At 34.1% G+C, this 144,179-nt stretch overlaps 11 protein-coding genes across 12 annotated transcripts; 5 read left to right on the plus strand and 6 right to left on the minus strand.

The window, feature by feature from the left end:
* Window positions 1–12,533: 12,533 nt before the first annotated feature.
* On the minus strand, window positions 12,534–15,209 carry LOC110682357 (putative oxidoreductase TDA3). Its single transcript, XM_021858689.1, has 2 exons — window positions 14,007–15,209; window positions 12,534–13,193 (listed from the first exon to the last, which is right to left on the minus strand). The coding sequence occupies exons 1-2, from the start codon at window positions 14,908–14,910 to the stop codon at window positions 12,817–12,819; spliced, it is 1,281 nt and encodes a 426-aa protein (XP_021714381.1). The 5' UTR covers window positions 14,911–15,209; the 3' UTR covers window positions 12,534–12,816.
* Window positions 15,210–40,061: 24,852 nt separating this feature from the next.
* On the plus strand, window positions 40,062–41,867 carry LOC110682359 (transcription factor MYB44-like). Its single transcript, XM_021858691.1, has one exon. The coding sequence runs from the start codon at window positions 40,408–40,410 to the stop codon at window positions 41,350–41,352; it is 945 nt and encodes a 314-aa protein (XP_021714383.1). The 5' UTR covers window positions 40,062–40,407; the 3' UTR covers window positions 41,353–41,867.
* Window positions 41,868–44,130: 2,263 nt separating this feature from the next.
* LOC110682358 (probable cadmium/zinc-transporting ATPase HMA1, chloroplastic) lies at window positions 44,131–70,093 on the minus strand. Its single transcript, XM_021858690.1, has 13 exons — window positions 69,365–70,093; window positions 68,741–68,891; window positions 68,407–68,591; window positions 67,196–67,342; window positions 65,965–66,160; window positions 65,623–65,735; window positions 48,059–48,300; window positions 47,416–47,521; window positions 47,093–47,257; window positions 45,933–46,149; window positions 44,937–45,124; window positions 44,766–44,852; window positions 44,131–44,673 (listed from the first exon to the last, which is right to left on the minus strand). The coding sequence occupies exons 1-13, from the start codon at window positions 69,845–69,847 to the stop codon at window positions 44,491–44,493; spliced, it is 2,463 nt and encodes an 820-aa protein (XP_021714382.1). The 5' UTR covers window positions 69,848–70,093; the 3' UTR covers window positions 44,131–44,490.
* Window positions 70,094–70,784: 691 nt separating this feature from the next.
* On the minus strand, window positions 70,785–81,008 carry LOC110682360 (protein MRG1-like). 2 transcript variants are annotated; one of them, XM_021858692.1, is made up of 11 exons: window positions 80,752–81,008; window positions 79,203–79,256; window positions 78,979–78,992; window positions 78,411–78,556; window positions 77,676–77,711; window positions 75,947–75,978; window positions 74,775–74,876; window positions 73,304–73,383; window positions 72,495–72,664; window positions 71,293–71,377; window positions 70,785–71,215 (listed from the first exon to the last, which is right to left on the minus strand). In XM_021858692.1, exons 1-11 carry the CDS (start codon window positions 80,905–80,907, stop codon window positions 71,125–71,127), a joined length of 966 nt encoding a protein of 321 aa, XP_021714384.1. In that variant the 5' UTR covers window positions 80,908–81,008; the 3' UTR covers window positions 70,785–71,124. The 2 variants fall into 2 exon arrangements, with proteins under 2 accessions (XP_021714384.1, XP_021714385.1); XM_021858693.1 differs by having other exon boundaries at window positions 78,979–79,039; window positions 80,752–80,887.
* A 1,091-nt stretch (window positions 81,009–82,099) lies between these two features.
* On the plus strand, window positions 82,100–84,084 carry LOC110682591 (UDP-glycosyltransferase 84B2-like). Its single transcript, XM_021858946.1, has 2 exons — window positions 82,100–82,895; window positions 83,492–84,084. The coding sequence occupies exons 1-2, from the start codon at window positions 82,100–82,102 to the stop codon at window positions 84,082–84,084; spliced, it is 1,389 nt and encodes a 462-aa protein (XP_021714638.1).
* Window positions 84,085–87,678: 3,594 nt separating this feature from the next.
* LOC110682362 (cytochrome P450 81F1-like) lies at window positions 87,679–90,211 on the plus strand. Its single transcript, XM_021858694.1, has 2 exons — window positions 87,679–88,671; window positions 89,455–90,211. The coding sequence occupies exons 1-2, from the start codon at window positions 87,772–87,774 to the stop codon at window positions 90,058–90,060; spliced, it is 1,506 nt and encodes a 501-aa protein (XP_021714386.1). The 5' UTR covers window positions 87,679–87,771; the 3' UTR covers window positions 90,061–90,211.
* Window positions 90,200–93,077, minus strand: LOC110682363. Its single transcript, XM_021858695.1, has 4 exons — window positions 92,032–93,077; window positions 91,826–91,923; window positions 90,485–90,635; window positions 90,200–90,380 (listed from the first exon to the last, which is right to left on the minus strand). The coding sequence occupies exons 1-4, from the start codon at window positions 92,578–92,580 to the stop codon at window positions 90,276–90,278; spliced, it is 903 nt and encodes a 300-aa protein (XP_021714387.1). The 5' UTR covers window positions 92,581–93,077; the 3' UTR covers window positions 90,200–90,275.
* Window positions 93,078–118,313: 25,236 nt separating this feature from the next.
* Window positions 118,314–121,515, plus strand: LOC110682364. Its single transcript, XM_021858696.1, has 4 exons — window positions 118,314–119,721; window positions 119,825–119,968; window positions 120,084–120,959; window positions 121,049–121,515. The coding sequence occupies exons 1-4, from the start codon at window positions 118,912–118,914 to the stop codon at window positions 121,331–121,333; spliced, it is 2,115 nt and encodes a 704-aa protein (XP_021714388.1). The 5' UTR covers window positions 118,314–118,911; the 3' UTR covers window positions 121,334–121,515.
* A 132-nt stretch (window positions 121,516–121,647) lies between these two features.
* On the minus strand, window positions 121,648–122,805 carry LOC110682365. Its single transcript, XM_021858698.1, has 2 exons — window positions 122,465–122,805; window positions 121,648–122,201 (listed from the first exon to the last, which is right to left on the minus strand). Exon 2 carries the CDS (start codon window positions 122,196–122,198, stop codon window positions 121,719–121,721), a length of 480 nt encoding a protein of 159 aa, XP_021714390.1. The 5' UTR covers window positions 122,199–122,201; window positions 122,465–122,805; the 3' UTR covers window positions 121,648–121,718.
* Window positions 122,806–127,099: 4,294 nt separating this feature from the next.
* LOC110682366 (WD40 repeat-containing protein HOS15-like) lies at window positions 127,100–138,007 on the plus strand. The gene is made up of 14 exons (XM_021858699.1): window positions 127,100–127,235; window positions 129,868–130,013; window positions 130,108–130,870; window positions 132,497–132,591; window positions 132,700–132,746; window positions 133,185–133,329; window positions 133,636–133,699; window positions 134,163–134,321; window positions 134,421–134,542; window positions 135,070–135,144; window positions 135,848–135,901; window positions 136,003–136,076; window positions 136,750–136,824; window positions 137,538–138,007. The coding sequence occupies exons 1-14, from the start codon at window positions 127,175–127,177 to the stop codon at window positions 137,755–137,757; spliced, it is 2,100 nt and encodes a 699-aa protein (XP_021714391.1). The 5' UTR covers window positions 127,100–127,174; the 3' UTR covers window positions 137,758–138,007.
* A 210-nt stretch (window positions 138,008–138,217) lies between these two features.
* On the minus strand, window positions 138,218–140,629 carry LOC110682367 (pentatricopeptide repeat-containing protein ELI1, chloroplastic-like). Its single transcript, XM_021858700.1, has one exon. The coding sequence runs from the start codon at window positions 140,223–140,225 to the stop codon at window positions 138,324–138,326; it is 1,902 nt and encodes a 633-aa protein (XP_021714392.1). The 5' UTR covers window positions 140,226–140,629; the 3' UTR covers window positions 138,218–138,323.
* Window positions 140,630–144,179: the final 3,550 nt, after the last annotated feature.

Raw genomic sequence — 144,179 nt, forward strand, 5'->3', positions numbered from 1 at the left:
GTGTCCCGAAGACTCGTGGAACTCGCACCACTGATTTTTATTTTTTCGCTGATACCACTCTGAGAGTGGTCTCGGCTTTCGGTAACTCTGCTCCTCCTTCGTCACGCTGTAAATTTTGGCGCGTGGAAGAGAGAGCGGAGTGTAGGACTCGTATCTGCCTGTGTATGAGGCAGATTTTTCCTTCTTTGGGTCGCTGGCCAAAGATTGCTCCGAGGCCTTTGACTTTCCCTTTGCCTTATGGCCTTGGCCTTCAGACAAGGGTATTTGTCTTTGTTTCCCTCCCCCAAATTGAGGTTGGGTTTTCGCTTTGTTCCATTCTTCGGCTCGGATGAACTTATCCGAGACATTCAGAGCTTCCTCCAAGGTCTGCGGGGTATGCATGACCATGAAGTCTAGGAACTTTCCGGGCTGAAGTCCATTATGCATTGCAAAAACGGCTAGCCCCTGGTCCAGCTGAGAGACGCTGGATGACTCGTTACTGAAACGGGTCAGATAGTCTCGGAGGCTTTCGGTTTTCCCCTGTTGTAGACTCATGAGCTCTGCAGTAGTCTTCTCTCGGCGGTTTGCCGTGGAAAACTTGCTCCTGAACTTGGAGGACAGATCATCCCACCCTGTTATGGAGCCTTGCCTTACTCCCTTGGAGATCCACGCTTGCGCGACCCCCTTGAGAGTGGTTGGGAAATATTTGCACCAAGTCGCTTCGGATCTGGGGCAAAGATGCATATGAGTCTCATACGAGGCCACATGATCCTTCGGATCCGAGGTCCCGTCATATGTGATGTGCGACGGTATTTTAACCGTGGGCACGCGCTCTTCCAGTATCCATTGCTCGAATGGTGAACTGGCGGGTAGCATAACGACCTTGCCCTTGTTCCTGGCCGAAGGGACCGCGCTCCGCCCTCTTAGAGAGGTAGGAGTGGTTTTCGTCCCTGGCTGGGAAGTCTGGGCCTCGGCTGCAGGGAACGAGAGACGACTGCGCACGCGCGGTTCCTTGCCGCCAAGTCGGTCGAGGACGCTTCGGCGAACAGTCTCAGGTTCTCGGTGAGTAAACTCTGGCCGAGAAGCTGAGCTGCTGCTCTTATGCGCTTCTGGTCTTGAGGATGAGGATCCTTTTAAAAATTGAGGGTTCTTTTTCCTCTCTTTTTCATTTTTCCAGGAATCCTCTTCCCACTCTTCCAGTTCCCGGAAGGAAGGAAGCTTCCCACCATCATGGTCTAACTTCCTCCGCTGATGTCGGGTATGCGGAGGAGTTCGATCACGAGGTGGTGGCATATTTTGTGCCCTCATCGCCTCCATGAGCACTGCCAGCGCTCTTGCCACCTCTTCCAAGCTGGGCCCCGTCAAAGGGGTCCTCGGCCGAGTATGGGAATGAGGGCGCACAGCCGATGGTTGGCTTTGGGGCACTGAGTGTGTCCTATGATCGGACTCACCCCTGCTAGACCGAGAGTGACTCGGCCTATAATGAGAGTCATGAATTACGGGAGAAAGGGAATCCTCCTTGTATGATCCTCCCCCCGAGCTGGCACCCTTGGGAGAGTTCCGGTCCGGCGAGGGTGATGGTGTAGGGGTTTTAGGCTTTTCGCCCGCTCCTTGACGGAGGCTTTTGCTCTTGCGGTTCTTAGCCATTGCTACTAAGATAATTGCAAGATGATCTTGGTTAGAAATTTGGCTTAAAGATTTTTGAAAGTTTTCCCCACAGACGGCGCCAAATTGTTTCGGGTGAAAACAATGGGACCTTGCCGGAGGTCCGCTGAAACGGAGAAGACTGGATTCGGTCCAAGTTATGTTGGGCCGAAGGTTTCCTGCACAGTAAACACACGTAAACTAGCCTCGGGGGTGTTGCCGAGGAAGGCCCCTCCGATGCTAAAGTCAGTACAATGTGTAGAAAGAGAACAATATGCCAGAGAATTTGTTGCTTGAGGCTTTATTTGAGTATATGAGAATATATGAATCTATGAAAATATATGAATCTGTCAATGTATATCTGAATGTATGAATATTGATGGCTTTTATACCTCTTCATACATGGAGAGGTTGGGCCTTAGCCCAATTGGCTTGCTTTGAGGGCTGACCTTTGACTTTAGCACAATTGGAGAGTTGAACCTTGACCTTGGGCTTTTAATTGGATCATTTAATGCCTAGGCCCAATTGGACTAAATTGGACCCAAACAGCCTTGATGCTTGATAAAGGTAATATTTTATACAAAGTATCTTTTTCTACTTTGATATTTGGGTGTTTTTGTATCATATCAAGTGTGGTCTGATTTTTTTTAGCTCCGAGTAGTTGCCTCTTATAGTAATCATAGTCATTATTCATCATCAAGTTCCTACATTGCTACTAATATATTCTTATATTAATTTACATTCAGCTTGTTTCTATCATGTTTGCAGTTAGGGGATCAAGTCAGTGTGCTGATGTTTTGGGGATGGAGGACACCAAAGGCTGGTTGCATTTCTTGGATGGAAAAAGGGGATGCTTGAAGATGCAAAGATGAAAAGATGTCCTAGAATTATTAAATAATTGCTTTTTGGAAAACTTGGTTAATACTTTTGTATATATAATGACAAAATTAGAATATATAATGACAAAATTAGAATTTATATTAACTAAATGTCCTAGAATTATTAAATACTTTCGTTTTTTTTTTTCAATTAAATACTTTTGTTAATACTCCTAGAATTATTTTTTTTAAAAACTAAAAATTGAACAAAGAGGGCGACTTTGGTTTTGCCCTTTAAAATTTGATCAAACAGGGCGAAATTTGAGCAAGGAGGGCAATATCAATTGACTTGTTTGAGTTGTTTTCAGAGGGCAAAGAAACATTTCGTCTTGCTTGATTCAATCAAAGAGGGCGAAATTTTTGTCCTATTTGATCTTGATCAAAGAGGGCGAAATTTTTGCCCTATTTAATTTTGATCAAAGAGGGCGAAATTTTTGCCCTATTTGATTTTGATCAAAGAGGGCGAAAAATTTTACCTTCTTTGATATTTAACAAAGAGGGCGAAAAATTTGTATGCCCTTTGAAGCTAATAGGACGAAGCTAATAGGGCGACTTGGGGGCGATTTTAAAATCGCCCTCTTTGCTTAATAGGGCGAAATTTGAACCTAAGAGGGTGATTTAAATTGCCCTCTTTGATATAATATCTTGTAGTGAATGTGGGAAACAAATTTTAATTAAAATTGGTTTTTATTTATTCAATTCGAAGAACAGCTTGCTTTGAAAACTTTGATGGGAAAACTAGTTGTGTAATTGAACGAAACTCCAAAAATTGCATCGATATATGAAGTCGTCCCCGTGAAATAAGTAAACGCATCTCCGCAAATCCATTTCTTCGTGTTTGTTACCCATTAATTAAACAACTATTTAGCTTATTCTCCAGTCTTTTGTGTACGAGTACTAATTTTGTGCTGTTTTTACTTAGCTTCCTGTCTAAGCCCTATAGTATGCTGAATTTACACGATCGAGTTTTGTGTAATATCATGTACGCCCTCTATCTAAAATTAATTATAAGGGTTACGACTTATGATACATATTTTTCTTTTGATGGGAATTATACTCGCTCCACTGTATTTTATTTGTTGATTGAAATACTCTTTATAATTATTACTACATATATGTTATTTACATTATATTACTTCAGATCCTTCTAATCATAAAATTGGTATATTGAGACTTAATAATAATTTGTACACATTATTCGCCAAAAAGGTCAATTTTTAAAATACTTAAGTTTTTTTTTCCCCTCCATTTTTAAAATACTTAAAACACTTTGTTATTCAGAATTCTATAACAAACATCATATATGTAAATAATGTCATGTACAACCATTCACCACTAACATAAAATGTATAAGTAAAAGTCAAATTCACCGCAATAATTTTACATAACCTGATCAATTTATATTGATTATATTATAGGAATAATGCTGTAGAAGTGTATTGTAGCGTAATAAGTTTGGGTCTGTTTCGATTTACTGAAAACAACTGAACTGAACTGAACTGATTGGGGCTGAACTGAACTGAACTGAATATAGCTGAAATGAATTGTTTATGAGAAAGGAAATTAGCAATTGAACTAAACTGAACTGATTGGAGCTGAACTGAACTGAAATGGAGCTGAACAGAACAGACACTTAGTATACCTTGTAATCTTGTATGAATAATGCAATAGTCAAAGTATTGTAAGTTAAACTACCTTAAGCATATTGCAAAAATAAAAGTGCTATTAAGTGTATAGTTAGTGCGAAGCTCAATAACTCTTAATAAACACTAAACTTTGTTATCCTGATTGGTCATTCGACAATGAATTAGCTATCATTCAATAACTATTATCAAATACTTTTACATAAATAACTAGTCAAATCAATAATAAATCATCTAGCTGACAGCTAATTAAACACCGATTATCAAACATAATCTATGTCTTTCACATATCATATTACACAGAAATCAATTTATAAGCAGTAAATATTTGTTGTAGAAAAAAGTTGCATGCATGGGGGCTATAATATCACGAGTACGTGCAAATGTGTCACATTAACATGTGAATCGAAAGAAATCAAACAAAATGTCTGGCTTTTAAAACGATGTCGCACATGATACATGAATGGCGCAAGCTCTAATGCCACCACATGAAAGAGTGAACATAGAATATCTTATGCAGATGTATGTTTATTCTCGTGGTCACCTAAAGTATAAACATTTAAACATATGGTTTGATGCCATGAAGCAGCAATCGAGATCTAGTAGAAAGCTATACAATCTCCAAAAATAGCATATTATACATAAAGGGGTCGTACATATAATTGAACGAACCAAGTAAAGTAAAGTTTTAAACATGAACAATCATGGCAAATTAAACAACAATAAAAGAGTTGAACTCGAACACCACAATAGCCGACTTGGTTTTATTTATAAAAACAAAATATCATTAACAATCTCATACTTTAAGGTTTTACAAGATTGAATTAGATCTTGTGAACATGCAAAAGTGGTTTAAGTTAGTCCGATTTTAAATTATAGCTATACCAGAATCAAATAGACCCGAATAAAGTTTGATTTGGTTGGAATTTAGCAAAGTAACATAAAAGACTCATGAATCATGATTAATGCAAGCCCTCAACAAGATACTCCCTCCGGTCGCTATTATTTGCAACTTTTGCCATTTTTGGCCGCCCAGCATTATCTGCAACTTTTAATTTTTCTTCCGTTTTTAGTAAATTTTTATGTGTAAAATGACCATTTTACCCTTACTTATTTATTTATAAAATCAGATTATATCTCTAATCTTATTTAATTATCTAACCTAATTAACACTAATACTACGTATTTTCAAACAAAAAAATAAAATTCTGATTTCCTAACCTAATCTACCTACCCACCCAACATCATCACATCAAATCACTTTCTTCTCTAACCCAAGAACACTCTAGACTCTGGAATACGGTGTTCTTCATATTTCTGGGTTTTCTCATCTTCACTGTCTAGGGTTTTCTCTTCGTTTCTTCAATCTTTGAGTTCCACTCAGTTGCTGTCCTAATTGCTACGCTTTTCTGGGTTTTCGTTTCTTCAACATACACCTCCATAAATGAGTCCCTGCGTTTTCTAAAAATAAAAGAGCAGGTTTCCATTTTTGGTGGTTTATGCATGTTGAAGCTAAGCAGTGGACAGATCACAACAGCATAGTAACTTGAAACCAAGTCTAATGTATTACAAATAATTCCTGAAGAAGGCCCAACTTTAAGTAATAAGATATGTCCTTTCTCAATTATTTTTCACATGCCTCTCATTAAACCCACTAACCGATTGCTTCTAACTTCAACTCATCTAACTTCTTTTGAAACATGAAGAAGTTGAACCATTACGTGTATAGTAATTTGTTTGACGAAAAGACAAGGGAAATAATACTACAGTACAATGTATCAGTTCAATTTCGTTTACTTTGACAGAGGAAATACTATTTTTTTAACGGTTTTACTTTGAAATCGTTTCGTACTTAAAAATTAAAAATGAAATTTTAAAAATTAAAAAAAAATTACTTATCATTTTTTTTTACCTTTTAAATTAATGATCGTTTCTGACTTGAACCCGTAAATTACTGACTTGAACCGAACCCAACCGGATTGTAACCCGTAAATTACTGACTTGAATCGAACCTGACTCGAACCCGAGAATTACCCTAACCCATGAAAACCCGAATTAAACCTGACCTATTGTTCACCCGACCCGAATTTAACCCGACCTGTTATTAGCCCGACCCAAACCCGATAAGAAGTATGACCCGACTAAAGTATGACTCAACCCAAATTAAACCCGACCCACATAGGTTATGGAATTAATCCGAATTGACCCGGCCCGAGTTGACCCACCCCAATCTTATCGACCCAAACCCGACCTGTTTACCGAATCAACAATTCTACCCGAAACCTCCAAAATTTCTCAAAGAACGTGGATATTAGTCTTCAATTTTGGAATTTTTTTGACTTTTTTTCACCCGGAAATAAAAATTGCTGAAATGTTTACCATGGTCCCTAATACCCTCCGGGAGTCCAATTGGTTGGGTGGAACCATCCAATTTGCCTTTATACAATCAATTTACCGGTTTACAACTTACACCGATTTCATTAACTCAAGCCTACCAGGAATTGAACATTTATGACAATAGATAATGATCATATATGGTTTCAAATAGAATTATATGACCCCGAAATGTATCCCCTAAAATCTCAATGCTTTTCGACACCGGGCCTTGAAACATTCGAAATTTCTCAAAAAGTGTGGATAATAGCCTTCAATTTTGAAATTTTTTTGACTTTTTTCACCCAGATATAAAAATTGCCGAAATGTTTACCATGGTCCCTAACATCCTCCGGGAGTCCAATTGGGTGGGTGGAACCATCAAATTTGCCTTTAAACGGCCAATTTACCGGTTTACAACTTGAGCCGATTTCATTAATTCAAGTCTACCACGAATTGAACATTTATGACAATAGATAATGATCATATATGGTTTCAAACGGAATTATATGACCTCGAAATGTATCCCCTAAAATCTCAATACTTTTCGACACCGGGCCTTGAAACATTTGAAATTTCTCAAAAAGTGTGGATAATAATAGCCTTCAATTTTTGGAATTTTTTGACTTTTTTCACCCAGATATAAAAATTGCCGAAATGTTTACCGTGGTCCCTAATACCCTCTGAGAGTCCAATTGGGTGGGTGGAACCATCAAATTTGCCTTTAAACGGCCAATTTACCGGTTTACAACTTGAGCCAATTACATTAATTCAAGTCTACCACAAACATTTATGACAACATATAATGATCATATATGGTTCCAAACAACATTATATGACCCCGAGATATATCGCCTATAATCTAAAGGCTTTTCAACACTAGGCCCCAAAACATCCAAAATTAACCACAAAACATGGATATTAGCCTTCAATTTTGGAATTTTTTTACTTTTTTTCACCCGAAAAAAAATATTTCCGAAATGTTTATCAAAGTCTATAATACCGTTCAGGAGTACAATTGAGTGGGTGGAACCATCCTATTTGCCTTTAAACGGCCAATTTACCGGTTTACATCTTGGACCGATTTAATTAACTCAAGCCTACTACGTACGAACATTTATGACAACATATAATAATGATCATTTATGGTTCCAAACGGCATTATATGACCCCGAGATGTATCCCATAAAATCTCAAAACTTTTCGACACCGGGTCTCGAAATATCACAAATTTCTCAAAAAGCGTGGATTTTAATTTTGGAATTTTTTGACTTTTTTTCGCCCGTAAAAAATAATAATTGCCGAAATATTTACCATGGTCTCTAATACCCTCCAGGAGTCCAATTGGGTGGGTTGAACCATCCAATTTGCATATAAACGACCAATTTACCGGTTTATAACTTGCACCGATTTCATTAACTCAAGCTTACCACAAACATTTATGACAACATATAATGATCATATATGGTTCCAAACGTCATTATATGACTCGAGATTTATTTCCTAAAATCTCAAGGCTTTTCGATACCGTGACCCGAAACCTCCAAAATTTCTCAAAAAGCGTGGATCAATTTTTGAATTTTTTGACTTTTTTTCTCCCGTAAATAAAAATTGCCGAATTTTTTACCATGGTTCCTAATACCCTCCAGAAGTCCAATTAAGTGGGTTGAACTATCCAATTTGTCTTTAAATGACCAATTTACCAGTTTACAACTTGCACCGATTTCATTAAATCAAGCCTACCACAAACATTTATGACAACATAGAATGATTATAAACGTTTCCAAACGGCATTATATTACCCCGAGATGTATCAAATTTAAAGGATTTTCGACACCGGGCCTCGAAACCTGCAAAATTTCTCAAAAACGGTATTCAATTTTGGAATTTTTTTGACTTTTTTCGCCGGAAAATAAAAATTCCTGAAATGTTTACCATGGTCCCTAATACCCTCCGGAAGTCAATTGGTTGGGTGGAACCATCCAATTTGCCTTTAAACAACCAATTTACCAGTTTACAACTTGCACCAATTTCATTAACTCAAGCCTACCACGAAAATCTATGACAACATATAATGATCATATATGGTTACAAACGACATTATATGACCCCCATACGTATTTCCCAAAATCTCAAGGCTTTTCGACACTGGGCCCCGAAACCTCAAAAATTTCTCAAAAAGCGTGGACATTAACTTTTAATTTTGGAAATTTTTGACTTTTTTCGCCCGAAAATAAAAAATGTCGAAATGTTTACCATATTCCTTAATACCCTTCAGTAGTCCAATTTTGTGGATGGAACCATGCAATTTGCCTTTAAACTACCATTTATCGGTTTATAACTTGCACTAATTTCATTAATTCAAGCCTACCACGAACATTTTTGACAACAAATAATGATCATATATGGTTCCAAACGACATTATATGACTCTAAGATGTATACCCTAAAATCTCAAGGCTTTTCAATACCCGCCCCGAAACCTCCAAAATTTCATAAAAAGCGTGGATATTAGCCTTTATTTTTGGAAATTTTTAGACTTTTTTCGCACGGAAATAATAATTGCCGAAATGTTTACCATGGTTCCTAATACCCTTCGGGAATCCAATTGGGTGGGTGCAACCATACAATTTGCCTTTAAAACGACATATTTACCAGTTTATAACTTGCACTGATTTCATTAAATCAAGCCTACCTCGAACATTTATGACAACATATAATGATCATTTATGGTTCCAAACATCATTATATGACCCTGAGATTTATTCCCTAAAATCTAAAGGCTTTTTGACACCATGCCCCGAAACCTCCAAATTAAAATTTCTCAAAAAACGTGGATATAAGCCTTTAATTTTGGAATATTTTGACTTTTTTCGCCTAGAAATAAAAATCGTCTAAAAATTTTACAATGCTCCCTAATCTCCTTTGGGAGTCCAACTGGGTGGTTTGAATTATCCAATTTGCCTCTAAACAGCCAATTTACCGATTTACAACTTGCATCAATTTCATTAAATCAAGCCTACGACGAACAGTTATGACAATATATAATGATCATAAATGGCTCCAAACGGCATTATATGACCCCGAGATATATCCCCTAAAATTTCAAGACTTTTCGACACCGGGCCCTGAATCCTCCGAAATTTCTCAAAAAGCATGGATATTAGCATTCAATTTTGTAATTTTTGACTTTTTTCGCCCGTAAATAAAAATTTCCGAAATTTTTACCATGGTCCCTAATATCTTTAGGAAGTCCATTTGGATAGGTGGAACCCTCCAATTTGTCTTCAAACGACCAATTTACCGATTTACAACTTGCACGGATTTCATTACTCAAGCATACTACGAACATTTATGTCTATAATGATCATATATGGTTCCAAACGGAATTATATGACCCCGAGATGTATCCCCTTAAATATCAAGACTTTTCTACCCTGGTCCTCGAAACCTTCAAAAATTTTCAAAAAACGTGGATATTAGCCTTCAATTTTGGAATTTTTTTACTTTTTTTCGCCGAAAATATAAATTGCCGAAATGTTTACCATGGTTCCTAATACATTCCGAGAGTCCAATTGGGTGAGTGCAACCATCCAATTTGCCTTTAAACGGTCTATTTACCGGTTTATAACTTGCACCGATTTCATTAAATCAAGCCTACCACGAACATTTATGACAACATATAATGATCGTATTTGGTTCCAAACGTCATTCTTGACCCCGAGATGTATTCCCTAAAATCTCAAGGCTTTTCGACACCGGGCCCCGAAACCTCCAAAATTTCTCAAAAATCGTGGATATTAGCAAGCCTTCAATTTTGGAATTTTTTGACTTTTTTTTGCCCGGAAATTAAAATAGCCACAATGTTTCCCACGATACTTAATATCATACGGGGGTCCAATTGGGTGTGTGGAACCGACCAATTTGTTTTTAAGCGACCAATTTACTAGTTTACAATTTGTATCGATTTACTGTTTACAACAGCCAATTTAATTAACTTGCACCGAACCTGACTTGAACCGAAATTGACCATAACCCGTTTAACCCGTCAACACCCGATTTTAACCCGAATTGTTACTAACCTGACCTAAATTCAGCCTGCCCCGTTCCTAACCCAACCCGAATTTAACCCAACCTGTTACAAACCCGGCCCGAAATCAACCCGACTTGTTATTGACCTGACCCAAATTCAACCCGACTTGTTATTGACCCGAACCGAATTTTACCAGACCTATTACTTACTCAACTCAAAAATTTAACCCGATCTGTTACTAATCGAACTCGAAATTAACACGACTTGTTATTGACCCGATCTAAATTCAACCCAAATAGTTTCTGACCCAATTTCAAATCACCTTAAATGCAATATATTGATCAAAGCATTTTGTCTAGGGAGACTAAGTCGGTCCAGCCAGCAAAAGAAAGGAGCATTATCCTCAAATTTAAGAGTTAAATATAGTATATATTTGTTGTATGGTCAAAAGAGATAATTATCTCCCTAAATTATAGACTATAGTTCCCTAGCATATTGTCATATATATTATAGTCAAGGGAAATAATAATTAGCTTAATAAAAATGATAGTTATCTATTTATAGTTAGTTGAACTCGAATATGTCATGACTTAGAAATGACCCGACCTGATTGTAACCTGCAAATTATTGACTTGAACATAACCCGACTTGAATCCGAGAATGACCCGACTTGAAAATAACCCAATCTGATTATAACCCGCAAATTATTGACTTGAACCGAACCCGACTTGAACCCGAGAATGACCCGACTTGATTATAATCCGCAAATTCTTGACTTGAACCGAACCCGACTCAACCCCGAGAATGACCCGACCTGATTCTTTCCCGCAAATTATTGACTTGAACCAAACCCGACTTGAACACCAGAATTACCCTAACCCGTTTTAACCCGTGAAAACTCAACCTATTGTTCACCCGACTCGAATGTAACCCGACTGGTTAGTAACCCGACCTAAACCCGATAAGAAGTATGACCCGACGTGACCCACTCAAGCATGACCCAACCCAAACCCGCATAGGTTATGGAATTAATCCGAATTGACCCGACCTGAGTTAACCCGACTCACTCTTATCCGACCTAAACCCGACCCGTTTACCCGAATTGGCAGCTCTAGGTTAGATAAAAAAACAAATAAGAGTACAGAAATAATACAATTAAATTCTCGTACAATTCTTTGATGTACTATATATATTGTAGTAAATATTAATATAAAGGAGACCTAAGTTGCCTACAATCCTCAAGGACTTCAACAATAAACTTGATAAATACGAAGTATACAATATCAACAACCACCAACCGACTTCTAATAAGTGTAACATGTAGATAAAACAAAACGAGAAAATAACAGAATTTTCCGATAGCGTTTTGCAGCTCGTCTGTGAAACATTTATACCTGCCTTGGGAGCACCAAGCCATAATTTGTATTAATAAATGGATAATGCAATAAATGAGTAGGTTGGTTACAAATGCAACAAGGGACCATTTTTTGTCTTACAAATTTTAAAACTTGTAGTACGGAGTACAACTTACATAAAGAAGCACAATGATAAATTACTACACGAGCTAATAAAAAGACTTTTCTCGTTTCTAATTGGATTTTGGTCGTATTAGTTTATACATGAAGTTTTGACTTTGAAACTTCAAAGTTATCGAGCATTTAATAGCCCAAAATGGTACGAGTAGATTTTTGACTTTGGAACTCTCCTTTTTTTATTTCTTATTTCAAAGCCCGAGAGAGTTGACCTTGGGCTTCCAGCCAGACCAGATCACCAGACAATAGACACCATCTCCAACTCAATTGGTCCAAAGTCTCTAAACTTCTAATTCTGTGTGTAGAAAAAAAATTTAAGGTCTCTTTTAAATTTTTGTAGGAACCTCGTGTTATAGAGAGCCACAAAGGATTGTCACGTTTTAAATATTACTCCACAATTGTAACACACAAGTACTTTGTACTCCGTAGTTCGTATTGTACTATCCATAGTGTCCATAGAACATGTACTTATTCCACAAAAAAAAGATAATCATAGTTTGGTTCAGAAATTAAGGCCTTCATTAATTTCTTCATCTAAATTTACTGCTCACTATAAAATACTGTCCTGAAGACCTGAATTCAGTTATAGTCTTACAGAATGTTACATACTGTTGAAGCCATTTGTATATTCAGGACCAGGATATACAATATACATCATGCAAATACCAAACAACTGCTAAGTGCTAATATGATTGTTGTAATATTGCAGTATCTCACTGCTAATGTACAGCTTCATTACCTTTTACTTTTAAGAACGAACCTTGCTGGACTAAACGGACTAAGATCAGCAATACTAGTTTTACCGGCAATAACAAGTTCAGCCAATGCAGCTCCTGTTGCTGGCCCATTAAGGATGCCCCAGCAGCTATGCCCAGTTGCTACGAAGCATCCTTTCATGCCCGGAAGCTCACCAATTACTGGAACACCGTCATCAGTGGATGGCAAGAAACATGCTTGCTCTGCTGTAACCTGTGCTTCCCCTTCCTTTAAATGTGTGGAAACATTCCCGGCCACTTGTTTGAGGATTTTTATTGATTCTGGATTGGGTGTAACCTGCTCCGGATCATCTGGCACCTCCTCTGTTGATGACATCCCACAAATGTACACCTCACCTGTGAAAGAATATTATTTATGATAAGCCATCACATGATTAGCCAAGCTTCAGCAGTGAATTACATGCCTTAAAACAATTTGAATCTTCAACAATGAAATTACTCAATCTTGCCTAAATCGATTGTTGATCATCCCCCTGAATCGATACTTAATTGCTCACTTGATGCGTAATCTTATAATATCAGAAATAGCAAACACCTTAACAATGCTACTAAAGGCACTGATGCACTAGCATATACTCTGTATGTTCAAAGAGACTAGATTGAACATATGGTGGCGATGTAACTAAGAGAATGAAAGTTCCTTATATTAATGTATTGAACATTGATCCCAAATCAAATGTGACATTCACTACTACATATATTGATATATGTAGTGAGTATACCAACCATTCACTGATAGTTCAATACTCACTACTTTTAGTTAAAACATACAACTCCACTATATTATGCAGTATTCAATGTGCCATAATTCTACTATCTTAAACCGGCAAGGGGAACAAAACGACCAAAACTCGGCCGTTGAGATACACAATAGCTACGATGTCTTCAATCGAGACCGAAACCTAACTCATCAATAGAAACAAAATTAAGAAAATTTACCATAGCATCCCACACTTCAAGAATAATTCACCAAAATATGGCATTATGCCACTATGCTAATACAAGTAAAATCACAAACACACCTAAAAATAATGACATTGTAAAATTGTAACTTATGACTTAATAATCAATAATTCAATAATCAAATATTGACTTTATAATGCAATAATCAAATTAAGAATGCAATAATAAAGATAGAATTAGCTATACCAGTGGGCCGAGGATAGACTTCAGGGTCCATGGGCCTACCACCATGGGCTGGATAATAAGTGAGAAACAACGCATGAGGCGAGATAAGATCAGGCTCTTTGGGCTCTAGAACAATACTATGGGCCTTAAGCCCATAAACTCTAAACAACGAAGACACTAAAGCCAACTTAGAAGACCAAGGCCCAAGAGCCAACACAACCGAGTCAGCATAAAGAACTCGTCCATCATTCAAAACAACCGAGTCAACTCGCCCTTCATCCTTTTCATCAAAACCAACTTCATCCACCCTCCCAATCACCACCTCTGCTCCATACTTCTCCACCGCATTCGTCATCAAACACCTCGTGAACAACTGGGGGTGCACTTGGGCCGTCGTTTGGGCCGTCCCAATGGGCTTCGATTTCTGGGCTGGCCCATCTACCCATGACGGTAAATTCTTAACATTACTACTGGGTTTACTATGAGACTCATCAATTGCCACGCTTAGGGTGTCCAGTGGACGGTAACCGTAGGATGAAGGCCCATCAAGCTCATCGGACAATGAACGGTGGAGATTGAAGCTGGTACGTGCGAGGGAAGAGAGGGGCCCACCGTCGCACCAATCTAAGGCCAGGAATCCACCGGCTTTTCCGGAGGCGGCGCATGCGACGGAGGACTGTTCAACGACGGTGACGGAGGCGCCGTTTTTGGCGAGAAAGTATGCCGTGCAAACTCCGATGACTCCGCCGCCGCACACCACTACTTTGAGCCGCCGGTCATCGCCGGTTCCCGGTGGTTTGGACATGTTCGGAGTGGATAAGGAGCAACGTATTGAGGTGGCGATTAAGGGTTTGGAGTAAGGAGAGAGGAAATGACGAAGTTTTGTTTTTGTTAATGGGGATGAAGAAATTAATTTTGTTTCCATTTTTTTTTGTTTTCCCTTTTTTTCACCATTTTGGATTTCTGGAAGAAGCGTTGCTCTGGAAGAATGGTGATTTGACACGTGGAATAAGTTGGATTTTGTTGATACGGGTTTAAAGCCTGGACTGTTATTTGGGCTGAATCTGTAAATTTAAATGAAGGGTCTTTTGGGCTAATATATTTGGGCCTTATGGCTGATTAATTTGTATATTCAGCTCTATTGGGCAATGTATATCAATTCAATTTATATTTGTAAAAAAAAAACAACATTGGTAAGGTAAGATAAATTGTTGTATCAAGCTAAGCACTCCACACGGAACGATTATAAGGTTGAATATCAGCTTAAAAGTTTTGGTTTAACTAGGCATTCGTTCGTACCAATCTTTCTCATTTGTCGTCCCTAAAGATCTTTTTAAAACAATTTTAACATTTATTATCAAAATTTTAATTTATAAGTAAGATATTCATTTACATTCAAATCATTTTTCACCACATATTAAGTGAAAATCCATTTAATTCATATAAAGTATGTATTACAAGTTTCTTTTTTTCAAGTCTACCATGTCAAGGTAATAAACATTTAAATTTGGTCAACTTTGAGAAACCAAGGGAGTTTAGGCATTGAATTCTTTCTATCTATTATTAAAGATGAACAATCTAAATTTTGAAACAGTGCTTTGAGTGTTGGTGTAACATAGTGATGTAGATCATTGACCCCCCAGATAAAAGGGGTTGGGACTAGCGCACTAAAGCGACAACCTCCTCAAAGGATTAGAGGGATTAGGTGAAATGATTAAGATTCTCAGTTGTCATTAGCTAAGCTAGCTCTCAATTAAGATCTAAAAAGAGATAATAATGACAAGAAAACACTAAATAACCAAATACTAATTGGTAATTAGTTCAAGTCGTTAGTGCTAGCCAATTCAACAACAATGAGGCAATCACATCAATCATGCATGGGCAGAAACTAATAAAACATGCTTTATTTAACCATCATCATATTATATAATTATAAATTTATTCAATTAATGGACCCTAAAACTTGTTGTTGGATATAAAGTTTTTTTTTTCTTTTTATTATTCTTTCTCATAAAAGACAAATGTAGTGTCTTCATTTTCAATCAAGTTGTAGCTCCTTTTTGAGTTCAGCACCAAAGCTTTTTCATCATTATTTTATACACAATGCTAACTTGGCATCTTCTTTTGCTTAACGTGCCCGAAATGGAACTACTTCCCTCTTTCCTAAAGATTGCATAAAGATCTTATGCATAACAATTAGTTTTAAGTCTTGTCTTGCTAACTAACGTCTATTACGAGTATTAAGTTTAACTAACATTGACACTTGACATGCTATGTAATTCATACTCCTTATAATTAATGTGAAGAAAAATAAATACATAAATATTACTTTATGGAGTATCAATTATAAGGATCATGTTTGTGTAATGAAGAGACAAACAACATACTACACAAAAATAGATCTAAGACTGCTACAATTATCGTAACATGTAAGCTTGCAACACATTCAAGGATTCAAGAGAATAATAAGTAATTCAATCATATAAACGTAATTTAATAAAACGGAGTACACATTTGTAGAAAGTGAAATTGTTTCACTATTATTGTACCCTCTCAGTGGAATTTATTTGGTGATAAATGCATTTATCTATGTACCAACATGAAGTATTAGGTTAGGATATTAACAAGCATTTTTTTTTTTTACATCTTCAGTGACGACAATTGAGTATTTGTTCCATAAGTCGTGGGAATAAAACATAATGTTGTTTGTTTTTGTTGAGAAATTAATCCATAGATTACAATTTCTATTTTTCTTTGACCAATAATAGACATTTAAATGCTAAATGACACAATGTGGGGCCAGCCCAATTACATTTCTATCTACAGTTTTAAACTTGGTCCTTCGTTGGGGCCCAACTTAATCATTCCAAAAAATTAATAAAAAAACAAATGTGGGGTCCATAGCCGCAAAGGTTAATCCCAGTTATGACCATTAACTAACTGGCAGCAGGTTAATAAGAAACCAACCAATTGATAGAGATGGACTAGTTTGAACTTTTGAGGATGAAACTAGTATATGGACCGAATAATATATCAGACTAGATGAAACTAGTGCGATGCACGTTTGTTTATTATATTAGTTTTAGAATATTAGATAAAATTGTTATTTAAGTGATTAAAATTGTTATTATATTAGTTTTAGAATATTAGATAAAATTCTTAATATCAAAAGATAATATTTTGTATTTAATTAATTTAAATTTTAAAATTTCATTTGTTAATTTTGCTTACGAGGCATTTGAATTATTTAATTGTAAAAGAAATTAATAATCTCTTATTTAATTGGCTACTACTTAAATTCATAATCCCACATGGCGCGTTAAAAAAATTAAATCCTACGTGGTTCTCTTAAAAACTCGGGGAAAAACTTCCCTTTATATATATATATATATATATATATATATATATATATATATATATATATATATATATATATATATTAGATTCATGATCCTACATGGCGCGTTAAGAAAATTAAATCTTACGTGGCTCTCTAAAAACTCGGGGAAAAACTCCCATATATACATATATATATATCAGATTGTTACATAAATTATTATATTATAGTGTATAGGCATATTATAATACGCGATATTTATAATTGCTTGATAATCAACTTCAAATTATATTGTGTATATCTTGATAAGTATGTTAAAAATCGTTATTTTTTTAGGAGTACATGCGTTTTGGATGAGTGTTTCTTTCTATTATATGAGGGGATTCATGTGGCTTGAATTGTTTATTTATGTAGTTATTATGAACTTGCAATGGTTGTTATTTGTCCTTGTAAATGAGAAAATGAAATGATTCCACTGTGTGGGCTCTAATTTTGCCATGTATCCAACAAATTATTGGCTTTACACAACAAAATTTTATGGTTAGATTCAGGAAAATGACGGTATCAACCTTTTTCTAAATCAACTAACGGGTCAAATTTTGCAATTCTAGCTAAGTGTAGACTTTGTTCTCCTCGTTTTTGGAGTATTTTAAGGGGTTGTTTGGTTACACAAAGAAAATGGAGGAAGTCAAAAATCATGGAAATTTGAAAATGGGTGAGTTGTTTGGTTGACACTAAAAAGTGAAAATGAGGGAATTGCAAATTCATGGGAATTGTGACTTTCCACAAAACATGGGAAGTTGATTACCCAACCCCCCCTAGGTAAGTCAAAATTCCCATGATTTGCAACTTCCTTCATGTCAACCAAACAATTTTAAGCAATTCCCATGAATTTGATGTAGGAAATTAATTCCCATGAAATACAAATTCCTATGGGAAGTAAATTCCGATAGCAACCAAACGACACCTAAATGAACAAAAAAGAAAAGAATAAAAAAAAAAGGTTAATCAAACAAACAAGCTATTTAATAAAATTTGATTGAGTTCAACTAAAATAAGTAAAACTAAAGCAAGTTCAAAATATGTAAATTGAGTTCTGTTTTAGTACAAGTTAAAGCAGAAGTTCAGAAATCTAAGAAGATGACAAGGTGCTGAAATTTAATGCAACTCAAATAATTTGAGTAAACACCACTTTTCCTAATTATCAAAATATAAAGTATGGATAGATTAGTTTCCAATAATTGGTAAGACTAGTACAGTCTAGATCAACAACATAAAACAACTACCTTGATGATTAAGGGTTTAGTGTGTAATCAAGATCAAACTAGAACAATTTAAACAAAATTATAATGATGTTGAAGTACCGCAATAATAACTAATAATCTTGAAAACAAATAAAGGGTATTAATTAAGATGACGAAGATCGATATAGACCTAGTACATACATGCTTATATAATTTGTTGCCAACACATAGCCACAAAAATCACATCCAAAATTAAAATTAGATATTTAATATAAAGATTTAATTTAAGTTAGAAAACAAAAAAATAGCTTTCAATAATCAAATAATAACAAGCCAGCAGTTGAAATTGTATTTATGCGTGAAGATACAAGCTTATGAAGAAGAAGGGAGAATGATAGGTTACCTGACCACAGACCACAAAGATTATGAATATAAAAAATAAATAAATAAAAAGGTCCACTACTTTTTTTTAGTTTGACAAAAAAATGCCAACCCAAAAATATAAATGTTGGGATGGGAAGGCTTGGGTAAATTATACGGCCCACCAATTTTAGAGGCTACAGTTTCAGTTTGATAATCTTTGTTGAATCAAATCTTTTAACAGCAAATCGAATTTTAACATGTGTTTGTATAAATGCCCTATGTTTATGTTTTGCTCATTTCTTAGTTAGATTCAAATGTTTTTGGTCCAGCCATGTTAATGCATGGGACCAAAGATGAATCTTACGGATGCTTTTTCTTGTACATGTAATTGTGTATGTGTAGTAGCCTAGACTATAGCTAGTAGGATTTGGATTGGGATTAAGGTATCGAATATTAAGCTTGGGAAATGCTTTGCGCTACCTCACCCTGAGAGGCTAGGAACGACTCTAACTAAGGTGTGTCCACCATTTAGTGAAGGGATGGCATAAAATACGTACAAATTCAAATATATTCACATTGAGTTTAAACGTTTAGGCTATGTTCAAATAATTATGTCAAAAGAGAGTTTGACCAATTTGTAGACTTCCATTGTAACACTCGTAGGCCATACAATGTATAAGACGATATTTAAACTTGTATATACAATCACGTACTCTGCATAGTATCATTCATTCAAGTGTAAAAAGAAGAGGAAATTTGTACATAGAGTAATCGACGAAGCATGTACGAAATGTCCACTTGAAAATGGAATAAAATAAAGTCGACCCTACAAAAAATATTATGGAGGAGTTGAAAGGCGAAAAAGGGTGAAGTAAAGAAAAAGTGAAAATAAAAAGAAGGGGAAAACTGCAAAAGCTAACACAAGCTGGTGATTATGTTACTGAGATTCCATCAGATCGATCAACTACTGTGTCCTTTCTCCTTATTTGCTAGGCACATATTTCATGGTCACAACTTACAACTTGTAAAAGTATTGGGAGAGACGAGAGAGTAATAAAGTTTAAAGTTTTCAGCCGTTAATTAGGTTGAATGTATAAATTATTCTTGAATTTTCTTTAATTATTCCATCACATTTTTAATTATTAAGTGCTTCATGTCATGATTTCCATTTCATATTACCTGCTAATAATGGATAATGGACAAGTTTTATTTTCTCATGTCGGGTATAGTCGTATATCTATACCATTATATCATTGATCTACCCGCTACATGGCACAAATAGACATGCCATTGGCATAAATTGAGGGGGGGAAATCAAGTAAAAACCTATTACGAGTAGTACACTCTATACTTGTTGGTGTTTTGATGTTCATACCCATTAGACTTAAAATGGTACAAGTACACTACTCATGGTACCAAATATAAATAGATCATAATCATTATGTTCAAGATTTTATAAGAAACCTTATCTTCTATAATAAATTCCACACCCTCCAACCATGCATGCTGATTGCTAAATATACATGAATATACACCGTGGTACCGCACAGTTTAATTTATTTCCTAACACGCACCATATTATTACAATAATATCCGATTGTTCGGTGTCCACGGGGTTGATGTAAAAATGTACAAGTACGTATAGTACAATAATGTACTAGCAAATAAGTAGGTACAGTAGCAATTAGTGCATATAAATATCTGAAATCGATCAAGTGGTATGTAAATATTCCCATGTGGTACAATTATCATAATTACTTATATCTTTCATCAAGTATTCAACTTTGTAAAATTATGGGATATAGCTAAGCTAGCTAGAGTCGTAGGACAATGTAACAACTTTAAAATGTTTTTAACAAGGACCACTCTCACACAGTCATAACCTTCATGCCTATGTAAGGACCCCTTCCCATTCTAGTCTTATTGACTATGTGTATAATTCTATTTATATACATCTTCGGCTCTTTTTTCAATTTCATCATTTACCTTTAAAATTATATCTCAACTCTAACATATTCTCCTATACCTTATTGCATTAAATCTTACCCTCCTGTTGTTATTTATTTATTCTTTTTTAAATACATCAATTTTATCGATACATTAGTCAAGACGTTAATTTAACCATTAAGATATCTACTCTGTTAAAATCTGTTATACTCTGTTAAAATTTACTCTTCTTATCCAGAAGCACAAAATAATAGAGCCTAAAAGTACTTGGGATAGGGATCGAATTTCAATCTTTAATTATCGTCTAATATAATCTCAAATACTGGACCAAAAAAATCGTTATGGTTAAAATTTGATCATATGCTCCCTACCATTTACTTAAATAAAAAAATCTGAAGAACTGTATAAAACAGAAAAGTCGTTGCACGTCATAGTGGTGATATCAACTACGGAGTAAAGTATTAAAAGAGTCTGATTGTGCGTGAAAGCTGTACACCTTCAATTTTCTTAATGCATGCAAGGATATACGAGTAGTTCAATTTGGTGGGTGAGAAAATAAGTTATGCTTTGTCAAATGAGGCATATAGCTGGATTTGTTTCTTGTTTCCTCTCTATTTCAATTCCCTAGGCTCCATTGCATTATTTCAGTAAATTTGTTGTGATCAATTTTTTTAAGGAATTGAAGTTGCTGTGATCGATTGATAATTGTAAATGTGTGAATATTTGAGATAATCATCACCATTGTTTATTTAAAAGAAAAAATAATAAACTCAAATTTAATACGGAGTAAGTTTTTTTTTTATATCCTGATTCAAAATGTTAGATCGAATGAGCTTCATAATTATATACTCCGTACTTCATAAATTATGGAGTATTAATTTGGATTAGTACGTAGTCATGTAGTTGTTCACTCAGTGTGCTCTAGCTTGATTTTGATTAGTAGTTAGTTGTATACTTAGAACATGGTATCAAGTTGATACATATGTTTATGTTCAAGTTAACAAGTTAATTAGATTTTTTTATTGCCTTGGGTTTGTTTTGCCTTGTACAGTTGTATGTACTCTTTCTTTACCTCTAAGATTGCATCAGCTCCCCATATATATATATATATATATATATTGTTAGATAATTAGATTGGTTACTAACTTATTTTAACCAAAAGAAGAGCAAGGGATCATAATTATATGTACTTGTGTACTTCGTAGTATGTAGGGTATATGTAATGTATAAGTGGTCCTTGGAAGTGTTATTTTTATTTTATTTTATTCAAAAAAAAAAAAAAAAAAAAAAACCGAAAGCCATCAACATTCACTAGGTGCATGCCGTATTACAACAATGACATAACTTGCACAATTACCACACATCTCTGAATCATTTTGTCGATTTGTAAATTCACCTGTCTAGTTAGTAATTTCATTCATTAATCTATCTATTGTTCCAGCCAAATTCGCAAGCTCACAACCTACCACAAAGGCCTCATAACATAATTCGGACCCAGAGAACCTATGACTGCTTCTGGCTCCGTAAAACCCTTTTCCTTAGTCCTACCCCCCCCCCCCCCCCAAAAAAAAAAAAAAAAAAAAAGGTCTCATAGCATGTAAGGTCTAATTAAGATCATATATACTCCCAAGTCCTATTTTACAAATTTACTTGTGGTTACAACTTACAAACGGATGTTCAATAGTGCGGAGTATAAATTTAGGGTTCTACGGCCTCTACCTATGTACTTCAACAGCTTTGTAATCTCAAATACAAGTAATACCTAAGATGATTTTTAGCAAGATAAATGATAGCATGACATATAGAGTATATACACCATAAAATATAACCACACCCTAAAATAAAAATAAAAAATATCACGCATGCAAATTCAAAATTAATCAGGGCCACATATAGAAATAATCCAACACAAGTACACAACCTAAGCAAACATACTTTCTTCCTCATCAGTCATCCCTTATTAACTAATTATCCTTAATATTCTTCTCTTAGACTCTTACGATAAGTTTGTTGGGTAATTACGATATGATGTTTGACATTATTTTTGTACAACATGCTACCATATTAATTATAAACTGACCAAAAATACAATTAAACTATACAGTACCTTAGTAGTTTATCGAGTCATACTTCGTCTATAAAGATGATTCCAAAAATAAATTTTAAATAAAAACAATTGATCATAAAATCATGATTGTTCTTTGTACCAAACAAAAAAAAATACAAAGTATATATAATAAAATAAATTGATGTTTCGATTTCCAAATGATTTATATCTCATCAAAACAAAACAAAATTCAAATTTATAAATTCTATTATAATTATAATTTTAATTAGGTAATTCCAATAATATTAAGGATTCATAATAAGGTAATAATAGACTAATAGATTATATTTTGTCTTGCTTATCATTTGGTTCTTGTATCTAAACCATAAGCTTATTAAAAATATCCCATGTCAAATTACTGAAAGCTACAATTCGTCAATATTTTTATGTAAAAGGTTTTGCCAATTGGCATTGACCTCGGCAATTCATCTTTACATACTTTATTTTCTATCTGTTGCTTTATTCATCAGTTAGTTCCAACAGAATATCTTCCTTTCTATAGTGCTTTTTCTTTTTCTTTTATTTACAGCTGATTTTAATGCTTTTGAATATGTACATACCAACATATGTAATGCATGCATGTTTTTGAGGATTAATTGTAGCACACCAAGAGTTTGGTGATGAGTGTTAAAGGTCGCTAATCCGTCTTCTTAAGCAGATAATGTATAAGCAATCTTTAAAATGTTGTTCCATACTCTAAAATCCTTAAAGGTTGTTTAAATCATGTTAAAAACTATCCAAAATTTCAACGATAAGTCTTTAATTAGTAAATAATTGATAATTTTCATCGCTAACCTACCTACATGTAAAAATTAAGATAGCTTCACATAAGACTTGTTGTATAGGTTGATATGTTTATAACCTTACTTATGAAGCTAAGGCTTTACCCTCTAAAGGAGGTTTCACTAAAGCTAAACCATCTAACTATCTAAAATTTTGATCCAAGCTAAGGATTGAAATCTAAAGTACAATGCAATTATTATTAATATACTTTGTATCCTTTAGAAGGAACTATGTGCCCCATTTATATATTTTTTTTTTGTACTTTTTCTTACACTAATTTTAACACTCTTCAAATTAAATTAAAAAATGCCATTTAAGAGACAAAACCCTTTATTATTTTGGAAAGGTATTCTCACTAGAGAAGTTGAGAATATATTTTTGGTAGTGCTAAAATCATTAACCCATTTTCTCTTTGTTACCTTTTTTTTAATTTCTTGGTTCACTAAAAAAAAATAAAAAATAGAGAAGGTTGATGTCAAAACATCAAGTTGCTAACGAAAGGCAATGTCTTGAAGTTCGGTAACAGTCAGTTGGTAAATGAAAATTATATTTATAAAAAAAAAATTGAAAATATGGCTTTAATTAATAGATCAAACTCTATTTTAATTAGTAGCACCAAGTACTTGGTACGTGGTACCGAACTTATGGATAATCACAACTCCCCTTTATTTCTGGCTAATACAGTTAAGCATATCTTATAAATTATTTCATCAAAATCTAAATCTGGGTCATACTTCACCTAACTTTGTCAAACTTTTATTTTTATAATATCTCCCATCATTGTTTGTTTATGGATTAGAGCTCTGTTCAATGGATATAATCATACTATTCTTATGATAATTTGCTTCTAAGATTCTCAATTTCTATTCATTTTAAGGTAAAGAAAAGGACCCCATCATATTATTGAATACTAAAAAATAATAAAGGAATCTATATACACAACTAATTACTCTCGTCCCTAGCTAATCGAGTAGCTTTGATCCCACAACCTCCTCTCCAAATTTCCATACCCTTGTGCCATTTACAAGAATTACAACCATTGAGATAGAAAGATGCATGTAACTTTCCTTGGGCTAGCTAGCAAGTGATATAACTATCCTCGCCTTCTTAAGCACATACTAGGCCTAATTAAGGTATCAATTCAAATCTATAACCACAAAGATCTATAATAATAATACCTTTATTTAAGTTAGATATTGATCCTTATCAAAACCTATACTTCTCGTAATTTTGTTGTCTTGTATTGATAATAATTGTTGGGGTACGAGTTGATTGTAATGTTCTTTTACATTTTTATTTTTAACACTCAAGTAAGGTTGATTTTATTCTATTACATATAATTTCGTAGATAGTGAGACTCTCATGGACAAATTCTAGGAGTTTGGTAAGATTACATACTTGATAAACCTAGGATCAATGTAAGATGATGTATTCACAAGATAGGAGCCAAGTAGGCCATTGATGATAAAGGCAGAATATAATACTATAATTTAAATATTTGCAGAACTCATTAAGGCATAAAAAATTATTGTATCAGTAACTTGCTCACAGTAGATTAGTAGTGCACAAGTGCATGACTAGCTAGTTAAGTAAGGATATAGTGCATTGAAGGTCTCCATCATACTCCATAATTTACTATACAGTATTATTAGTTCAAATTACGTTATTAATTAATTGATGATCATACTTTTCAAACAACGGAAAGAATTCCAAGTATATTTAATTTGCCCGATTAGACTAATAAAATGGTGGTTAAGGAGAGGAAAAAAAAAAAAAAGAAAAAAAAGAAGAATCTTTAATTGCTTTGTAGGGGTGAGGGGGGACGAGTAAGTTGGAGGTTGAAGTCATGGGGACAGGAATAATCGGTAAAGGGAACAATTTGTATGAATTGTAACAAGTAAAGATAGACATTGTGAGTTTTTTGTCAACTTAACATAAAACTACGTGGTTATTATAAATTGGACACGTAATTGATTGTCTCAAACAAATTATCTTTTAAGCTATATAAATAGTTTGTTTATACAGATTGCCTGGGAATAAATAATGTTAAATTATCTAGATATTTTGCACATAAATTTTCTTTAGTGCTCATATTATTGACTGGAATCTATGGTTATATCGATCCGGATAAAGGCACTTCGTCTTTTTTGGGTAACACGTAAATCTTAGGTATTATATTTAATTCAAAAATTTAATACATGTATGTTTAATCATAATAGGTACGAAGTATGTATCATAAAAATAATAAGGATGTTACTTCCCTCCATTAAAAAATACAGTAGTATTTTATTTTATTTTTTTCCTTTTTATTGTTTGTCGATTGTTAGACAAAAGAAATTGTCAATTTTTCTTACTTGGGTTCAAATATTTGAGTAAATTATATATTTATTGTATAACATTAATAAAGGCAATTAACAATTAATATTAATGAGGGTAAACATGTAAAAATATATTTTAAAGGGTATAATTGACAGTATTCTAATCTCATAGTTTTTACTCAGTAAATAGTTTTGAATAAAGGTAGAGATAATATAAATTGGAAAGTTTTTTGTGTGATGAAGGGAGTAGATAGTTTTGAATAAAGATAATCTTTTCATATCTTATGAATGCTCACTAGTATGTGACAAACGATACCGAAGGAAGGACGGCAATGAAGTGGGGTAGGGTAGTTTCTAAAGCTATGTTTGAGTGTTTGACCATATTACTACACTAGTTAATTGATTACAGAATAAAAATTGATTAGTTAATTGAATAGTTAATTGAATTTCAAAATTAGTCTTTCGTAGATCTGGTAAAATAAAAATATATATATTATACAATAAATAATAATTTACTCAAAAAAATCCATTAGAAAAAATTCAAACCTTTATATTAACGATTTGATATTAATAATTTGTATAATAAAATTATTAAATTTACGTAGTACTTCATATTTGATATAGCTCACCATAGTTACCAAATATCAATTAGGTGCAATAAAAATACATTAAAACAAATCTTTCAATATTTCATATAGTCACACAAATATTATTAACTTATAAATTTTTGTAGTCAAAATTATTAAACTTTAACCTTAAAAATGAAAATAAACATGGAATCACAGGACGGATAAAATAATGCCTATATAACTTTCTATGTACTCCCTCCGTCCCCGAAAGAACGGCTCAGTTGGCCTAATTTTAGTCCCAAAAAGAATGACCCATTAGCATTAAAATACCCATCAATTTACAACAATATTTGTGTAAAATTAATTTTCTCATATAAAATTTTGTTTTTCCATATACTTTTATTACTATCTCTCTCTACTTTTTTATAAACCTCATGTAAATTTATCTTTCCAATATACTTTTACTTCTTTTTATTTAACTTTATTAATACCCACGAAATCAATCCAAATGGATTGTTCTTTCGGGAATGGAGGGGGTAGGAGGAGTAATAAACATAATATAGAGAAAATATGGGTTATGATTCCAAGAAACAAGTTAAAGTTTGGATTAACCATATACGGATGGGAGTACGTACAAAGTACGAGTACCGTAAGTATTTTGGCAATACTAAAAAGAAGAGAGAGAATGTGTGATTGAGCCGCTTTATCTTTTTCTTTTAATCAACCGTCACTAGAAGAGGAGGAGACTAGGAGAGTGAGAGGAAGGAAGGTGAACTAAACGACAAAATTTGCCAGCTAAAACGCACACACACAGAAAGACAGAGTACAATAATAGTTATTCCTCACTTTCATAAATTCATTCATTTGAAAAGATTGCTTATTAAAGAAATCGCTTTTAATAATATTATTAACTGTTATAACAAACAAAAACAAACAACTCTTCTGACTCTCTCTCTCTCTCTCTCTTTATCTTCTTTCTGAGAGTCTCGAAACAGAGAAAATAAAATAAGGAATTGGCAGGATTCCCGCAATCGTAATAGTATGGTAGGCGTACAATGCTTTCATTCTCGTCGTACTTTCCGCCTTATACCGACTTTCTCCGTTTCTATACTAATCCCCTCGTGCATCTGTGCGACCGTCCTTACCCCTTTTCTATTTTTTTAAGTGTTCCACCGGTAAATAATTGACTAAAAATCTATATATGAAGTATAAAAATACGAGTAGAATATATCGATATTGTAAAATTACAATTGAGACAAATAAAACAAGAATTTTTCATATAAATATGTTTAATATACTAAGGGCTTGTTCTAATAAATTGAAATTAACTAAACATAAATAAAGTGAGCTGAACTAAAAATAAACGTATGAAAATAGACCCTTAATTATATTGTTTCGAGATTGGGTTGGTGTAGATGGTATTGTCCTACTATAACGCTACGAGCTCCATTCTATTCTTGTAATTCATACTAAGATTTGCTTGCCGCTTGGTTAGGGTTTTTTTTGAAATAAAAAAAATAGTTATGGGATATTATATTCTTTTAAATTAGTAATGGAATATTTAAAGGGGAATTATACAAATTTAAACTGAAGAATCATTGACTATGATTTGATATTACTATCTACTCCGTATCAATCAACTCAGGCGATATTCTCCTCAACTAATTTAAATTAGCAGAATTATCTTTTTTTTTTTTTTACCGATGAAATATGTTGAATTTAGCTATTAAATTTAATATAACAAAAAATTAGGCATATAGAACAAAAAAATTAATTTATTCAGATAAAAATGAGCTAAAATTAAACAAAAATTTATAAAAAAAAATGGGTAATGTTATATGTAGCCCTAAGGGCTATATATATAAGCATTAAATATACTCTTTGAAATTATATAAAATTAGGAATTCATGACAAAAACACGCGTAAATCAGTATTATTAGTGTTTATATTTTGATGATTTCTTAACTTTTTACGATTTTCAAGTGTAAATTTATTGCTAATATGTAGCATTAAGGGCTATATATAATATTTTCCAAAAAAAAAAAATTTACATTCAACAAAAAAATCATCATTTATCAACTACAAGATTTATTACTCTTTATTTTTTCTTTTTCTAAAATACATACAAGCATGTAAAAAAAGGCCAATTAAGTTATTTAATTTGATTAATGTATGATATATGTGGCCGTTATGACTATCACAAATTTTTATATGTGGCTGAACACACGATCTGACTAACCATCATTATTTACTTTATCAGTGTCATAGGAGTCTCTTTGTCAGTATTATAAGGGTTACTCAGTCAATATTACAGGAATTACTAGATCAATATTATAGGGATTACTTTATTTTATTACAATAAGTCACATGACGTGGTCGGCCATACACACAATGAGTTATATATATGTATTAAATATAATTTCTAAAATGAAATTAAGTAGGATATTTATGACAAATTAATATTAATTTGTTCTTAATATTTCTTTTATAACTTCTTAAAATAGGGGCTATGTTTAGAATTTTTCTTAATTTTAATTCTTCTAAAAATAAAGAGGATATTATGGGAGAAAAAAGGGGCCCACTAAAGAAACAAACGACCCAGCTGGACGCCTCTGTCTGAGGTTGAAGTTATTGAAAAAAAAGAAAGGGGTGGTGGGACCAACAAGACATAAAACACACGCGTGGCAGTTGGATGAGGATCAACGAGAACCATGTGTTTGATTCCTGTGTCCTAACTTCCTTCCTTTCCCTTTCCTAACCTCAACGGACTACATAACGTTAGTTACTCTTTTCTTTTCCCTTTTTTTTTTCTTATAAAAAAGTTTATTAAATCCCTAAATAAAAAAAAAATAAAAAAAAGGAATGAATTTAGATCGTCACACCGTCCAATGTTCCGTCCACAAAGGACTGACGCGGGTGTACGTACATGTCCGGACTTAAGAATTGAGATCCACGTGACATAAACAAGCTAAGTGTAGCGCATGAACTACAAATTTTTTAATTGGATGATTCGTATCTAACTAACTAACTTACAAGTTCTATTATTGGAACCTAGTTTGCTTGCTTCATCCTTCATGATTCCAATTTCTGTACCGTTAACGAATTCTGGTGATGTTAACTTTAATTGGGTGTGGAACGGATAAGGATTACATTCTTTTTATGTTAACTGTGTGAACAGTGATTGATTATCCAAACGTAATATGTAATGGGTACAAACTGCTTACTTTCATTGGTTAAGTTGGATTACAAAGAGTAAATATGTAAAAATTTAGGAATATATTGGTTGAAAAACTATTTTTCACAATACATTGTGTGCAAGCTTAGTTTCAAGGTTTGGTATTTGCAACTTTGCAAGAATAAAATCGTTAACATTATTGGCAGTTTTAACTTTTTTAAAACTTTTAATAGTATTAGAGGTTCCAAAATGGTATTAGCAGTTCTATGCGTGGAATCTCTAATGGTATTAGGATTCTTTATGTAAAACCTCTAATATCATTAGCGATTCTATATAATTTGGTTATATCATTGATAACTTAAAATCGCTAATGATATTAGAAGTTTTATTAAAAAAAGAGCTGCTAAAACTTGATCTAAAAAAATAAAAATAAAAAATTGAGAGAACTTAGAAAAGCAATAAAAAAAAAATTGTCACTTCGATCACCCCCTCCCCACTCCATTCAAGTCTCAATCCTTCCAATCACCATCAACCGAACACAATGGCCCACAATTCCATCCCCTTTATCTTCCCTATTCACCATCTAGATCACCCTTGCCCACCCCCCTCCCCTCTTCGTAACAAATTGATGTACAATGTTAACGAACCTCTAGTTAATTATACATCATCCATTTATAAACTAGTATAGATTATATTTTTAAGCTATATATTCTCTTATAACTCAAGCAAATGATATGATACAACTAGTTTATACTTCCTCCATCTCATAATATAGTTTCCGTTTATGTTTTTTTACGGTATTTATTAAATAAGAGGACAAAATGGATGAAATACGTTAATAAAAGTGAAAAGTACAATTATAGACAAATAATAGAGAGATAAAGTGAAGAAAAGTATTAGGGCCTGTTCTAGTAGACTGAAATCAGCTGAACTGAACTAAAATGAGTATTTTATAATAGAAGAAAATTAGAAGCTGAACTGAACTGGAGTGAAAATAAACGTATGAGAACATGCCTTAAGTCATGCAAAATTTAAAGGTAAAATAAGAAAAAAAAAAAAAAAAAGGAAATACTCCGTATATTATGAGACGGAGCAAGTACATAAATTCACTAAACTGGTCAACATAAATGTTTTTAATTACGTCAATTAACAATACACTTCCTATTTTATTATGTCAATTAACGAACATGAATATAAATTTTAAACACTTGTACCAATCAACCTGAGATAAATTAATTAAAGATAAATTGTACCCCATTGCATACGAGTATACAAAGCACCCTAGATAGATTGGAAATTTGATAGGGTTACGTCAATATCACAGCATGTACTTTGGTTCCATAATTGGCAAAACCAAACAAGCTACAATTATAAGGGCAGCAGAAAAATCTCATTTTACGCATTTTCTTCTGAAAAAGGATCATGACAGCTAATCAATCAATCAAAATAATTATCATACTTTTACTACTCTTATCTGATACTTTGAACCTGACTTAATGAACCTAAAAATTAGGAGTACTACTAATTCGTGGGACACTGCCCTAATATGGTTAAAAGATATAGGGGTAGGTAGTCGTATCTAATTGACTAATTAACCTTCTTGTTTAAGATTTTAGTGCCCTTAACAGGAGACAGTTAAATCTTTAACCAAATTGATCGAATCACATTATTCTTAAGGTACGATAGTTCCCCATTTCAGTACGCTTCAAGCTTATTAATGAGATAATTCTTTTCCTTAAGAGGGAGATTTTATGCGTGCATGTGCTTAATAATCACCATGTGGAGATTAGAGTAACACGTCACCTAGATTAACATCCATTATGGAGTGGTAGTTAATTATTGGTCTATATATCACCTTTTTTTTTTTTTGGTGAAAGGTCTATATATCACTTTAAAACGGTTTACATCATACTGACGTAAGCTGATAAGTAACTTTCTCCGTTTCAATCTACTTGTTTGTTTCTTTTACTTTTCATATTCCATACTTATTAATTTAATTTGTTCATTTACATATCTGACAATAGTCTATTATACTCGGTATTATTATTATTATTGTAATTTTGAAGTATTATTTTTTTCTTATCCCACATTTCCACTACTACGTAAAAGCTAGTATCATCTAAACACCTAGTTACTCACAGAAAATAAACCAAACAAAATAACTTTATTATCATTTATCAACCATCAAAATAACTATTTTATCGTTTTAATAAAACAAACATCCACTTAAATAAAGTTGAAATGAATGAGTCAAACTAAAATTGTTTAAACTTCTATTTTATCACATGTAAAAAAAAAACTTAAGATATTTTTTCTTTTACCATACTTCACAACGAATACTCGTATGCCTATCTCTTGTGAAGACTGAAGACACGTTGTGAAGTATTAACCTATCGACTTTAATAGGACCACGAGGGAGTGAAGAGTTAAGTGACAAATAACCTCATCAAAACAACTTTTAACCCTAAACAACAAATAAAAACACCAAAGAAAGGGGATTAATTAATCTAATTAATCCTAGTTAGGGAAGGCATGCATGCACCGACGGGGAGGGGAAGTAAAAAAAGATAGGAAAGGCAGGCAAATGACGCAAGACTACTATAATAATGATTTATGAAAAAGGGAACGAGTAAAATATAATGTTGAATTTATAATTAAATAAACTAAAACTTTCTAACAAATGACAAAGCTTACTACCGAACAAATTTATTATTTTTTTTTTTTAAAAATAGTAAGGGAGAAAGACCCGGACCGTACTTTAACCCTCTCGATTTTTTGGTCCGATATTTGCAGGTTAGACACTTTGAAAGTGTAAGGGATCCCCGCCCTCAAATCCCCACTCAAAGTATCTCTAATGGAAATTAAACCTCCAGCCTCAAGGTGTGAGTGTGACAATCTTACAAGTAGACCAAGCTTAGCTTAAACCACTATCAGCAGTGAGGAAAAAAAAAACCTCTCAATCTCTCTCTACCCACTTTCTCACTCCTCCCATACAATTTCTCTCATCAAATGTTTTTTTCACTACATCAATGAGGAGAAAAAAAACCTCTCATCACTTTTTCCTCCACTATTTACTATACCCCACCATAATACACATCATCTTTTTATTTTATTTTGAAATAATGTTTATACTACATATTTAATTTTCCAATACAATTAAAATATGTGAAAATAATTTATTTTTTAATTACGTTTAAAAATAATTTAATAAAAATGTATAATTTAATAACAATTTATAAGTTTTATATTTACTTTTCAATTACGTTTAAAAATAATATAATAAAAATTTATAATTTTTATATTTATTTTTCAATTACGTTTCAATTATAACTTAATAAGATTGTTATTTACTTGTCAATTACGTTTTAATTATAATTAATAATATTTTTTTTATTTTTCAATTACGTTTTATTTATAATTTAACATTTGAATTAGTAGCACATTTTTGTAATGAACACATTAAATAGTCACATGGGAACTTCAATAACGGTAATACAAACACATGGGATGTTAAATAACGATACAATTACGAACTAGATAAAAGTGGTTCTACTAAAATAAAATACAAACACGAGTATTAAAACATAAATAACGATACGGTTACAAATAACAAACTAAAAAATTATTTATTCAACCGCATTATGACGAAAGTTCTGCCATATGTGCTCCACTAAATCTTGTTTCAGAGATGAATGAATTTCTCTATCACGAAGGGAAATCCTTCTCTCCAAATACGTGTTGAAATCAATGTTGGGTGGTAATAATAATAATTATAATAACAACAACAACAATAATAATACTACTACTTTTTTTGACAATATAATAATACGATTTTTTTCAAGGATTAATAAATTTAACAGAAATAATAATAAAGAAATTAATAATAATAATAATAATAATAATAATAATAATAATTATAAGAATACCAATAAAACTACTACTTTTTTTAAATTAACACTACTACTACTACTACTAGTAATAATAATAATTATTATAATAATAATAATAATAATAATAATAATAATAATAATAATAATACTAAATAATAACTAAGGGTTTTTTTTTTTACGAATAATAATAATAATAAAAATGATGAAAATAACTCAAAGAAATTGGGAAAAGAAGGAAATTTGTAGTATTTATGGGTTTTTTGAAAGTATATCAAAATATATCAAAATGCATGTCTATTTATAGAGAAAAAAAGAATCTATCCGTTGGTGAATTTTGTTTTTTTTTTATAATTACAACGGTTATATTTACCTTACAAAAATATAACCGTTGTAATAAAAGCAAAAAAATCTGATTGGTTGGAAGGACAAAGCCTGACGCGTGTCGCATCCCCATTGGCTGGGTCTGACGCGCGTCAGGCCAGCTGCCCCCTTATTTTTTTTTCCCTTTTTGCCCCTCAAAACGGCGTCGTTTCGCCCTTCTTTAAGGCAAAACGACGTCGTTTTGCAAGCCAGAAAGGAAAAAAAAAAGGGAAAGCAGTGTGTACATGTGGGGCCCACCGGTTACTGTTCACGAGTATTTCCCCTCAACTCTTGTGCGTTTTCCATAGCTCTCAACGGTGAGGGTTTTTTTCCCTCACTAACGTAATGCTCGGGTATTTTTTTTACACCTTTATTTTTACTCGTGAGGGCTTTTTTCCTCACTGCCGGGAGTGCTCTTAGTACTCCCGAACAATTAAAATGGTAATTTTAGTACTTGTATTTATAATAATAATACTCCGTATAATAACGTATCTGTGTGGGAATTAGGTAGTAGGTACACCGTACAGTGAAAGACACTAACAGAAATCCCAGATCCTGTATCTCTCATTTAATGACTCTCTCACTTCCCATCCAAACACATCTTTGGCTTTGTTCTTCTTCTATCTTACTTTATTCTTTTCCCCCCCCATCATCTTTATTTTATTTTACTCACCGCAACAATTTATACAAAATTGTTATAACAATTGTGGACAATAGATGATATAGTCCAAATTCACCACACCAACGTTTTTAACATTTCACACGGTCTAAATCTCTAATTTTATATAATTGAATTGAAACCTTTTGAATATACGATATAAGTAATTCAAACTATATATATCAGACTCTAAAAAAAAAAAAGGAAAAAAAGCCGAAATAGGTAGAGATTTTAAATGGAACAAATAAAACGAAATAAAAAGGCTAAACGATATCTAAACACTTAAAATTATGTGCCATAGATAAGTATTATAGCTCCAAAATGTGTAAAATCCACTTCACAAGCAAATTCATTTTGCATACTACACATAAAGAACGAATATACTCCGTATCTAGAAGTGTTATTGAGTTGAGCCAAGATTGAGCCTCACTTGGCTCAAAAGTCAAAACCATGAGCTTGCTTAGGGGCTGATCATCAAATGCAAAAACGAGGCTTAGATTTTCTTTGTTTTTCTCAAATTATTTAAATCGGTGATCAAATTTCAGTAAAGAAGGCTTAATGTGACAATGACTCCCAAAACCTAGTTTTATCAATAGATAATTTAGGTACAAATTAATTTGTAAGTTTTATTAAAAACCCAATTAAGCTTTCGAATTAAATCATTGAGTTTTGCTTTAGCCAAATATCGAGTAGATGACAAGTAGCCTCGAATTAAGTACTCCTAAATATAAACGGGTTCGAAAGTTGTAGAAAAACTAAGGAGTGAACTCAATAGAGCAAATCAATCCTTATTTCTTCTAAATAAAATGTGGGAAAATTAACATGACATGAGTCGTTAATTAAATTGGACCTAGTTAGCTTTTCAAAAAATATAATTAGGGGGAGGAGAAAAGACTATAAAAAAATACTTGGAAAAAAAAAGTGGATGGCAGAAGAAGGAAGGTCACAAGAAGGTGCAATTCCGTACAAAGAGAGCCGGTAATTAAGAGACCGTTTTGGGGAGTTGTGTAGGCTTTTATGGTGACTGGCAGGTGGAGGTGGCCCGCTTGGCCGTTGCTTTTGACAGCCTGGCTCTGTCAGGAACCCTCACTGCTCATTCGTCTTTTTTTCCGGCAGATCGCTCTTTGTCCTTTTTCTCCACTTCACCTTTTTCTTTTTTTATTACCCACTACTATTACAGTATTACGGTTTTTTTTCTACTTGCTTCGTTCCCAAAGGGTCACGTTTGTTATTTTAGTCATTTTCTTTCAAAAATAATGGTTAGTACTCTCTTTGTCCCCAAAACAATAAAAAGAAATAAAAATATATTGGAAAAATAAATTTTATGGAGTTCGTAAAAAAGTAGAGAGATAAGGTATTAAAAATACATGAAAAAACAAAATTTCATATGGGGAAGCTAAGTTTGCACAGATATTGTTGTAAATTGGTGAGTATTTTAATGCGAATGGGTCGATAATTTTGGGACTAAAATTAGGTCAAAATGGTCTACATACCTACTTTACACTCAATAGTCTTGATTATCCACGTTATTAAAATATTTGTAACTAACAAAATTATTTACCTACACAGTAAATATTCCTTTTATCAAAGTTAATTTAATACGAGTACATTAAATTTCATTATTTTATTTCCTTCTTATTTACCGTGTAAAACTATCAAATAACCGTATTGAGGGATATCACAAGTGGTTAGAGCTTTCTTTTCAATTCAGGAGATCATAGATCAATTCTGACAATACTCTAATAGGTTGTAAGTTTCACTAGTTATTAAACTCTTTATCCTATGTGTTATACTCCGGATTTAAAGATTTAAAGAGTCAAAATGTGAGTTTTTAAGTTTCAAAAAATTTGATTGGAGTTAATAAGAGTTACTTAAGTTTAATTTAAAGGAAATCGTAATAAGGACATCTAAAATAAATTTACTCCGTAGATAACTATAAATAATTTCAGATAAGTGCAAATAAACGAATAATAAACAAATTGATACGAATTAGTTAAAATTTAAAATTGATAGGAATTCCATTCGATCATGGAGTATCATTTTTTCCGATTTTCGATTTGAAAGGTTCAATTGTTTTTCCCATTTGGAATATTCTCACATATGGTTAATTGGTTATAATTTATTCTTGAACTTTATTTGATTTACTTGGTGAATGTGCCAAAATATACTTCATTGTCCATATAATTTTTCACTAATTGAATTTTCTCGTGTATGTTTTCAATTATTAATCATCATTCTCTTTTTTCAAACATCACATTCATTAGTTTGTCCTTTTTTCATATATTTTTTTCCCCTTCAAATCTTTTAGCTACTGTACTACTGTATTTAAATTGAAATTAAAATTTTGTTACTTTGATTATACTACGCATATTGATTTTATTACTGACTAAGATTTACTTTCTGAATTTACTTTCTGCTTCCAAGGGAAAAGAATAAATAAAATTGCAGGGAGTAATAAGGAGAAAAAAAGCTACTCCGTATGTTTAATTGTTAACTTGTTGCTGTATTGAGGATCCAATAAATGGAAAAAGAATAAATAATAAGGATAAGAAAGCAGAGAAAAATAAAATAATCATAGAGTTGGGATCCAGGTTGTCCCTAAATAAGTCAAAGTTGACTGCAGTTGAGGCCTTACGTCCAACGGAGTCCTACCCAACTAAAAGGCCCAAGGTCTTGACAGACAGACGTTTTCTTTTTTCTTTTTAAAAAAAAAACATTTTATTAAAGGAAAGGATTGACTAGCTTTGTTATACAGTCAAAGTGTCAAACTTATCCTTTTGAGTTATAAGATTGAGGTTATCATGCCTTAGGTCATCATCTCCCGAATGATATTATTTTTGGGTTTTTCTAAGCTACATTCTTGTAATTATTGACTTTTAAAGGTTTATTCATATCTTTTCAAAATTATAAGATGTAATTTGTAATTTTAGATTTTTATTCAATCATTCCCATTAACTAAATCCAACATGGGAAATTCCTAACTCCTTAACACGGGTAAGTTTAATAAACTTAGGAAATTTTTTAAATTAACACCTAAAAATGTAACCATTTTCGAACTAACCACCCGTTTAATGTTTTATTTTAAATTACCACCCCTTAAATTAAATAAATGCTCATATTACCACCCATTTTAAAAATCCGGTGGATTTTCTGTATGTGGGCTCCACCTAACGCTTATTTGACACTTTTAATTTTTTTTCCCCGAGTTTTCTCTTTAAAAATGCTCTCCTAACTTCAATTCACATTCCCTTCACCAAATTTTACCAAGGTAGAATTTAGTGAAGGAAATGTGAATTGAAGTTAGAGCTTTTTTAAAGAGAATAGTCGTGGAAAAAGTCAGTCAAAAAGGTCAAAGTAAGCGTTAAGTGAAACCCACAGACGGAAAATCCACCAAATTTTTGAAATGGGTGGCAATCTAAGCATTTATTTAATTTAAGGGGTGGTAATTTAAAATAAAAAAATTAAACGGGTGGTTAGTTCGAAAATGGTTACATTTTTGGGTGGTAATTTAAAAATTAACCATAAACTTATTAAGTGGTAAATATGAAAATTAAAAAAAGTTTTGTACTCATATAATAAAATAATACTCCTTGAGCTGTTAAGTGAGCAAGGTAGATGTCACTATGCAATTACAAATATAGCCCTTGATAAATTGTATAAAAGTATAAAGGGTAGGAGTTGGCAACCCTCAACCCAACATGACTACTTGTGTTAGCTGTTAATTACCCGGCTTTGAAGAGCAATTTTCACGTCTAAATTAGTGTTAAAATTATGTAAGGAGATTAACATTAAGCATTTTTCCACATTTTTTTCTTCTAAAAACAACCATTAATATGTCAAGCTCTAGATGTATTCTTTTTCCCCTCATCCACTTGTAATTACTTTCCATTTTTTTACAATTACTAACATCGAGCTAACATTAGAAGGTATTGTTGATTAAACACCTTAAGGTGAAGGATACAACTTATAATTTTTGAAAAACACGATCACACTCTATAAACTCAACAACCTCAAGGGCATATCTTAGGGCTTGTTTATTTTAACTTAATTTCAATTTAGTTCATTCCAGCTCCTAATTTCCTTTTCTCATAAAATATTTATTTCAGCTTTATTCAATTCAGCTCAACTTAACTCAGTTCAGTTCAACTCTGTAAATATGAACAAACCCTAACCCCCTTCCCCTCCCTCCACCCCCCCCTTTTTTTTTTCTTCCACCCTATCAACACTTGCTAAATGGAATTTATAATACTCCTTAGCTATTTTTGGTTACTTTATTCATGTACCTTTTTTAAAAAAAAAATTATATATATTTTATAAAAACAAAGCAAAATATTGTTTTGTTATTAAGAGGCGTTAGAAGTTTTAACGTTGGGAAAAGATTTAGTTTCAAGTTTTTCTTGCCAATTGTTAATGACATTCTCACCTAGATGATTGTTGTAACAATATCTAGTTGGTGTCCGCCTCATCATATTTTAGATACTTTTTATAAAATATAAAGAAACTATATTTACAAGAGAAATTATTTATCAACAAATGTATAAACCTTTGTAATCTGACTTTCATAAAACATAAAGAAACTATATTTGCAACGGAAATTACTTATGAATGAATGTATAAACCATTTCAAATTTCAATATGTAAATATTAGGAGATGGACACCAACTTGACGTCGTTATAGAAAGCAATTGTCCATGAAATTCTCACTTTTATGAAAATGAGGAATAACTCAAGTGATTAGAACATCCATTCCGGTTTCAGAAGATTATCGGAATTGATTCTCACCCCATCATTATGACTCTCTAAACACCAAAAAAACTTCTTACTTGTTTTTGTCGAATAAAAACTACAAAGATTATATGATTACACTCTAACTTTCTCTCATTTATTCATTTTTTTTCATTATTAATGTTGATATATAAAGTGAAGAAGTTTGTGGAAGTACATAATTCAAACGTTAGACATTCAACAACTCCATTAATTTTCATTTAAAAAAAGGAAAAATTAGTTGAATAATGAAGAAAATAGGCGTAGGGGTTAGGGAGGTATGGTAATAACGAGGAGCGTAGTTCAATTGGTTTAAAATGTAGGCATAACAATCAAAATTAAAAAATTGAAAGGCTCCAAGTTACGTGGCGTATAGGAACAATGATGATGCTGCAGAGTGAAGTGGCTCTCTTTTAAAACACAACAACACTCAAAAATTTCAAAGTTACCAAAAAAAAAAAGAAAAAGCGTGGGTGTTATACAAATCAGCGCAAAATAAATTGACGCGTGTCTAAATTTACAGCTGTTTTCCAAAGTCCCTCCGTCAAGTCCCTACCCTCCAACCAACTAACCGCTTACTTGCTAGAAAGCGGTGATTAGCCTTCCCCCACTCTCCACTTTCTCTCTCCTCTTTACCGGCTTAACCTGTCACCCTTCCTTCTTCCCCTCTCCTTTCAGTTATCACTATAAATCTACTCTCCTTCCCCTCTTCTCTCCGTTCCATTCTCTCTCCTCTCCTCTAAATCTTTCTTTCTCCTCCCTCCCTGTATATATTTGTAACCAACTGTATAACCTTTTATTACCCCCACCTCAAACTAAATTAAATTATCAACAACAAAATAAACAAAAACAAAACGAATTCATTCAAAGTTGAAACAAACAAAAAAGGAGAGTAATTCAGAGATAGATGAATACCTGTAGTAGTAGCGAGAATAGCAATAAAATGAACAGGAAAGAAGTGGACCGGATAAAAGGGCCTTGGAGCCCGGAAGAAGACGATGCCTTAACAAGGCTGGTCCAAAAGCACGGCCCAAGGAACTGGACTTTGATTAGTAAATCAATTCCGGGTCGGTCCGGAAAGTCGTGCAGATTAAGGTGGTGTAATCAGCTATCTCCGCAAGTGGAGCACCGGGCTTTTACACCGGAGGAAGATGATACTATTATCCGAGCCCACGCTAGGTTCGGTAACAAGTGGGCCACCATTGCTAGGCTTCTCAGTGGTAGAACTGATAACGCTATCAAAAACCACTGGAATTCTACTTTGAAGAGGAAGTGCTCTGCTATGGTTTCCTCGGCGCCGGATGATTTTCCCGGCGATTTTCCGCCGCCGTTGAAGCGAGCTATGAGTGAAGGTGCTTATGTTATTCTCAGAAACGTTTCTGGTTTAAGCTTGTACAATAATAATAATAATAATAATCCAGGAAGTCCTGGATCATCCGATGCCAGTGATTCTGGTTCGCATGTTTTCCGACCGGTTCCGATTCCTGGTCCGGTGAACATTCCACCGCCTCCGGTGCTTTCTCCGGCGACCGATCTGAGTCTGTCGCTTCCTGGATCGGATTCTTGTGAGGTTTCTAACTCAGATCATGAACCGATGAACGGAGGTTCTCCGATCCAGGTTTTTCCGACGAGTTCACCGGTGATGTTTCCGCCGCCACCTCCGGCTTTCAGTCAAGAGTTTTTGGCTGTGATGCAGGAGATGATTAAGAAGGAAGTGAGGACATATATGGAAGGTGTAGAGATGAGCAACAATGGAATCGGAGGATTCAATCATGGCGGATTTTGTTCGCAAGCGGCTGATGGAGTGATGAGAGCTGCGATGAGTAGAATTGGAATCGGAAAAATTGAGTAGTAAAAAAAATTCAATTCGTTGATGAAGAATTTGAAGAAGAAGATGAAGAATTTTAGAGAGAGAAAATACTGCTGATGAATTCTATCTGTTTCTCCTCGGGAAAAAAATGTTGTAGAGAAATAATTTTGAGATTAGTGTACAGAAGAATGTGGTTGAAGATTAGCGAAGAGGAGATGAAGAAGATGAAGATGATAAAGTTTTGGTTCAAAGTTTAAAACCAAAGCAGGCCAAAAAAAAAAAAAAATGAAAATGAAAAAAAGAGTTTTACATTTTCTTGTTGATTTGTTCTAAATTTCATTGTCTAGGTTTAATTTAATTAAATTATTAAAAATAATTAAATGTGAAAAAAATGGACCGATAAAATGTTTTTTTACGTAGAAGTTTAGTCGAGGTAATCAGAAAGAGATTAGAAAAAAAATTACAAACGGTAATCACTGAGTTGGATTAATTTTTTTTATTTTTTTAACAACAATATGAGTTGTAAACGTATTTGTTTATAAAGTTCGGTTCAACAACTGTCTAAAATTTCACATTTTTTTTTAATTACGTAACAAAAATATCTGAAATAGAATCTTCAATCAATATAAATAATTCATAATTATGATAAATAAATAGTACTAGTACGGAGTAATAACTGAAATTATTATGTGCATGCAAAATTCGTTGCATTGGTTTTCAACTGCCCTACTACAACTTGTTAGAATGATTGATCTTTATCTTCGCAAAGGACAAATGTTATGTGACCAATTTTCAACGTTGGAAATGTTTAATTTTGTTAGGGAAACTACTTTTAAGATAAGCACCATTTTGAAATTTTGAGATCTTTTAAAAGTACTAACAATATAATAACACTATTATGTACTCGGTACTTCGTATTAAAAACTACGGAGTAATTGACTTTAAAATTTTAAAATTAATAGTCGTATATTGTCTATTACTTTTATTAATTGGCACTATATCAGAGATTTTAATCATAAATCATTATTTGCTTTAGATATGACGACATGTTATGATAATAACACTATAAATGACTATTTATAAAGAAGGGAGGGAATATTAAATATAATCTGTCGTATTAATCAACATTACAGACTTACAGTTGGATTACACTTATAATATGGGAGATGATCTAATCTGAAAGCAATATCTCCGAAAGAAGAAATTAGAGCATAACCACTTTGCATTATACTACAAGCGGGAAGCACTTTGTGGCTATTGAAAAATTGAAAGAAAAGAAAATTAAAAAAATATCGAAGTGTATGACAACCAAAAAACAGCAATATTTGATAGTGATGTGGCTTTGAAAATTTGAATACTTTAAAAAGATGACTTAAGATCAAGACAAAATACATTGCGTTGCAGGAGAGATGAGAGTTTAATAGAATTTACGACTTCATGAGATTATGATCCCATATTCCTATGTTTAGATACATTCAACAAAGAAAGAGAGATAAGATCGTTTTTAAAGATCATTATTTAAATGCGAGTAAGGTTACTTAGTTAAACGTTAACTCGTAAAGCTGTATGTATTATTTAGTATACTCGAAAGCATTATTTTTATATATAATATATTACTCTAAATCAATATGATACTCTCTCTGTCATTATACTCCTTATTTTGTAATAATCAACGCCTCAACAATAAATTAAAATTATGAATGCACATCACAATTTATAACGATTACGGAGTACAATGTTTAATTTATGTAACGACAGGAACAATTTAATTACAATTTGGGGGTTGTGGGGAGAGATCAAGAATGGTATTATCTTGGACCAATAATCCACCACCCCTACATCTCACAAACATTGGTAATGACTTCATCATATAAAAATAAAATTGGTAATCAAATAGACAAATTAATTGTGATATTATCAACATATCGATAACCACCAATTTAGCGTACTGATAATAACCAATGACGTGCAGTTAAAGTAGCATCACTTCTTCCATTCCTTGAAAAATTTTATATCGAAACAAATCTAACAAAATAAGCAATAATATAGAGATTTGTAGCCTATAGAGATTTGGATGAAGCGGATAAAATAGTTAATACTCGCATTAGAAAGAGTCAAAGAGTTGTACTTGTTAGATGTACAGAAGTTATAACACAAGATAATATCGTTACAGGATAACCACACAAAAGATATGCTAGTAAGCTCATACATAGAATTAAGGGCGCACCAGATGCAAGGTCTACCAAACAAACAACACAAAATTGAAGAAAAGTTAGACTTTGGAAAGAAAGGCCGCATTAAATGCACAAGCACAACTAACATCCTCCCCATAGTATGACATATAAATATTTTTCAATTTAAACAACATACACATTTTGATGTTGACATTAAGACGAACACGACTAGGTAAACGGCCAAAACCCCATTAAGACTAACCACACCAACACAAACCTATCACTGTCTTTTGATGTTAACCTTTCAACTCCCAATAAAAACAACATGACGTATTTAGCAGTTGAATAATGAATATCAATGGAATATGCGCGTTCTATTTTCAGACCTACTGTCATCAACTGCTTGATACCAGAATCATTCATCATAATTACGGAGTATTACATATATCTTTGTTTATCTACCGTGGTGACACTCAAACAGTAAATATTCATCTGTGGTAAAACTGAAAACAGTACTACGTAAACAAATTATGGAACAAATGTACAACATATGAAAACTACATGTCTACGACCTTGCCAGATGGGCGTTGATGCAACTTATATTACAGAAAAAAAAAACATTCAGAAACTAGAAGCATACAGAAAATGAGTAAAAGAATGAACATAATAGTTGTATAAATGTTCTTGTGTAGTTACATTCCAAAGCCAACTATTTTGAGGCTGGAATTACCTACTATGCAGTAGATAATAGTCATTGACAAGACAAGTTGGCCATTTAATGGCTTCCTGGGTTAGAATAAAACAATAGCAGGTTGCTGGAAAAGGACGACCTCTCTTGGAGTCTATTAGACTTTACAGAAGGCAACAGCAGGACTAGAAGAGATGCGTGGTCTAATTCTAGTTTATATTTTCAATCAATATTGATTTACAAAATTACTATGATGATCAGCATTCACACTATATGACGAGCTTCAAAATGGCTAAAAAAAAAGAACAAAAAAGCACCTCATTGCGGATGTGCTATTTGAATGATGCCAGGTGTGGGGACTTCTTGCTGTATTTGCTCTGAAGCAGCTTTGCAATTATCAAGCAAAAGATGTAGGTCTTGCTTCCAAGACTGGGTAGGATCATTTAAAGCGCGTATTGAGTTGGCACAAACAATAAGGGTGCCACCCTCGTGCAGAAGAACCTGCAGTTAGTTACCAAGGGGCAGCAATCAAACTATATAGCTAAGGAAAAACAAACAGGAAACAAAAAGCAGTAATAGCAGGTTTTTCTTACTGTTAGCCAAAGTGGAAGAAATCCTAAGACAGATGGAAGAGAGGCCAAAATAATAGCTGATAGTGCTAGGCCTACATTTTGCTTGATCTACAAGAAACAAATACAAACGGAACTAGTGATTAATGGATTGAATGACAAGTAGGCAAAGCACAGCAGAAATGATGTCCATACCAGTGAAGTTGTTTGACGAGCTTTAGCTATACAGAAAGGAACTCCTGATATATTGTCTTGGAGCAGAAGGACATCTGAGACAGCTATGGCCGTCGCACTAGCACGTTGAGCAAGTACTATACTGACAGCAGCACCAGCTAATGCAGGGGCATCATTAATACCATCCCCAACCATTATAAGGCCTTCGCCTGTGAAAAAAAAAAAAAAACAAAAAAAACAGTCAAGTACCCAGGATTAAACTAAGGAATAAAAGATTATTCTTTTAAAATTACAGAGCAGATTGTAATCATTGTATTTCTATATAATCACATATCTAGGTAAATGGAGACTTATAAGAAAAAAATTAATACTTGTACAACTTTCAGCAAGAATGATCCATCTAGCAAATGTTTGATGTTAAAGTGAAAAGCAGTTTTGGATGCAAAGGAAGGATGAAAGTGAATCTAGCAATCAAGATCAGAAAGATAGAAGAGCATTGACTATAAGCAGTAATTCAGTAAGGCACACTTTCAAGCAAGTACTAGTGTGTTGGGATAAAATGGCAATTGAAACTTATAAAAGTTCCACATATTATATTCCAATTATGATGGTGCGAACTGCTAAGCTCACAATGTAGCACATGTAGGCCCAAAAAAATATTCAATCTGAACATTTAGGGGGGTTCTAAGGCTCACAACACAATCATAAAACCAACATGGGAGTGTGGGATTACTATGTCCTTGTATCACATCAAACACTTGACAAGATGGCTTCTACATTATCATCTCAGCATCTGCTCTCTTCATGTGTTTATCCTCACTCTTTCTCTATCAACAAACTATAGGCTGACTTTCCATTTAATATTAGGAAAGTCCAGAATATGAGCAACAGCTACTCGTGTTAAGCAACAGGGGAACAAAGAGCTATAAAAAATGCATACATGACCAGCTAAATATTCTTTTCCACTGGAGCTCATTTCTAAGCCCCTTGCCACAGAAAATCCAACATTATGCTCACCTGTCTCTCTTGATATACGCACTACATGGTTGAGTTTTTCTTCAGGCTTCAAGCCACAGTGAACTTCAGTGATTCCCACAGCATTCGCAACTCTCATTGCACTTGATTTGTGATCACCAGTTAGCATCATCACCCGGAACTTTGCTTGATCCCGCAACCATCCAATGACGTCAACAACTCCAGGCCGTGGTTTATCCTCAAAATGGAATAATGTTACCTAAATGGAGTCCAAGCTAATTTCATCATATAAGAGAAAACACAAAATTTGATACCTGTTAATCTAGTATAACTTATCAGTTCATGGATTACTTACACTCTACTCCCCAACCCCCCCATTACAAAATTCACCTTGGCAGTAAATTCTGAGATAAAATCATTTGGGGTAGCGAACGTCTAAGGGTTTGCAAAATGCAATGCTCCTTTCCGAATATTGGTGACGATAATTTTCAGGCTAAACCTACCGCACACGTAATACATAGAGAGCCTATATCCAGAAAACCAATAGAATGGGCAAGAACATGAGAAGACAACGCCCCAACAAAAAGTTAAAAAAAACTTGGACAATAAATACAGAGCATGAGAGATTGAGAGCATTAATCATATATAACCAGAAAACCAAGAGAGAGGGCAAGAACAAGAGAATAAAGAGTTTTTTAGACAACACCCCAACAAAAAAATAAAAAACTTGGCAGTAAATACGGAGCATGAGAGCAAGAATCATATATAGTCACAAACAGCTAAGCTTTATAAAATGCAATGCTCCTCTCCTAACATAGATGCCAAGAGGCCAAACCAGTCAAACTATGCTCAGCACTTCAGCAGAAAGGAAAGGAGAATGAAAGCAAGAGCACAAGTGTTTCAGACAACCAAAATCAACTGTGATCTTTGAAAAAAATTGAGCAAAAATAGAATAGGGTGTTTTACTAGAAGCACTTCACTGTTCATTGGTGCTCTCTTCAGTCTTCATCACCACATTTCTAAATATTTTTATAACTTGAATAGATTTGCATATAGGCTCAGATGGAGCATATAATACCATAGTCAAAAGTGACACAAATAGTCAAATATTAAACAAATCACCATTTTGGTACTGTTAAGCTGCAACACTTTGACACCTTTATCCAAAGTTATCACAATAAACACAAATCATTCAAAATTACCTTATCATTCACTGAAAGTGCAGCATGAACAAAGTCATTTCCATACGCGGATGTGTTAACAGCTTCCTTTATCTTTTGTGATTCATCTTCATCTTTGCAAAGTGAAGCAATATAATCCACAGAACCTAACGTTGCTTTTACTGGTTCACCTCTTCCTATTCCTGACTAAAAATACTAGAAAACAGTCAGCAAAATAAAGAAAAGAAACTAGTGGGACACTCTAAGTAAAAAAAGTGGAAAGCTGCTAATCATCATGTGACTCATCCATGGCAGGGAGGGGAGGGGGTTCAATGTGGAAGCTGTGCTGACACAGAATTCACTACCTCATTGCCAGATACTGTGGCTAAAAGACCTCTGCCAGGTACAGATTCAAAATTTTCAACAGAGACTGAAGGTAGGTCTAGTCCCACACTATGATCAACAATAGCTCTGCACAAGCAAAATCATGTATTAAAGTATTAAAGGTGAATATTTGCAGAATCAGCAACAGAAAAATAAAGAATAGGGCATAGGGTAAAAGATATGTAAAGGTGTACTGCAATGTACAAACCACAAAACCAAGCAAATGAATCCTTTTTTTTAACCATATAATAAAACTACGGACATTATATACGCTGAACGGTTTAATGTCTCGCACAATGCTATAAACCAAAAAGAATTTATAGAATATAGCCCAATGTAAAAAATTGACACAGTAAATTAAGTAATACCTCCGTTACTTATTATTTGTGACAACGGGGCAACATTTATAATACATAAATGATTCCTTTGTTGCAAATAATAAAAAACGTAGGTACACTAGGTAGTATAAGATTCCTGCACTGTAAAGAAAACTAGGAGGAATTCTGTATCCCAAAAAGTTCTATTAAGACCTATTTTTGGTGACACCATTTAAGTGAATAATTATGATCATTGATGTACATATAAGGAGAGGAGAATAGAAGGCAGAGTGTTTAATGACCATACCTTCCAATTGGATGAGTTGTCCCCTTTTCCATGGCAGCTGCAACAGCCAGGGCTTCTTTATCACAAGTGGGAATACAGCAAGCACCAGTTACAGATTTTTCCTCGCCAACATAATGTCCGTGAATTTGTTCAATTGCCTTACATTTGAGCTCCCCGGTGGTCAGCGTTCCAGTTTTATCAAATGCAATAGTGTGGCAAGAAGCTAGAGCATCCAACACATGGCCACCTTTCAGCAGTATACCCTGAAAACAGAAAGTTTCCAAAGCAAAGGAGCTTGATGTATCGGTCATTTTAAGAGATTGATACTAGCATCATAGTTCAACTACAAGCTACATTAAAATAACCATACTCTCTTGAGAGTAATTATGTTATAAGTCATATTTTATGTTTAAAGAAGAGTAAGACAGAAGGAATTTTGGGAGGAAAGGATCCCAAACTTCCATCAGTGTTGTACTATACAAGGAAAAGAAGCAAACGAAACGCTACAGAGAGTATTTACTAGTCTTGACTTCATATAATAACATGAAACTTGGATTATGATGGAAATTCTAAAGTTTTGCAGAAGATTCCTTTCACACTCCCATGGATATGATTTGGGAATTTCTCACTCCCATGGATATGATTTGGGAATTTCTCACTCCCATGGATATGATTTGGGAATTTCTCACTCCCATGGGAATGATTTGTGAATCTTTTGGTCTTGTGGCGAGTTGGTTGACAACATATTCTGTAGGACTATGGGACTATGGGGAAGCATAAGAAAACAACAAACTCAGTTGCCAGGGTTTTATGTGACAGAAGTTAAATGCTCATCTTGAAGGAAGGCTAGAACCCTAGAATTGCATGATCAAACACCTGAGGTTTTGTTTCTTAGAAAGAAAAGGAGTAGTGATTCCATAATTGGTTTGGTTGGTAGGAATTAAAACGGTTCTTTTGTATAATTGGCTAAAAATTGAAGAATTGGAAGTAAGTGGAGAGAATTAAAATATTAACTTTCTTACTCTGTGAAGTCTGAATTCCAATGATGAGGAAAGGAAAGGAAAGTAAGATTTTAATGCAACGTCCTTTCTTTCCTAGATTTTCCTATCAATTATTATAGCCAAGCACAAAAAATTACAAAGTATATGAGCGTTGGTGATAGGACTTCATATAACTAGAGCTGTCAATTCGGGTAAACGGGTCGGGTTTGGGTTGGGTAAGAGTGGGTCGGATCAACTCGGGTCGGGTCAATTCAGATTAATTCCATAACCTATGCGGGTCGGGTTTGTGTTGGGTCATGCTTGAGTCGGGTCACATCAGGTCATACTTCTTATCGAGTTTTGGGTCGGGTTAATAACATGTCGGGTTACATTTGGGTCGGGTGAACAATAGGTCGGGTTTAATTCGGGTTTTCACGGGTTAAAACGGGTCAGGGTAATTCTCGGGTTCGAGTAGGGTTCGGTTCAAGTCAAAAATTTGCGGGTTAGAATCGGGTCGGGTCATTTTCAAGTCGGGTCATTCTCGGAATCTCGGGTTCAAGTCGGGTTCGGTTCAAGTCAATTATTGGCAGGTTATAATCAGGTTGGGTCATTTCCAAAACGGATCATTCTCGGAGTCAATTCGGGTTATGTTCAAGTCAATAATTTGCAGGTTACAATCAGGTCATTTCCAAATCAGGTCATATTCGAATTCAACTAACTATAAATAAATAATTATCATTTTTATCAAGCTAATTAATTCCTTTGACTATAATATATATGGCAATATACTAAGGAACTATACCCTATAATTTAGGAAGATAATTATCTCCTTTGATTTGACCATACAACAAATATATACTATATTTAACTCTTAAATTTGAGGATGATGCTCCTTTCTTTTGCTGGCGTGGACCGACTTGGTTCTCCGAAGACAAAATACTTTGATCAACAATAATAAGGGGATCCAAATTGTATTTAAGGTGATTTGAAATCGTGTCAGGAACAATTTAGGTTGAATTTAGGTCGGGTCAATAACAAGTCGTGTTAATTTCGAGTCAGGTTAGTAACAGATCGGGTTGAATTTTTGGGTTGGATAAGTAATATGTATGGTAAAATTCGGGTCGGGTCAATAACAAGTCGGGTTGAATTTGGGTAAGGTCAATAACAAGTCGGTTTGATTTCTATTCGGGTTTGTAACAGGTTGGGTTAAATTCGGGCAGGGTTAGGAAAGAGTTAGGTTGAACTCACGTCAGGTTCGTAACAAGTCGGGTTAAAACGGGTTTGGGTCAATTTCGGTTCAAGTCGGGTTCAGTGCAAGTTGTACTGGTAAATTGGCCGTTTAAAAGCAAATTGAATGGTTCTACACACCCAATTAAAATCCCGGAGGGTATTAGGAAACATGGTAAATATTTTGGCAATTTTTATTTCTGGGCGAAAAAAGTCAAAAAAATTCCAAAATTAAAGGCTAATATCCACTTTTTTTTAGAAATTTTGGAGGTTTCGGAGCCCGTTGTCGAAAAGTATTGAAATTCTATGGGATACATCTCGGGGTAATATAATGCCGTTTGGAACCACATATGATCTATTTGTTGTCATAAATGTTCGTAGTATGCTTGAATTAATGAAATCGGTGCAAGTTGTAAACCGGTAATTTATCGTTTAAAGGCAAATTGGATGCCGTTTAGAACCATATATGATCATTATATGTTGTCATAAATGTTCGTAATAGGCTTGAGTTAATAAAATCTGTGCAAGTTGTAAACTGGTAATTAAATTGGTCGTTTAAAGGCAAATTGGATGGTTCCACCAACTCAATTGGACTCCTAGAGGGTATTAGGGACCATGAAAAATATTTCGGCAATTTTTATTTTTAGGTGAAAAAAAAGTCAAAAAATTCCAAAATTGAAGACTAATATCCACGCTTTTTAAGAAATTTTGGAGGTTTCGGGACCCGGTGTCGAAAAGTCTTGAAATTTTAAGGGATACATCTCGGGTTCATATAATGTTGTTTGGAACCTTATATGACCATTATTAGTTGTCATAAATGTTCGTGGTAGGCTTGAGTTAATGAAATCGGTGCAAGTTGTAAACGGGTAAATTGGTCGTTTAAAGGCAAATTGGATGGTTCCACCCATCCAATGGGACTCCCAGACGGTATTAGAGACCATGGTTAACATTTCGGCAATTTTTATTTTCGGGCGAAAAAAAAATAGAAAATTTCAAAATTGAAGGCTAATATCCACGTTTTTTGAGAAATTTTAGAGGATTCGGGGCCAAGTGTCGAAAAGACTTGAAGTTCTAGGGGATACATCTTGGGGTCATTTAATGCCGTTTGGAACCATATATGATCATTATTTGTTGTCATTAATGTTCGTGGTTGAGTTAATGAAATCGGTGCAAGTTATAAACCGGTAAATAGGCCGTTTAAAGGAAAAATTGGACGGTTCCACCCACCCATTTGGACTCTCGAAGGGTATTAGGGACCATGGTAAACATTTCGGCAATTTTTATTTTCCGAGCGATAAAAAGTCTAAAAATTCCAATATTGAAGGCTCATATCCACGCTTTTTGAGAAATTTTGTAGATTTTGGGGCCCGGTATCGAAAAGCCTTGAGATTCTAAGGGAATACATCTCCGGGTCATATAATGTCATTTAGAACCAAATATGATCACGGTGCAAGTTATAAAATGGTACATTGGCCGTTTAAAGGCAAATTGGATGGTTCCACCCACCTAATTGGACTATCGGAGGGTATCAGGAACCATGGTAAACATTTCGGCAATTTTTATTTTGGGGCAAAAAAAAGTTAAAAAATTCCAAAATTGAAGGCTAATATCCACGCTTTTTGAGATTTTTTTGAGGTTTCAGGGCTTGGTGTGGAAAAGCTTTGAGATTTTAGGGGATACATCTCGGGGTCATATAATACTGTTTTAAACCATAAAAGATCATTATATGTTGTCATAAATGTTCGTGGTAGGCTTGAGTTAATGAAATCGGTGCAAGTTGTAAACCGGTAAATTCACCATTTAAAGGCAGATTAGATGGTGCCATCCATCCAATTGGACTCCCGGATTGTATTAGGGATCATGGTAATTATTTCGGCAATTTCAATTACAGGTGAAAAAAGTCAAAAAATTCCAAAATTTAAGGCTAATATATCCACGCTTTTTGAGAAATTTTGGAGGTTTCGAGGTCAGGTGTCAAAAATCTTTGAGATTTTAGGGGATACATCTCGGGGTCATATAATGGCGTTTGGAACCATATATGATCATTATATGTTGTCATAAATGTTCGTGGTAGGTTTGAGTTAATGAAATCGGTGCAAGTACTAAACTGGTAAATTGGTCGTGTAAAGGCAAATTGGATGGTTCCACCCATCCAATTAGACTCCCGGAGGGTATTAGGAATCATAGTAAACATTTCGGCAATTTTTATTAACGGGCGAAAAAAAAGTCAATGAATTTCAAAATTGAAGGCAAGTATCCACGTTTTTTTTTAGAAATTTTAGAGGTTTCGGACCCGGTGTCGAAAATACTTTGAGAGTTTAGGGAATATACCTTGGGGTCATATAATGTCGTTAAGAATCATTTATGATCATTATATGTTGTCATAAATGTTCGTGCTAGGCTTAAGTTAATGAAATCGGTGCGAGCAATGATGGCTGCCGTCAGTCGACGCTTGAAGGCTGCGGCAGTCGACGCTTGGTTCAAGGCAGCGCAGGAGACCCACCTTCTTCTTCGCCGGAGACCCACCTCTCTTCTTTCTTTCTTCTGTAAGTGTTTTGTTTTCTTTTTTAATTGTTTTTATGTGTTGTTGATATTATAGTGAATTATAGTGACATAAATTGAGAATGTTAGTAGGTGATTATTTTTTTATTTTTTACATTGTGCAGTACCCTATGTTATCGCTGAATATTATGTGTTTTGTTTTCTTTTTTAATTGTTTTTTTTAATGTATTTATATTTTACTGATTTTTTTTTGCCATATCCGAGCAGTACCCGTTTTTTGAAAAAAAAAAATTTGCCGTATCCTGTCCCCGTATCCGTACCCATTTTTGTCCCCGTATCCGTATAAATGCAACCTAGTGTGCGAGTTGTAAACCGCTAAATTGGCCGTTTAGAGGCAAATTGGTAATTCCACCAACCCAATTGGGCTACCTGAGGGTATTAGGGATCATGGTAAATATTTCGATAATTTTTATTTTCGGGTGTAAAAAAGTCAAAAAATTCCAAAATTGAAGGCTAATATTCACGTTTTTTGAGAAATTTTTTAGGTTTCAGGGCTCGATGTCGAAAAGTTTTGAGATTTTAGAGGATGTATCTCGGGGTCATATAATACGATTTTAAACCATAAATGATCATTATATGATGTCATAAATGTTCGTGGGAGGATTGAGTTAATGAAATCGGTGCAAATTGTAAATCGATAAATTCGCCATTTAATGGCAAAATGGATGGTCACCCACCTAATTGGACTCCCAGATTGTATTAGGGACCATGGTAAAAATTTCGGCAACTTTTATTTACAGGCGAAAAAAAACTCAAAAAATTCCAAAATTTAAGGCTAATATCCACGCTTTTAGAGAAATTTTGGAGGTTTTAAGGCCCGTTGTTAAAAATCTTTGAGATGTAGGGGGATACATCTAGGGGTCATATAATGCCGTTTGGAACCATATATGATCATTATATATTGTCATAAATGTTCGTGGTAGGCTTGGGTTAATGAAATTGGTGAAAGGTCTAAACAAGTAAATTGGCTGTTTAAAGACAAATTGGATGGTTTTACCCACCCAATTGGACTCTCGGAAGGTGTTAGGGACTATGGTAAACATTTCGGCAATTTTTATTTACGGGCGAAAAAAATCAAAAATTTTAAAATTGAAGGCTATATCCACGCTTTTTAAGAATTTTTGGAATCATCGAAACCCGGTGTCGAAAAGTCTTAAAATTCTAGGGAATACATATCGGGGTCATATAATGTCATTTGGAACCATATATGATCATTATTTGTTGTCACAAAATGTTCGTGGTAGGCTCGAATTAATGAAATCGATGTAATTTGTAAACCGGTAAATTGGACTCCTGGAGGGTATTTGGGACCATGGTAAACATTTTGGCAATTTATTTATTCGGGCAAAAAAAGTAAAAAATTCCAATATTGAAGGCTAATATCCACGCTTTTTGAAAAATTTCGAATGTTTCGGGGCCTGGTATCGAAAAGCATTGAGATTTTAGGGATACATCTCGGAATATATAATTCCGTTTTGATCCATAGATGATCATTGTATGTTGTCATAAATGTTCATGGTAAGCTTGAGTAAATGAAATCGGTGCAAGTTTTAAACGGTAAATTGGTCGTTCAAAGGCAAATTAGATAGTTCCACCCAGCTGTAGACACCTAAAAATGTCTTCCCAAAACCAAACCCGATGATGAACACCTTTCACCGCCATTATTTGTCAGGTTGAGTATTTATTTTTGGAGTGCTTAAATCCATATTTCCATTTCATAAACCAACCCAACTTCTAGCCCATTTCCCCAAAACATAACTTATTTTCCTCTTTTCGTGCCTTTAAACCCAAAATAATTCATTTCGTGTCCTTTAATATCATTCATTTCGTGTCCTTTTTATAAAAACGTTTAATCCAGTTTATTTTGGTCCATAATTTGGGTCCAATGATTAAATATTTGGATGGGGCTTGAAAAGAGCTTTTCAAAGATATATTATAAGCCCAAATCCGAGTTATAACGAATAAGTTATGGCCAAAATATTACACTAGCCCAAACCGAACCTAAGCCCACCTTATCTACGACCCAATGATCATGTGGAGAGTCCAAATGATTTAATCCAATCCCTAAACCAATTAGGATTAATTTGGAAGCTTCTATAAGTTTCTAAAAGATCTTAATTATCATTTTTGAAAAGATAAGATTAAATAGTTTGAAATTGAATAAAACTCCTTTTTTGAAAATCCTACTTATATCCGAATTGAAAGACATTCAAAGATAGACAGATATTATTTTCGTGCTTCATAGTTTTTATCCAAATTTTATATGGTTGGATAGCCCTTGAAATTATCTTTCCAATGATATATTATAATATCAATTCCGAGCTATAACGGAAAAGATATGAATTAAATGTCAAACTCTATTCAAAACTGACACCGTCTAACTATTTCGGCTATATCTTTTGTTCTACAAAATATTTTAATCTGACTCTAATTAGGTTAGAAAGTAGACTTCAAGAGCTTTCCAACGATATCTTATTCATTTTATTCCGATTTCTGGATCAAAAGATATGATAAAAACAAAAACCGCAAAAACTGCTGTCTATCGCAAGAGTTTTAATCCGATTCGAACTCGATCTTTTCTTGATTCTTCGACACTTTTTTTTTTCCTATAAATAGAGGTCATATCACCCCTTTTTCAATCATCAACAAGCTTGATCATCAAATCCTTCTCTCTTTCTCTCTATTACACCAAAAATCATTCTCTTTTCTCTCTCCCATATTCTAAGCCTTAAACCTATATTCCTAATTACACCGTTCTTCCCTTAAGCACTCCAAGGATTCTATACTAAACCCGAGGTTCCGTTTTAAACCAAGGCGTGAAAGGTATAAATAACTGAGGGTTTAGACCAAATCAAATCTATATTTATTTAATTTAATTTTCATTTGCTTTATATTTTTATTGAAGTTACTAACAATTTATTCATGATGTAGCAATTTAAAGGAACGCACAGAATGTGAGTAATTAATTAATTTAATTACTCTTATTTTATTTTAATATTGCTAGTATCATGATTAGGTTAATTTTATATTTGATTTGACTAACGCTATTATTGTTAAATTGCTTCAAATATTAATGTTTATTCTATTATTATTATTATGATCACCATATTGCATGTTTAAAAGGAATATGTAGTTGAAAATCACGCCTAATAAGATAATTTGGACAACCGGCTTAGGTTCCTTTTTAATCTTGTTGTTAATTTAAGTGATCACAAATATTTTGAATTATGTGTTGCATTAATATTCAACTAATTTAGCATAATAATAGTTTGGAGCAAATTGAATATTTTGTTTGCATGCCTCTGATATCGCAGGAATCACTTTTCACTATAAGAATCGAGTAGAGGCCAATACGGGCGAATGTGACTCCATGACTCACTTCGTACCATCATCCCCGATCCTCCTTTCGTGGTTTCGAACCATACGGAGTTAGTAATATCATGGATTATAAATGGGGTGTAACCTTCATGGGTCAATCGTTGTTGCCTTCGTTGTCCCTTTATCGTGGTTGCCTTTTATGATCCGTGAACGGTTTACAAGTTCCTTAAAAACTTGTTGGCGGCTCCCTACTTTCCTTGTCCCTAATCGTATGTCAATTCCCACTTCCTATGAGTGCTAAGCATATTCACCACTTGCTTTAACGTAGGCGCACTTCGAGCGACGCCTACAATTTGGCGACTCCACTGGGGAGGATTCTTGGTTATTTATCGATTTGAGTGATCGCTATTTAATTGAGATGAGTGGATGAGACTTGAAAGATTCTTGAATTGTATTCCTGCGATTTAATTGGCATTGTCACATATGCATATGCATTTAAGCTTACCTATTTTGCCACAATAGTACGTGTTCTACGTATGTGGCTAGCCCGGGGGATTTATATATGTTCTATCAACCCGAAAACGCTCATGGCAATAAGGGTTCATTCGAGTTTTTAAATCCACCCAAACCATGGAGTCAAGTTTGATTTCATCACGAACTCCAAAGCCGCCCGTTGGCATACACCCTCAAGGGAGGCTGCCTTGCTAACGCGTCCAAACTCTTAACCATGGTACCCTTTGACACCCAAAAGCTTGACCATAGTGGAACATAGATCTTGACTTTAGGTTGCAAACTTCATTGCATCATGCGTGACAATGTGCTTATATGTGCATTTTTTTTATTGATTTTTTTTAATTATTTTTTTTAATTATTTTTTTAATTAAACCCTTTTTATTTTTATTTTTTATTATTAGAGTCGAGCCATAGATTTTTTTAAAATTTTTTTTGAGTCACCCGGATTTTTATTCCCGTATACTGCACAAGTGTCAACTTGTTTTGGTCATAGCCGGAGTTCTAGAAAGAGTTACGTGTCGTGCAACCTATGGATATGTAGCCCCGAGTTTTATCTTTAATTAAGAGTTGGTTTCGTCCAAATCAGAGTCACAGATCAAAAGTTATAACCGATATACTACAGCCTGTCCAGTTTAGATATCTTTTTAGCGTTACCTTTTTTAATTTTTATTTTTTTAAAAAAAAAAATCGTGTCAAGCTAGTCTTACCCGGTCCTTTAATCCGTGTGAACTCGTATAATATAGGATTATAGATTTTTGTTTTTATTTATTTATTTTTATTTTTTTTACCCATGAGTCCTAACTCTTCTAGAATTCTAGTCCTTTTCCTAGTTTCTTGTGATTTTTTGTGCTAACCTTAACATGTGTTCTTTGTCTTTGATTTTGGTTGATCTTATTTATGACTAACGATTGCCAATGGACCGTTTTCACCTAGTAAATAGCATAAACATTAAAATTGGACAAAATTAATCAAGTTAGTTTGTCTTTTAGTCTTCCGTGCTATTTGGTCATTGGGTCCTTTGTTTTTCACAACGTCCTCAAGTCTAGCCATGCGATCATACCACGAGTCTTAATAAACTCACCAACTCTCACAAGTTGAGTCATCGCACACACTTTGTCTTCGAGTAATGCACTATATTGTTTATGATCGTATATTAGGACCATGCATACGTCGCTTTCCGTCGTAATAGGAATTTCCCATCAGTTTTCAAAATTGTTTTATACACTCTTCCTTTCCAATTCGAGTATTGAGTGAATGCATTAAGTGAGCTCATTTTGTTCTATAATACTGGAGTTCAAGAATCACTAGTTAAGAGTTGGAAGAATAAGGGGAACGTCATTCCTTCCTTCTTTTCTTCCAATCAAAGCATTAGCAATTACAAAATTCTTGTTCCTCTTGGCGGTAACAAATAATTCATAAGCAACCATGAAGACGAAGCACAATACAAGTCTCTATACAAGATTTCATTTTTTTTCTTCTTTTGTTTCATCTCCATTCCCCCATTCATGTCTAGCATAGGTTTTCCATTTCGAATTCTTATATGTTTCATGTGTTTAGTTCACCTTTATTCCATTAATAAAATGAGCAATTTCCTATACATCTTGATCATAGCATTTTTCATTCCCTCATTCTAAAAAAAAAAAAATCAATTACCGAACTAAACATAAGGTACACCAATGACTTGAGACACCTTTGCAACACTGTCATTCCCTGTTAACCGTTCAATCACATATCCATTTCTTTATCAACCACTTTGAGTCTCGTCTAACGTTTGACCTTTTTTATTCAACCCACATTCACTTAACCCTAGGATGGGAAGGTGTGTAATTGTATAATATTCAAAAAGCAAGTAAAAAAAAAAAGTAGCAAAACAACAATAAAACAATGCCTAAGGGCAAGTGTTCCAATGTCTTTGATATGAACACGTCTCAAATTGTGTCTCTCATCGAGTGCTTAGTACCGTGCCTGAGAAACATGAATGCTAAGTGAGTGATGGATCGCATGATCTGAGATTGCCCACATTGATTCAAAAAAAAAAAAAAATGAAAATAAACTTGCAAAATTCAAAAATTTCAAATTCACAATTACACATCTTGGGGATTCTCTCGGGTCTTGAGCCTTTCACCCCTTTCTTCCTTAAACCATCAGCTTAACCACCTTACAACCCTTGAAAGACCTCTTTGAGGTGTACACTCACTTGTGCAAAGTTCGGTTAGAGCTACGTTGGCCTGATTCCTAACGGATACGTAGGCAACCTCACATCGAGGTGCGGCTACATTCATATTCATATCCATACATGATCAAGTCATAGAATATCCAATGCTTACCCTTACCCATCTAGAGCTAGACTTGGGGGCTTGAACCCACATCACGTTAGCTTACCCAGCCTAGAGAGTCATCATCTTTGACTCTTCACGCATATATTTCCATCACCATAACCTTTGCAGCCTCACCTTAGTATCACTTTCACACACTTCTTTCACACGTACATATCCATATCATCTTTCCTTTAGGAACCCTTTATTATGAAATCTTGTTTCCCTATCGCGAATGCTTCATCATCTTTTAAGACAACATTCTTAAGAAGAAACGTTGTATACTTGCTTAGCTTCTTGACCGGAGCAATGTTCATTGTTTCGTGCATCGCATAATGTGCTGAGTAACATTTCTATATCAATGATTTGTAATAATACAAAGCATATCGTTCTTAGCTCCTTGACCTAAGCAACATTCATAATCACTTCATCTATATACGTGCTTAGCTTCCAAACCTAAGTGACGTTCAAGATCGCTTCTTTACACCATATATGATGCTTAGCTCCATGAAAAAGTTCATTCATCTATCGTGTCACATGATGTAATTGTCTTTAGCCTCCTGGCCTAAGAACATGCATCATGCATACATTATTTTCAGGACAAGCAATTCAATCCATACGATTCATTTCGTCTTGCTCAAGGGGGAAGTTCAAAACTTCTTCCCTTTTTCGTTATTTTATTTTGGGGAAGTTCAAAAACTTTTTCAAAATTTTTATCGAGGGAAGTTCAAAAATAAAACTTCATTTTTCACGTCTTTCTTTTTCGGGAGAAAGTCGGTACCCTCCACTAGTATCATGACAAAAATGATGGAAAATTTTTGCTTTTGCATTTTCGGTTGCTTGTGTCTGCACACACACACTCAAACTATACACACACAATCACAAGTCATACTCATGTCATGTCATGTCGTGTCAAGTCAAACTTGGTCAAGTCAGTTGGTCAAGTCAATCACAGTATATACGAGTCCCTTGACAAATTTTATTTTGCAGGTCTTATCTACAGCCCACGTCCGGGGACAAGCGGACCATTTACAGCCCACGTCCGGGGACAAGCGGACCATCTACAGCCCACGTCCGGGGACAAGCGGACCATCTACAGCCCACGTCCGGGGACAAGCGGACCATCTACAGCCCACGTCCGGGGACAAGCGGACTATCTACAGCCCACGTTCGGGGACAAGCGAACCAACTACAGCCCACGTCCGGGGACAAAAGGACCATCTACAGCCCACGTTCGGGGACAATCGAATCACCATCATTTCACGATGCAAGGTTCTCGATACACAGAGACTTGCAATCTCATCATTTGTCGACTTTCCTCAAGCATGGAAAGTATTATCCGGTGGATTTCTTCAAGTATAGAAAGCTGCCAAAATCATCAGTCGGCTTTCCTCAAGCATGGAAAGCATTATCGGTGGATTTCTTCAAGCATAGAAAAACGCCAAAATCATATGTCGACTTTCCTCAAGCATGGAAAGTGTCATCCGGTAGGTTTCTTCAGGCTTAAAAAGCTACCAAACTCATCTGTCTTCTTTCCTCAAGCATGGAAAACATTTCAACAAACGTCATCCGGTGGATTCCTTCAAGCATAGGAAAATACCAAACTCATTTGTCACCGATACACTGGTGTTAGATAAGCATTCTATCTATTTACTCTTTTATCTGTAGAACTAACTTTTTTCTACAGGTATTGGCGTATAAAGAGTGATTTAGGATCGCAGAACGTCTTAAATCATTCTCCGTCCCTATCGACTACTTTGACTATCGTTTTCGAAACTAACGTTTCTACAAACTCAGTCAAAGTGGGGGCTTCTGTAGACACCTAAAAATGTCTCCCAAAAACCAAACCCGATGATGAACAACCTTTCACCGCCATTATTGGTCGGGTTGAGTATTTAATCTTGGAGTGCTTAAATCCATATTTCCATTTCATAAAACCAACCCAATTCCTAGCCCATTTCCCCAAACCATAACTTATTTTCCTCTTTTCGTGCCTTTAAACCCAAAATAATTCATTTCGTGTCCTTTAAAATCATTCATTTCGTGTCCTTTTTATAAAAACGTTTGATACAGTTTATTTTGGTCCATAATCTAGGTCCAATGATTTAATATTTGGATAGAGCTTTAAAAGAGCTTTCCAACGATATATTATAAGCCCAAATCCGAGTTATAACGAATAAGTTATGGCCAAAATATTAAACTGAGCCCAAACCGAACCTAAGCCCACCTTACCTACGACCCAATGATCATGTGGAGGGTCCAAATGATTTAATCCAATTCCTAAACCAATTAGGATTAGATGGAAGCTTCTATAAGTTTCTAAAAGATCCTAATTATCCTTTTTGAAAAGATAAGATTAAAGAGTTTGAAATTGAATAAAACTCCTTTTTTTTAAAGTCCTAATTGTATCCGAATTGAAAGAGGTTCAAAGATAGACAGATATTATTTTCGTGCCTCATAGTTTTTATCCAAATTTTATATGGTTGGATAGCCCTTGAAATTATCTTTCCAATGATATATTATAATATCAATTCCGAGCTATAACGGAAAAGATATGAATAAAATGTAAAACTTTATCCAAAACTGACACCGTCTCACTATTTCGACTATATCTTTTGTTCTATAAAATATTTTAATCTGATTCTAATTGGGTTAGAAAGTAGACTTCAAGAGCTTTCCAACGATATCTTATTCATCTTATTCCGATTTCTGGATCAAGAGATATGATAAAAACAAAAACCGCAAAAACTGCTGTCTATCGAGTTTTATTCCGATTTAATTCGGATCTTATCTTGTTTTTTCGACCCTTCTTTTTTTTCTCTATAAATAGAGGTCATATCACCCCTTTTCCAAACATCATCATATAATTCTCTTCTCCCTCTTTAGCCTCAACACTAGCCTCACTATTCTTCCATAATACTTCCCCTAAGCACTCCAAGGAGTCCATACTTTACCCAAAGTTCTATACTTAAACCAAAGCGTGAAAGGTAGAATTAACCGAGGGTTTGGACCAAATCAAATCTATATTTATTTATTTTAATTTCCATTTGATTTATATTTTTATTGAAGTTACTAACACTTTATTCATGATGTAGCAATTTAAAGGAACGCGCAGAATGTGAGTAATTAATTAAATTAATTACTCTTATTTTATTTTAATATTGCTAGTATCATGATTAGGTTATTTTATATTTAATTTGACTAACATTATTACTGTTGAATTGCTTCCAATATTAATGTTTATTCTATTATTATTTATGATCACCACATTGCATGTTTAAAGGGAATATGTAATTGAAAATCACGCCTAATAAGATAATTTGGACAACCGGTTTAGGTTCCTTTTTAATCTTGTTGTTAAATCAAGTGATCACAAATATTTTAGAATTATGTGTTGCATTAATATTAAACCAATTTAGCATAATAATAGTTTGGAGCAAATTGAATATTTGTTTGCATGCCTTTGAGATCGCAGGAATCACTTTTCACTATAAGAATCGAGTAGAGGCCAATACGGGCGAATGTGACTCCATGACTCACTTCGTACCATCATCCCCGATCCTCCTTTCGTGGTTCTGAACCATATGGAGTTAGTAATCTCATGGATTATGAATGGGGTGTAACCTTCACGGGTCAATCGTTGTTGCCTATCGTTGTCCCTTATTTGTGGTTGCCTTTTATGATCCGTGAACGGTTTACAAGTTCCTTAAAAACTTGTTGGCGGCTCCTTACTTTATTTTCCTAATCGTTGTCCCTAATCGTAATGTCAATTTCCACTTCCTATGAGTGCCAAGCATATTCACACATGCTTTTAACGTAGGCGCACTTCGAGCGACGCCTACACCAGCCAATTGGACTCACGAGGGTATTAGGGACCATAGTAAACATTTGTGAAAATAAGGCAAAAAATTCCAAAATTAAGGCTAATATCCACGCTTTTTGAGAAATATGGTAGGTTTCGGGTGGAACTGTCAATTCGGGTAATCACGTCGGGTTTGGGTCGGTAAGAGTTGATCGGGGGAACTCGTGTCGGGTCAATTCGGATTAATTCCATAACATATACGGGTCAGGTTTAGGTTGGGCCATGCTTGAGTCGGGTCACGTCGGGTCATACTTCATATTAGGTTTGGGTCGGGTTAAAAACAGGTCGGGTGAACAACAGATCGGATTTAATTCGGGTTATCATGGGTTAAAACGGGTTAGGGTAATTCTCGGGTTCGGTTCAAGTCAATAATTGTGGGTTAGAATCAGGTCGCGTCATTCTCGGGTTTGAGTTGGGTTCGGTTCAAGTCAATAATTTGCGAGTTATAACCGTGTCGAGTCATTTTCAAGTCGGGTCATTCTCGGGTTCAAGTCGGATTCGTTCAAGTCAATAATTTGCGGGTTATAATCAGATTGGGTCATTTCCAAGTTAAGTCATTCTCGGAGTCAAGTCGGGTTATGGTCAACTCAATAATTTGCAGGTTACAATCAGGAAGGGTCATTTCCAAGTCAGGTCATATTCGAGTTCAACTAATTATAAATAGATAATTATCATTTTTATCTAGCTAATTATTTTCTTTGACTATAATATATATAGCAATATACTAGGGAACTATAGTTTATAATTTAGGAAGATAATTATCTCCTTTGACCATACAACAAATATATACTATAGTTAACTCTTAAATTTGAGGATGATGCTCCTTTCTTTTGTTGCCTGGACCGACTTGGCCTCCCTCGACAAAATGCTTGATCAACAATGATAATGTGGTCTAAATTGCATTTAAGGTGATATGAAATCGGGTCGGGAACTATTTGGGTTGAATTTAGGTCGGGTTAATAACAAGTCGTGTTGATTTTGAGTCGGAGTAATAACTAATCGGGTTGAATTTTTGGGTCGGGTTAGTAGTAGGTCTGGGAAAATTCAGGTCGGGTCAATAACAAGTCGGGTTGAATTTGGGTCAGGTCAATAACAAGTCGGGTTGATTTCGGGTCGGGTTTGTAACAGGTTGGGTTAAATTCGAGTGAAAGGGTTAGGTTGTATTAAGGTCAGGTTCGTAACAAGTCGGGTTAAAACGGGTTTGGATCAATTTCGGTTCAAGTCGGGTTTGGTACAGGTTAATAATTTACGGGTTACTTTCGAGACGGGTCATCTCCAGGTTAGTTCATGTTCGGGTTCGGGTCTCACATACTCGGGTCAACTCGGGTTTAGGGTTGGTTTCAGGTCGGGTTTGGGTCACCATTTTTTCGGGTTCAGATGGGTCGGTTAATAATCGGGTTTGAGTCAGTATTTCGGGTTGGTCAACTTTTGACAGCTCTACATGTAACTACCTTCTATGACACTATTCTTTTAATCAATTATTTTTAAGCTAAGAAAATGACTTGATTTACCCTTAATTGATCACCATACTCTACATTAAACAGTGAGGAATTAAATAGTGAGGAATCTAAGGATGGTGACTATCTCACACTTTTTGATAGACAAAAATGGAGATCAATGAAGAATTCAATTGAGCAAATATTTATTTAATTTTTTTTTTATGCCTTGGATGCAATAATTTAACGGGATAAAATTTTTCCGTATAGGGTAGTTACATATTAAAGAAAAATACTCCTGTCTCTAAAGTCCTTCACACCTACCATATTCCCCAAAATATTTTAACCATCACCGCTCCAAGTGACTTGGAAAATTTGAAACCCCTAAAAGAGCAGCAACACTATTTTATAGCCGTTTGTAAAGGTTTGGATGCATAAATATCTATTATACACGGGTGCCTACACCAAAGCATGATAAATTATGCTCTACTACTCGTTCTCCTAAGCCCTCCTTACCTAAGTTTATGTTGGGATGCTTCTGTTTACAGAAGTTCTACAAGAATCACAGAGCCTCTATATGCAACACAGCATCATTCGAGAGTCACATAATAAATCCCAAAGTTTTAGAGTTTCTTGAGATGAATATGAGAATGTACTCTATCAGTGCTCATTTATTTCCATACTGCTCCAATATAAAAAGATTTAAGGCTTCTACTCAACCTTTGTAACCTTCTATAAAGAGCAGACAGTATTTCTCTGATCTAAATAAGAATTAAACCAACCCTATAAAGCTAGGCTACTGAATGAAGGCCTGAGCAGGCGAGCAACAGTTTTTTCTTAAACAAGAAACAATCGCCAAAGCCAATTTTCTATCAACTAGTTAGAGAAGGAGGCTTCTTTGTCCATGCATCTCTGTTCTACGCACTTTTAAATCTACAATTTGCCTCTCCATTGACTCCTTTTAGTCTCTCTTCATCAGATGTCACATGTCTGTCATTATAACAAGCAACTAAACCAAAATCCAAACACTAAATTAGCACCACTTGCAATTACACTCAAAAATAATGATTCAGATGGGTCTTATTGCCTAGATGTGTTTGCCAATTATTGCCTTTCCAATTTATGTAATCCAAATTAGGCACCATTAAGAAGCAATGAGCTTGAAAAAAGAATAAGCCTTTCCTTGTCATGATGCATTAAAAAAAAAAAAGAAAAAAAAAGCGCACTTTGTCATGAAGTAGCATAATATGTGATTTAACCTAGAACTGCATTTACCTGAATTGACAACAAAACACACTAATAGAGCAATACTGATATTCAGACGATGCAATAGCAAAAGGTTGTTCAACCAAAAGTAAAAATTAAATACTACCTTCCTAGCACAAGCACTGATTGCAGTAGCATAAGCCAAAGGAGCCACAGCCAAGGCACAAGGAGATGCTGCAACCATAAGTCCCAGAGCTCGGTAAATAGATCCCCTGCAACCTATATAATGTAAATATCATCATCAGAAAAGTTTCTGAAAATCTTGGAAGAGAGAAATTTTGATAGTTATCAAAAATGAAAAAGGCAGCACACACACACACACACAAACTCACCAAAAATAAAATAAAAAAAATTGTATACTACAATCATCAACACCATGATCAATACAAATTTAAATAACACAAACCAAAATGAATCAATCTATGTGCACAATTTTCCTAAATATTACCTGCTGTGCTGAAAAATGGCCATTTGAAAATAATAGGTCCCACAAGAGCAATGGCAACTGATAAAACCATAACCACTTTACTGTATTGTTCACCAAACTCATCAAGCCATCGCTGAAGCTTTGGTTTATTCTGATGAGCTTCTTCAGTCAACTGCACTATCTTGCTTAACATAGATTCCTTCCATGTCTTTAGTGCCTGATTCAAATCTTGATGTTAGGTGGACAATTGAACATATTGCAAAGCAAACAAAGTCAACCAAGACTGACACATGTAGGGAACGGGGAGGCAGAATTTTAGAATTGCACTTCAGAGCCTTCTAATTTCATGAAGAGGATGTTCCATCAGATACTTGGTTAAAAAAGCAGCTGAATTTCTATGTCCGACATATGTATAAAAAGGGAGGCAGAATGTTAGAATTGCAATATCAGAGACTCCTAATTTTGTGAAGAGGATGTTCCATCAGATCCTGGTTAAAAAAGCAGCCAAGCGGTGTCAAAATTTGTTATAATTGGGGCTTTCTATGCCCCCCCCCCCCCTCCCCTACAAATCTCCAACACAGTAACTTTAGTCTGTGGTTTTAAATGTTTGGTTGACCTACCTTTACATTATACATGGAATTTCTTTCAATTATTAGTTATACTTTTTGTTACATTAACAGCTTCAGCCATTATAATTTTTCAGCGCTGATCTCAGTAAGGTTTAAACAGGATTTCATGTCCCCTCATTTTCTACAGTCAAAGTCACCATAAACCAACATAACAAACAGACAGAAAAGGTAAATGTCGAGGAAAGAAAAGAAAGGGAAATATCACCAGCCTTTAATCATTACTACTAACAGAAGCATATCTGCCTAGGACATCCCAGTGGTATCCGCATGACTAGTACTCCCACAGCTTCAATGTTAGAATCTTACTGGAGGGGGTGAGTGACTCTTTCTCCTAGCCTCTACTCTACATAACAATTCTGAGCCTGCACCACCTTAGAGAAACTCCAGGTATTCCATGCATACAGTTACACCAACCCCTCTCCCCCCCCCCTGCTGGCAGAAAATATAAAATAGAAACATAGCAGAAGCAATAATAGGTTCAAGCTAGGACTTTAAGGTAATTGTATACAACATTTATTGTAGGAAACTCCAATGAAAAACAGTACCCAGTAATAGTTGCACAGAAAGAATGCATAATTTTTGAGAGAGGAATAAAGCAATGCAAAAGAAAGTTGAAGCGGTACCTTTACTACCAGCATGCCATCCAAGTTCCTAGCACCCCCAGGAATACGGTCTTCAACACCTCTTTCTATTGGTTTCACTTCCCCTGTCAAATGCTCAATGGTGATAGTTGACCTTCCTTGTGATACTACAGAGTCCACAGGTACAAACTAACCAAAAAGCAACATGCCTTGTCAGCGTTTCTTAAATTCATATCTTATTTAAGAAGGAATCCTAATTTTAGACATATAGGGAAAAAAGGTAGTCAGATCATTTAAACTATCAACAAAGGGTATTCCCATTAACACATAATGCATTCATACTTCCAAACAACAAACATGATGATTTCTCTATATCTATGACCTAGTAGGCTGCTAATCTGTACCTAACATCTGAAGAGAGCTTCTATGGACATGTGTCCCCTCTCTTTTTCATTTTTCAAAACAATCTCCCCTTATTTTTCAGACTTCATTAAAATTATATATATATATATATATATATATATATATATATATATATATATATAATAAAAAAAAAAAAAAAAAAAACCTTTTACAATCTTTCAATTACCAACAAGACGAGAAGACGTAAAAGATATTCTTATAGTTGTCATTCCTACATACAGTTCGTGCATTGAATGGACCTAAAAATACTTATAAAAATTAATCTTTAGTATTTACTTTTATTATTTTATCCCATTCGTGTTGTATGAACTGTATAAATTTCCTTTGCTAAAGTTTTCTCATACCTTTATGTTTTTTGATCCAACGTATTAACCACTTCTTTAAACTTAATTAAATTTTATTCCTGTCTCTCTTTAAAAACTCCCTAAAAATTTCTAGGATGCTCTTGCTTTTCTCACATTACTCACCTTTTTTCACACTCTTTCAACTGATTATCTTGTTATGTCTCTTTCTTTACATCGTACGGTTCCTTATGACAATTCATGTTAGCCGACCCCAAATCATTTTGGACTAAGATTTTGTTGTTGCTAACATCCATTGACAGAGCAAGCCTTCATTACACGCAAATTGCCAAAGCTGGGCATTGATGGCAGCAGTTTATCTAGAGTCCTAGATTAAGAAATCCAAGCAACCAGTTGAACACAAAGACAGGAAATCAAATGACGGAAGTCCATGCACAAATACCATCACATAACACAGCCATAACAGAACAACCCAATTTCATGAATTGCTTTGGGTTGGTAGAAATTGAGCATACATCATGGACATACCTCACCAGCTTGAACCAATACAAAAGAGCCAACAGCTATTTCAGTCACAGGGACCTTCTTGTAGGATAAAGAAGAGAGATTAGGTGTCTTATTCTTGTCCACATCAAGAACAAGTGCAGAATCTGGATAAGTTTCCTTCAGCTCTTTGACATCAACCATTGAGCGACTTGTAAAATATTCTTCAGCTGCATTTATAATAATCATATGAAAAGTCACCAAAAATGATATCATAAAGGGTTGAGCACAAACTATATCCCCAGACACCCAGAGTCCACTGCCAGGAAACCGAATTTAGGCACATGGAATGTATAATCTACAGTAACAACCATACTACCTATATGAGCCAAATTAAACATAGCAATGAGCAGACCGCCTTCCAAGGAGTTCCCCATAAATACTGATGCAAAGGCGGCAAGAGCCATGAGGACATGAATGTTAACTTTTCCACCAGAGATATCAATAAGAGCATCTAGTGAAGCTGAAACCTGACATACAAACCCCAAGTAATAATCAAATTCAACGAGGCAAGAAAAGAGAAAAAAATAAAACACCAGGACCAACTTTCCCTTTAAACAAAGGAACTACAAAGCAGAAGTTTAGAAAACAGCAAATTTGACACTCAATAAGGTAAAAGGTTCCTGTAATTGTATCTTTTCTAAAATCTTCTATGAAAAGAGATAAGCTGCAAAAATCTAATTATTTCACCTTTAAGAAGGAGTACTCACATTTCTCAAATGCATAAGCATTATTGACATGCTAATTTACATTAAGGATTCCTTTGATCAATGACAGAACGAATATCACAGCTAAGACATTGAAACAAGGCAAGCATACTCCATCATTAACAAAACCGATCAACGCTTAATTTTATCATGCATTCCTAAATTAATACGAAGAAATATATCAAAAAGCATAATCAGATAGATATCAATGAAAATAAAGAAGAAGAAATGATTACCCCAACAAGAGGAAAACCGAGGATAATGAAGGCATTTTGCAAGGGTTTAACAACAGGTTTCGGAACCAAGTATGGAGAAACAGCAGCAGCAAGAAACAGCCCCATTGCACAGCAACACAACTGCATGTTCTCCCTCAAGAAATTGGCCAAGTCCACCCATCCTATCGCCTTCGCAAATCGTAACACCCTTTCCTGAGACTTGCTCAACTTCACTTCACCACCTCCGTGATGATGATGGTGATGATGATGATGGTGGTGGTTATGGTGATTATGATCATCATGGTGATGATGATGATGATTATGATGAGTTGCGCTGGATTTGACTGTGCATTTGCGGAAATTGGAGGTAAATGAGGGGCGATTAAGGGGAGAAAAGTAGGGTTTGTGACGAATTTTGGGGGAATTATTGCGGAAAATTGCGAAATTAGGGTTGTAATTTAAGGATTGGAGGCCATTGGAAATGGGAAGAGTAAGAGCTTCCATTGTTTTGATGATTGAAGAAATTGAGAAGGTATCAGAGAAATCGAAGAAGAAGCATTGTTTTGCAGGTGTGAAGGAATATTCTCTCTCTCCTAGTTTCTCTCTCCTCTGGTTCAAGTTGAAGAAGAATTGCAGAAAGGTGAGAAGAAAGTCAGTGAAGAAGAAGAAGGAGAAGATGTCGCAATGGAGACCACACTATGTGCTGCTGATGTGCACATCTGTTTACTCGCTAACTTGCGCAGATTTGTATATATTGTTCAATGATTTGTTTGAGTTAAAAGTTTAAAACCAAAAAAGTTTTGTTTTTGGACACGCAACTTTTACGGTGTATTATTGTCTAATAAAAGCGATCTTAAATGAAATAGCATATATGATATAGTAGCAGTTTTGTACTATTGTATCGGAAGATCTTAATGTTATTAGCAGAGTAAATTCTAGGAAAAATTGACATTTAAGAGGTTTTTAGAGTGAATTTTGTTTAGTCCTCAACTTCTGATAAAGAATGAATTATGCCATTACTTAAAGAGCGTGCTAGTTACAAATCACAAAAAGCATGCAAATTATATACGGAGTACTTGTTGCTAACTTGGTACTCGTATATCCCATTTGTATATGTAGTGTACAATACTTACTTAATACTTCATCCGTTTCTAAATACTCGTAACAATTTTGACATAAACTCTACTTATATACGGAGTGTTAACAATTTAACTACATTTTTTTTGAAGATACGAAGTATATAGTTATCTAACGCTATTGTGTAACATGTTGGTTTAATCTCAAAACATATTTTCAAATATTAATCTTTTTCCATAGTTTTTATGAATACATAATTATATTATTGTACTACATACGTAAGATATCTAAGATAAACTTGTGTATTGACATGTGCGTCAAGCTGTTGTGAGAATTCAGAAACATAGGGCGTATAAATTTCAAATTGATACAAAACAATACTCGTACAATTGAACATTAACTGATGTTTGTTATCCTGATTTGACTGTGCAAAGGAGCCATTTATAATTACAGGTCATGAGCTCCCTTCAATTCTACAAAGTACATTCATCAACAAAAATGCGAGGACAGGCAAAAACTAGCTGAGAAATTGACAAGTGAAAAACTTTACTATTACATGTATACAAGAGAGTTTGTGGAATTGGTACAATGAGGCGGTAATATGCCTAATTAGCAAAATAGAAGAATTGTTTGTGCTTTCTGATCTACCACACTCAGGGCACTCAAAAATTAAGATCGCCAAACCATATAAATACAGGGCAGCCTCAATTTTCTTTTCCCTTTGTCGTTCCTTCTGCAACTCTAGAGCCATCGTATACAGAGAGAAAGAAGGTGCTTTGATTCTTCTGCAAAAATCTGAACACAAAACCTAGTGAATATAGAGCATGGTATGACAAGGTTGTGACTTTAGCCACAAGGACACCATAACATACCTGAGAAAATCAACTAATTTTTGCTGCAAACGAGTCATTGTCTCCTCTTCCATGTTTACATAGGCTAACAGCTCCGGCAATTTGACTGCAATCATACAACATTGATTAAAAGTTAGAAGTATGTAAGATTTAACAAACCAAAATTGCATTAACCTGATTCAAAATTTTAGATGTGGAAGGGAAACAGCGAGTTGCACAATCCATAAGAGTATATGAAGAGCATCAAATGTCACCAGATTCACAATTCTAACAATTCATTACTATATACATCACAACCCACAAGCATTAAAGGGGAGAGAAGAGAAGGTGAGGGCCAAGGAGACGATGAGCCTATAAAACCAATTCATGGCCAATATAATTTCTCATTAGCAAATGCCACAGGCAATTGCCCACATATACCAACAGAATTCACTGAAATTAAGGAAACAATATCTCATACTTCCATCTTATTACCTCAATTTCCTAGTTCATAACGCAACAACCCGCAAGCCAAATCCTATTACAAGTTAATTCTGCATTGGATACTCACACAATACAGTAAAACAGAATCTCTCATATCCTAAGCTAAATTCATAGCAAGGCCAGTCCAACAGTGACTTCATTTTATGTAATAAATACATATACTGATATACATTAAGAAATAAAAAATCCCAACAAAATATTAACTCCTGGTTTCTAACACCACCAACAATTCTATATTTGAAGACCAATTTTGGACAACTTAGTGCAAATGAAATGGTTTAAGGAATTAAGGCAGTGCTTAATGCCAGATTATTGCATGTCTGAGACTGGTAAGCTATGTTGCACAGACTCGAGTTTGAGGGTCGTATCCAAGTAGGGATTGAAGGATCTGATTCTCTGATTCAAAAAATAGCCGATACGGGGATACGGTCAAAAGGGTGTCTTGACTAATATTTTAGATCCTTTTATCAGGTAGAGTGTCGGAAATTTAAGATACTTGTATATTATTATAAAGAAAATCTGACTTACAGGTAAATAACAACAAAATTTAATGAATTTTTTTTAAAATTTGCCCATAGTTTTACAAAAAGTAAATGTACAGTAGTAAATAAAAATACAGTTGAAAAAGGAATGATTTAAGGACTTAAAACTGCGGAGTAAACTAACCAGGCAACAATTAAAGAAAATGGTGAAAAATAACACAAATGAAATGAGGAAAAAGCATTCAAAGTTGTGCGTACCAAATAGGCGCAGTAGGTGCTCTGCACCGTATACAGTCGATGGGGAAGCATTATTAGTTACAGCCTCGTGATACTGCTGCCTTTCTTTTTTGTACAAAAGCATCAACGGCAATGCTTTGTCAAAATAACAACGTAATCCATTCAAAATTTCTGCAATTGAATCAGTAATCCTACAAAGAAAGAAAATTAAAATAAAAACTCAGGGCAACTTCACTGATGAAGCATTATTGATATAGCTAGGCAATTTGTACGGGATCAAAAGACCCAGCAACCAGCATTACGCAACAACAATTTAAGTCTCTGATCCCTATATGATAGACTATACTGTGTCAAGAACACCTTGGTATTGTCATTCAATCCTACACTACACGGTCATAGGAGCTAAAAACTGTTAGTCCAAGGGTACTGTGGAAAGTCAGTAGTGAATCACTCTCATAATTTTATTCATAATCAAGATAGTGTCATTGGAGAATGTAGTTTGCATTGCATGGGAGTCTTGGGTTCACCTCTTGCAGTATTAGAGTTGATCAACTTCGTCTATGTCAAGTTAAAAGGGGCTACAGATATGTTTAGCTGTTGCGGAAGAGCAGTCGAGCAGAGCTTCTCAAGGGCCACTTTATCATTGTGGACATGGGCATCTTGGGCTTTCATGAGTTGCCAAATTCCAGAAACAGAATATACTAGATTTATATATACATAGCACATAAAATAAAAACTGAATGCAAGAAGTAGGGGTTGTATCCAGCAACAGTGACATTGTACAAGAAAAGTAAATGACACAGAAATTTAAGACACCTGTAACAACTTACGTGTCATCCTTTCTCGTTCTGTATTCAAGATACTTCTTTAATACATCATCCACAGTTGGAGAGCGAGGCAATTTAACTAGCTGCAGGGAAGGATTTTGACAATAATCAATTAATTAAGGAAAACGTCAGCCAAAGGTTGGGAGGATATAATTTAGTACTAGAGCAAGATAACTTATTCAAACAATAAAATTACAACAGAGAACATAAATCATATAGCATACCCAAAACAAATACAGAGAGAAAACTTGACAAAAAGAGAGATGAAAGGACAGATAAAGTGGATTATCCAAAGCTTCTGAACAGATTTGAGAATTTGAGGTGAAAACAAACTGCGTATATAATTCTCTGCATCTTAACCTAATCCAGGCATACACATTTTGACACTGCCTTTGCACTAAAAAACCTAAGAGAAGACAACTCATTGACACATTTTGACACTGCCCATTTGTCAGCGTGTAATATTTTGGACAGGGATTGTCCAAAGAACAGATGCAATTAATTCATACAGAAACAATTTCAGCTATCTGCAAATCAAAGGACAGCAGAACCACTTGGAGAGACAAATTATATTAAATTGGGACAACGATAAAACACTACGCATTAAAGAAAAGGCCACACCATAAGAATTGGCCTTTACCTAAAGAAAGGAGAATTCAATTATGATAGAGCCAAAACTCTAAACTTGAGATCAGACTTAACGAAAATCTACAAGGTCGAGCCATTGAGACTTTGGTACAAAATTCTATGTTCCTCAGCTTGGCTTAAATGTTCCTAAACTTGCCTTCCTAAAAAAAATAGCAAAGAAAATGGACAGTTGCACCACTAAAAAATGAAGTGTTAATCAAAACCCTTCACCCCACCAAAAAAAGGTGCTTAGTAACATGTTCCTGAGGCAATGACTGTTGATAGGAAGTCAAAAAATTGAATTTTGTCTCTTCTCTTCATGGCTCATATTGGAGGTACTTCCTCCGTTCTTTTATTATTGCACCATAAGAATTGGCAGAAATTTTTAGTAGTAAAAAAAGGATGACAGAGAAAGGTATAATTACAAAGTTGCCAATATGATTGTATACGCAAAATAGAAAAGTAAGTGTTGAAAAACAAGGGTATATTAGGTATTTGTAGTGTGAACACGACTATTTCTTTTCTTAAAATGGATATAGTGCAATATTTGTGAAACTTCCTTTAAAGACAAGTGGTGCAATATTATAAAAATGGAGGAAGTATATAAGACCAAAATCATAACCTAATACTCAGATAAGCAGTTTTTATTTATACTATGCCCCTTCTCATCATGGGTCAAGTAAAGAGAATTTAAAAACATATTTTACAAATCATATCCTAATATCATTTCAGGAAACATAATTATTTTTCAGGCTTCTTAAAATTGAACGAGTTCTTTCAAAAAAAAAAAAAAAAAATACAAGTGACTATTACATCTGGGTGTAGGTAATTACTTATGTCCTCATACCTTGTCCTTTTGTGTTACAAATTCCCAATCATCAACCAATTGCTTCTTCAATGGTGATGGAATCTGGATCTTTACAAGTTTCTCTGCAGAAGCAATATCCTTCTAGAAATATGAAACAGTATACATCAGCTTCAAACAAATCAGAGACAATTTTCTGTCACATTTGAAAGAACACTGAGACAACATCTTCCATTTAAAACAGATAAATCCCGCTTATATATCCTACTTATATACAAAAAGAGATACATGGGTGAAGAAAAATCAACCAACTATTAAAATTTGACTTATAATTATAAGAACAATTGTAAACAGGGCAACAAACATCATAGTATCATACTGATGACTGAGGAAATAAAAGACATCATCTACTATAAAGAAAGAAATTCTAGTGATGAGGTTTTATGTCAGGCTGGCAAGGTGAATTCAAGAGCAAGAGGGATAAATATGCCATATGCCATAGGCATTTCACTTCACAAGAAGTAAGCCAACAGTGTGATATTGGAAACAAAAGAAAGAAATCAGCCTAGCTACAGCCATGCAAATCTTGAAAACTAGGTGGATTTGAGCTACAAAGAACCAAAAAATACTGCTTGAATGGTCAAAATATATTTTTTGCCAAAGAATCCATCTTATAAAGGGATATTCAAGCAACAAGTATAGCAGCAGCAAACAGTGCTGTCCCGTCACAATTCACACACAAGAGCTTAAAGGAAGGCCCTAAGGGAAAGAGGATCAGTGCAAATGTTGCAATACTGTATACAGTGTACAGGGTGGATGTCATTTTCACACAGTTAGGCTTATGCAGAGATTTGTCATGACATCCTGACTCTTTTTGAAAAGTTCACTATCTCTCCCCTTATGTTAAAAACTTAAGAGATGCTATGTTCGGAAACAAAAACCTTAAATTGAAATTTAAATTGCAACGAGAGATTTAAGGGCAAAAGTACTGCTAAGAATAAAAGTAGAATATTTTAGATAATCACAAAAGGCGGGAAGGGGAATTCAAACTTGAGGTACACCCCTAGGAAAGGAGACAGCACCACAGTACAACTCACTCAAAAGTGGAGAAAGTATTAAGGAAAATGCTGCATATAATTTGAACAACTGGAAAAGCGCAAATAGATGTTGATATCATTCTTAATTGAAGTAGGCTAGTTTTGATGGAAGCAGACCTCATCACCCTTCCGCTTTTTCCCTTTTGCCACTGCAGAAAATTGCAAATACAAAAACACTATTATGATCAAGAAAACCCTAATTCTTAAGAGGTGTGAAAAAGTGCCTCTTACACAATAAAATTATAGTAATCATACTGCAAAACCAACAACTTACAAATATTAGAAAAGAAGCAATAGACAATTAAGAGTTGGCTAAACAAAAATTCAATAGCACAATGAAAATAAATGAAATATTTTCCATTAAACTTCAAAGGATTTTTTTTTTTTTTTAATTTCTTGCGATTTCTCACTGTACCATCTAAATTTCCAGCCAATTGCATTGACTTTTTATGAATGGCACTTTTATAACTTAGTGGAGGCTAGTCTAATTAACAAGTATATTGATGATAGAATAATACATAGTGACTATAATGCTCTTGCTAAAGCAGTCAAGGTCATATGATAACTCACTGTAAAACTAGGTACTCTTTATAATTCTCAACACTATTTTGAGGAACCCCCCCCCCCCCAACCCCACCCCACTTATTCATTGATATTTTAAGGCATGGCACCCCATATCATTAAACTCTCCACCTGTATATCTCTGCAGTAAAGGGAGACTTGTAACATTTGTTTGAAACTTTATGTACTTTAACGGAGACTATGGTGAAGAAGAGAGACATACATGTATCTATAAATGAGTGGGGAAAGGAGAGGACAGAATTTTAAAAAGTATGAAAATTGAAACAGGCTGAAGATGTAATTTGTCACCAGATCACATAACAAGAACTACTTAACGAAAACTGAAAAGCCATAATAAGTAGACAGAAACAGCTCAAGTACAACACTAAATAACAATGGAAGAATCTCTCAAAGTCAAGGCAAAGTTTTCTTCTCCCATTTTAGCAAAAGCTTGCAATCCATCATTTTTTACTAATTGTTTTCAATTCCAAACTCACAAGAAACCTTTGGATGACATTATTATAAGTCAGAATACCAAATGCCTGTGACTCGCTAATTATAAGAGAAGCCTTGCCCCAGATTTTAATAGTTTTATTGCAACAATATCACCAACCCTTCCACAGAGAGGTAGGCTACAAAAGGTTCTGTTACACTGGATCTGGCAGAGTCAATGTTCACAGAGATGTAGAGGATCAGTTAGAGCAAAGAGGGCAGTGGTGTTGAATATTGTCCCCAGGCCAGGGTTATATTAGTACACATTAAAGCCAAATGCCTTAGACTACTGCGAAGCAAAGGTCTTCTCTATTCAAAATCAATGTTCCCAGAAAATGAAAGAGTTAGTTAAACGAAATGGGCAGAGGGACTGTAGTAAATATTGTACCCAAGCCAGGGCAATATTAATGCTCATTACAGATAAATGACTTAGACTACTAAGAAGCAAAGGCCTTCTGTACTCCATAATTTATTTTAAGCAGGTACTAGGTAAACAATAGCAGTAACTGCTCATAATAGAAACATGCCCTTCAAATATTGACAACAAGAATTTGTTCTTGGGGAAAGAGGTATAAAGCCTCATGTACCTCACTCTTCCTTCCCCTCCCCAAAAAAACAACCATCACCAAATATATATATATATATATATATATATATATATATATATATATATATATATATATATATATATATACTGTAAATACTATTTTGGATGGACAAAATAATAACCTTTTAGTATATATAAACAAACTAGAGTATTAAAATATAATTTAAAGCAAGCTACCAACATTACCATTGCTCTTGATGTCTTCTTTATCTACCTTTGCATCTACACCAAGAAACCAAGGAAATCAGTGAGAATATAAGCTTTTTCAGATTGAGAACACAAAATTGCATGTGTCAAGCACAATACTTTGCAAATTATACCATGTAGGTCCCCAAAATTGCCCTTAACAGCTTAAAAGAAATTAGTCAACAGTAAGAATACTAGCAAGCAGTCAATAGATTCAATTGTACAAAAAACCCATTGCAGAAAATCAGTACGCACAACCTTCCAGTTGGTCCTAATCAAACTACTTTGTGTTGTTATCACTAATCAGCACCACAAAGTACACCATCCTATATTCCTATGCACTACATCCAGTGGCAAGATTGAACAACAGATATCCTAAGCCTCATAGAAACAACAGAAGCTGCCAGTAAAATGGTGGTTGAATACTAGAATCACGAATTTTCAATGATCTCAAAACTCGTAAGTTATTGCGGATAAATAACAATAGCAGATAAGTGAATTGCAAAGCATTAGTTGATACACTTAACCAACAAAACTGCATGGGGAATCTAGAACAATCTGTACCTTGTCATAACAAATTCTTGGATGTGACTGATTTTCACGAAATTCTTACTAAAATATATCAACAAAGATCAACTTCAAAAAGAAAATTCAACAAATTACAAAGGCATGTAAAAAAAGATGCGACCATTTTGCACAAGAAAAAACAATATTTACTTGTAGGAAGTGGCTAACCAGTAGAGCCTTTTGGCTTTGTCTGTGCAGAACGTCCAGACCTATGATGCTTGTCAGCACCTTGCTTCTTCTCCAAAGCCTGCTGCTTTTGGAGATTTTCTTCTGTAATTTTCATCAGGCGATCCATGCCAACCCATTCATCCCAACTGTTTGGAAATAAGTGTATAGTATTCAACAAATCATTATCTAACTCCCTTGTATGAACCAGAGTTATGACTCATGAGACAAGTATCAGATCAGAACAATAAATGCAGTTCAACAACATGACCACTGTCGAATTTTCAAGGGATTAGACTTCGATCAGAGCCAAAGTCTATAAATTGATATTACATCACAGAGTTACAGTAACTAATTGCCTACACTGTAAAGCAAAAAATGTTGACAGATACAGAACTAGAACCACTTAAGAGTCTCATTAAGTATGTTAGATTATCATCTTTGTGAGTCAAGCACAGCAGGAAGTCATTTATATTGACTCCAAAACGCAATGTCATGCAGAGACGAGGGGAATACAGGATTAAAAACAGCATAACCTTAAGACCAATAGGCTTCAAAGAGAGTTACTTACTTTTTGTTCCAACCCTGCAAATGAGAAAAGATACTAGTATCATTCAGTAATTCCGTCATATCTGAATATTCAGAATACACCAAAATTAACAGCTTGAAAAAAAAAATCAATTAGCAAAGATTTCAAGGCAATGCCAGGTCCAAAAATGCTGAAGTAAAAAGGTGTTTCTACTAACACAAGACCGCATAATCAATAAAGAAAAAGTAAAAAAATTGAGAGCTTACAAGGTAATGAACAAAATAAAGCCATTCTTTTTTACGGATCTCGGCTTTTTGAATCTGAAAAGATCACATAGTTGTACAGATTAGCGCAAGCATGTCAAAGATATTTAATATAAATCTTGAGCCATATGCCATACAGCAGAGCTACAAGTGTAAATTTGCTAAACAGATAACACTATGGAATTTCTAGATACAAAATATTGAAACAATTATAGCATTCAACTTCTAAGATTAACTTTCAATCAACCCTGGGGAACCTCTTGCCTTTTTAGAACATCTTCAGTAGTTCATTCCATATCCAACAGGAAACAAACCATAAGCTTTAGCACTTTGCTCATAAACTTTGGGTCAAAAATATACAAACCACGAGACCCAAGACAAAGGCCCTACATTGAATAAAACTTAATTTATACAAGTTTTTATTGATTATAGATAATTTACACAATTTATATTGATTTTTACTGGTAAAAACGATTTTATTGATTAAAACTTATATTTTACTGATTTTAATTGAATATGGAATGAGTACAATATTTTACAGTTTACAAGCCAGAGTGTAAATGCCACCATCGCACAAACCTTTGCAAATTTTTATTAAGTTTCAAATTTTGTACTTCCTCCATTTCTTAAATTGCAACATTTGCTCTTCTGACAATTTTTACACACTCATCTTTATCCACATATTGATTTATACACATGGAAAAATATAATCATGTAGAGTTTTGTTAGATTCATCTCAACATATACTTTTACAATATTAACATTTTATAGTTTTCACCATTATATTATCAAGATACTTAAGGACTAAATTGTGTTTTTGGAAGCATGATCCCCCTTCGTTTTAAAATTAAAGGAACAGAAAAAGTAGCATTCCAACCACGTTCTATTGCAAGCTCTGCCAAATAGAGCTTTAATATGAGTACAAGACCAAATTCCAACCATACTTCGTTACCACAACAGCCAAATATCGCTTCAAACTTCCACCATTCAGCCAAAATGGCCATTTGGTAGTTCATACTTACACTTTAATCGCGCAAAAAAAGCACAAGCTCTAGGTCCAGCCATTTGACATAATACTATCCATTACATGGACTACAAATAGAAATTATGTGAACAGGTTATAGTTATAAATTACGTGAACAACTTTTCGATAATTTGAATTTCCATAACATCAGCGTGATGGTGTTTACAATAACAATTGTCCTCAATTATCTCAATTGTCAGAATCCGATAAACTCCGTATTCTAATTCTAATTCCAATTATAATTTTCCTAAATCCTAAAATTAAACAAACGCAAAGTCAATTTCGAAATTTCTCCTAAATTTCCATAACATCTTAAAACCTAAAATGCTCATTATCAAACCTAAATCTTAATAGTAATACATTCGAATAAATCCAAACTTCTCTATCTCCTAAATCAAACACATCAGAAACTTCAATTAAGCATATATACAAACTAATTTTAAACAATTACACTGAATTCAATAACTAATAAAAACATAATTTCAGTAGAAAATAGGCGTAGATTGGAAGAGGAGAGAGAGAGAAAACCTTGGCTTCGTAGATGCGAGGACCGTGATAAGCGAGGACCTTCTCGCCTTCGGCGTAAAGGCTAGGCTTAGGATCCGCAAGACCGCCGTTAGAGGTGTCACTTGCGGCGGCGTTGACGCCGGGATCGTCCTTGCCGCCGGTGTTGGAGCTTCCCATCTTACTCCTCCTTCGCTTTCCCCGCTCTCGAACACTCACTCGCCTTTTTAAGTTTTAACTGCTGTTGTTTCGCTTAGTGTTACTCGTACTACGCAGTCAAAATATGGATTATACAGTGGACCACCTCCGCGCTCATGTTCTAATTTTTCATTTTTGTTGCGAACTCGCGGCCCAATTCCGCGTTTAGAAATTTTCCGCCACAAGAGCAGGTAGTGAAAATTAATTCACGGTCCCTTAAAATTAGAAATAAAGTTATATCCACTTAATCTATCAGTCTATCCCCCATTCTTTATTTTTTTTTATCTCTTTAATGACAAGGATACAACAACACGACCTATAGAAGTGATCCTCTCCAAGTGTAGTGGTTCTATTTATTAATGATTATGGAAATGTATCCTTTTGATTTCCAATTATATTAGAGGATAATTTATGAAATTGAATCAATTTGTTTCCTTTAGACCTTTAGTTCAATTATCATGTACCTCATGTTAGCATAACATGACAACATATGTAACTCATGTTAGCACTATCCACATATGTATAGACTATGGTGTGACAAAATTATCTGACTTAACAACTTGTAACAAAGTCATGAATTTTTTACAAAATTAATGAAATAAATTATGCATATATTATGGTATATTTTTCTGATACAATGATCTAGATGACTAGACAAAATTTGATCCAATCTTAAATAACTTGAAAGTTTAAATCCACACTATGACATATATGATATATGTTGCTATGAGGTTTAGATATAAATGGTAATTAAGTACAAATTTTTTTCCTACATAAAATCCTATCAAAATTTATTATTTGATACCTTAATAGTCTTGATACACGATATTTTGATTTTATAGTTTGGACACGTAATTTATTTCGTCCAATTACTGCATATATAATTTTGGTATAATTCTTTAATACCAAATCTCTTAGAATTAAATGTGATATGTTACCCTTGTTATTCATTTATACATAAGGTAACATATCCCTGATTAAATAAAATTATATGGATTATTAACTCAGTTCACATGCAAAGCAAGGTGTATTTTTCCTAACATGTTTTCCTAAGCAAAGGATCACTAATTTCATTACTAGTATATAATTTCAAGTAGTCCCCAACTTGCTTCTATACTAAACCACCTTGCTTTAATCCTCTCATTGTTGTTTTATGTTGTTATTTGAGAAAAAAATGGTGCATATCCATGATACTCATGTTTTAATGGTTTCCTTGTTCTACCATGGTCACATAAACCCCATGGTTCGCTATGCCAAACTCCTCACATCAAGAGGTATCCATGTAACCATAGCCACAACTAACCATGCTCGAGACCAAATTTTAAATGGGCTAGCCAAACAAAGCGATTTCATCGATTTTGAGTTTTTTGATGATGGCCTTGATGCTGAACTTGATCGTGAAAAGAATTTGGGTATCCTGCTAGAAGAGTACCTTCCAAGGGACGGGGTGAAAAATCTTTCAAATCTCATTTATGCTCTTGAAGGCAAAGGTAAAAAATTCGAGTGCATCATTGTCAATTGTTTCGTGCCATGGGTTACAAATGTTGCAATGATGCACAACATTCCTTGTGCCATGTTATGGGTTCAATCTTGTGCAACATATGGCATATACTATCATTATTTTCACCAAAAATTATCTCAAGTATTTGCATTAAATGATCCAAATCATATTTTCACAATACCCGGATTACCATTACTTAAGGCAGAGGACCTTCCAACCTTTGTCCTTCCCTCAAGCCCTCCCCATTTCCTAAACGTTGTCATGACAACCATAAGTATCCTTGATCGATTTCAATGGATATTTGGAAGTTCTTTTTGTGATATAGAAGAAACTTTGGTGCATTCCATGATGCAATTTAAACCCATTCTGCCCATTGGTCCTTTGGTGTCACCGTACATGCTAAATGTTGGAGAGGCGCTAGAGGGTGAGGAAGAAAACGACTTGTGCCTAGATTGGCTGGATAAGCAAGGTATTGATATATAGCTGAGTAGTGTTTTTCAATCATGCAGTTAATTTTTTATTGCCCCATTTTATTTTATTTTTTAACTCTTATAGTCCTAATTTATTTGTTGACACTTATTTTTGTTTTATGAAATGGCCTCATTGCCCAATTTAGTTGCAACAAACCTCATTATTGATAAGAGGGGCTTTTATCAAACCTATGTGTCAAAAAGAATTTGCAAAAAGTATATACATCGGGACAAAACCAAACAAACTTGGTGGAGTTGTCGGGAAACTCACTTTGTAACTTTGAGACTTCGAGGACACGAGTTTGAATCCCACCAACCACATTTGTTTGGAAGTAATAAAGAGATTATCTTACCTCCCCTCTACTCTTAAACGTTGACTTGATCACACCAATTTCATATGATCACCCCAAATCCAGATACTATACTACTCCGTATATATATATATACTTCGCACAAATAAAGCTAGATTTTGATTTTATATGATTAGGACCGTGATATGTAGAAAATTTAATGTGACTAATCACGTTATGTTTTTTATGTTGTCGGCTCTTATTTACGTTGGGGATATGCTTATATAACTTTGAAAAATTACTAGGTGCATCATCGGTGATATACATTGCTTTGGGGAGTATATCCATCATGTCACAAAGCGAGACAGAAGCACTAGCAATGGCCTTAGAGAGTGATAGCAATAGGCGATTTTTATGGGTGAGGAAGGAAGGCGAAAATGGTTGGGGAGGAAAAACAGGAGAGCTTCCAAAAGGATTTCTAGAGAATACCAAAGATAGAGGACTAATAGTTCCGTGGTGTCGTCAAGATAAAGTGTTAATGCACCCGGCTATTAAGTGTTTTCTGACTCATTGTGGATGGAACTCGACATTAGAAACTATCTCAGCAGGTGTTCCGGTTATAGCTTACCCCGATTGGACCGACCAACCAACAAATGCTAAACTTCTTGTAGATGTGTTTAAGGTCGGCGTAAGGATGAAGAAGATAAAGGACGGTGAGCTTGGGAGAGATGAGATTGAAAGGTGTATTGTAGAGGTGACCACAGGACAAAGGGCGTTAGCTATGAAGGAACAAGCCACTAAGTGGAAGGTGGCGGCTAAGAAAGCAACATCAAGTGGTGGTTCCTCCAACATGAATATTGAGAATTTCATCAATGCAATTAGAGGCAAATTTGTGTAGTACAAGTGTAGGATCGATTTTGTGCTAGTTTATATCTTTTGCAATTTCCTTTTCAAAGTTTGTGTTCAATAATATAAGTAATCTAAAATGCATGTAGCAAATAAAATATGTAAGACATTAGACTTTATTTTCTATAAATGTAAGAAATTCGACTTTATCTGATCTATTATGTTATGTTGTATGTTACTCCGTATTATATTTACTTTTCAGTTTTTATGTGTGTAGACATTATTGATAAATTTGATATAAGTTTTCATATGACAAAACAATTACTTGCATATTACATTAGTTTATAAACATAAATAGATTTTAAATACAAACTAATAAGCTACTACTATGATTATCATAATCATCATAAACTTTGCTAGAATTAATTAAATCCTAGAAAAATTTGCAAGGTACAACAATCTTCCACATTCACAATTTCAATTAGAGCAAAACATAAGAAGTACATAATGAAGCTCACTTAGATTAGAAAGAAAGCTGAGAAAAAAAAAAAAGAAAAAAAAAAAGGATGAACGTTAGTTCTATGTGACACTATATCCCTTATCGTTTGTGAGACATTAAAAGTTATTCTACACGATATAAAAGTTACTTCTCAATAAAGTCAAAAAATTGCATGATAATTGTATATGAACTTGCCTCGTACAATTCACAAATCCAGACATTATTGTCAAAAATTGGAGGTATAACTAGCACTAGGTGTCGCAATTAGTGTGGTAGTCTTAACAGCAAAGATTAAAATGGGAGACAAATCATTGTGCAATATCAGACCTATGTCCAGCCATTTCAGCAAGGTGCAAAAGCATGAAATTACATAAAGAACAACTTGTGTTCCAATCCAAGGAAACAGTGGATATCCATGTGTAAAAAAAATAAAGTATGATTGGTAAAAAAAAGCCAAAAAACCACATTCAAAAACCCTTATATAAATCTCTTTAAGATTAATTCTTATAATATGTCTAAACCTTGTTTCTAGCTTTTTTAACAACAAGAAAGTTCTGCTAATAAGCTAGGGATCGGAGATGAAGTATAACTTCAAGAGTAACATTATTTCTACTGCCTATGTTATAGCAATAATGTTGTTATTTGCAAGCTCAATCGACGTGGTTGTAGCATACAAGGAAACTGGGAATCGGAGCAATAATGTCGTCGAAATATCTAAACCTATGGTTAAGGTTGTGGTGGTCAATCCTTCAACCTCGGCTCAACGGAAGGCTCGATCGTGGTCTACTTCAAGAGGTCGAATGTTTACATTTTCTTCTGGACCTAGTAGAGAAGGTTCGGGTCATTAGTAACTAGCTTTCATACAAGTATCTAATTTCTCTAGTTATTTTTCTCATTGTTGTCTTTGATGAGTACCTAAATGTAAAATGATGTTAATTTGCTATAAATGTAATTCCAGTAAACTTCCTCATTTGACATTATTAACATGCATTTTGCTAATTACCAATTGTTTGATATTCATGGTTTGTTGTAACGTTTAGCTTTTTTCCTTTTCCGTACAAAACATGCAATTTTTCTTCTTCACGTATTAAACTTTTTGGCTAGACCCTTTTTCTAAGGTTTCGTGGCTTAATTAAAGCGTTCGGCCATTATGCATGCATTAAGATTTGATTGTTTTTTTATTATATGCATCTTTCTACTTTCGTGGGGTTTTATCCTACTTTAATGTGGTTGTTAGACCATTTAAACCAATATCACAATCACTTTATAATACTTTGTATGTAATATACTAATATGTACTTTAATTGAGCTTTTGAAAAGCTCATAAAAAAATACAAAATCTAATCTATATCGATAATAGAGTACTTACAACTTTTTTAATTAATGTTTTATTAGAAATGTCATACAAACATAATTGGTTATGTGCACTAATTATTACGTACTTGTATTATTTTATATTATTTTCCAAATAATAGTTCTAGAATAGTTCTTTTGATATATCAATACGAAATAGTTATTAGAAATATCGTACATAACAAGATCAAGATTAAGAATTTTAAATGAGTAAGTTGGGTCTTTTTACTTTCTTCAATTGTTGATACATTAATCTAAAATCATATCTCAAACATACTTTATTATTTGGTCCAAAAATAATATTCTATACTTGGAATATAATTGTGATTGAAAAAGAAAAAAAAGAGAGAGAGAGAGAGAGATTGAAGGAGTGTAGTTGCATAAGTCTGTGATGGTTCCTCAAGGCATCTTCGTGTAATCATACAAGTTATACTTGTTTTTTTATTTTTGTTGTTGATAAAAATTATTTTATATCTCTCTCCTGCCAACCCTATTTAACTATTTGCACTTCTATTAACAATTAATGAAATAGGAAAAAAAATCGTCAAATGAATATACGTAGTGCATCTTCTGTTCAGCTTAATTTCAATTCAGTACTTTTCTTTTGCTAATTCAGTTCAGTTTATGCTTTAATCACTTCAGTTCACTTTAATTGTTTTCGGTAAATCAAAACAGACCCTTAGTATGTAAATAGTATAATTGTATACACGTTCAAATTAACAAATTTAAAGAAGTGCATCAATCCATGTTTAGTTGTTAATTTGGCCAAGGCCACTGTGGACAAAAAAACAAAATCTAAAGCAAAAAAAAAAGCGTCAATTAGTCCAGCCCAAAGAAAAGAAAGTAGCCCAGCACTAGATGAAACTCGGTCATAATTGGTAAGTTCATCATTCATCAATAGTTCAATACCACCTAATAATCTACTAGTTGTCGTCTATACGACCAACCAAAGTTCACAAATCTATGATTGGTCAAACATAATTAAATTGACCCTGAGATTATACTTTATACTTCTGCTCCTGCAAATTCCAAATCTTACCTATGTTTGTGTCTCCATTATTAAGTGTCTCTATTTTAAGCTACACAACTTTTGATTTCAATTCTTTTACTTCCTCTCCTAGATATATAAGCCTGCAAAATCTCATTAACCTTTTTGAATGAATCTGTTTTTATCTACATAATTCTCATTCATTTGGCTTATTGTGATTTGGTTGATCTTTCACATGTACTAGATGAGATTATGAATTTATGAGAATACCAAGGCTAAACTTATTTTTACTAAATTTGTTTATTTTTTTATTAGTTCTATCCATTCCAATCAGAAATATATTTCACAAATCGTCTCATAACTCATAAGCTCATACAGACATAAAAAAACCTTGGTCAGACAAGACTTATTTGATCTAGACACCATAATTATTATACAATATTAAATTTTACTCCTTTTATTTCACTGAAATTGATCCATATAATCCAAATGGCTCTTATAAAGAATAATCAAATGGGATAATTCTAATACAATGGAGAAACTATATCTACACGAGTCACGTGTAGATCATGCGGCGGCAAGTTTACGATAACTGTTATGCGGACCATATAGCGCTGCATCAGCCAACAACTAACATTAAGCTAAGGTAGTGTGTGTCCCACTGCCAAGCAACACCCAACCTCTTTTCTATTATTGTTTAGCCTTTGTTAGTTTGTTAATGTTAATTGTTACTCCATATATTTGACCATATATGCAAATGGATAGTATTATATCAATTCAGTCCAATAAGAAGAGAAAGCAGGTAAAATCATTGAAACTTTCAAAGGCCAAAAATTCATCACTTTATTTGTATTGTTGTATAGCGTTGACATTATTACATACCTTCAAAAATAACATCAATGGAATACAAATGGTTATACACATTTGTATGTATATTACCATTATTTACCATACTAATCTTCAAACTCTTGTTTCAAAAAAATAGAAGATCAATTAATCTTCCTCCAAGTCCACCAAGTCTCCCATTTATAGGACATCTACACCTTTTAAAAGAACCAATTTACCAATCTTTGCAAAAAATTTCACAAAAATATGGGCCTATAATTTCTCTTAAATTTGGGGTTCGCCTTGTTGTTATAATCACTTCACCATCTGCTGTAGAAGAATGTTTTTCCAAGAACGACATTATCTTGGCCGATCGACCTTTACTTCTTGCAGGAAAGTACCTTGCCTATAATGGTAACACATTGGTTACTGCCCCTTATGGTGATCATTGGCGTAACCTTCGGAAGATTTGTTTACTTGGAGTACTTTCGACGAATTGCCTTAGAGAGTCTGTTGGGATCAGGAGCGATGAAGTCAAGCAAATGCTTAGTAAAATTTATAAATGTTCGAGTGTAGGATATGGGAAGGTGGAGATGAAATCGATCTTTCGAGATTTGGTGTTTAATGTATTATTGAGAATGCTTGCTGGGAAAAGATACTTTGGTGAAGGTGTGAAGAATATTGAAGAGGCAAAGCGGTTTACTGATATAATTAGAGATGTTCTTGAAGTTGCTACAGCTTCAAACCCTGCAGATTTTCTACCGGTAATGAGATGGATTGATTATGGTGGATATATAAAGAGGATCAAAGGGTTGGCGAAAAAGAGTGATGATTTCTTACAAGGTCTAATAGATGAGCAGAGAAAGGGGCTATCCAATACAGAAGATGAAGAAACTATGATAAGCCGTCTGCTTTCTTTGCAGAAATCAGATCCTGAGTACTACACTGATGAAACTATTAAAGGACTTATATTGGTAAGTAATTTTCTGTCACTCTTATAAATTATTTCGATTTACTCCCTCTGTCCGAAATCATTTACATTGTGGCTAGGACTCCGCCCCTCGTAGTTAAGGATTCACTGCAATTTTACTAAAGCTAACTGATTCAGCTTGAAACATGTCTGTCATTAGATAAACTAATGTTGACTAGTGACCATGTACTGTGTGAAAGTCAGTAATTCAGATATTATGTTTGGTTAGTTAGAAATTATACTGAGATGCCAAACAATGGAGTACTAAATTTCTGTTCATATACTACAAATAGTGATGGTTCATTTTTTCTACTGATTGATTGGAAAGTAAACTTTTTTTAATGTGGCTTGCAACTTCCTATGAGCGTAGTAGCCAAATACTGTCGGCAGATTATATCATGTGTTGCTGCTGCCTTTTGATCAATGTAACTGATCTGCAGAGTGAGAATGAGTCTTCCAATAGTGAATCTTTGTTCTTCATTAGCTTCATAGGATCATTGTATATTCCAGAAATTTCCCGATAACAGAACCACATTAAATTCAATCAGAAAATCTTTATCATTTAGCTTAATCTAGTGAGAGTGAGGGATAGCTCAAGTTGTTAAAGATTTCCTCCCGATTCTAGGAGATCGATCTTGGGATTGATTCTCACCCCTGCCCTGTGTGACTCTCTAAACACCAAAAAATTTAGCTTAATCTAGTTTATCCAGAATATCTAATAGAAGCAAGAATTATAGGATTCTGAAACTCAACCTAGCTTTTATCCATATCCCCTTCTTGTGTGCAGGTTTTGCTTGTTGCAGGGACAGACACTACATCAGCAACAATGGAGTGGACAATGTCACTACTGCTTAACAATCCCAATGTTATGGACAAGGTTCAATCTGAAATAGATAGTCAAGTTGGACAAGATAATTTGATAAACGAGTTGGATATTCCTAGATTACCATATCTTCAAAATGTCATATTAGAGACTCTACGGATGTTCCCTGCAGTCCCACTTCTACTGCCACATATGTCATCCCGGGAATGTCAGATAGGCGGGTTTGATGTACCGCGTGGAACCATGTTATTGGTCAATGCATGGGCCATTCATCGGGATCCTAATGTGTGGGACGAGCCTACAGAATTCAAGCCAGAGCGTTTTCAGAATATGGATTTTGATCAGTATACGTTGTTGCCTTTTGGCACAGGAAGGAGAGGTTGCCCTGGGGCAACATTAGGTAATCGAATCATCAGTTTGGCCTTAGGATCGCTGATTCAGTGTTACTATTGGAAAAGGATTAGTGATGAGGAAGTAGATATGACAGAAGGAACAGGGCTTAATATGCCAAAAGCACAGCCTCTTGAAGCAGTATGTAAAGCACGGACAATTCTAAGCAAAATCCTTTGATCTCCCTACTTAATTCAATTGGCTATACATGCTAAGCTCATACAATCAATACTGTCAAGCTATGATTACTTTAGCCAACTTGTAAAATGTAATACTTGTATCTGATCTAATTAAATAAAATCAAAAAAATAATTCAAAAAAAAAAAAAAAAGCAAATAAAATCGTTTTACTACAAAGTTGCAGCAATTACAACCAAAATATTTAAAAAATATCCATCAAATTTGAATGAAGTTACAAGTATACACTAATCTCTTCGTTGAGAAACTAGAATTCTCAACGGTTAAATTAATAACACCGTCTTCCGGTACTCGAAACACCTTCTGAAATATATTGTTATTTTAAATTTTATTAGATTATATTAATGTATAATATATTTAAATTACAAATTTAACAATAATTGTATAAGTAAGTGGTGTATAATTACCATTGTACATTGAATTTGGACGGTTTTTATCTTGGCATGAGGCACATCCACATTTCCCGAATGTGGAATAAAATGATGATCTTCCACCCTATTGCTTTGATGGACACCAATCACTTGTTCATTGTAAACAAGTTGTGGGTAATGTAGCACCCTAATAACACCAAAGTATAACATTACTATCAAACTAGCGCAACATTGCATTTCACTTAGATGAGCTATCAATTAATTGTTCCTAATATAGAAATTAATTAATCCTAATTTCCTCGTCATTTTTTTAACATAAAAATTAATTGTTATATTAATTCTGAATTTCCTCATAATTTTTTAACATAGAAATTAATTGTTCCTAAGTTCCTCGTCATTTTTTCAACGAGATTGAAGTTAAGTTAAAAAATCAATTTTTAACACGAAATAATACAGAGTATTAATTAAATTTTAAACATATACCTACAACAAATACTTATATGCATGCTTTGATGTTACTTAGATAAAAAAATAACCGAATACGGAATATCTTTTTAACATAGAAATTAATTGTTCCAAATTACCTCATCATGTTTTAGACATAGAAATTAATTATTCCTAATTTCCACGTCATTTTTTTTTAACAATATGGAAGTTAAGTTTTTTTTTTTTTTCGAAGTTAAGTTAACTATACAAACAAGCCCTTTCTTTTTAGTTTTTTTTTTCACCGTTTAGGTACTAAGACTTTTTTTCACCATTTGGGTATTAAACCCAATTTTCCGGCCAAAATAAATTAAATTACCTTTAAAAACTTAGTCCCGTTAGTTAAAAAGATAGGGCCTTAGATTACATTAATTTGTGAATTACAACTCATCATGTGCTTGAAAACAAAGGAAGAGCATAGATTACATGGCATAGGAAATAGAAAATCATATCTGATAAAATTTGTGCAATTGCTAGAAAATGTATAGAAAAATATTTCTTACGCGGTAATTTCATATGCCTATGGCTTCTGATGTACATGGTTGCAAAATTCTTTTGAAATTAGAATACTTATTTTTATTTTTGTATAGAGGTTTTTTTTTTTTTTTGGTAATAGGAAATTCCCACTTTACAGATATTTTTCTTTGTAATTCTAATTAGAAGTGGTGTAACTCTTTTTTTTCATGCAAAACGAAGCAACAAGCTAATTAACAAATTTATCAAACTTAATCTAATTTTTAAAAAGCTGAATAAACAATACGAGTAGTAAAATTATACTAAATCATTGGATCAACTGATAAATATAATTCAACGGTGAAAAAACCAAGAAGATAAGGGCCCTTTTATTAGCTTAATTCAATTAGTACATCGTATCATTTAAATTTAAACACATACCTAAACAAATGCTTGTATGAATTCTTTGTAGTTGTAAAACTTTTGCCCTTCCCATTCCAGTTAGTGATTAACCAATCACCTCTTCCACCAATGTAAACCTTACAAAAAAAAATTCAAAAAAAAAAATTAGAAAAACAGTACAAAGACTACAAACACAATTTATTCCAAAAAATTATAGTTATATTTTTTAAAAAATTTGAATATACCTCATCTAAAATAGTGTTTGGGTAATTTAGTTTGGTTTCGTCTATAGCATCCAACAATTGTTTCTTAAAAGTTTTTTTCTTTTGTTTTGAAAAATCAATTACAATTACCAAATTTGGCTGGTAATCCTGAGAAGAAATTAAAATTTTACGGACAGTTCTTTCAAAACATGAAAACCAAATTTGTTGAATAGAAAGTTGAGTTGCTTTTGCTTCATTAAGTAATTGATCAAAGTCGATGTAACAACTCGATTTTTGAAAAATACTAAAAACAATACCGGAATAACCCTCTACCATATTCCCCGTTAAATTTTTCTCCACCCTCCATTCCATGGTCTTTAAAAAATTTTGAACAGCTAATTGACAATTAGAATCAGAAAAAATTAGAAATTTATTCAAAACAAAATCAGATTTGATAGAACTTTCATCAAAAATATCAACACCCCAAAATTCAACTACTTGATCATCTTCAAAACCTTTACGTAACTCAGATCTGAATTGTGCTAATTGATCACTCGATTCACCACTACTACCTTGTGGATTTTCAGACATTTCAACCTTTGTGTCACCAAAATAAAATAAAGGTTATTTTAGAGTGAACTTTTTCGAGTTACGGTGAAGAGGAGAGGTGTTTTTTTTTTTTTAGAGGTTTTGTTTACAGAAGTTATGGTGACGAAGAAATGAGGAGGAAGAGGGTTTTTTTTTCAGAGCAAAATTAGACAGAGAATGGTAAGGTAAGAAGAAATAATGAGGAGAAAGAGAGGATTTCTTTTTCAGAGTAAAGAGTGCAAATGCAAGGCTTTACATTTATAGGAAGAAAAAATAAAACAAGTGGTTTTTTTTTTTTAAAGGAAATAAAACAACTGTTGACTAATTAGTAATTACAATTTCACGTACGAGTACTTTATTGCACATATGGACTTCACTACTAAGCTACAAGCTCATTAACAAACATTTAATGAAACAAAAATTATTTATACAAATAGCCTGTAAGCTACAATTTCAACTTCACATTGCACAAAGTTAACCTTTTGTTGTCTTTGTTAAGTGTTATTTGTCTTATTGTAAGGGTTTATTCTCATATGTTGAAATTCAGTTCAGTTCAGTTTAATTCAGCTCCTAATTTCCTTCTCTTATAAAATATTCATTTCAATTCAAGTCATTTCATTTCAGTTCAGTTGTATACAGTCAATGAGAACAGGCCCTAAGTTTGTGACGATATGGGATCATCGTGTAACTCATAAATAGTTAAAAACGCTTGTCCCAACTCACGTAGACATTAAAATTGAGCAATCTCATTCGTATAATATTTTTTTATCATAGATTTTTTTCTTTTTTTAGGAATTTAATTGTTCCTAAATGTTTCTATTTACAAATTTCGTCATCATTTACCATTAAAGACTAATGGATGTTACATCTATTTCTCTTTTATTCTTTATTGGGCCTATTTAACCCTTGATTAACTCTAACATTCAAAATAGGTCTTTTTAGCACGTAATTGAGGTAATTTTGATAATATGTTGCCATTTTTTTTTACCTCAACCTGGAATTTTTATGAGCTACTCCGTAGAATAATTCCAAAAATCAATATGGAGCAGTTTTCTAATCAGCATGCAAATAATAAGATTTTTAGTTCACATAATTAGATTTAACATAAATTATTAATTGGACTCCGCCTAAAAATAATGAAAATTACTCCGTAAACTTTTAAAGCTTTGAAAGTAACTTATGACTGTTGATTTGTTGTAACTTGTAAGGTTAATCACAATTCACAATAGAGAGAAAGGTTCTAGGCTTCTAGCTTGTGTATGTTGCTGTATTAGATGTGGAATACGAAAAAAGGTTTATTTATTTATTTATTTATTTATTTATTATTATTATTATTATTATTATTATTTACTCCGTATTACTGCAAAGGTCATATTTATAGCTCTTATTTTTTGTTAAAGAGGAAAAAAAATTAAAAAGTAGCGATTTGCACTTGACCACTGTGCTACATTCTAGGTACTTTATTTAGTTAATTGCACATTTGCACTCGAGTACTCGACCACTATATAACTAATTGACCAATTGTGAGTTTGCGATGAATCACGTAACTCATAAAGTCATAATACCCCTAAGTTTTACTAAAATCCAATATATGAATGATTTGCCCAATTGGTGTTAATAAATAAATAAATTACTAAAATAATGTTCACTTAAAAATATTTCTTAAAGTAGTGTTCATGTAGGTTCCGAAATTACAAAGCTAGGAATTAAAAATTAATGGCTAACACAATCCAAAAATACATATATTTAAACCATCAAATTCTTTATTTTTAATGCTTACGGTATCTTGACCAGAGTATGGATTATGAATACGAAGTAATATAAATGTTTAAAAATTTTAGCATTTTTGATTTGGATATAACCTTGTCAAAAAAACGTATATGTAACATAATACATAATGCATTATTAAGACGGATTTAAATTATCAAAGGGCACTCAATCACCATTCTTGAAACCAACTGCTAGTTCTACAATGCAATATCAATTTGGAGATGGTATTACTTTATTACAAAATAACTCAAAACATGTCATACTAGCTAAATAAAAAAAAACTCAATTTAGCACCATTTTTTATGAATTTGGAGATGATGATCCAATAGCCCTCAAGATACAGATGTGTGCTCATGCTTCAAATGAAAATTTGAAGAGTCACGTTGGCCAAGAAGTAGAGTTGGAAGCTCCATTTGATCTGTTAAAAAGTAGACATGTAATATTGTTAGTAAGAAAAATAATTTCATTTGACTAACTATATTTACATATAAGAAATAAAATTATCTTAAAAAATTAGCTAACCTTGATGAACAAGTTTTTTTATTGTGTCCCTTTTGTCGACAAACACTACATGTCACCTTTGCTCGATTCCTTCATCCATCTCATTTCGTAATCTTTGGGAAGGAGGTCGTTCGGGACTGCGCTTGAGACTAGCATCGGCAACAACTTTTGGTCCTTTATAATGTGTCCAATAGTCTTTGTCAGGGATAGGATTAAAAGTTGCTCTATATGTTCCCATATATTCACCACTTGAATAAAATGGGTCAACTAATTGAGCTGGTGACAAACTATATGACCATATGACCTACATACTGCAAGAACATGGGAACAAGGAATTTTGTATGTATGAAGCTTGTTACATGTGCAAGTTTTGTGACTAAGGTTGACTGTATGGGTATAAGAACTCTTTTTTTGTTCTCTATTGCCACGTCCAGTTGTCACTTGGTAGATGCCATTGTCTCGGTGATACATCTCAACCTTATGATGAACTGCTTTAGCATCATTTGCTTCTATGTCCTTCGTTGTTTTATCGCTATACAAATGTCCATCAAGAAACCTTTTTTGGATGATTCACGTCTTTGTACCAAATATGTATTCACTCGAAAGAATGTCAATTTGACTAGTGCTGTAATAGGTAAAAAACGAGCTCTCTTAAGAACATTATTGAAGACCTCAGCTAAGTTTGATGATTTTAGCCCATATCTAAAACCCCCATCATGGCAAAGAGACCACATACTAGCATCAACATTACCTAAATATCGACGAGCTTCTACATTCATCTCACCTATTTTTTGCAATCAAGTCAAACTTTTTCTTTTGATGTTGGAAAGTTGTCCAACCAAATATTTTCTTCAGCTCTTTGTTCTTAAATTGGGTATGAACATTTGAGGCCAAGTGACGAATACAAAATCTATGATACGCATATGGATCCTTCCATCCGATGTTTTCTTCCTTCATTGCTTTCATAATGCCACCATGTCTATCTGAAATAACACACAAGTCAGGTCATTGTGTAACAAATCTCCTTATACATGCCATAAACCATGGCCAAGTATTTCCATCTTCACATTCAACAATGGCAAAAGCAAGTGGAAAAAGCTGGTTATTAGCATCAACACTCATTGCAATTAAGAGAGTCCCCTTGTATTTTCCATATAAATGAGTCCCATCTATGGTGATTAGAGGGCGACAATGCTGAAATCCCTCTATTGAAGGACCAAAAGCCCAGAAAACTCTCTGGAAAATATGAAGGTTAGGATCCGCGGTTTCACGATTGGCAAAGTGGACAATGGTACCGGGATTTGCCTCCACCATAGCTTGCATGAATTGTGGAAGAACTTCATATGACTCCTCCCAATCACCAAATATTTCAGCTATAGCTATTTGTTTTGCACTCCAAACTTTTTTGTACGAGATATTGTAATTGAATAGGCTTTTCACCACCTCAATCAAAACACGAACCTTGACGGATGTATCAACCTCTACAATGTTGCGTATATGATGAGAAATAAACTTAGACTTCAAGTTAGAGTGATCCTTTGGAAGAATGTCACTAACACAAGTGGAAGTATGAGGACCCTTGTATGTGACAATTGTAAATTTATCGGAGACTAAAGTCTTGCGTGTAGCTCTTAACTTCCAAGAACAATTCACAGGTTTCCTACCACAAATAAAGGTTATCGTGGTTGGTCTTGATTCACTCACTTTAAACACATTGATTTCTTTTTACAGAGTAACTTGTCACTGCCTCAGTCATTGCATCTTTGTTTGCAAATTCTTGACCAATGCAAAACTCAACCCCTGACTTGTAAGAAGTCATGGAAACCCATGACACCCACTTATTAACTTCATGTTCGTCAATTTCGTTAATTTGTGTAAACTCAGGGACTGGAGCACTAGAATATACAACATCACTCTGCTTATCTTCGTCACTTTCGGCAGCTATGTCATCCTTGTTCACCATATTTAATTCCTCATTAGCATCATCACCTTCTCTATCACCCTCCTCGACGTCAACATCATTACAAGTGAGAGATGTATATTGAGTATTATGACCATCCTCTAATGTATGAGCATTAGTAACTTGATCAAAAAAATATTGGTCATTTGTGAACAACATAGTATATGGATTTTCAAATGACATCTTCCTGCAAATTAGAGTAAAAAACTATTGCTATATGCATACATATAAAAAAAAAATCAAATCAAACTAGCTACTTCCCGAACTCAATAAATCAAATCAAACTAGCACAATCATCAAATAAATTCAACAGTACGTTTTAACACATGAACAAATAAAATTGATTAAAGAAAAACTCACTCGTACATTCATTCAATTATACTACATAGAATCCAACACAATACTTGAAAATAGCATCATCATCATCATCATAATAATCTTAAAATGAGTATAACTCTAAAACCCATCAAGATTTTCATCCAAAAAAAATTGAAACAATTAGTTTAAAACTAATTACTATTGAATACTGATTAACCCAATAATCTCCTAGAACTCTGAGCACTTGTAAGTGGTGCATGTCTGACATATACAATTGCAAAGTCTAATTCACCAAGCTTATATGAGTATAATCGGACGATATTCACAAATAATTTTTCATAATTAGGTTAAATTTTACCAATTTACATTGTTCCGTTAAAGTTTAATCTAATTGTTATGTAACCCCCAGAAATTTCAATTGAATTTTAATTAGAAAAGAAGGAAAGCATACCTGATTATAGTGATTTCAGAGATTGACTATGCTTCCTTCCCGATCGCATCTACCATCAACGTGCAGTGTATAACAATAGTGAAATAATAAAACCTAAGAGAACTAGTTTTGAGACTCTAATTTTTAATTTAGACTTTTAAACAAAGCAATATTAACTCATAGCTTCGTAATTTCTGAACCTACATGAACACTACTTTGAGAAATATTTTTAAGTGAGCACTATTTTAGTAATTAATTTATTTATTAACACCAATTGGGCAAATCATTCGCAATATATACCATTAACTCATTAAGGACTTATGAACATTATTTTTTACTCTTTTTTTTTTTTTTTTAAATATCCTTTAACCAACCTATTAACCCTATTTAATCCATTATTAACATTGGCACACCATAACCGAGTAATTTTTGGCCATGCAAATCGAGAGGATTTTATGTTCGTCACAAGATCATTAGATTTAGGAAAATGCTATATATAGCCCTTAATTACATATTTTATTCTCTTACATTTTCTAGAAACTATAGAATATACTCCGTAACTGATTAACACTTTTACCCAATTATATAATTAATACTATTCACGCCAATACTATTAATTACAATAAAGATGCATTTTTCCATCAACTTTTAATTCATCTTCCCATAATAAATTCAGCTATATGAAGTATATAAAACAATAACGCATAACATTCAATCAATGGTTTTTCGGCAATTGCTCGTGCTTCCCTTTAACTCAAGGTATTACTTCTGCCAAAACTCATTTTTTTTTTCTTTTGCATAATTGTATAGTTTTAGTTATGAACTAGTTGTTGGTCTGGGCGTTGCCTCGGGTCATTACATGTTTGATGTAATAAAAATTGAATTAAGCAAATTAGATTCATAAATTTTAATGATCTCTCTCTTCTTTAATGATAGAAGCTAACATATTCTATTGTAATTTGGAATATAGAGGGGTGATTGTAATGACATATTTGACATACAATGTATTATTTATATGAAAGAGTTGTAACTTTCTAAACATTTAATTGAGGGGAAAATCAAATAATTTGATGAGGTTGAAATTGGTGATGTCATATTGCCATTGAAGTTAAAACTACAAAGAACCAAGAATAATAATACTACATATGAAGGTGAAAAGTTGATATAATGTCATTAGATTTTTAAGTTACAAACTCTATTAGTATGAGGTAAATTAATCAGCTTTTCCATTATGTTATTATGGACAATGTAAGTTACAAATAAATTGTGGGTAATTTATTAAGACCATTGAATTATTAAGCGAAAATCAAGGAAGAAACAATTATGGAGTGTTCTTATTCAGTATATAAATAATAAATGAATCAAATAATAGCTCGTGGGAATATTGCTGCGATTATCACATTAACATGTAATCGTTTATGTGGCGCTTTGTCAATTAAAGAAAGATGACATGTAGCAAAAAGAGTGACACATGGCGGAATGATACTCTTTACCTTGAGTTTTAATAATACTATTGATTTGTTTTAATTTGTTTCTTTTGCATAATCCCAATTCAATGAAACCTACATGAAATTGGGATGAAAAGTGATTGATCTGGGAATAATACATGCAGTTGAAATTATTTTCATGTTTATTGCTTGGTTGAATGACTTTGTTTGCATAATTTGATTATATATATTACAATGCTTGATTTGATTTGAATAAACCTTTGATTGAAGAGGAAAATAATGATGATGAATTTGAGACTCAAGAAGAGGCATTCGTCTTTATAACAAGTATGCTAAACACATGGTTTTGTTGTTTGTAAAAATCGTTCGGACACTGGACATGGGAGGACTATTAGACATAATTGTATATTTTATGTACTACTTTTTAATAGATGGTTAGGCAGGATATTAATTTTTTTATTATTTTTAAACAATGGTAGGATATTAGCTAGAAATGTTTTTTTAATCAGTTTTATTATATGGCAAAAGCTAATGAGCGCCCCCGGGGTGTTGGATAAGAGAATTAAAATACAAATATTATAGTAAAATTAACATTAATTGCACCGAACGACGCGTGATTTTGTCATGAATTCCTAACTTAATATCATTTCAACCAATATAATTTATCCTTATCTAACGCCCCGGGGCGCTCGTTAGCAAGATCATTATTATATTTAATATTTCTGTTTAAAATCATGTTATTAGTGGTTATTTTATTGTTCTTCATAAAAAAAAATAGTTTCAATGCATTATTAAATGAAGTGTTATGACAATTTATCCTATTAATAACACTACATTAAATGAATCAGATTTTTTAATTTAATAATATATTAGATTCCATTGGAATAAAAAAAGCGCATTGATTCCCTGAAATTGTTGTTTTTTATGCATAGGCTTTAGGGCTATGTTCTACGTAAAGGCTATGCTATGATCTATGGTCTATGTATAGCAAAACCCTTAGATTTAATACGGAGTATTAATTTTCTAATCAGATTTTATTTATAGATATGACCAAACTTCAATGTCATTAAATTCGTATTAGTATAATAATTTGTGGAGCTAGTTTGTACATAGAACTTGGATTAATTCCCTATTCATAAGAATGGAACCTTTAAAAAAAAAAAAAAAGAGAATGGATTCTGAGAATAATTATTCTCCATGATTCAAAAATAAGATTGCACAATAAATTAAAAAATAAAAAATAAAAAATTGCACAAGAAAGCCGATGAGATAATATACGAGACTCAATAATGGAGTGTAATAAAAGCTAAACTTTGCTTGGAGAAGAAAGAGTAGTACTCGCTCTCAAAAAAAAAAAAAAAAGAAAGAGTAGTACTCCGTAGTGTAGGATAATTGATCTTCTGCAGATATTGAAGATTTTTAAGACCAAAAGTTGCTTTACTTTTGCATGCTACAGTAGGAGTACTAAATGCCTTTGTTTTGGTTAGTTTCTTGGACTTTGTATACAACTATACATGGTCTTTGTCTGAATTGGCTTTTTGCATAAGAAATGTTGTAGCTATAAATTTGCTATTTCTTGGTTGAGAATTTGAGATGCAATTACTAATGGAGATCAAATAGTTAGGTACCAATTTTATTACAGTTTACAGTACGTGTGTTTGTTCATGAAAGCTATTATGCATGCTTTACAAGCTAAAATAATCAGTTCACCTTTGAGAATAATGTACCTAATTTATACTGATAATCTGAAATTAGTAACTTTGAGATTGTTCACTACTTTGCTAGCACTTTGTGAAATTAGTACATTACTCCGTAATAACGTTGATCAAAAGTCTAAACAATGTCGGGAAATAGAGTATAAAAAATTGTGCTTTACAAAATAAGCTAACTAGCTAAGGAAGTAAGGAGTAAAAATACTACTCGTAAAATTAAAAAATAGTTAAATCGGATGTGAATAAATAAATCGTGCTTTGCGAAATAAGCAAAGGAGTAAAAATACTACTCCTGCAAACACCTGTCCCCCTATGGCCCTATTTTCTAATATTTTTTTTTTTAGATTGCACATCATTAATAATAAGGTTTAATTAAATTACAGATTTATTTAGCTTCACATAAGTAAAGATGGTCTAGTGGTTATAGTGAATATAATATTTACTCCCTCCTCACCTAGACTCAGGTATTAAAGATTAAACAATAATTTATGTGACCAATTTTTCTCTTGAGCTATGAGATTTTAGTCAAATTATTAAACATCCGATTCTCCCCCTGAATTAAAATTTTGGACTAATGAACGTTATTTTTGTTTGTCAATGTATATCCTTTAACCCACCCATGAAGCCTATTTAACCATGATTAACGTTGGTACACAAATAAAGGCCTTTTTGGCATGTAAACGAGGTGTTGTTATTTTTAATTTTGGGGTTTTTTATATTATAATACTCTAACTTTTCGTTTTCTACGATGTGCCCCCCTATTTTTTAGAAATCTACATTGTAACCCCAAAATACATTTACTTTCTATACGGTAACCTTACCGTTATTCCGCCGTTAACAAATTCCGTTAGTGGGACCCACTCTCCACTTAATAATTATTTTTTTATCGATTTGCGTGTTAAAAATTGTTCTGTCAAAGGTTTTGGGGGCTATTTTGGGACCCACTCTCCAAACATAAATATCTCGTTTTGCGTATTAAATACGTAAACATGCAAATCGAGACATTTTTAAATACGCAAAACGAGATATTTATGTTATTTTTTTTGCTAAATCTGAGCTCAATTCGGTCCATTTAAGACCAAAATAGCCCCCACAACCTTTAACAAAACCATTTTCAATATGCAAATTGATAAAAAATTATTATTAAGTGGTGAGTGGGCCCCACTAACGTAATTTGTTAATAGCAAGGTTACCATATAGACACTGAATGTATTTTGGGATTACAATGTGGATTTCTCACAAAGGGGGGGCACATCGTAGAAAATGAAAAGTTACAGGGTTATAATGTAGAAAAACCTTTTATTTTTTTTATATTTTTTTCCTCAAATTTGAGCTCAACTTAGATTCATAGGGACCAAGCTTTACAAACTGTATGGAGTACAATATAGAGAACCCAATGACGACTGATCCTACCAAAACTATAAGCGATTAAAATTGTTCAATATGCAAATCGAGAAGATTTTCGGTTCACAAGATTATTAGATTTGATATGAATTTTCTTATCATATTTGATTTTAAGATTTGACCAAACTTTGATGTCATTAAATTCGAATTAGTATGAGCTTTTAGAATATGAAATATTCAGTAGCGGATCCAGAAAAAATATTTAACGGGCCAAAATACATTTAGTTAATTTTAATTAATTTTAATGGGGTCATTTGATATAAAAAAACAAGTAATTTTATTCAAGAAATATTAATTTTATTAAGAAAATTCTATTTTTTATACTCAAGTGGCTTGCATCTGCCACTGGAAATATTCATAATGTTTTAAGTTACCGGAACATAAAAATTAATGTGCGTGTTTTTGAGTTGCAATTCGAAATCAATACGTTACAATGTTACATAGTACCATAAACGAAAATAATTAAGGTCACAACTAGTGGCAAAATAAATTCTTCGTATTACAAGAGTTGTACTCCGTATAAATTATCATCTAATGCCACATCACGCCCGTAAGTAAGATCCAAAACCATACTCCAATCCGTACTTGTGTAGTAGTAGTACTCAAAAGAATGGTTATCCTAAATTATATTCATAAATAGACTAGTCGAGTTTTGCAGACCAGTGTATGTACTAACTACGAGTGCAATAGTGCTTAATACAATCACACCCTTCCCACGCCAAATACCACATATTAATGTTTTTTCTCACCATAAAAGAGTAGAATACCAGTTAGCAGGAGTAAGTACCAACATTATGATGCTATTTTTGTTATGCAAAGAAGTTGAGTCTAACAAAGTATGTCCTGCAACATACCCCGTACATTATGTTGGAGCTTGGAGTTCCAATGCTATTTTTGAAAAAAAAAAAAAATTTTTTTAGATAAAATTAGTGGTTTCAAACTTTCAATAGTTGTATTTCATTATTTAGTTGTTTTTTTTCTTTTTCGTTTTGGTCTTGATTTGTTTGATTTTCTTAGATTTCAATTCATATATTCGAATTTTTGTTTGAAACAATATGCTGGAATTGATCGACTTTTTCACAAATCAAGACCAAAACAACAAAATAAATAAATAAATATAGAATTGATTGAGTTTATTCATAAATCTAGACCAAAACGAAATAAATAAATATAGAACTATTTTTACTCCTTAGCTTATTTCGTAAAGCATAATTTTTGTACTTCGTTCTCTTTTTTTCGACATTGTTTAGATCAACTTTATCAATGTACTAATTCACAAAGAACTAGCAAACAATCTCAAAGTTACTTTTTTCAGATTATTAGTATTAATTAGGTACATTCTTAAAGGTGAACTAACTATTTTAGCTTGTAAAGCATGTATAAGAGCTTTCATGAACTCAACATTTCTTATGCAAAAAGCCAATTCAGACAAAGACCATGTATAGTTGTATTACTTGCATACAAACTACAAAGTCCAAGAAACTGACCAAAACAAAGATATTTAGTACAAGCGTCCGCTTATAAGAAATGTAGTTGCACAGGAGTACTCCGTACTAGTTTGACATAAAGTCACAAAAAACAAAAGACAAGAGTTTTACTCCGTACTTGGTAAATTTGTTGGGATGTTTCTAAAATTAATACGAGTACATCATTAACACTTAATTAAAGACCTTTTACTTTGTTATAGCAAGAGTTGCTACCATCACTAACCACAGAACTAGCCCAATTCCATGCCCTAATCCACCTTTCAAGTGCCAAATGACCGTATCTTTCCATGAAGCCTGCTGCTGCGGGGACGGTACATTTTTCGACCAATCTTCATTTTGTCGCTCTGGAGGCCTAGCATCTTCAATAGTGAAACCATCATCAACACAAGTGACTGGTATCGTGAGCCAATGGTGAATAGATAAAATCAACACTTTGAGTAGTGCAGTGAGGGATACCCACAAAAAATTCTTATTTTAATGGCTGATTCCCAACGCGATCGTACTCAGAATTCCAAGTGACATGTGAACAACCATGTAATCAAAATGGGGGAGCACCGCCATGTGTAAACAGAAGAATTCAAAAGTGAAGCAGATTGTGCCCACCAATCAATGGCGCAAGCCACGGGTATATACGCTAAAACCGTAGCACCAAGAGCCATGACTACGGGTATAGGTTGGGCTCTCACATAACGGAATGTCCTAATTTGAGGCGCCAAAATTAACACACCCAGATGCATGATGCTGAAAAGGATTACAAGATATTCATTTATGAAGTAGAATACTTTGAAATCGTGCTAAGAGAGAGACTACTATGAAAATAGAGGTAAATTTGGTGAATGAAGGTGAAGACTAATAAGTAATGACCGGCCATATAATGTCACTTGTCAAGTTGTCAGTGGACAGTTGTTTGTTTTAATTTGCTTTTTTACTACTCTGTTTTGCTTTTTCATTACTCGTATAAGAGTTGCAGAGTTAAACTTTTAAAACATTGATGAAACTGCATTGTTACACTAAATAAGGCAACGCATTTTTAATGAATACCAAAAGCAAGTTTGAAAAGATGAGAAAAAAAAGAAGCATCAATTAAGGATTATGTCTATTTTTTGGTTTAAAGAAACAAAAAATAACAGTGACTTTTGATAAACATTTAATTTAATCAAACAAATTAGTTGTATAAATTTAACCCTTGGCCTTGAATAGTATTAGTGGAAATGTGTACTCCATAGTCCATACTCGGACAGTCGGACTTAAGCAATCAATATTCAATAATTAATGAGTTTATCGCTGTAACGATGACCTAAAGTCTTAGGGTCTGTTATGATTTACTGAATTGAGTTAAACCAAACTGAATTGAACTGAACTGAATATTTATGAGAGGAGGATATTAAGAAATGAACTAAACTGAACATAAACTGAAAAGAACAAACCCTTAAACTAATAAAACTATCCAATTTTGCAATATTAAGGACCTCAATTAGTGGTTTTGGAATGAGTCACTAATAAGATGATTGTGAGTAAATACTAAGGAGTATTCCACATATATAATAGTTAAGGATATACATATTACAAGTATTATGATATACTCCCTTCATTTCTTTTTCTATTTTTACCACTGATAGGCGTGTCGTGTACCTAACAAAAATAACCTAACAAGACCACTACTATGTAGACGGACAAGTAAGGGTCGGATCCCAATGATTCAACTAATTAAGTAGACTCAAGTAAATACCAAGCAAGTAACCAAACAATATTGAGGAATCTATACTAGAACAATAATAACTAATAAGCAATAAATAATAATACTACGGAATTAATCAAGAACTAAAAACATCTAAGATTAAGTATCCCCACTAATATGAATCAATGCAATAGAACAATCCCTTTCCCTCATTTAAATCAATAAATATTCCACAGGTCGATGCTCCCTAAAACAATACTAAGAGTTTCTTTCGATCAACTAATAGCTTCCCTAACATATAATCATACCTATTTTCATGGAATCATACATTTAAAGACATTGAGAACGACATCCTATAAGTCCTAGCAAGAACAATTAGCTATTTTCATGCATAAAAGCTCCTACTTTTAATTAGGGTTCTAAAATCAATTAAGAATCAACTTTCATTGTAAACCTAATTACATTCAATAATTCTATTTCTAGTTAATCATTGATAATAAAACCAACCCTAACAAAGAGGAATTATAAATTAATTAAATTGGGAATTGGGAATCAATTAACACATCAATCCATATTACGGTTCAACCTAACCCTAGATTATGAAACTACTCACACATAATAATTGAAATAACAAGACAATAAATTAAAGAAAACATAAATAAAAATTAAAGAGAATAAGGAAGAGAAATCAATACTTGGAATTGGAATTAATTATGAAAACTTGAATCTTGATAGTAATAATGAAGAACGTAATACCAAAAGCTCTAAAATAATGTATGTAAAAGTGATCGATAAAAGACTATCTAAAACCTATTTATATGCTAGGAAAATAGTGGTAGTCTTTACCTAGGATTAGGACTCCTAAAATCCCAAAAATAGGTCTAATTTCGTCACTCAATCAAGAGGCCGCAACTAGGCTGCGGTACAAGGTCGCGAGCCGCAGTGAGGCTGCGGAGTAGGCTGCTGAACATGAATTTGTTGATACATTGTGAAGTGCGCCGCAGGCAAGCCGCGGTAGGTCATAGTAAACCGCAATCAAGCTGCGGACTAGGCTGCCATGATGCTTCGTGTATGCTAGAAACGCTCCATATGAAGAATATCTCGCGTCCAAGTTGAATCCCACACAAATCGATCCCTACTCCTATAAAAACAAAAACAAACAAACCGAGAAGAGCAATATCGAAATAGAAAGAATACTAACTCTAAAAGATTAGGAAAATGAAGAAAACACACTAAAATATTACTAAATATCACATATAAATCATGTATAATATCGTGCTATCAACCACGTATCTATATTAAGAGCCTGTTTTGATTTATTGAATTGAGCTGAACTAAAACTAAACTAAACTGGACTTATTGGAGCTAAACTGAACTGAACTGAATACTTAATGAGAGGAGAAAATTAGGAATTCAACAGAACTGAACTGATTGGAGCTGAACTGAACTGAACTGAAAATAAGTTGAATAGAACAAGCCCTAATTATATACTTCCTCCGTTCTTTTTTACTTGACATGTTTCCTTTATCACGCTTGCAGCTTGCCAATGTACAACTTTAATCATCAATAACTTTAACTCTCTCTAAGTAAAAATTATCAAAGTTATATATTGTGATAGAACTTATTTAGACGATTCTAACAAGATTCCACATGAATATATTTTTCTTTATATATAATTCACAAAAGACAGTCAAAGGTGGATTGGTGAATAATGTAAAAGTCAAAACGGTTCAAGTAAAAAAGAACAGAGGAAATAATATTGTATGAGTAAATTTCTTAAAAATAAGTATTGTACTTATTTAGAAACATTTTTCAAACTTAATGTAACAAATTCTTATGCTGATATCTGATAGATATGAGTGTCTTTAAGTGCTTCATTATCAAAATTAAAATGAAAACCCTACTCACATAATATATTATTTCTCTCTCTTCTGACGCAAGTTAAGGGTAAGGGGAAGGTGGTGGACTGGCTAGAGAAGGGGTTGGGCTGGGTAATGGAGTGGGGGTTAAGGTGGTCCGGTGGGGAAAGGGGAGGGGCTAGGACCTAGGTTGGTTATCCTCAATTTATTCAAAATAAAATACTCAAAAAGATTGGTCCTCCTCGGCTACGAGTACAATAGTGCCTAATAGTTACTGTAATATAATCACATACACCATTTATTCGCCTAAGAGCATGGGCAGTAACATCCTCATCCTCATCCTCTAATATACTCTATCTTTTCTTCTTGTTTTGACACCCCATTTTCTCTTTCATATACCCCACTTTCCACTAACTTCATCCTTTTAACTATTTTTCATCCTCTATTTTCCCCACATCAATTAAAGATCCTCTTTCTCATCCTCCTCTTCTCTCTCCTACTTTTTACAAAAATAGCATTGCCAAGTGTCAAATAATTATAGGTGCATGTTTATGTTTTTTTTTAAAAAAAAAATCCCTTATCTCTCCTCACGTGTCACCCACCCCACAATTCCACCCAAAACTTGGCTCTTGAGCCAATGCACCTTCATCCTCCATCTATAGAGGATCCACCATCATCCTCTTTAATTGAGGATCCTCCTAAAAGGTTCTACAACAATCCTTATCCAATAACTTCACAAAAAACATAAAAAGGATGAGGATCATATACCCCATTGTGGGTGCTCTAATACCAGTAGTATCCAAGTTAGCAGAAAAGGTACCATCATTACTCCGTAGTCCGTATGAATGGTATGATAGTACGAAGTACTATTTTTGTTATGCAAATAAAGGATAAAATCAAGTTAGCTAGGCAACCAAAAAAGTCGAGTCTTCCCTCCAAAAAAAAAAAAAAAGTTTATGAATAAAGTATCTTAAGTATGTCCTTTAATAGGTTTACAAAAAAAAAAAAAAAAAAAATTGTATGTCCTTATTGGCAATTTGGTATATTGTGCATTAGTTATTGATGCCATTATACTCCGTATTTAGGAAAAGTACACTATTAATCCTAACTTTAACCAAATTACTTTGAATAATACCAACTATCGATTATTCTGCAATAATCCTAATTTTCACCTACGTTTTCTTCTATCAATTCCAAACCGGTTAATAAAAGTCAACAACTTTTTATTGTAAGTTGCTGGACACGTGTCACCATATGAGTGGTCCAAAAAAAAATTAAAAAACAAAACGAAAAAAACTGAAGAAAAAGAATAATAACTCAGCCATACAACCACCCCATTCGCAACCCTAACCTGTCGTCGCACAGCCGCAACCCACCCAAACCACCTCTTTCCCCAGCCAACCAACTAGAAAAGACCCCCTCTCCCCGGCTCCACCGTCGAAATCGGCCAAAACCCCAAGCCCTTTCCCTTGAAACCACTCCCGGCCTCTCCCTCAAAAATGCTCAATCTGCGAGGACGAATGAGAACTGGTGGTTGCAGGCTTGCGGCGTAGGATCTGGGAATGACAACAATTAAGCTATGGTGGTGATTGTTGAGAGCTTGCGGCGGAGGAGAGAAAATTTGACGGTTTGCGAACTGTAAATAACAATTAGGCCAATATGTGGATCGAGGATGAGGTTGGCTATGGTGGCTGGTTGTTGGCTTGCGGCTGAGGAGAGAGAATTTGATGGTGGTGCGATGACAGGGTAAAGTCGTATCCCCTAATCAAAAGTAATTCCTAAATCCTCTAACTAATGTAGATAGGGAAGTAGGGTCGAATCCACAGGGAAACGAGTCTTTTTATTCCTAATTAATTAATATAATCTAGATTATAGAGTAACAAATTATTTTTATCGAAGGGAAATTAAACTACGAGAGTAAAAGTGGGGAAGAATAAAAGTAGGAGGAAAAACAATGAATAAAAGTCCTAGGGCATAGGTTCACCAATAAATAATATTACAGGGTAAAACATAATAATCAATCATCAATGCATACATTAATCAGATCATAAAGGGCTTTCGCTGCGCTACGTATTACAATTACACAATTAATTTACCGGTATTAAATCTCATCTCTTGAATCTCGACTTAACCATTTATAAATTAACCTGCCTATTGAAACTAGGCCTAAACATCAATTCTCATCTGTCGAATCTCGAATCAATATTGTCAAACTCATGCATAAAAGATCTGCGCAAATCTAGTCACAGAGCATTAAATCAATCAATAGGAAATTAATTTAGCATTGATAATTAACAACAATAAATTACCCCTTCATATTATTTATGGATCCCCACAAACCCTATAAATAAAACTACTCACACATAATAAAAACTAAACTAATCAAAGCAATAAAACAAGACATGGTCAAAGGAATAAAATAAATAACTAAGATTAAGAGAAGAGAAATCGTTTCCAAAGAAATCTGGAATTAAGAATAAAGTTAAGAACAAAGTATATGAGAGTGAAACTAATCTAAAAGTTAAGTAGAGAGAGAAAATCTAAGAAAGAATTAAGAAAGAGTAAAGAGAAGATCCTAAACTCGTTTTACAGAAAAGTATTTATACTAAGTAAGAATCCTAAACTAAAACAAACTTAAACGACGCTAATCATCTCCTAACAATAACACGCGCCCGATCGGGCGAGGCACCGCCCGATCGGGCGTGCCTTTTTCCTCTCAAGTATGAATCTCGCGCCCGATCGGGCGAGGCACCGCTCGATCGGGCGCGCCTTTTTCCTCTCAAGTATGAATCTCGTGCCCGGCCGGGCGCGAGTTCGGGCGCCAGCCTTAGCTTCCCTCACCCGACCGGGCGCGCCTCCGGGCGCCAGCCTCTTTGGTCGGGCGGCTCTCTTGGGCCACTATTTGGACTTCGATTGGGCTTCAATTCTTCGGGCCGATATGAATTTCCTCTTCGGGTCTTGAATACTCGGTCCAAATGCCCTGGTATCACATGTACCGATCCCTTAATCACTGGTTCGATGACTCTAACTGGCCTGGGCGCTCGTAATTGCTCCAAAATATCTCGGGAAAATGCTCCAAAAGTGCAAATCCCTGCAAAAGTCAACCAAATCTACGAAAACACTAGAAAACACCAATTAGTAATAAAAGTGGCTCAAAAGAGCCAAAAACACTACCAATTATGACCAAGGGACGAGGATAAAATACTATATAAATCGGACATATCATGCGATCAACGCAAGTGGTTGGAATTGGGGTGGCAGTTAGAGTGGTTCCCAATGAGGTTAGGGAGGAGGGGCTGGGGCTGGGGAAGTGGGGTGGATTTTCGGTTGCCGAATCTGGGAATGAAAGGCTGGTTGTGGGTTTTTTATTTTTTTATTTTTTTGGACCAATGAAAGTGTAACATGTGGTATTTTTTTTTATTCTTAAAAAAAAAACTTTTTCTATATATAGGTAACCAGTTTTCGGGATTGCTAGAAGAAGACAGAGTTAAAAGTTGAGATTATTGCAAAATAATTGATAGTTGAGATTATTTAAAGTAACTTTGTCAAAATTGGTATTAATAAAATGTATTTTCCTTATATTTATGGGCATACTTTGTAATTTCGTATCCATAATCCATATTAAAAATAACAATAATCAGGATTGAGATGTACGGTATTATGGTATTATTGGACTATTGGTGATATTTACAGTGTTGTACCTTTTTGTCCCGTGTTCGTTTTTTCTCAAAGCTCATGCTTTGGCCAAATAAAAAGCATGTTAAGTATGTTAAAATCATTAAGGGCTTGTTTGTAGGAGTTTATAGATACTAATTGTGGAAAAACATGAATCATATTCATATAGCACCTAATAATCAAGATCATTGCATAACACATAAAGAACAAGTAATTATACCTTGAAGCGTGATTCCACGTGCGATCGAGCAAGAACAATGGGAGATAAAGAACCTCAAGCATAATTTCTCTACTTGGTCCACGAGCACATATTAATTCTCTCTGAGACTATACGTAAGAGACCATTTATTTGAAATATTTGGTCTCTTGAATCCAAGAGACCACATATTTATTTAAATGGTCTATTACTTAAGGTCTCTTTGAGCATTTTTGTAGTAGTGTAAACCTCCACTAATGCTAGTTAGTCGTGATTGAACCCTTCAATCAACCTACTATGGAGAGGAGAGGAACAAACCAACCAAGATCCACCATCACGAGACACCACGCGCCACCTTAGGGTGGGCGGCCATACGGCGAGGGTAAAAAGGAGGGAGGGCCGTGAGTGAGAGAGGAAAGAGATAACTTAGGGTTTTTGGGAATTGGTTGCTTGTTTCACAATTTACTGACTTGTGAATTGTGGCTTGATGCAAGCCTAGGCATGGATCTTATTTATAGATCATATCTATAAATAAGAGTCCATGTCAAGCCCAAATACCTAACTCTAATCCAACTACTCTAGCCCAACTCCATTCATGGAATCATGGTATGTCATGTCCTCATGAGGCCCAATAATGGGCATCTTAATTGTTTAACCCAATACCCTTGTTGTGTGACTTCATAGGATCCATTCTATTGGGCTTTGGTCTATTTAACTAGACTAAAGATCACTTGTCATATCTAGCACCAAATAATGACGACTGAAAAGAACGAACTTATTATCTCCATAATAGTGATCCTTATATATCTAGTAATTGCACTTATCGAAGACATAATTCCTTCACTATTCTCATACGATTATTTTTAGTTCAGCTTTAATAAGTTCAGTTCAATTCAGTTCAGCTCCTAATTTCCTTCTCTTATAAAATATTCAGTTCAGTTCAGTTTAGTTCAGTTGAGTTCAGTCAATGAGAATAGCCCCTAATAAATTATTGATTTGATAATTCATCCTATCATTTTTTGTTGATACGAATCTAGTACTCCACTAAGCTTAAGTGTATGCCAGAATGTATGGGTGCTATTCGAACGAGTCGATCACGTGCTTAAGGTTGTTAAATGACTCGTACTTGCTAAAATTTTGAGTCAAATAACTTATGATATGCTTATTGCTCATGAGCAAGTCCTTAAATTATACAAGTAGCTAGATCTTTTTTTTCCCCGCTTTATATAATTTTCCTTATTTATCATTGGAAATTTGCTCTTTTTTTTTACAAATAAATAAACTGTTAATTTTTTGATACATGGTACTGTAATAATTATGTTATCAATTATATTTTAATAAAAAACATTATTGAGTTGCTCATGATGAGCCTATCGAGTAGAGCTAGAACTGGTTCAATTCGTACTCGTTAACTTTTTGAGTAGAGCTGAATTCTAGCAAAGCCAACTAAAATTGTGTTTTGACTAAACTTTGACTGAGTCAAAAATTCAAGTTGTGCACAAATTGCTTAACTCAATTAGCACCCCTATGATCCCTCAAAAAAAAAAAAAAAAAAAAAATTAGCACCCCTATGACCCTACTTAAGTGTATTTGGTCAATTTTAACTTTTTATTCGAGGCCTTTGGTGAATTATTTAAATTTGAGGTAATTAGTTTCTTCAAAAAAAAAAATGAGGTAATTAGTGGAAAAAATCATAATAACTTGCATCGGTCCAATACACCTCAATTGTAGATTTATGTACAAAAATGTCTTGTTAAATGGGCAATTTATTGATCTATTCACATTTATGCCTCCTGTAATTTTTTTTACTACTTGGATCAAAGATTCAAGAAATAAGGGCTAGCTCACCTTGATAAGTTATACTTGTATGGACTATCGAGTAGTAGTTCTACGGTCAGTGCTCTATTAGCTCCGCTTCTAGGTTTTTTTTTTTTTTTTTGTTATTCTCCTGATAACAATAAAATAAATAAAAATAAAATAACATAAAAATAGATACTTTTTCTTATTTTAGGCTTTTAATCAGGAGATAAGTTGCAATCGGGATTCGGTTTATTGCTTTTATATTCAAGGACTGTAGGTTAAAAAAAATTGCTTATAGTTTCCATATACTGTTAATTATTAGGATTGAAAACTAAGTTATATAGAGTTTGTAGCATATAGAGTCAATCTGTCATTCTTAAGTTAACAAAACTGTTCATAGTTTCCATTCTCTATCACTATGGTAGCAACTATACGTCGTGTTGCGGATGCGGAAGACGCCACTAATGACGGACCTTATGTTTATGCTTGGTCTGAGCGAAATGGTGACTACAACAACATCAATACTTGTTCAATATAATACCTGTTGCTAAATACAAATACTTGTTCAAATTTAGAGAAGTGATTGGATATGATAATTAAATTAGGCCATCCGGGTTTAATAATAATTACCCGTAATGGAAACCTGAATTTTCATTTGATAATGTACTGACACTTTCTCAATGTTAAATATATAAAATGAATTGAATGGCAAGACGTAACATTGAGATTGGGTTATATTTGGATTGTGAGTTATAATAATTTGTATTGATGAAAATTTCAAGATTTAATATGTTTTGATTTTTTTATATAAAGGAGTAATGGATTACCAGAAGTTCACCAAAATAACTTATATATTATTGTCAACTAGCAAGTTGAAGGAGTTATGTCTTCTTCATGTGCAATTACTAGATATATAAATGGATCAAATTATGAAGATAATTAAGTTCGTACATTTGGGTCGTCGTTTTGCCATAGCTAGAGGTACTAACGATCTTTGGACTACTAAAATAGCCCAAAGCCCAATTGGACGGATCCTATAAGGTCACACAAAGGGGCTAGATCTAGCATTAGAGGACGAGGCCCATCATGGGCCTCACCACTCTAGGTGGCCGACCATATGGAGTGGACAAGGGAGTTTTAGGCTTCGTGCCCTAGTCTAATTATAATGAGATTATAAATAGACTAGGTGCCTAGGTTTGCAGTAAGTAAGTAATTAACTGATCAGTGTGATCAAACCCTAATTAGCAAACACGAAACCCAACCCCTCTCAAAGTCCTCTCTCTCACACGGCTCTCTTCCTCCTTATTGGCGTCGGTGGTGTCTCGTGGTGGTGGTGGTTCGTGCGGTGGTCGGTTGTCCATAAAGGTGGTGATCGCGGTTTTCCTCAATCACTCGACCAATTTAGTATTGGTGGACGGCTCGTTCGAATCTCGTGGACTAAGTAGAGGAGCAACGCTTGGGGCTCTATTTTCTCCCTGATTTGCCTGTCGAATAGCTTCGTGGAATTCACGAGTCAAAGGTATGATTATGTGTCTTGTGTGTTATGCATGTGATCTTGGGATTGGTACTTGTTTGAATATGATTCATATTATTTCCGCTGCGTAGTACCTATAAACTCCTACACAAGTGATTTATGCTTGTATAACAATTCTTTTGATTGGAGCTATTATATGTCAGCACATATGAAATAGGAGAAGAAAGAAAAACGTACAACTGCGCAACATATGTCTCCCCATTGACATTGATCTCCAAAAGAGAAAATATTATTGAAAATTTAATAATAAATACACATGAAATATAAAGTTAATGAATAAATAATTCTTCATTGAAATTATGGCTCGATGGGATACCCGTGGTAATGATGAACTTGTATGTTTGAGTGATTTTCCGCAAAGCATTTTGGCTCTTGCGAACCTCGATTTGGAATAAAATTCCTGCTAACGTCTTCCCTCAAAAAAAAAAGTTAATGAATAAATAATTTTTCATTGAAATTGTTCTCCAAAAGAGATAAATTTTGATTGTGATCCTCCTAATGAAGTGAATTTTATTAATGCAAATTTGTCTACTAAGTTGGTATATAATAAGATGCCCCTATAAATGAGATATTTTACCAACTTAGGGGGGAGAAGAACGAATTAACAAAAGTTGAAAAAATTAATTAAAATAAATAAATAATAAATATGATCCCTATAATGGTAGTTTGAAAAGTTATATATATGCCAACTTTTGTATATACATTATCAAGATATGTTAGTTGCACATTTATGATTTGATTTGTATTCAGTTATGACTCATGTTGTATAGCGTTGAAGATACATTTTGGTCATATTAATTATGTGTATACATTGAGATAAAATCTTGCCAATTGTACTTGAATCACTACACCTGAAGTGTAGGTTGTATATGATCGGTTCCAAAATAAAGATATGTTTAATAGATATGATGTTTGGCAAGATAGTGCATTTGACACTAATAGTGTAATAGTATATAAATACCATAGTGTATGAAATACCCTAAAAGTGGTATAGATATCTGAATTATTATAATAGATGGCCTATGATGTAAGAAAACAATTATGATGGTACTAATGAAAAATGTAACTTTATATGATGATACCGGTATCTAATGGAACCGATAAATAATGCGATGCATATGCATGATATAATGGACTAGTGAATAAGGGATCTGGAATATATGTCCATTTTAATGTCGACATAATGATAATAATCATAATTTTTTTTGGACCAGAAGTCTAACGAAATATGGATTTTTTAATCCACACTGTACAGTGTCTTGCATTATTTAGAGTCTTATGTATGTTCATATACATGTGTGAGTCATAGGTTAATAGATTATTCTTTGCGTATATTGCAATTTTTAGATGCATTACTCATTGTATATTTTATTTTCTATGTCTCATATTGATGCATTAGTTCTATACAATAATTGTGGTATATGTGAATATTTGTTCAAAATATATATAGTATGGCGTATTTGTAATTTTTAAGCAAATTACAAAAAAATATTTATATTCCAATTGGCTTACAATTGGAATGAAATTATTGATGACACCTATTTAATTGCACGTTATGAATCATGTAAGAAGAGTTCCTGAAGAACTTATATACGACGTATTTATATATCTAGCCCTACAAAGTTTATCTCTAGAATAATGCAATTAATATCAAACTCTTGAAAAGTCTATGTAAATACATCAGTGACATCTCAACCTGAAGTTTGAGCATATAAGAGTTAGTGAGATTTACAATTTGTATTCGCAGAAAAATTATCGTGTAGTTAATTACGAAACTTCTAAAGAAATGGGATACTTATGCGTGAGACTGTTTTCTTATGGTCCAGAAGAACCATGATCAATGTATATAATTACATATGTTATAATTCATATGAGATTGAAGAATGGCATTAATAATGTCAAGTTTTGTGATAAAATGATTATTAATAAATGTTTGATCAAATACTGATCATCAATTTCTATTATTAACAACTTCCAAAAGAATTCATAATCACATAAGTTTAATTTATAAATCAACTATTAAACAGAGATTTGAAATAATGATATTAGAGATAAACACATGTATGGTGAAATGAAAGACACTTCACATGTTCACGTGAAGAGTTGAAGAATTGAAGATGCAACTTCAGCTTAGGAGATTCGAAGATCAACGTATGATATTTTACTTACTACATATGAGAAGATATCCAAACATATTGAATTCATTGTTGCGGCACTGGAAGATCTCAAGTTATGTATTCATCAAGGGGAGAAAATACGCGCTGCACTCTTTTTCCCTTGACCATGGTTTTGTCCCACATTGGGTTTTCATGGTAAGGTTTTTAATGAGGCAGAATCTCGAGCGTATTACGAAGAATGTTGTACTCTTTTCCTTTCATTAGGTTTTTATCCCACGGGGTTTTCCTAATAAGGTTTTAACGAGGCACATTCTTCGATAATGGACATCCAAGGGGGAGTGTTATGAAATATCGTGTGGATGACCATTATGCTCCTTATATCATTCCGGAATATGGATGTCCATCTTGTATCACTAACTTTCTAGAGTTTAGGGTTTATTATTCTCCAAGCAAACTCTATCAATTATTCTACTCTCTCTCTCTCTCTCTCTCTCTCTCTCTCTCTCTCTCTCTCTCTCTATATATATATATATATATATATATATATATATATATATATATATATATATATATATATATATATATATATATATATATATATATATATATATATATATATATATATGAAATACAAGTAGAATACATATTTCATTTCCCTCTCAATCTTTATATTTCTCCTTAGGATATTTTGGATTTTAACACCTTACAAAAGGCTGAAAATGTTTTTTAACACCCCCCAAAAAAAAACTTTTATTTTAACACCTCCCAAAAATATAAAAGTTGGAAGTTAACACCAGTTAACGATTTCCGTCACGGAAATTTAACGTGGGTCCCACAAATTGGCTTGAACTTCAATTTTCACCCAGCAAAACACGAAACTTCTTTCTTCATTGAATTCGCAGCAACCTTCTGCATTGAATTCTTTCTGAACCTTCATTGATTTCGCTTTTGAACCAAAGGAGATCTTGGCTGAGAAGTGGAGTGTAGGGTGGTGTCAACGTTGGAGAAGATAAGCTCAGGAGGGTTTCTTCATCATCTTCTTCAACTACAAAAGTGCGAAAGCCGCTTGAAATTCACAGAAAATAAGGTAAAATTGCTCTCCTTTGATAGCAATTTCGTCAATTACTGGTGCTTCATTGCTGTAAACCTTGCAATAATTGGGTAATTAGGGTAAATTTTGGGACCACATTAGGAAAGCCTTGATAAATCAATTTCTGTAACTGACTATGCGACTTAGGTTAATTGGATTTCGTAATTGAAAGTAGAGATTAATTAAGGTGGTTTATTGTTAATTAAACTAGCAAGTGTGGTTTGTTGATTAATTTATGTTACTGAGCACCTACATTGGCTTGTATATGTTTATTTTCAATTTTTTTATGTGTTTGTTTGTGTGGCTGTGATGGATTTGTTTATTCGTATTGTGCATGTATAGTTACATGGCTTTTAATATGTTTTATATGTTTTTCACTGGTGGGTAGATAATGGGTGACAAGGATAGTTTGGTTGACATCTGCCTTAGAGTGGGAGGTGCTTTTGTCCCTAAAAGAGTAACCAAAAACAGGCAGCTGCTGTGTTGGTGTGGTGGTTGGTGTTACTGGAAGAGGAAGGTTCAAGTATCTAAGTTGGATGTGCATTTGATTAGAACAGCTGCAATTCATGGTTTTGTTAATGGTGATATGGATGTGCCTATGCATTACAGCTGTTGGTATAGGCAGAAGGGGAAAACCTTTAACACTGGGAAAAGGGAACTAGTTAACAGTGAAGAGGTTAAGGGCCTTTTGGAGACAGTAAATGAAGAGGGGTATGTTGAGGTTTTTGTAACAACAGAAGCTCCTAGTCAGCCCATACAAGAGGCCCAACCCAATCCTGCAAAGACAAAAAAAAAGGATAAGAAGGTAGAAAGTTCAAATACATCGACTATTAGGAGGAGCCCTAGGTTTAAGAAGACAGAAACTGAACAAAGGGAGGAGAGTCCACCTAGGAAAGCCTCAGCTAATGCTAAAGTGTTGAGGTTTGATGAAGAAAAGGATGATGGATGTGAAGGATCTGGTTATTCAAGTTCAGATTTGAGTGATGAGGGACAAGATTGGGAACCTGGTGAAGAAGAATTTGATGAAGGGGATGAGGAATGGTATATTGAAGGGTCAAAGGAGATCTTGGCCAAAGTGAACAAGAGCCTTAGGAAAGGTTTGGAGAGTGCAGTAGATGACAGGGTTGGCAAAGATAAGAGAGTAGAGTTGAGAAATGATTTGGATGTTGGAAAACCGAAGGTGAATCCAGAAAGTGATGCTGATTCAGATGATTCAAGGAGTTTGTGTGGATCTGATGAGGAACAGGACTATGCTCCTTGGTTTAATGCTGATGTGGACTTTGACAACCCAATCAAGTTGAAGTTAAATCAGAAATTCAGTAATGCTTCAGTCTTGAGGAGGGCCTTAAGACTTCATGCCATTCAAAACAGGTATGAGTTCTACTACTTGCATAATGACAGTAAAAGGATTACAGTTCAGTGTAGATATAGATGTGGCTGTGAGTTCAATAGCTACACTTGTAGAATGCCTGCTTGTACATGTGTGGGGGGGGGTAAAGTGTCAGTTCAAGGTGTTTGCATCAAAACTTGTTAAGCAGCAAACTTGGCAAATCAAAACCTTGAATTTAGACCATTCCTGCTTCAGAGTAAAGAAGAACAAGATGCTTACTGCTGAATACATAGCAGAGAGGTATTTAGAAGAGTTTAGGAGTAACCCTGGTTGGAGAATTAAGGAGATTAGGGCTAGGATTTTGAATGATTTAGGAGTTGATGTGAGTTACTATAAGGCATGGCTAGCTAGGTGTAGGGCAAAACTACTGATATTTGGTTCAGCTAGGGAGCAGTATGCTAGGGTGTGGGATTATGGGAAAGCTGTGATGAAGTACAACCCTGGTTCAGGGTGCAATGTTGTTGTTGATGGTATTGACAGGCCAGAGCCACCATTGTTCATGAGGATGTTCATCTGTTTAAGGCCATTGAGAGATGGATTTGCAAAGGGTTGTAGGCCTTTAATAGGGTTGGATGGTTGTCACCTCAAGGGTGCCTTTCCTGGGCAAATTCTGGTGGCAGTTGCTAAGGATGGGAATAACAACTTGTTTCCTCTAGCTTGGGCCACAGTGGAGATTGAAAACCAGGAAACTTGGGGTTGGTTCTTGGAATCCCTTATGTCAATGTTCACACATGATCAAGGAGCTGGGCTGACCATCATGTCTGACAGGCAAAAGGTAATGCTTCTGTTTCCCTCTTAACTATTTAGGTTCAATTTCTAAGTTTTCATGTGTATGTATGTGATTGACTGATGATTATACTTTTGTCTGCATTTGGTAGGGTTTGATTAAAGCAATGGCTGATGTTATTCCCAAAGCTGAGCAAAGGTTTTGTGTGAGGCATATTTGGGCTAACTTCAAGCTCAACTTCACTGGATCAACCTTTAAGGAGCTGTTTTGGAGAGCAGCTAGGGCCACCACCATTGTAAGTTTATTGATTGTTGAAGCTAGCCTATGCTTTTATATGACTGTTGGTGTGTTTTTATATTGGTTAGCTTGTATATGCTTGGTGTGATTTCTGGTATGCTTTTATATGTCAGTTTGAGCATGAAATTGCCATGGAGTCTATCAAATTCCTCGATGAAGAGGCATATGAGTATTTAATCAACATTCCTCCCCACCATTGGTCTAGACATGCATTCACACCAAACTGCAAGTCCAACATGTTGTTGAACAACATGTGTGAGACTTTCAATGCAGTCATTAGGCCTGCCAGAGATAAACCTATCCTCACCCAAATGGAATGGATGAGGAGGTATATTATGAACAGGAATAATGAAAAGTGGGAGGATTCAAAAACAATTACACACAACTTAGTGCCATATGTGAGGCATGTTCTGGGGAGGATAGACTTTGTGGCTAGGTCCTGTGTGGTGCAGCCATCCAGAGGGAATACATTTGAGGTGCAGCTGAAGGATGACCAGGTGTTGGTTGATTTGGACAAGGAGACCTGCACATGTTACCATTGGGAACTCACTGGCATTCCATGTGTTCATGCTTATGCCTGCATATTGGATATGAGGGGTGACATAGAGGCTGTTGTTGACCCATACTATACCATGGACACATACAGGTCTGCTTATGAACCAGCTGTCCAACCAATGCCTGGCCCAAAGCACTGGGAGAGAGTCAGAATGAGGGAACCACTACCCCCTTCTGTTAAGGTGCAACCTGGGAGACCAAAGAGCAAAAAAAGGAAGCTTGAGCCAGGAGAATGTTCTTCTTCAGGTGGTCAGGCAAGTACCAAGAGGAAGAAGCAATGCAGCAACTGTGGGGGATATAGGCATTATGCCAAGACTTGCAAAGTACCTGCTGCACCAGCTACAGAGCTGATAAAGTCAGCAGGCAGACCCCCACTGAACACTCCTTGGATGGTGGAGGAGAGGAAGAAGAAAGAGATTAGGGCTGCTAAAAAGGTAACACAAGCATTACACCAACTCCCCCTTTGTTTTATATATGTATGTGTCTTTTCCATTGACTTTTTATTTTTATATGCATGTCATAGAGTGCAATTGGGGCTGGACCAAACAGCATAGGAAACAAAAAGTTTCCTCAAGAGCAAGAAGGTTGTCTGCCATTCAGCAAGCGCCCACAGCCACAGTCTTCCTCAGCTAAGCATTCCTCAGCTCAGCCATCCTCTAGTCAGCCATCCTCAGCTCAGCCTTCCTCAAGTCAGCCTGCCTCAAGCCAACCAAAAAGAAAGACAAGGTCTTCCTCAAGTCAGCCTACAACAGCCACAGGTGTTGTAACAAGGGCCAGGCTGCAATCCCTCAACAACCTTACTCAGTGATGTACTCATGCTGGATATCAAACATTATGTCTGTTGAACAATTTCAAACTTTTATTATGTACTCATGACTGGTTATGTAACTTGCTAGTTTTTTAGTGGCTTCCCTTAACAAATTTGAACAATTAGATATTGAATTGTAATGGTTGCATGGCTTTGATTGCCATTGAAACATGTTGAAGTAAGGTTCTTTTGTCAACCTGTACTTGAACTATCTTAGTGTTTCACATATTTCCCATGTTTTAATGTTTCACATGTTTAAATAGGTTGATTAAAAGACAAGGCATAAATAGGAACTTAGACAAGGCATAAATAGGTTGATTAAAAGACATATTTATAACACTTCAAGTCATTACAAGAAATTATAACTACTTAATACAGCTTACTATTACACACCCCTAGCCATTAGGAAAATTACACCCATTGACAAACCTATACAAATGGCCATGCCCACCCAACCAAAACAGCTGATTGAAGACACCTTCCCTTCATTGCACTCCCTGTTCATTCTCTTCCTGTCAGCGTTCAAGGCCTTGCATCTCATCTTCAAATTATCAACTTCATTAAGTAGGCACCTCCTTTGGCCACTGATTTCATCAACTTCCCTTTTCAATTCATTAACTTCACCCTTTAGCAGCTTCTTATCCAACAACAGGTTGTTGATAACCCCTGTTTGCCAATCTGTTCCATCAGGTTGATCAACCCATTCGAAAGCTTTGCAACCCCTTGTTTCTGTTATTGGGTCATAAAACTTACATGATATGAACTTCCTGCCTGGATTCTCCCTTGTCCAGCTAGTGAGCTTGGCCATTGGCACACCACACTTACATTTTCTGGCCTCAGGAGGGGAAGAGCTAACAAACGACATAATCTGCATCAATTTTAGATCGACAGTCACATTTACAGATTTGTACACTGACGAATTAACATTGACAGCAACAAAATTCATTTTTAATTTCATAATACGAAAAGCCCCAAATTCAATTTCTGACGAACCCTAATTTCGCAATTGGGCATTTAGATGCGTACATAACATAATCCAACCATTAATCTGAGTACGAAACAATTGCAAATAATAATTGAAGAGAATTTAAACCATAATTACCAAACAACCGAACAATTGACCGCACTCACCTGTTTCAGCAGCTTCAATCTGTTCCTCTTCTCAAAAATCGTGGAAGAATCGTGAAAGAATTGTTTCAAGTATCGTGCAACAATGCAATGCGCTGCTGCTATTCAATAAGAACAACGATTTCGTTCATTGGGGGAGAATCGTGCAAGAATGGTTCTTATATATCGTGCAAGAATCGTGGAAGAATGGTTCTTATATACAGATCTTTTAAAAATATATCCGTTGGGGTGGGCCCCACTAACAGTTCTGTTAACGGAAGATGGATTTTGGTGTTAACTTCCAACTTTTATATTTTTGGGAGGTGTTAAAATAAAAGTTTTTTTTTGGGGGGTGTTAAAAAACATTTTCAGCCTTTTGTAAGGTGTTAAAATCCAAAATATCCTTCTCCTTATTTTACAACAATTTGAAAATAATTCATTAAACAAAATCTAACAAAATAGATCAGATACTTGGGTTATCAAATGTCCAATATTAATTAAAATTGATTATGACTAATTTCTTAATTTCACTATTTTATCATTGCTAAATTAAAATGTACAACATTTTTATTAAAATTTAATAAAATATATTAAGAATATTATAAATTTATAATAAGTTATTAACACATGATTAGTTTCTTATGGAAATTTTAAAATTTTATACATCATAAATTTTTCTATTTCAGCTTTAATATTTTGGATATCGGTTCAGATTATCGAAAATCTATCTGAAATTTGGAAAATCAAAATCCGAATTTGTATACGATTAATAGGATATTCAATCCAAATTAAAGATTTGGATCGGATATCCAAAAATTCAAATCAGTTTCGGATTATAGTTTTGTACAATAGTTTTGTACATACTCTCTTGTTATACATGAATACTGAGTAGTGTTGAAACCAAAACGTGTCTATTACTCGAATAAGTTGTATTATTAAGAAAAAGTATAAGTTCAAACCTTGTACTATACTAAAAGAAATTAAAAAAAAAAAATTAAAAGAGAAATACGGTAAGTACTCTATTAGCTCCGCTTCTACTCCTAATTTTTATCCTTCTACCAAAAAAGTAGTTACATTTATCTCTAAATTTTAGGGTTTTAAATTTTAATCAGGAGATAAATTGCATTCGTATCCCTTCTATATTCTAGGACCCTTAGGTTAACAAAATTGTTCATAGTTTCCATTCTGTTATTAGGATTGAAAACTAAGTTATATAGGGTTTAATTTGGAGCATATATAGCTTCAATCTGCCATTCGTTCTTAATTAGGTTAACAAAAGTGTTGATAATTACCATTCTCTATCATTATGGTAGCACCTATACGTCGTGTTGCGGATGCGGAAGACGGCACTAACGACAGACCTTATGTTTACGCTTGGACTGAGCAAAATGGTGACTACAACAACATCAATACTGGTTCAATACCTGTTGCTAAATACTTATGCTATAGTGTTATGTACGGTATTCCTGCTGCAATTGGCTTCTTGTTTATCTTTCTTGTATGTGAAGAATTAATATGGAGTCGAGTTCAAGGGAATATAGTAAATGGTGTGAAAATTAATAATAATAATAATAATAATAATAATAATAATAATAAGGTGAAGCAGAGTGATATATTGTTAGTGCATTGCGCCCATAGATTCAACGAAACAAAAGTACGTGATCTTGGCTGGAATGAAGTGTTACCCTCTACCACATATAAAAATTTTCATTTCACTTGGATGATAACATTTATTCTTCCGATTTCATTAGGTGCGACATGAAATGGAATGGAGAGCCAAATGTTAGTGCCACCGTAATCTGGAACCTCAGATGTTATTATGAAGTCTATTTTGGATGGTCTTCTGTAGGTGATATAACTTACTTTAACAATCTCAATGTCAAATACAAATTTGTTAGAGCTAAGTTAGCCAAAAAATTCTAATGCTATCTACTTTATTTCATGATAATGACTTTTTTTTTTTTTTTTTTTTTTTTTTTTTTTTTTTTTTGGTTTAAAAGATTGTTATTGCTTTATCTATCATATTAGATCTAGTATGTACTCCGTTCAAAAAATATGAGATCCACTTTTTTTTTTTTTTTTGTTAATTCGACTATCTATACGTACTCAAATAATCTACTCATAAGTGGATCTCAACCATCAAGTAGGAATATGTTTTATGGAGTATGTTCTTTCATATTGCTCTACTCACTCTGCTACTCAAGTGTCTTTGTTTGAGTAGCAGTTCTATAGATGTATGATTATGTACTTGAAAATTCTAAATATTCTTTTTAAAAAAAATCCTAAATATATTATTCTCCTAATAATATTTACGAAAAATGTATCACACATGTATTTTCAGAAATCTCATATTTTTAGCCTTTTTCGATAAATAACATAGACCAAATTATATTTAATTATGTATTTTTCACCTGAATTTGGACTCGATATAACAAGAAAGGAATAACTATCCTAAAATATTCCCCATCACTAATTATCATACAATAAAATAAACAGTTATTTAATTTGCCAAAAACCTTGTGTCATATTGATCAATTTCATATCAGCATATTCTAATTGATTAGTTTAACTAAAAATGGTGAGGAATTTATTTATTTATTTATTTTTGAGAAATGAGGAAAAAATGATTAAAAACCTTCACCATAGTAAAGGTTTTTGATAATTTTGTTTACTTTTCTTTTGTTAAGAGATCCGAAAATAGTGTAGCGCATAGTTTAGCAAAGCTAAGTACGTAGTAAGTATGAAGAATGTCGCATTTGGCTTGAAGAGTATCCTACTGAGATACATGATGCTATTTGTACTAACTGGGAGTCTTTGATGGAGTAATAAATTGCTAAGCTTTTGCGTGTTGTAAAAAAAAAAGATTAAAAACCTTAAAAAATCTTTAAAAACGTTAAATTTCAAACATTAGTCTGTCCAGCTGGGGAAGGTGGTTTTTCAGATTTTCACAAGAAACCCTAGTATTTCTTTTGTTACTCCATTTTTCAAGTATGTCATTTTTTTGGCCTTTTCCCTCGAGCTTAAATAAATTGACCTTTGTTTCAATAAAATGCCACTTCAAAAACAAAGCACATAATATATTAACTAATAGTAAAACAAAACGTTGTTGACATCATTCCTTCCACAAATTATACACATGACATTCTGATGTAAATTTATTTTTTCTCCGTCAATTTGCTATGATGATGTCATTAGTGTTTATTTTATTATTTTTTTACTCATACTTCTTTTTTTTTTTTTTTTTTTTTTTCTTAATAAACCTTTCATATGCTTTATCCTTTGTCCTTATTGAGTCCTTTTTTTTACATGTAAGTTAATGTTTCAATGTTTAAAAGTGTTCATTGTGATTTTTTTTTTGCCTTTTGTATATTTTACAAGTAATATGCTACCGGAGTAAAAAACTTTCTTTCTCTGTGTATATATAAAACAAATTAACGGAGTAAAAAACTTTCTTTCTCTGTGTTATAAGCAAATCTCATAATGTATTTGTTTAAAACCGTGTATCGCACAAAAACTAAACAAGTGTATAGAACACAAACAAAATTTATTTAAAAAAACACACACAAATTATCGAAGACAGTAGCACATATACTACCAACGATGAACAAACCAAGCCGTAGCGATGAAGTAGTAGATCCGCAACAGCTGCTCCAATTCACTCATGAGGTTAGAGCCCAATTTGATTCCATGGCTACAAAGAGGCCCATCAAGCCCATCCGAAGTGATCCCGATCCTGATGCCTCTGCGGCCCATCAACCTCACTCCGAGCCCATTCCAAGAAACACCTCTCCCTTAAATTCGAACAGGGCAAACATCATCAAGTTTTAATGAGTCCATCAGCAAACTCACATGCAATTGAAAGTGTACAGATTCTTAAATGGACCTGGTTCACACAATTTATTGTGGATCACTAACATTAGAGAAAGTAATATATAGGCCTAAGTGGTTAGTTTTTTTTTAATGAAATATTTTATATACTTATCAATATAAATAATAAAGGTCACTATGTTATATCGTCGTATTTCAAATTCACAATCTTATTAAACGTTGTAGTAGTTTTAATAAAGGTTACTATGTTAAAAAAAATAAGGTTACTATGTTAAAAATAAAGGTCACTATGTTCAATATAATGTCAGTTGCGTGTGTATAAGCCTCGGGCCCACGCAAGTCTTTCTGAAGTGTACATTAAAATTGTTGGAAAGTGTTATCTCAAATTGAAAATCCATAAATTTATTTCATTACATATTATTTGTTAAGTCTTTTGCATCAATAATAATCTTAACGTTTTTGCCATGAGTATATATTTAGTAATACTACTCAAAACGCACGGGACTTAACCTAATAAATGTATATTTACAAAAACTTCTTGATAGTGTTTCCTTCCGGTTTTAGAGATTCTGAAATTGATTCTCAATTTCTCACCCCGCACTTTTAACCCTCTAAAAAAAATAATAATAATAAAAAATAAAATAAAAATGTACATATAATCCTGTACTCGTATCTTATAAATACTTGTAATTTTGCGGCCCGTTTCTATAAATTAACGGGCCCACCTAAAATTTACCACATACCAAAAACGGGTAAAAAAAAAAAAAAAAAACCTTCAACAGCGCACAGCATAAAATAATCTCTGAACTCCGTAACTTCCTTTCCTGTAAATCAGCAGCTCTCTCACTCTCTCTTCACGGAATTCATGGCTGCCTAATTCCACCAGTCTCCGGTGAATTCGCAACGATGTCTTCCATATCTTCCGGTGAATTAAACTTCCTCATTTTTCGTTATCTTCAAGAATCAGGTATGTTTACCCTTTCTCTTCACATCTTTTTTCTATTTATTTTGAAAAATTATTTCAATAATCTTAATTTTTCAATATAAGCGACCAATTTATGCGGTTGATTTTCGGTTTTTGAAATGTTTTCTCATCAAATTATTTCCGAATTTCAGTAATTCGAAGATTTTGATTGTGTTTGTGAGTATTCCTGTTTGCATTTTTGTTGATTTTATTGTTCTGTGTTTGAGAATCGAGGATTTGTGAGTAATTAGGGTTTTGAGTGGTTTTATATAGGCTAAAATTAAATTCTGGAATTGTATTGTTGATGATTTCTTCAGATTTGTGGTTTATGATTTTGGTGCTCACTTATTAGGTTAATTATTTGTTAGAGTGAATTTTCTGCAAATTTACATGATAATTGATAGTTTAGACACATGCATGGTTAAGATTAATTTATGAGATGCAAATCCTGAAGCTTTTGTCTGTAATTTAGGGTTGTGACTTTTGAGTGAGGGAACTGTAGGAGTGTAGAGTGGATTTAATTGCCGTGGAAAGTGAGTGGTCAACTTTGAGGAAATTGAATTTTGCCATGGAATTTTACGAGATAAAACGAGCAATCTATATATAGTAGATTTTTTTTTTTCGGATTGGGAAACTTAATTGACAGTTTATTGAATCCGGTAATATTGATGTATGATTGCTTCAGCTTTCATTTGAGGCGCTTTTCGAGATTAGACAACTGGAATGGTATAGGTATGAAGTAATGGGAGCTAAAAGTGAATTGTTGGGGAATCATGTGTGACTGTTAAAGTGTTGATTCATCTAGTTTGATATATTCTCAATTTTGTAGGATATAGAAGCTGTTGTGGCTAATTAAATCTCCTAAGAAAACCTGTCTACCTGAGTGCTTGTTGCTTAATGGCAAGACTCAATCACACAAAGCTGTATTGCGCTAATATGACCACAGTTATTTAGTTAAGATTACTAGAGGGTACCTCATCTGCTTAAGGCAAGCTCCTAGTGAAGCTCCATTACTAATTTTGTACAATGTGCTCTAGGATTTTAAGACCCAACTATCCAAGCTTATATTTTCCTCTCTACTACTTGCCTATCTTATCATTATTGTTTTTATCAATACCTTATAGCCTTGTAGATTATTGTTTCCCGAGAATCGAAAACCAGGAAGATTTTTACGGCCCAACTATCATGTGCAATGTTGTATATATCTAGGGTATTTTGAATTATTGGTAATTTTTTTGTTTTTTGGATGGAATCTTTGCTGTCTTGCACCATTTCTTCATCATTAATATAGAATGCCTCAGTATTGAGTTATACATCACCTATTTGGCCTTGTTCATGTTAATCGACTGAAGATGACTGTAAAGTCTATGGGATTCTTTAAAGGTTTTTAGCTTTTTACTAGTTACGGTGTTAATTACAATGCTTTTGTCAAAATAAAAAATAAAAAATTACAATGCTGATTACGAGAGATGTGCCTCTTTTGGTAGTTTCTATTGTTAATTAATGGCTTGATGCATTTTATACATTTTTTCACAACATGCCGTGCTCAGATTGCCTCATTGTTTTTTTCTCAAATGTGCTTAACTTAGATGGCATGCGATGATCTTTTCCATTTATTGAGGGTGATTTATTTCATTAAAACTGTTGTTAATTGTTTTTTGGAGATATTTTGGCATTCAGGTTAATTACCTTATGATAGAGATCTATAGTAATTGAGTGCCTCCTTTTTTTTTGTGAAATTAGAAGACTGGTCGTGAAATATGGGGAATATTGTATTAGGTCATATATAAGAGTCTTGGCCATAGAGTTAGCTTATATTATAAATTTAATGGGTTGAGTTAATGCTTTTGGTTGCAACATTGTTAGGACTGTTAGGAGACCAAGACGATGTTTTTATAGGTAAGGTTGCTGTGATCTCTTTATGGATTGGTCAAAATTGATTGCTTTTCTATTATTTGATCATGATTGAACCAAACTTGAATTGTACATCTCATTCTCAGTCTCGATATTTTAAGTTATATTTTCTCTTGCCCTTAACAAGTCTCTTGTCTCTTTTGTGTGTTTATGCCTTTCCTGTAAGTTTTGTAACTTGCTATGTTGCTTCTTTTAATGATGTTTACCCATCTAATTTAGATCCACTTTAGCTCAATAAGATATTTTAAGCTGTATATGCTCTTGCCCCTTTCTTAGTCCTTTATCTTTATTATGTTTAAATGCTTTTCCAAGTGATATAACTCTCCATGTTGCTTCTTTTTAATAAAGTTTACCCTTCTACTTTATATCCACTTCTGTTCACTAAGATATTTCTAGACCTTGCCAATGATGAATTTAGTTTTTTCTTGTAATCAGAGCTTCAGTTGTTAGGATTAGTAGGTTGTTATCTACTTTGATTGATTCTTTTTGAGTGATAAATGGTGATATAAATTAGAGGACTCCCTTTACTTTGAAAGGAAATGCTTTACTCTTCATGTTTGTTACTACTTTATGTATTGCTTTATTCTTAATTGAGCATTTCATGTTTAAATGTGCTCGTGACCAAAGATATGGAAGAATTGGGACCATATGTTTATATTCTAGTGATGTATAAGATAACAACCTTGAAATATGCATATTTTTGACGTATTTCCCATCACAGGGTTTACACACTCTGCCTTTGCTTTAGGATACGAAGCCGGAATCAATAAGTGCACCATTGATGGCAATTTAGTTCCACCGGGTGCTCTGATCACCTTTGTGCAGAAAGGGCTACAATACTTGGAAATGGAAGCTAACGTGAATAATGTTAGCAAAAACATGCAACCTTCATCTTTAATGTATTGATGGTCCTTTTTATGGTTTTGATGTTGACATTGGTTGCTTTTCTTTGGTGCTGCAGAGTGATGCAGATATGGATGAAGATTTTTCATTTATACAGCCTTTGGATCTTATCACTAAGGATGTGAATGAATTGCGCCGAATGGTTAAAGAGAAGAGGAGAAGTTCAAGGAAAGATAAGGAGAAAGAATCTGAAAAGGATCGTGATAGGGAACGAAAGCGAGGAAGAGATAACAGGAGGCTTGATAGGGAAAAAGATCACGTTAAGGATGGAGAGGGTAAAGAGAAGGATGAAAAAGCTGCGAGAGAAAAGGATGAAAAAGCTTCGAGAGAAAAGGAAGAAAAAGTTTTGAGAGAAAAGGACGAAAAAGCTCTGAGAGAAAAGGATGAAAAAGTTGCGAGGGAGAAGGATGAAAAGGCTGCAAGAGAGAAGGAAGAAAAAGCTTTGAGAGAGAAGGATGAAAAAGCTGCGAGAGAGATGGTCGGAAAAGCTTCAAAAGAGAAGGAAGAAAAGTTTGGGAAAGAGAGGGAAGAAAAGGCAGGGAAGGAGAAGGAAGAGAAAACTGGAAGAGACAAAGAAGAAAAATCTGGAAAAGAGAGGGATGAAAAAGCTGTGAAGGAGAGGGAAGATAAAGCTGGGAGGGAGAAGGAAGAAAAAGCTGGGAAAGAAAAGGATGAAAAAATTGGGAAAGAACAGGAAGAAAAAACTATTAAGGAGGAGGAGGAAAAGCCTAAGATACAAGATGGGCCTTCTGATAAAGAAAATGTTGTTGAGTGTGAAGAGAAGCCTGCCATCAAAGACGAAGAGCATGCAGTTTGTACTGGTAATTATATTAGTGTGTTCATTATGTGCTTTGATGTGAATTCTGTTTCCTGCCCTATTTAATTCTGTATTTGAGTAGCATAGGTAAACACTCAAAGTCAACATCATTTTTGAGTCATCGGTAGTTGGGTGGTAGAGGACATTTGGCGTTCAAGGAATTACTAGGATTAATCTTAGTCCAATTAGCCAATTAGTATAAGTCATATCTTTTTAATCTAATTATATATATATGCTAGTTTTGTGCCCGGGTGATGTTGATAAATTTTAGGATAAATTTTTTGGATTGAATATTAAATTTTATCGAGTACTCCCTTAAGAGCATATAATCCCTTTGATTATAAATTTACATGTATATTTGATTATAAATTTACATGTATTAGTCTCTTATTATGTCTAGGATTCAAAAATGATTATATATTTAGGTTGGAATGTATGTAGTTAAAAAATTGTTAGTTAGAAATTTAGAAAAATAATAATTTTTTATGAATTGAAAAAAAGTACACAAAATTGGTTAAAATATATCATAAATGCATCTTATTTTAAAGCATTTTTTAAAACGAATTTTATTAGGTATGTTTTAAAATTATTAATTATTTACGTATTTAAAGTATTAAAAGTTATTCGAAAATAAAACGTTAAAATAATTTTTCTATCCTAAAAACATATATCCGATACTGCTTACCTGTCATCAAACGCTGTAGCTGTGGGATCCTACTTGATTTATTAGTGACATATATGATATGATATAATATAATAATATTGTTAAAATCCTAATCCAGTCAGTATTAGTTTATCTTTTTTTTTTGTTTTTAGGGCTTAAATATATCTTTTTAATCCTAGTGCAGTTAGGATACATCCACGGTTTTAGTACTCCCTAAAGAACTTGATTTACGTATATAAAAAAGAGTTTTATTCTTTTTAGGAGTCCTGATTATTTTATTTCTTATCTTATTTAGATATCTTTGTTAGATTATTCTAAAATTTATATTGGCCTTGGGGTTTTAAGTTTATTTTTTTGTGATTAAGTTTAATAAAGGTTATAGTTTTGAGATAAAACCTACTAGAGTGGTCTAATTTGGTTTATTCTTTGGCAAGTTTGATCAAATTGTTCAGTGTTGCTCCTCTTGACTCTAAATTAAGTACGTAGATTTTGTGAAGTTTCTTTGACGTAGCAAAATCATATTAATGGCTGTGGGCTTTATTCCGAGTATGTTATATTTCTCTGCACCCTTATTTATTGTCATGTTCAAAATAGTACCAGCGAGGGCAATATCTTGTTACAGAGTATCATGCTGTTGCCATCCATATTTTGTCTTCTTTGGTGGAGGAAACAATGAAGAAACCAATGCATATTGACACCCTTGTTGATTAGCTATTTTTTTTTTTAATTTTTTTATTTTTAACGTCTCAGTTTCTTGGTAACTAAGTGTTGGAAACCAATGCAATTTAGTCAACAAGTATCTGCAATTTAATGTTTTAGTAGACACTAATCTGAAGGATGTGTCGGGCTCTAGTGATATAACTCACGTCCATGAACGTCTGTGCTTTGAACTTTTTGCATGTTTTGCCTGCTGTTTCCTTCAACGCTATATATTTGTGGTTAAGCTCATTTTGTCATGGTTTACAGATCCTGAGCCCATGGATATCTCTCCATCGTCGCCTTCTGTGGGGTGTGAAATTTCTGCATCTGACGTGACAATATTAGAGGGCCACACATCTGAGGTTTAATAGCAAACTATTTCCTTTTGCCTTTAGACAACTACATTTTATGGTATTACTCCCTTTGTAGACCAAATATGATGAAGCTATATGGACTCATATGTTGTCTAGGTTTGCGCTTGTGCATGGAGCCCTTCTGGTTCACTTCTTGCATCTGGGTGAGTACTTTTGCTACTTGATTGGTTGCTTCTAAGCTTTCTTTCAAGGGTTATGTTTAATTCTTTTCTCATACTAAAATACTCCTGTTTGATTGTAATAGTGAAGCCTGCTTACCAAGCTATAATTATTAATTAACATTGCTCTAGAACTCAGACTATGTATTGCATCAAATCTTATCCATACTTAAATGTTGAAGACCTGATCTTTGAATAGTTCTCTTATGTTTTGGCTGTTTGAAGACTATACAATTGGCTGGATAGTTGTTTATAAAAAGTAATATTTGCTTCTGTAGTTTTTTTAATCAGTCAGGTGCTCTGAGTTATTTACCTTATATCTTTTTAGGCTTTAGCATATCTGCCTTATTCTACCTCTGACACTGCGGAAGGTTAAAATTGCTTCTCTTTTGATTTTGACTCTGTATTTCTGTATTTTTTTAGTTCTGGGGATTCAACGGCTCGGATTTGGACAATGCCTGAGAAAGGTTCTAGATCGCACAACGGATCCACAAGTGTTGTTGTGTTGAAGCATGTTAAGGGGAAAACAAATGAGAAAAGCAAAGACGTTACTACTCTTGATTGGAATGTAAGTTGTACTAGAGCTATTTCCCAAATAGCTTAATCATGTATGCCATCTCTAGTCTTTTAGTTATGCATCATATATATTGCTTAGTAATAATCAATAAAGTTCACAAGTTCGACACGATCTCTACGGTGGGTGAAGTAGCTTATTAATGTATGGAACAGGATCAAAATGTGTTTGTTGCCTGTTATAGTGATCTAGCTTGCAGGTTAAAAGAAAATTCCTTTCGTTACCTGCTTTTTATATGAACATAAGTTTACTGCTGCAACTTATTTGCTCTAAGTTCCTTTTCTGCTGCTTCCTTTGCAGGGGGATGGTACCCTTCTTGCTACAGGATCTTATGATGGCCAGGCAAGAATTTGGAACACAAATGGTATGTCTATATCTGGTTCTTATCTTTGCTAGCAATGCTAGGTGACTGATGGAAAAACTGGAGAGCCTATTGGTCTTTACTGGTTAACAGGCATGACTGCTGTCTTCCAAAGTTTCCCTTAAGCTCACTGACTACAAACTATACTATTGGTTGTTTTTTTTTTTTTTTTTTTTTTTTTTTTGGGGGGGGGGGGGGGGGGGTGGGGGGTTTGAATTTAAGCTTTTTGAGAGTGGCTATTAAGAAAGCAAACTGAACCATGTATAATTGGAAGGATTTGTTATGGTGTGCAATGGCTAATTAGATTTCTTCTGGTCATTGATAATTGTGGGAAATTGTATCTTCTGATCAGCAGGGCTTTTGAGAGTAAGGTAGTCATTATTAAGCTGATCAATGCATGAGATGTGTAGTAGGTTGTTGTCTGGATACTATGGCTCCTTTTCATTTATTTTTTGTTGATGACCAGGTGACCTCAAGAGTACATTAAGTAGACACAAGGGGCCAATATTTTCCTTAAAGTGGAACAAGAAGGGCGATTATCTTCTTACTGGTAGCTGTGATAAAACAGCCATTGTGTGGGATGTGAAGGCAGAAGAGCCAAAGCAACAGTTTGAGTTTCATTCAGGTGTTTTTAAAAGGGGCTGTTATTGACTTTTCAATGGAATTATTTTAGCTTTTAAGATAGTTTTATATGTGCATTATACTTGAGCTCTGTTTTTTGTAGGTCCGACCTTGGATGTTGACTGGCGGAACAATGTTTCTTTTGCAACAAGCTCTACAGATAACATGATTTATGTATGTAAAGTCGGGGAAAGCAGCTCTGTTAAAACCTTTGCAGGTCATAAGGTTTGTTTTCTTCTTCTTTGTTGTTTTTACATGCATGTCTCCTATTCTCCCATTTGCCATAGCACTTGCTGGATAAAATGGCTTAATATGTGTGAACATGTGTTATGGATTCTTGCATACTGTCTTCTTATAGCCTGGCCTATTGATAACAACTTTTGGATATTTCTCTGTTATTGTCCTGCTATTTATTTTACAGTTGAGAATATGAGATTGACTATAATTCAGAATTTGGTGGGCATTTAGTTTTTTGTCCATTGTTTGTTATGTTTGAGAACTGAACGCATTAATTCAAAGTATTCGTAGTTGTATTTAGTTAAGTGACTCAAGTTTCTGGTTGTTCTTTGAGTAGCTTTTTTGTGGAGGGTGGGGGGATCAGGGTTATATGGGTCTGGATGCAGCTGAATAATGTGTTCTTTGATTACTTTGATTTCGTTTTCCCTGGTTATTATCAAATAATGCTTACATGTTGTTTCAACTATTGTTAGTTTTATAATTTTTTTTTTCTGTTATATATTTTGCAATTTCAGGGTGAAGTTAACTGTGTGAAATGGGACCCAACTGGGACATTATTGGCCTCTTGCTCGGATGATAGCACTGCAAAGGTTTTTCTTTTTCTTGTTAGCTTTAGTTGTGTGTAATATCCGTTGCTGGCCTGATCAATTTATTATTCTCTGTTCTCTATGCTGTTATCTTCAATACTGTGTTAGTTGATTTTGTAAGGTGTAGGAGAATAACTTCTTTTAGGTGTGAAAGCTTGAATACTTTCCAAACTAAGAATAAGAGGAATGAAAACTTGATAAATTGATCTGAAACGCTTGATGAGCAGCTACTAAGATTCTTTAACGTGATATGAAGTATTCTTATGAAATGTGTGCAATCTTTTCTTTCTCCATATTCCTACCAAGAGTTTGTGACAAATTATGGTTGTGGACTTAAGGCTGCATATGGTTTTTACTTTATCAAATTTTGTCAGTAGGATTCATACTGGGTTGTCATTGACTCTTTGTAGTTGACTAATAGATTGTCAGGCTTTAAGACCAAGTAGAGAAACTTAGGTATTAGATCTCCCATAATTTTCATTGTGAATATTTTAATTTATTGAGTTATATTTATAGTAATGATTTGCAAAATTAATCCCAGAAGGGATATGAACACCGTTTATCTCTCCTATTACGATGAAGTATTTCCCGTCATATTTGTGTAAATGTGGTGTGCTTTATCTTTCTCTGCGGTATTAGTTTTTCATAGGTTAATTTTTCCATATTATATGCTGATTTGTAATTTTTATGTGTAATGGATGTGCAGGTATGGAGTATGAAGCATGATGTTTTTGTTCATGATTTAAGAGATCATTCAAAGGTTTGCTTTGATCTTTTCTTGATTACAAATTTAGTTTCTGCTATGGAATCTTACTGATATCTCCAATCTCAAATCTATATATTATATATATTTTATTGTAGGAGATATACACTATAAGATGGAGCCCTACAGGTTCTGGCACTAACAATCCCAATCAACAATTGGTTCTTGCCAGGTAATATTCTTCTTTACTGGCTCTAATGCAATTAATGATGTATCACGGATTGACAGGATTGTCAATTATTGTTTTGCTGTAGACTTGTAGTTATAGATCATTGTACTTTTGGCATCTTCATGGCATACATGTACTATTTATTCTCACTTATTATACTCAATTCTTAAAGAATATCATGTAGCTAGTATGAACAAATTCTCTCTGCTTGGGCATGTTGAAGGCTAATTTATTTTATATATTGTTAGTTTAAATCTTCATATTCTAACCATGCAAGTCTTGTGGTTTTACCATCTTTTATATTGCTGTAGTATCTGGTTCCTACTTCATGATGTAGACTTTGCTTACAGCCTACTATGTTATTGAGGTGCCTAGCACTTGAAAGAAGCTATATTACTCATTAATTTTTTTTTTAAACTTTTTGTTTTTCCCATTTATCTGGAAAATGAGATTAAAAAGGAGCTAAATTCACAATACAATCATGGCTATAATTTTCTTAAGGATATCTATTGGCTAACTTTGCTAGAATGTAGGCTGACTTCTCTTATGAGTCATGACACATGTTACATTGTTACGCATACCTTGCTTAAAGAGAAGACAATTTTACCTCCCATATGCCATTCCATCTAATTTGTTTTGCTGATTTATGCACTTCTATGATTTTTTTTGTTTGCAGTGCATCTTTTGATTCCACTGTGAAACTATGGGATGTGGAGCTTGGAAAATTACTGCATAACTTGAATGGTCACAGGTAAGTTTATCATTTGAGAAGTTGTTGATTTATGATTTGATGGCTTTTATGATATGATGCGGTTTGTAAGCATGGATTATGTTAGGCCTCTCATTATGAAGATAAGAAAAAATGGTTTGTATTTCTTTATTTATTTATTTTTTAATTTTAATAACTACTACGCCTTTTTCTCTGTTCACAGCTCATTAAAAAGATAATTAAGATTTAGATAATCAGTAAATTAGCTTTTCTGTCTTGTACTTGTAGTGTATCATAAGCACTACTCTAAATAAGCAGAAATGTCAGCAAAAAAATGTTTAAAACTGAAATAGGAAACAATATGATCACATAATAAGCCTTCTAGATATATGATGATCCAGAGTCTGGGCTTGCCCAGAAATGAGGATTACTCGCTGAGTAAGAATACAAGTTACATTGTGTTGGGGATGGAAAAGGAGGGGGTCTCTGATACTGCGTCATGTGTCCTGTTGGATAAGTAAAAGAAAAGCATTAGTAATCATTTTTGTAGGTTGTAGAAGGAGTGTATTGTTGACAAAAGGCTTGTATAGTCTAGACTCTAGACAGGAGCTGGCATGTATAGTCTGGTTAGAAGTTTATAATCTGTATGATTCTTGGAATGTATACGATCTATTGATCTCCATCTTCGTTGTTTCATTACATATGAAGTAGCTGTTTCTGTTTTTCTACGAAGCCTGATCTTTTTCCATTTACAGGGAAGCTGTCTACTCACTTGCATTCAGTCCTGATGGTGAATATTTGGCTAGTGGGTCTTTGGATAGATCGTTGCATGTGTGGTCCCTGAAGGAGGGAAAGATTGTGAAGACGTACTCTGGAAACGGGGGCATATTCGAAGTATGTTGGAATAAGGAAGGCGACAAAATTGCTGCATGTTTTGCCAATAATACTGTATGCGTTCTGGATTTCAGAATGTAGCAGTCAGGGGCACAGAACATGCATGAGAACTAGATGATGCCGAGCTTAAACGTTTTGGCTTAGCTTAGAAAGACTTGGAATTCTTTCTGTAGTTTGGGTTAGGATTAGCTGTTCAATTAGTGATGTAGATTTGGTCCGCCATGTACAATTATGCTATTTGATAACCGTAATTAAATATTTAAATTACAATTGTACAGATTACACTTTATCAAATTTTATGGCCCTTCTAATTTTCTATTATTAGTCTCCAGTTGCTTTGGATCTACAGGTTATCGGCATACGCGTTTTACATGACCTGTTTCATCCTGCCTTAGCTATATTTGTGTCATTAGGGAATGAGGGCTTCATGATTTTTCTAGCTGTTTGTTGCTGAAGTTTTCTTGGCTGTTTGCGTTGTTTTCTTCATCCAATTTAAAACTTTATATTTTTGCCTGTTTGCTTGGATGCTGCGTGAGGGATTGATTTTGGAGATTTGTATTTACTAGTATTTTGGTATATACTAGTAATTTCATACATTGGACAACAACTCTGCAAATTTTTAACTCTTGAAACATGGTCTTTCTTAACTACCAATAATCTCCACAAGAACACATGCCATTTTCGAAATGGTGGAATCGGTTCCTATCCCTCACAACTATCTTGCGTCCTGTAATCTTTGAGATCAACTTCGTAACTACATGACAATCTGAACATACGCGAAGGTTCTTCACAATCTTGATTGTAGTTCCTGGAGAAGTGCTAATTAAGCCAAAGGCAATAGCAAGTCTCTCACTATGAACTCCCAAAGATTGCTCTTTCTCCTCCTCCCCACCGTCACGTAGTACAGTCTCTGTCTGAGGGGAGTAACCATGATCTTTTAACCACTTATACATCTCTTCTAGCATCTTATAGATGTCTTTGCTCTTCGGATGTCTCAAATCTCCAGCAAGAAACTCATGTACCTTGTTATTTACCTCAATAGAACTACAACCAGGTTCCTTCTGTATCCCTCTCTCTTTCATCATGGCTCTCACATTGGCTACACCATCCCAGTCCCCTACTCCTGCATATATGTTCGATAGAAGAACATATGTCCCGTCACTTGCTAGGTTTCTGCTGACAAGAAACTTGGCAATTTCCTCTCCTAGAGAATTATTTCCATGCAGACGGCAAGCACCTAGCAATGTTCCCCAAAGAACAGGATCAGGATCGGCATTCATGCCTTTGATAAGGTTGTAAGCTTCCTTTAAATGCCCAGCACGCCCAAGAAGATTTACCATACATCCATAATGCTCAACCTTCGGTTCAAGATTGTAAGCATCCTTCATCAGAGAAAAAAACTCCTTCCCTTCGGACACCAAACCAGCATGAGCACAAGCATTCAGGACACCAATAAAGGTGATATCAGTAGGGCGAAATCCCTTCTCGCGCAGCTCATCAAACAACTGCAATGCCTCTTGGCTAAACCCGTGCATTGCATACCCTACAAGCATCGAATTCCATACAACAACATCCTTTCCTGTTATACCATCAAACACAAGTCTCGCATCCTCCAAACTACCACATTTAGCATACATATCAACAAGAGCCGTACCCACATGAACATTAACTTGAATTCTGTTATTGACAATGTAAGAATGAACCCATCTACCCAACTCAAGTGCCCCAAGTTGCCCACAGGCAGATAATACTGATAAAACAGTTATTTCGGTAGGCTTCAATTTCGCCTTCAACATTTTCCGAAAAAGCACCAATGCATCATTAGGCCTTCCATGTTGAGCATACCCATCAATCATCACATTCCAACACACCACATCCTTCTCCACCATCCCATCAAACAGCACTCTAGCATCATCTAGATGCCCATGCTTTGCATAACAAGTTAGCATCGCGGTCACTGCCACCAAACTTCTCTCAGGCATTGTGTCGAACAGTTGGCGTGCAGAAACCAAATCCCCACCTTTAGCATACACATCCAAAATCCCAGTTCTTACAAACAAATCCCCATCAATCCCAATCCTAATTGCTTGCGAATGGAGCAAAACCCCATCTTTAATCAAGCAAGATTTCAGCAGGGAAGAGAAGGTGAAGACATTGGGTTCAACACCTTGAGTTAACATCTGAACATATAATTCAAAAGCCTGAAGATGCAATCCGCGAGAAGAATGAGCATTGATGATGGCAGTGTATAAATATACATCTGGGTTTGCAGTCTTTTTGAAGAGAGCGAAAGATCTTTCAAGATGGCCAATAGAAGAGTAGGTCTTTTGAAGCTTGAAGTTCAAAATGGGGTTGTTTTCGTGGCCGTGCCGGAGAATTACGGCGTGGATTTGGAGTAAATGGGTGAGATTCCTACATTTGTCGAGTAAAAATGGGAGTTTTTCCGGCGGTGGGCGGTGGCTTGACGGTGGAGATAGGTTGTTAGCACGGGCCGTGCGGCTGTTTAGGGGTGGTGATGATTGGGATGTGAACAGAGGAGAGGAGGACATGGCGATTGTTACAAGTGGATTAGTTTTTTTTTTTTTTTTTACCGGTTATTCAAAAATTAAGCGTCATTTGCAATGAAATGTTTGGGTGTCAAACTTAATTGTTGGGAGTTGGGAGTCTTGGGACAATGGGTATGGAAGGTTTGTGAGCCATTGCATAAGTCTGGTCACTTCGGTTAGATAGGGCATTCGTGTGGCTGGACAGAGCGAGTCAAAACAACTCATAAAAATTTCTCATTTATGTCATATGACACACATTTTATAAGTTTTATAGATTATGAATACATAAATCATCAATAACTATATACTAAAAAATACACCAGCAATGACACATATTATTTTCCGAAAAAAGGACACAACAAGAGATGAAATGTGTTATTGTCAGTTTGTCTTTTAGTATATAGTTATTGAATACCCATATATTCCATACTAACTTGTGCTGGAGTATGGAAAGTGTCATCTCCAACGCAATTAGAAAATTGCGAGATGTTAAGATGTTATTTTGCTTGTTATGTCAACATGTAATAGTCTTTGTCCATTTAATAGAGTTATGCACATGTTTATGGATTAAGTACTTGAATAGACATCGATATCGGTATTGAACTTATCAAATACGGAATATATCACTAACGTTAATATTCGGCATTTGCAGGTGTGATCTGATATAGTTCAGTTGCTCGTACTTTCAAATATCACATTACATATGAAATACCCTAAAAGATTTCAAAATAGAAAAATTAGGAGTTTGAACCCTAGTAAAGCAGAAACTTAGGAGCTTAAGCCCCATCAATTTGTTAATTATCAATATTTAAGCGTAAATTTAACTCTATTTAGTTCGATATCACCTAATAAAGGGTCGGTTCATATTTACTTAATTTCAGTTCAGTTCAGCTCCAATCAGTTCAGTTCAGTTAAACTCCTAATTTCCCTCTCTCATAAAATATTCATTTCACCTCAATTCAGTTCAGTTCAGTTCAGTTCAGCTCCAATCAGTTCAGTTCAATTCAGCTCAGTTCAGTAAATGTGAATAGGCCCAAAGTCATTAACAAACATTTTACCAATTTATAGTAGATTAATGACAAAAATAATTAGGAAGGAAACTATCTAACTGTTATCTAAAATAAAGTTTTGGTTATCCCTTGACTTGGTTATTACCATATCTGATATCCCTTAAACCCTACATCTGAGTAAACCCTCCTCACTCAACTCTGAGCAAGCAATTCAGCACCCAAAACTGAAACACAAACAACAATGGCATGGAGAAGTGGATCCTTCTCAAGGTCTTTCCTCAACGCAACCAGATCTCCTTCCATCCGCCCTTCCACCGCCTTCCGCCGCCCTTCTTCGCCGCTTCTCCCTAATCCCGCCCGCAATTCTCGCCGTCTTTCTTTCACCAACCCTAGGTACCAATTTTCTGCTCAATTTTTTCAAATTCAATGATTTTTCATTCTTATTTCTGCAAAATTTGATGAATTCATTCATCAATTGTTCAGGAGCGTTGAAGTGTTGGGATGCGCGCAATCGTTGATGCCGATGCATTCGGTGGTGGTCGACACTCGATTGACGTCTTACATTGCAGTCGACGCTAGGGCTTTTTGCGAGTTGTCTCAGGGTACCTTCTGTCGAACTTGTCAAGATCGCTAATTTTCTCTCTCCTTTCCTCTCTCTCTATTTCTCTCACACTTAGTAGTGAGTCTCAATTTTTTGTGCTATATTTGTGTTCGTTTTGCTTTTCCTTTATTGTTCATTTCAATTGCTTTTATGCTGTTGAGATTTGCTGCATTTTCTACGGTTCGATTTTGTAGTAATTGGATGAGCTTAGATTAGATTGACATTGGATGAATTTAGATTGGAATGACATTGGATGAATTTAGATTGGAATGACATTGGATGAACTTAGATTAGAATGGCATTGAATGAAATTAGATTAGGACTGGATGAAATTAGATTAGGACTCGATGGATTTAGATTAGAATGGCATTGGATGAACTTAGATTAGGACTGGATGAAATTAGATTAGGACTCGATGAATTTAGATTAGAATGGCATTGGATGAACTTAAAGCTACATTATATTTAGAAGTTTGGGAATCGGGACTTAGTTGATGTTAAAAGCTCTTTACATCTTGAATTTGGTGTTTTATTTGTAAATTTTAGCTGTTAAGTGAATTGGATATAAGATATAATTGGACATTATACCAGATACAATTGAAGTGTTTGGACTTGTTTAGTTGACCGAGAATATTGACAGGTTTCTGTGTGCCTTGATCTTTAATATTTCTGTTACTTTGTAAAAATAATTTCTTTTGGGCCAATTGGAAGACAACTTGAATTGTTTGACTTGCTAGATGCCATATTGCATCCAATGTCTTTATTGAGAAAGGAGTGAGAAGTCTAAGATGCAGAGGTTTTTTGGATCTCAGGAACGACTGTATTAGGTCATGGGCCTCATGGCACTGGCATGCGCATCAGTTGCACAAGATGCACTGTTTTTTAAGAGAAAAAATGCCTGAAATTATTTTCTTTTTAGATGGCACATCTGTAAGGAATTCTAGTCTGAGAATAGGGAAATGAAGAACAATAATGTGATTTTTTTTTTAGTTATGGTCATCACGCCTTCACATGCCCCTCGCCTTTAAGTACAACTGATTACCATAAGAATGCGTATCAGGGTTTGTATTTGATATAAATTATTTTGAACTCTTGTCACTTCTTTTGTTCTCCAAGCAAGGGAGATTTGTCAAGAAAAGAATTGAGCTCTTAGGTTCTTTTTCTCCCCCTCCCTCCTTTCTTGATGTGTAAGTACTGTAAGGGACAGAGTTGCTTTTCTTGAAAATAGGAGGGCGTTTTTGTGTTATAGTTATTGTGATTTTTCATTTCACATTAAGTATATATGTTGTACCCAAAATACACCAACACGTACTTGAGTCCTAGTAAGTAGTAACATAGGTAACAATAACAATAACAATAACATTAAGTATATATGTTGTACTCAAAATACACCAACATGTACTTGAGTCCTAGGCAAAACAAAGCCTTATCCCAAAAGGTTGGGTTTGGCCGCGTAAATCCAACTTATCTCTCTTGGTAATCCAAGGAGATTCTTTTCCTCAATTCGCATCTACTTCATGCTTTTGCAAATCCGTATTCGTCTTGTCGTTCTTTTTTCCTCTATCCAAGTCTAAAGGTGTTAATTCGGGTGTTCGGATTAGATGCTTGGGTTCGGTGAGGTTGGGTCGCATGAGGTCCACTTTTAAATTTAAGGCATGCTAAATTATTGCGTCCATACAAGTCAAAATCTGAATTTATTTATTTATTTTGTCGGGTTTGGGTTTGGGTTTGGGTTGGGTCTGCCTGATTTGTTTTTGACACCTATATACAAGTCATGTTTGGCCATTAGATTTTCTTTGAGATATAACATAGGTAAATAAGTATAACCATTGATGTGTATTCCTTGGATATTTAGATTGTATACTTGTATATATTTGTTGATTGTTGTTTTTGCTAGCACTTTGTTGGATTAGGATAAGGCATCTCTCCCTGGGGTTGTGGGCATTTGTTGAACTTCGAAGAACACACTACTGAATGTAGTAACCATTTAGCAACATGGAACAAAAGAAGCATAATTTTGTATTGTGAACTGAGTTACTGAACAAGAAACCTATATAGAGTTCCTTTCCAAAATAAAATAAGGTACAACAAATGTGATGTCAGATTCTAGTGTACTTGAGCTGTGAAGATCATCTTAATTCTTAATTCTGTTGACATTCTTGTCTTCCAGATTATATTTATAACCGTTTGACTCATGTTGTGCGCATGCACCATGCACTTTTACATTATTGTAGATGATTTTTTTCTTAATATATTTTGTTAACCTTTTAGGTACTTAAATTGCCTAGTTGGTGAAGGAAAAAAAAAAAAAGGAATTCTCTCAGTTGATGGCAGTTGAATTGGTGCA

Source organism: Chenopodium quinoa, unplaced genomic scaffold, assembly GCF_001683475.1.
Source record: "Chenopodium quinoa cultivar QQ74 unplaced genomic scaffold, ASM168347v1, whole genome shotgun sequence".
Lineage (NCBI taxonomy): Eukaryota > Viridiplantae > Streptophyta > Magnoliopsida > Caryophyllales > Amaranthaceae > Chenopodium > Chenopodium quinoa.

Coding starts and splice junctions, on each gene's coding strand:
- LOC110682357 (XM_021858689.1), bottom strand. CDS start 14,910: ATGGAAACAAAATTAATTTCTTCATCCCCATTAACAAAAACAAAACTT. Junction 13,194..14,006: donor AGTCTATCCTCGGCCCACTG/GTATAGCTAATT, acceptor ATTCTTTCACAG/GTGAGGTGTACATTTGTGGG.
- LOC110682359 (XM_021858691.1), top strand. CDS start 40,408: ATGAATACCTGTAGTAGTAGCGAGAATAGCAATAAAATGAACAGGAAA.
- LOC110682358 (XM_021858690.1), bottom strand. CDS start 69,847: ATGGAAGCTCTTACTCTTCCCATTTCCAATGGCCTCCAATCCTTAAAT. Junction 48,301..65,622: donor TCAGTGCTTGTGCTAGGAAG/GTAGTATTTAAT, acceptor TTCTGTTTTCAG/GGTATACTGCTGAAAGGTGG. Junction 44,674..44,765: donor TTCTTCCACTTTGGCTAACA/GTAAGAAAAACC, acceptor AACTAACTGCAG/GTTCTTCTGCACGAGGGTGG.
- LOC110682360 (XM_021858692.1), bottom strand. CDS start 80,907: ATGGGAAGCTCCAACACCGGCGGCAAGGACGATCCCGGCGTCAACGCC. Junction 77,712..78,410: donor AAAGCCAAAAGGCTCTACTG/GTTAGCCACTTC, acceptor TTCTTGGTGTAG/ATGCAAAGGTAGATAAAGAA. Junction 74,877..75,946: donor AAAAGCGGAAGGGTGATGAG/GTCTGCTTCCAT, acceptor TCATATTTCTAG/AAGGATATTGCTTCTGCAGA.
- LOC110682591 (XM_021858946.1), top strand. CDS start 82,100: ATGGTGCATATCCATGATACTCATGTTTTAATGGTTTCCTTGTTCTAC. Junction 82,896..83,491: donor AGATTGGCTGGATAAGCAAG/GTATTGATATAT, acceptor AAAAATTACTAG/GTGCATCATCGGTGATATAC.
- LOC110682362 (XM_021858694.1), top strand. CDS start 87,772: ATGGAATACAAATGGTTATACACATTTGTATGTATATTACCATTATTT. Junction 88,672..89,454: donor CTATTAAAGGACTTATATTG/GTAAGTAATTTT, acceptor TCTTGTGTGCAG/GTTTTGCTTGTTGCAGGGAC.
- LOC110682363 (XM_021858695.1), bottom strand. CDS start 92,580: ATGTCTGAAAATCCACAAGGTAGTAGTGGTGAATCGAGTGATCAATTA. Junction 91,924..92,031: donor CAAACACTATTTTAGATGAG/GTATATTCAAAT, acceptor TTTTTTTGTAAG/GTTTACATTGGTGGAAGAGG. Junction 90,381..90,484: donor TCCAAATTCAATGTACAATG/GTAATTATACAC, acceptor AATATATTTCAG/AAGGTGTTTCGAGTACCGGA.
- LOC110682364 (XM_021858696.1), top strand. CDS start 118,912: ATGCCATTCAAAACAGGTATGAGTTCTACTACTTGCATAATGACAGTA. Junction 119,969..120,083: donor CAGCTAGGGCCACCACCATT/GTAAGTTTATTG, acceptor TTTATATGTCAG/TTTGAGCATGAAATTGCCAT. Junction 120,960..121,048: donor AGATTAGGGCTGCTAAAAAG/GTAACACAAGCA, acceptor TGCATGTCATAG/AGTGCAATTGGGGCTGGACC.
- LOC110682365 (XM_021858698.1), bottom strand. CDS start 122,198: ATGTCGTTTGTTAGCTCTTCCCCTCCTGAGGCCAGAAAATGTAAGTGT.
- LOC110682366 (XM_021858699.1), top strand. CDS start 127,175: ATGTCTTCCATATCTTCCGGTGAATTAAACTTCCTCATTTTTCGTTAT. Junction 130,014..130,107: donor TGGAAGCTAACGTGAATAAT/GTTAGCAAAAAC, acceptor TTGGTGCTGCAG/AGTGATGCAGATATGGATGA. Junction 135,145..135,847: donor CGGATGATAGCACTGCAAAG/GTTTTTCTTTTT, acceptor ATGGATGTGCAG/GTATGGAGTATGAAGCATGA.
- LOC110682367 (XM_021858700.1), bottom strand. CDS start 140,225: ATGTCCTCCTCTCCTCTGTTCACATCCCAATCATCACCACCCCTAAAC.